This window comes from Oryctolagus cuniculus, chromosome 7 (genome assembly GCF_964237555.1).
Source record: "Oryctolagus cuniculus chromosome 7, mOryCun1.1, whole genome shotgun sequence".
Lineage (NCBI taxonomy): Eukaryota > Metazoa > Chordata > Mammalia > Lagomorpha > Leporidae > Oryctolagus > Oryctolagus cuniculus.
The window spans coordinates 132,406,241-132,533,864 of NC_091438.1; the positions used below are offsets into that span (position 1 = coordinate 132,406,241).

The 127,624-nt window shown below is 46.1% G+C and overlaps 3 protein-coding genes and 1 pseudogene across 20 annotated transcripts; 1 reads left to right on the forward strand and 3 right to left on the reverse strand.

Moving 5' to 3' along the window:
* Positions 1–1,683: 1,683 nt before the first annotated feature.
* EXO5 (exonuclease 5) lies at positions 1,684–8,837 on the reverse strand. Of its 6 annotated transcripts, none has more exons than XM_008265499.4 (3): positions 8,645–8,837; positions 2,067–3,224; positions 1,684–1,944 (listed from the first exon to the last, which is right to left on the reverse strand). In XM_008265499.4, the coding sequence occupies exons 1-2, from the start codon at positions 8,726–8,728 to the stop codon at positions 2,070–2,072; spliced, it is 1,239 nt and encodes a 412-aa protein (XP_008263721.1). In that variant the 5' UTR covers positions 8,729–8,837; the 3' UTR covers positions 1,684–1,944; positions 2,067–2,069. The 6 variants fall into 6 exon arrangements, with proteins under 6 accessions (XP_008263721.1, XP_069934795.1, XP_008263725.1 ...); XM_070078694.1 differs by having other exon boundaries at positions 8,676–8,778; XM_008265503.4 differs by having other exon boundaries at positions 1,684–3,224; positions 8,676–8,824.
* Positions 8,838–16,288: 7,451 nt separating this feature from the next.
* On the reverse strand, positions 16,289–48,452 carry LOC100338575 (zinc finger protein 69 homolog). Of its 12 annotated transcripts, none has more exons than XM_070078686.1 (7): positions 46,087–48,452; positions 43,919–44,073; positions 29,728–30,097; positions 27,899–27,984; positions 22,935–23,061; positions 22,557–22,655; positions 16,289–17,647 (listed from the first exon to the last, which is right to left on the reverse strand). In XM_070078686.1, exons 3-7 carry the CDS (start codon positions 29,852–29,854, stop codon positions 16,509–16,511), a joined length of 1,578 nt encoding a protein of 525 aa, XP_069934787.1. In that variant the 5' UTR covers positions 29,855–30,097; positions 43,919–44,073; positions 46,087–48,452; the 3' UTR covers positions 16,289–16,508. The 12 variants fall into 12 exon arrangements, with proteins under 12 accessions (XP_069934787.1, XP_069934786.1, XP_008263729.3 ...); XM_070078685.1 differs by lacking the exon at positions 46,087–48,452 and adding an exon at positions 44,167–44,642; XM_008265507.4 differs by lacking the exons at positions 43,919–44,073; positions 46,087–48,452 and adding an exon at positions 31,210–32,175 and having other exon boundaries at positions 29,728–29,906.
* Positions 44,157–44,693, forward strand: LOC127493679 (transcription factor SOX-15 pseudogene; annotated as a pseudogene).
* Positions 48,453–67,182: 18,730 nt separating the features above from the next.
* SMAP2 (small ArfGAP2) lies at positions 67,183–121,034 on the reverse strand. 2 transcript variants are annotated; one of them, XM_002715186.5, is made up of 10 exons: positions 120,472–121,034; positions 84,728–84,861; positions 83,419–83,504; positions 82,362–82,440; positions 77,039–77,125; positions 75,956–76,037; positions 74,858–74,967; positions 73,581–73,746; positions 72,824–73,140; positions 67,183–68,538 (listed from the first exon to the last, which is right to left on the reverse strand). In XM_002715186.5, the coding sequence occupies exons 1-10, from the start codon at positions 120,572–120,574 to the stop codon at positions 68,413–68,415; spliced, it is 1,290 nt and encodes a 429-aa protein (XP_002715232.1). In that variant the 5' UTR covers positions 120,575–121,034; the 3' UTR covers positions 67,183–68,412. The 2 variants fall into 2 exon arrangements, with proteins under 2 accessions (XP_002715232.1, XP_069934796.1); XM_070078695.1 differs by lacking the exon at positions 120,472–121,034 and adding an exon at positions 108,074–108,283.
* Between the last annotated feature and the right edge of the window lie 6,590 nt (positions 121,035–127,624).

The following is a 127,624-nucleotide window of genomic DNA, read 5'->3' on the forward strand; positions in this document are numbered from 1 at the left end:
CATGAACTCAATCCACATCTCCCACATGGGCGGGAGGAACCCAATTACTTGAGCCATCAACACTGCCACCCAGGATCTCCATGGTAGGAAGTTGGAATCAGAAGCCAGAGCTGGGTATCAAACCTGGGCATTCCGATGTGGGATGCAGGTGTCTTCACTAATGTCTTAACCACTAGGCCAAGTGCCCACCCTGGGACTTACTTTTTTCACTAATATTGTGCTAAGATTGATGCATATTGTTGTATATCATTATAGATCATCTGGCTGTTACACCACATCATACACCCTTTTGATGATGGGCATCTGAATAATTTCTAGGTTTTTATTTTGTAAAAGCACTACAAAGTGATACAGGCATCGTGGCACAGGGGGTTAAGCCACTGCTTGGGACATCCACATCCCACACTGGAGTGCCTGGGAGGGAGTCCTGCCTCCACTTGTGATTCAGCTTCCATTAATGTGCCTGGGAGGCAGCAGATAATGGCCAAAGTACTTGGGTTCCTGCCACTCACATCAAGACCAGAATGGAGCTCCTGGCTTCAGCCTGGCCCAGCCATGACTATTGCAGGCATTTGAGGAGTAAACAAGTGGATGGAAGATCTCTGTCTCTGCCTTTCAAAAATAATATTCAATTTTTCAAAAGTGCTGCAAAGTCTATCCTTGTTAATATTTTCTGATGTACACATATAAATTTTTAGCATATACTTAGGAGTGTTATTGGATTTTACAATGTGTTAATATTACATGGTACCTCATGAATTGTATTTTTCATACCTAATTTTTTTTAAGATTTATTTATTTGAAAGGCAGAGTTCAGAGAGAGAGAGAGAGAGAATCTTCCATCCACTGGTTTACTCCCTAAATGACCACAACAGCCAGAGCTGGGATGGTCCATAGTCAGGAGCCAGGAGTCAGGAGCCAGGAGCTTCTTCCATTTCTCCCAGGTGGTTGCAGGGGCCCAAGCACTTGGGCCATCTTCCACTGCTTTCCCAAGGGCATTAGCAGGGGGCTGGATCAGAAGTGGAGCAGCTGGGTTTTGAAGCAGTATCCAGATGGGATGCTGATATTGCAGGTGGCAGCTTTACGTTACACCACAATGCTGGCACCTTTATCTAATATGTTGACTTTTTATGACTTCCTATTCCTACTTTATATTCCTACCTCTGAGAATATTTATTGTATTTTAAATTATTGGCCTGCCATTATACTAATTGTGCTTCAGAAATATGTTTAGGTTTTTTTGTTTTTTGTTTTTTTGTTTTGTTTTGTTTTTGACAGGCAGAGTTAGACAGTGAGAGAGAGAGACAGAGAGAAAGGTCTTTGTTCTGTTGGTTCACCCTCCAAATGGCCGCTACAGCCAGCGTGCTGAGCCAATCCGAAGTCAGGAGCCAGGTGCTTCCTCCTGGTCTCCCATGAGGGTGCAGGGCCCAAGCACTTGGGCCATCCTCCACTGTCTTCCTGGGCCACAGCAGAGAGCTATACTGGAAGAGGAGCAACCGGGACAGAATCCGGTGCCCCAACCGGGCCTAGAACCTGAGGTGCTGGTGCCACAGGCGCAGGATTAGCCTAGTGAGCCACAGCACCGGCCTGTTTAGGTATGTTTTTAAAGGCTTGAAATAACATCCACCCAACTATGTATAGTTGATGATCAAGATCATGCAAAAAAAAAAAAAATCAGTTCAATTGTCCTGACAGTGTTTCATTTTATTATATAAATGTAGACAGAAAATAAGAAAAACTTTTTTTCTTGAGTGAGAAAAATAGGGAAGACTTATCAGGAGCTGGAGACTTTTCTTAGGAAAATGACATTTGCTGGAAGATACCTTTGCTCTAGCCATGATGAGCATCCACCTTCTGGTAACCCACAGCAAAGCTCCATGGGTAACCCTGTATCTCTCCCACTCATCCCTGAGCATTGCTCCTGGACTTGGATGTGGCTAGAGGCTGCAGAAATATAAAAACCAAAATAAGAACATGATCTCCATGAAAGCAAAGCTTAGAGATGGGTCCTCTTTTACTGAGGTATATTAGGAGTTCCAGAAAGATCAACATTTCTGAAAGCATACCTTCTATTTATTTGACTTTTTAGGCTGGGGCTCCAGTGTGGAACTTAGCACCCCACCGCCCTTTCTCCACTTGCAAATGTCTGTATAGCTGCACGTCCGGCACTTCCAAGCCTCTTCTATGTCAACTCCTCGAGGCTCTCGGAGGCCCTTCCAGTAGGCCATATAATGCTGCACCTTGCCTTTCACCTCTTCCTCTTCAAAGGCTACAATTTCTGTACCCAGTAGAGTGGCACTCTCTTGGTGAATATACTCAATCTTCAGAATATCGATGACTGGAAGGTCTGACATAGTGAGAGATAAGAACACCAGTTCCATGAGGTCACCCAAAGACTTCACAGTGAAGCCTCCCCGCCGGGCATGGCTCAGCACTGAAGGCCCCAGTGCCTTGTCTGGACACAATTTTGTGTGGTGGATGAGACTTGCAGGGGTCACTTTCCCTTGTACCATGGCATCAAAGATATATTTGTATAGGCTGACTTGAAAACAGTCTTTCTTTTTCTGAGCTTCTAGAGGGAGCAGAGGGCGCCTGCGTGTCTTGAGCTCCGCCAGCTCCAGTTCCCCCTTGGCTGTATAGTGCAGCTCATCAATCACTCCAACAAGAAGCACACCCTCCACTTCCCCAAACACTGGAAACTCTCTGATGCGGCCTTCTGACTGCAGGGTAGGAATCATTGATAGCATATTCAGAAACTTAATTGCCCAGGCATCTTCTTTACTGGCGACAGGGATGGTCACAAGATCGTGAAGTTCTAATTCTCTAGCTAGATGGATGCTGGCCCCAGTATCTAAAACAGCTGCCTTCTCAGGTGTCACAAGGTCAGGAAGCTCCTTTCCGTGTGCCATTTGCAGCTCACACCAGTTCTGAGCAGACAGGTCAGTGACATACAAATATTGAAGGTGGAATCTCTGCATGGGTGATGAGATATCCAATCCTCTTCCGCAGTTCTGTAAGCTTCTGGGCTTGCCATCCTTCCCAGGGAGTTCAGAAGATGGGCCAGGCTTGCCAGGTGAAGCACTTGACTCTTGGGCATCTTCCAGTTCTAGAAACTCCACAAGCTCCGAGTCACTCAAGTCTGAGAACCCTGATGCTTCAGCTGATCCGGTCTCCTCTTCCCCAGTCTCTGACATGGCACAGCTCTGGACTGGGCAAGGAAGGCCCTGCATAGCATGTTAAAGAAATGCACGGAACAAATAACAAGTAAAAAACTCCTCAGAAGCATTTTAAATTCTAGTGAGATAAAAAGAATGATGGCAAATTATTTATGTATAATCTTTGAAGAAGCCTATTTATTTATGATCAATTAGTAATGCCTTAGAGTTGTAGTACAGACTATACAATAAATCTCCTTGTATTATCGACATATGTTCACTTCGCAGAGTTTTTTAAGTGGGAAATGGTTTTATTCCTCAATCTTCTACTAGCATTGTGTGTAATTCTAAACAAATCACCTTCCTTGGTCTCAATTTCTTTAAATTTAGGAGATTTCAGGTTTGCCTTTTTACTTCCAAACACTACTTACAACATTATTTCTTTATTTTTAGGTGAGCATATATCTGTAAAAATGTTGAAGCAATGGGCCGGCAACGCAGCTCAATAGGCTAATCCTCCACCTGCGGCACTGGCACCCCAGGTTCTAGTCCTAGTCAAGGCGCCAGATTCTGTCCCGGTCGCTCCTCTTCCTGTCCAGCTCTCTGCTGTGGCCCGTGGGTGCAGTGGAGGATGGCCCAAGTCCCTGGGCCCTGCACTCGCATGGGAAACCAGGAGGAAGCACCTGGCTCCTAGCTTTGGATCAGCATGCCAGCCACAGCAGCCATTGGGGGGTGAACCAATGGGAAAAAAAAGGAAGACCTTTCTCTCTGTCTCTCTCTCTCTCACTGTCCACTCTGCCTGTCAAAAAAAAAAAAAAATGTTGAAGCAATGTTTGACAGTTTACCATGGACCACTTCTACAATCTTTTTTTATACAAAGTCCTTGACTAGGGAAATAAATCTCAGTTACAGACTGTGCCTTGAGAGAAATCAGCTCCACAATGACTGCTTTTAAATGCAGTTCTCAGGAACATAGTATGGCAAAAAAAGAAAAGACAAAGATCAACTATAGAGAAATACAAATAAATGTACTCCTACACAAAATAGCCCATGAAGTAATGAGAGGATGTTCACAACAACATGTGGAAATCACTATCTTTTTAATACTTGAGATATATTAAGGAAAGGCCAGGATAAAAAGCTCTTGGTGGGTTTTAATTTATCTTTACTCCTTACAGACTATAAATTATTCTCTTAAAATTATAAGAATTGGTGTTTGCCATTAAACTGGTATTTCTCATACAGTTTATTTCCTTTCTATACAAGAACTTAACTCAGAATGGAATATATCTGTCTGAAAACGCTGTTAAAAACCTAAAATTTGGAACAGACTATTAGCCTAGTGGCTAAACACCTGTGTCCATTCTACACTAGCGCACCTGTATTCAATGCCCCCTGCTCTGGTTCTGACTCCAGATTCCTGCTAATGTGGACCCTAGGAAGCAGCAATAATGGCTTAAGTAATTGGGTTCCTGACACCTCTGTGGGAAGGCCTGGCTTGCATTCTGGCTCCTGGCTTCAGCCCTGGCCACTGAACCACCAGATGGGGGTGCACTTTCTCACTAGGTCACTCTCCCTCTCTCTGATTCTCAAAAATTTTAACCCAAAGTTTATTGCTGTAAGTAACAGCAAATACTTGTTGTGTCTTTACTGTATACTGGACATTGAGCCAAGTGCTTTACACCTAATATCTCACTACTTTTTTCTGTGAAAAATTTCAAACATAGAAGCAGAAAGAACACAACAATGAATACTCATATGTACCAGGAAGACAAACAACTGTTGACAGTTGGCTGTACAAAAGATCTTTAAAAAAAAAAAACAAAACACAAAAATTTCACATATGTTTTGATTACATCTTTACAGAATATTTTTGAAGGTTTTTCATATTTGCTTCTTGTGTGTGCATATTTTTTGGCTGAACTAAAGTAAATTACAGACATTATAACAGTTCACATCTAAATGCTTCAGCATATATTTCCAAATGGCATTCTCCTACATCTCCTACATAAATGCAATACTATTATCACATCTAACAAAATCAATAATTTCCCAATACCCTAGTCCATAGTTAGGTTTCTCCAACTATTTTAAACATGTCTCGGATAGGTTTTCTTTTCTTTTCCTTTTTTTTTTTTTTTTTTTTTTTTTGACAGGCAGAATTAGACAGAGAGAGATAGACAGAGACAGAGAGAAAGGTCTTTGTTCTGTTGGTTCACCCCCCAAATGGCTGCTACAGCCGGCGCACTGCACCGATCCGAAGCCAGAAGCCAGGCGCTTCCTCCTGGTATCCCAAGTGGGTGCAGGGCCCAAGCACTTGGGCCATCCTCCACTGTCTTCCTGGGCCACAGCAGAGAGCTGGCCTGGAAGAGGAGCAACCAGGACAGATTCTGGTGCCCCAACCGGGACTAGAACCCGGGGTGCTGGGGCCGCAGGCGGAGGATTAGCCAAGTGAGCCGCAGTGCCGGCCCTCAGATAGGTTTTCTTTAAACCAGCAAAGACCACTCATCATGTTTGTTAGTTGTTCTCTCACAAGTATTTTTAATCTCAAGAAACAAGGCAACTTATGACAATACTTTTTTAGGGGGGAAAAAGATTTATTTATTTATTTATTTATTTATTTGAAAACCAGAGTTACAGAGAGAGAGAAGTGTCTTCCATCCACTATTTCACTCCCTAAATGGCTGCAATGGCTGGAGCTGGGCCAATCTGAAGCCAGGAGCCAGGAGCTTCTTCCAGGTCTCCTATACGGGGGCAGGGACTCAAGGACTTGGACCATCTTCTACTGCTTTCCCAGGCACATTAGCAGGCAACTGGATCAGTAGCAGAGCAGCTGGGACTCAAACTGGCACCCATATTGGATGCCAGCTCTGCAGACAGCGGTTTTACCCACTAAGCCACAGCGCTGGCCCCTGACAATATTCTTCTTTAAGCCTTCCTCCTAACCTCCCATATCTAATTTTGCATAGACAAAAACAAGGCATAACCAGTCAAATAATAGTAGTTTGTGACTTTGAGAGGAGAAATATAAAAAAAAGTGACACATAATACAACCTGACGGAGGTTAAGTATGAGCCTCCTTGCTCTTCTAATAAGGAATAAACTACCTGTATCAAAGTTTGAGAGCTGATATCCTGAGAAGGTCATTAATATTTAGTTATGTTTGTGCTTAACTAATTTTTAAATAGTTTAAATGTCAGGGGGCGGTGCTGTGAGACAGTGGGTAAAGGGCATCCACCTGCAGTGCTGGCATCTTATATGGGCACTGGTTCAAATCCTGGCTGTCCACTTCCAATCCAGCTCTCTGCTATGGCCTGAGAAAGCAGTGGAACATGTCCCAGGTCCTTAGGCCCCTGCACCAGCATGGGAGACCTGGAAGAAGCTCCTGGCTCCTGGCTTTGGATCAGTGCAGCTCTGACCATTGCAGCCAATTAGAGAGTGAACCAGCAGATGGAAGACCTTTCTCTCTCTAACTGCCTCTGCCTCTCTATAACTCTTTCAAATAAATAAATAAACCTCTAAAAAATAGTTTAAATGTCACTAATGAAAAAAAAGCATAGAAGTTATTTACAATGAGAAAAAGGAATATTACACTAAGATTTTTGCTTGTATCCTAAAGTTACTGCTTTAGGGGCTGGTGCCGTGGCAGAGTGGGCTAAGCCTCCACCTCCACCTAAGGTGCCAGCATCCCATATGGGCACCAGTTCGAGTCCCGGCACATCTGAAGTGCTCAGCTCTATGTGACTCATGGGTGCATAATAAGGCACAGAGAACATTTTCCTGATCACAGGACATTCTGTTGGACAGCACTGATAGACTATTTCATGTATATGCATTAACCCCCAAAGAAGAGTAAGCTCTGAAAGATAAAGACATTTTTCCTTGTTTTACACACAACATGGAGAACAAGGTCATCCTCAATGGGAAAGGGAATCGTCCTGTGTAGAGGATGCAAGAGGCAGAGGCATTTCCGTGGAATTAGTCACATAAAAGAAGAAAACGATACCCTAGGGATGGATGATTTAATCTCAGATGTGTAGCCTGGACTTTCCTATGCAGAAAAATACCCAGGAGAGAACATGATGCAGTGCACTGTGTCCCAAAATGCAGTCTGTACGTCTTTGATACCTGAGATGATTTCACACAGTGCACGTAACATTCTTAGATGCCCTTAGAATAACTATAACAGAGCACCCATCCAATGCCTAATTTCACAGATAATTTTCTTAAGACACGTTTGGCTTTTTTTAAAAAAATATATAGGTAAAAAATATGAGAATAACAATATAGGTCTTACATTAGTATGGCAAAAATTGTTATGTGGCAAGTAAGTGAGATGTCTGGGACACCCAGCACAGAGCCAGGAATGGCCCATGGATCCTGATTCTGAAGGCGACCCCAGCAGTTCAGGAGTGTTTAGTCGTATGCCACTTGGCTGCTGAGAAATCTGAGATCCGGTTTTAGTGTTCCTGAAGTTCCTGACACATCCTTAAAGTGAGAAGACCCCTTGGAGCCCAGCTCAGCTCTCTAACCACTGCAGGATAAGACACAGCACCCATATCAGTAGTCAGGGAATGGGGGTCTCCCCCCGTTTCCCGGGGAAGAGAGGGCATAGCGCGTCCCCTCTAACCTTTGGGAGAGCAGAAACTCCGCACCTGGAACTTAGCTGGTCTTCCTCATCATGGGAAGGGCAGCATAATGAAATGACAAGGCTGGGGGAGAGGCAAGCAGCTCTGAAGGCCCAGGTCTGCAGGAAGAACCCGATTAGCCACTTGGGACCTCGCCAGGGTAGCGGGGGCCTTTTGGTCCTTTCTCACCTGACCGCTGCCTCACCTTGTGATGTTTCTTCCTCTCTGATCCACACTGCACACACTGTTGCCCACCCCAGATCTTAGGTAACGCTCGCCTCTCTCCCGGGGCAAACTCTCCACCACTTCGTGTTCCCCAGCTCCTGGATGCAGTATCATGATCCCGTCCCTGTTCCCTGCCAGCAAGTGAGTTAAAAAGAACCAAGGTCCCCCGGAGCTCCGGGTCTCTCTTCCAGCTCCAGCTGAGACCTGAGGCTGTTCCCCTGGGGTCCCCGCTGCCTGTGGAACTGCCACTGCCTCACTCTCAACACCCCGACTCGGCCGGCGCGTCCGGTACGCTGGGACTCCGAGGGCGTTTGGCTTCAGCGGCTCCTTTCCTTGGACCTCAAACCACCGTCTCCCGCACGCCCTCAGGTGTCCTGTGCACTCCCCCACAACGTCCTGGAGGAGCGGGGAACGGGAGTAACAGGTCGCCGGCGCTGGCGGAGGATCTCAGCCGAGGCAGGGTCTTCCGAGGGCGCAGGTCCAGAACCCACGGGAACCCGGCCCGCGAGGGCAGGAGAGCTGAACCGTGAGGGCGGGCGTCCCTCCCACCCGCGGAGGGGGACGCGGCCACTGTGGCGACAGAGCCCTGGATTCCAAAACGCAAGCCGTGCAGCCCTCTACCCCCATTCCCCTAACCTCAGATGCTCCGCCACACCCCGGACTCCACCTGGCTCGGCTGCAGCCGCGGAACTGCTGCTGGACTCTACCCGCCGCCTGCATGAAGAAGCTGGACACACCTCCTGCCCAGCCCGGCACTCGACAGAAGCCGCCCAGCGCCCAGACCCAGCATGCTCAGCGCCTGCCAAGGACCGCCCCTTCCCAGAGGCCTCCGCGGCGCCTGGTTCTGACGAGACTGCGGCGGCTGGGTGGGCGTGTGAGCGCTCTCTGAAGCCGGGTGGCGTCTCTGCGCCTCTTAATTCCAGACAGCGCTGCTGTCACCCAGCCACAAACCCTGTCACAGGCGGGCCGCCGGGCCAGTGTGAGAAAGGCCCGCACACGCCCCTCGCCCCGGGGCAGCTGGCCTCTGCCTCCACTTGGCCGCCCTTGGTCGTCAGCTCCTCCCAGCAGCCCTGCGAACGAACTCACTTTTCAAAAGTGCCGGCGCTCGATGTATGTGTTCGGTTTGCTTACTTTTTAAAGAAATTTATTGGGACCTAGGGCCGGCGAGTCCTGGCTGCTCCGCTTCCGATCCAGCTCCCTGCTAATGGCCTGGGAAAAGCGGAGAAGGATGACCCAAGTTCTTGGGCCCCTGCACCCACGTGGGAGACCCGAATGGAGTTCCAGGCTCCTGGCTTCTGCCTGGCCCAGCCCCGACCGTTTTGGCCATTTGGGGAGGGAACCAGCAGATGGGAGATGGTTTGCTCTTTCTCTCTTCCCTCACCCCCGCCTCCTAAGTAAATCTGTTTAAAATTTTTATTTACTTTCATTTTACATGAAAGGGAGACACAGAGAATCTCACATTCTCTAGTTCACACCCCAAATGGCCACAACAGATAGGGCTGGGCCAGGCTGAAGCCAGGAGCCAGGAACTCCATCTGGGTCTCCCACTGGTGGCAGGTGCCCAGGTACTTGAGGCACCATCTGCAGGCTCCCTGGGGGCACATCAGCAGGAAGCTGGAATTGGGAGCAGAGTGAGAACTCAAATCTGAATGCGGGTGTCCCAGAGACCATCTTAAACACCACATCATTGCCTGCCCCAAGTCTGTTTATTTTGACCAACCTTTCTGTGGTAGACATCCTGAGTGCTGGAGTGAGTCTGTGGTTATGTAGGAGAACGACCTTTGTCTTAGGGGTACGGAAGTTGAGGAAAGCTTCTTAGACAAGTGTGAAATAAGAAGGCTTTGCTGGATTGGGGCTGGAGGTGTCTACCTCCCCCGCCCCCCCAACATAACTTTTTGTCAACCAAGAAGTAACCAGTGCCAGGAAAACCCTTCCCCAGTCCTGCACACCTGCACTGCTTGCCAAATGGAATTTGGGGGTGGGGCCAGGGCAATGCCACTGAGTGGAGAATCGATTGAGAAACAGTCATGGGATCTGGGGAAAAGAAGTATCCAAAGTAGACATACCATATTGCTCAAAACTTTCCACCTGCAGACCAGCCTTGAAATTCACAAAAGGGTTTCCTTCCCTGAAAAGGTTAGCCCAGGAAGTCTGGGTATTTTAGGGTCCATCTGTACAATTCCTTGATTTGATTCTTCTGTCTCCAGGAGTATCTGTAACCATGGAAAAACTGTGACACACAAATGGTCTTTTTCCCTCTTTTCATTCTTCCTTCCTTGGTCTTTTGGAAGATAGAATTTATATCTCTAACACTGCACTGACTACAGTCTGCCAGGTATCAGAGTAAGTTTTTATACTCATAGACGTATTCGGTAGAGCTGTGCTGTCCACAAGATGCTAGCTACACTACATGTGGCTCTTGAGCACTTGAAATGTGGCTAGTCCAAAATAAAATGTAAGTAATGTAATTATAAAGTACATACCATATTTTGAAGACTTTATACCAAAAAATAATTTCATATTGATTGCATGTTGAAATGATAGCATCGTGGATGTATTGGGTTAAATAAAACATTTTATATTAATTTAACATATTGCTTTTTGTTGTATTGCTGTAGCTGCCAAAAACTTTGAAGTTACATGTGCTTTGCATTTGTTCACTTTATATTTCCCTTGGATGGTGCTGCTCTAGAACATCTGAGCCTCAAGCACAGAGAATTCATCTTGCTTACGTTTGAGTTCTTTGCAGGTGCTGGAATCATCATATGATCTTAATGTGCTCAAGAGAACCCCACTGGTGATATTCTGTATTTGAGAATATATTCTGATTGTACCTTCTAAATCAACACATATGCTACGGTTTGTTTTTGCCCCTGAAGTTCATGTGTTGGAAGCTTGGTCCTCAGTGTGGCAATGTTGGGAGGTATTGGAAGAGGTAGAGCCTACTGGGAGATGGGTAAGTCACTGAAGTTGATGTCCTGGGAAGGGATTAACAGTTCTCACAGGACCCCCCAGTTTCCATAGGAGAGTGTTGTTATAACAGAGCAAGGGTGCGGGGCATCCCTGCTTTCTGTCTTTCTGTCTTGCCATGTGAGCTGCCCTGTTGAATGCACTCATACAACAATGTCATCCATTAGAACATCACCAGATGCAAAACAGAGGGGACTGAACTAAGGGGGGGGGCGGGGTGCGGGGCTTGCTTGGTCATAGATTTTCAGACTCCAAAATAGTAAGTTTAAATACATTTTCTTTGAAAAGTACCCAGTACTTTATTATAGCAACAGAAAACGAGTACACCATGGTAACAAGTATTACAAAGGAGGGAAGCAAAGCAAGCAGCATTGTGAAGCGAACTGAGTGGTGTTATTCCACTGGCTACTGCTTCATGTTGAGCCTTAGTTCTTCCACATGGATTTCAGAGTAATTTTAATTTAAATCCCATAGAATAAACCTTATTTCTAGTTTATTTAATAAATCCAGCCAAGAAGTCACGGGTCCATTTGTAAAGTGTATCACGTGTCATTCCCTGATGATATGATACAAACTAAATCTGGGAGGATGAGGAGGTGCTAACTACGGAAGCTGGGAAGAAGGAAGAGGAAACTGCACAGCTGAGGTAAGAAACCGTGAAACAGCATGGGATATTTAGGGGATCGTGAGGTGTCTATGGCTGAAACAAAGTAAGCTTGAGCCAAAATTAGGGAGCAGTTTACCAACAATGGGCAATATTCTATACCAAGTGTTATATGTTAACAAACTTGACCTTTATCTTCATGAGAAACTGTACCAGGATTTTAAGCAATAAAATAATTTTTAAAAAAGATTTATTTCATTTATTTGAGAGGCAGAGTTAGAGAGAGAGGGACAGAGAGGTTTTCCATCTGCTGGTCTACTCCCCAAAAGTCCATAATGGCTGGAACCGAGCTGATCTGAAGCCAAGAGCCAGGAGCTTCCTTCAGGTCTCCTGCGTGGATATAGGGGCCAAAACACTTGGGCCATCTTCCATGGCTTTCCCAGGCACTTTACAGGGAGCTGGATTGGAAGTGGAGCAGCTGGGACTTGAACCAGCACTCATACGGGATGTCAGCGCCACAGCACTGGCATCACAATAATTTGGTTACATATGTGTTAGAATGATTACTGTAGCACCCATGGGAGGATAAAGAAAATAGCTTAGATATAGAAAATAGCTTAGATTTAGAAAAATGAAACCAAACAAAACAAAACGAGGCCTCTACTTAAGCATTTAGGAAGTGCTAAGAACCTGAGTAAGGCATGTAAATGAGGACAGAGGGGAGAGAGCCCAAGATCCTCACAGAATATACGGGAATCAGTGAATGATTAGGAAGGTAAAGAATGAAAGAAGTTGACTGGACAATTGGATATATATATGGTAATTCCACTTTCTGGGTTAAGGAATACACATTTTAATGAAAAAATTATGAGTTCTGGACATGTTGACCCTGAGGTGACTACAAGATATCCATGTGGTGTTATCCAGAGGGATATCAAATATATTCAACAGCTCAGGAGAGATTTCTAGTATTAAAATATAGATTTAGGGGCTGGCGCTGTGGCGCAGTAGGTTAATCCTCCACCTGTGGGGCCAGCATCCCATATGGGCACCAGTTCTAGTCCCGGCTGCTCCTCTTCCCATCCAGCTCTCTGCTATGGCCTGGGAAAGCAGTAGAAGATGGCCTAAGTGCTTGGGCCCCTGCACCCACAAAGGAGACCCGGAAGAAACTTCTGGCTCCTGACTCCTGGCTTCGGATTGGTGCAAGCCTGGCCATTGTGGCCATCTGGGGAGTGAACCACCGGATGGAAGACCTCTCTCTCTGTCTCTACCTCTTCGTAACTCTGTCCTTCAAATAAATAAAATAGATCTTTAAAAAAATGTAGGTTTAAGAAGTGTTGGGGGACAGCGCTATGGCATAGTGGGTAAAGCCACCACGTGCAGTGCCAGCATCCCATATGGGCACCAGTTCAAGTCCTGGCTTGTCCACTTCTGATCCAGCTCTCTGCTATGGCCTGGGAAAGCAGTGGAAGATGGCCCAAGTCCTTGGCCCCTGCACTCCCATAGGAGACCTGGAAGAAACTCCTGGGTCCTGGCTTCAGATCTGGCCAGCTCTGGCCGTTGCTGCCATTTGGGGGAGTGACCCAGTGAATAGAAGACTCCCTCTCCCCGACCCCGCTTCTGCCTCTCTGTAACTCTGCCTTTCAAATAAATAAATCTTAAAAAAAAAAAAAAAAAACTTAAAAGAAATGTTGAATGTCAATAAGATCAACCAAACATAACATGGAGCTACAGAACAGAATATGCCCAATAACGCAGCCTGGGGAAGGACATTTATGTGATCAGCAGGAGAGGTGCCTTTGAAGTGAACAGAATGAATAAACAGATATGGTAAAAGGTCAAGCCAATGGGTAGGCTCTGAAGCATAACAAAGGTACCCTGGGGCAGTAGATCAAAGAAGTAAACCTTATAAGAAAGGCAGAGTGGTTGTGTTCAGCTCATGAAGGGCAAGTACTTAGAAAGTTAGGATAATAAACAGAAAAAAATGCTTAAAATATGTCCATGGTTCACATCTATGTGTAAAGAGGTGCTCTGTTGCTTATCTCACCTAAGTGAGGGGTTTTTCTTGAGTGAATTTCCACTTTCCAGTTTTAAAACCCTAATTCCATGAGCTGATATTGAGAAATGGATAGGATTTGAAACGGTGAATAGTAAGCCCTTCTAGGAACTGCTTTCCTGCCCTTCCAGCCATCACTCCATCCCCATGGTTCCATGGAAGCTAAGCTCTCTGCTTTGTTGATTTACTTAGGGTGGGCATCTGACCCAGGTGGGCCAGTTAAAATCTTCCCACAGGAATTTGAGACTGGAAGCGAAAGAGAAATAGCTTTCTGAAACTGTGCGATGGAAACTGAACATACATAAAATCTGGAGTTGACAGTAACTGATTTACAATGAGGCGATTTAAAAACAAAACAAAACAAAGCCAGAATGAAGACACAGATGCAGAAAGGACAGACGGAAAGAGAAAACCATCTGGATTTTTCAAAGTGGTTGGGTCCGGTCCCCTCTAATGTTATGTAGCACAACCCTGAATTCCATGAGATACCTCAGTAGCCCTGATAGGAGCCTCCTCTAAGACATCAATAGCCCTCATAATTTCTGCTATTTGCAACCTAATGATTCATAACTATGTATACATTTAGTCAGAGCTCTTATGGGATGGAAAAAAGCACAAAAGTACAGAAGGAAGACTAGACATAATGGAGGACTTTAAGTACCAGGCTTTGGACTGACTGGAGTAGCAGCTATGGGTACGAAGGCGAGGGGGAATCTATGAACATATTTAATAAAAGTTAATGAGAGTGAAAAAGAAACTTGTACAAAATCATTATGGAAATGGCCTGGGAGTCGGATTTCACAATAAGCAATGTTAATCAATTAATGCTCATTAACACTTAGAAAGTCATGTGGATCCTCCTTTGTGTCTCCTTACATGTGTTAACTGTAATTTGTTAATACATTCACAGGTGGTCATCCATGGTAGATCCTGCCATTCTGTGTACTCTACCTCAATTGTCAGGTCTCCTTCACTCTGATCAAAGAGCTTGTGGCCAAGATTATATTTGCTAAATGCAATTTAGAGAGACACTCTTCTCTTTAAAGGGACTTTCATCAGGCAGCTGCAGCCTCAGAAGTCTGGGACTAGAGCAGTTGGTGAGAAAATATCTCCTTCCCCAACTGAGATCTAGTGGGCCTACTATTTTTTTTTTTTAAGATTTTTATTTATTTGTTTGAAAGGCAGAGTTACAGAGAGGCAGGGGCAGAGAGAGAGAGGTCTTCCATCCACTGGTTCACTCTCCAAATGGCCATAACTGCCGGAACTGTGCCGATTTGAAGCCAGGAGCCAGGAGTTTCTTTGGGGTCTCCTACATGAGTGCATGGGCCCAAGGACTTGGGCCACCCTCTACTGCTTTCCCAGACTATAGCAGAGAGTGGAATTGGAAGTGGAGCAGCCGGGACTTGAACTAGCACCCATATGGGATACTGGCACTGCAGGTGGCAGCCTTACCTGCTATGCCACAGCGATGACCCCCTGACTATTTAAGAAAGTACAGATTCTTTCTTAGCTCCAGGGATAACAAATGCTACGCTGTTTCTATGGGATACACTCAACTGTTCCTAGGCCATGTTGTTGAGATACTGAGATAAGCTGAGGTTTCTTTGAGGACTGATAGGGCTGTTGGTCTGGGAGTTGCTTCAGTACCAGCTATGGCTCCAGCAGTTCCAGATCTAGCTGTGGAAAAACTAGTCCAGCCTCCATGAAGGTCAGTTTACCAGTATCTATCATACAAATGCATATATCATCTAATACAGAAATTCCAGTTCCATATATATATATATACACACACACACACACACACACACACACACACACACCTATGTGAGAAATGAAAATATGTAAAACTGTTCACTGCAACAGATTGGAAACAACCCAAGTCCATTCGTGGTGAACTGGCTAAACATTCACACCTAGGAATACTACACATCCACAAAAAGGTAGAATGACCCTCATGATATAATAAATGAAAGTAACATGCAGATGTTTGTATAAGAAGTTCCTGTTTTTTCTTTAAAGAAAACTTATGGGGCTGGTGTTGTGATACAACAGATTAAGCCATCACCTTGGATGTGGGTATCTCATATGGGCACAGGTTCAAGTCCCAACTGCTTCACTTCCAATCTAGCTCCCTGCTAATGTACCTGGGAAAGCAGCAGATGGTGGCACAGGATCTTGGGCCACTGCCAGGAGACCCAGATGGAGTTCTATGCTCCTCGCTTCAGCTGGTGCCCGGATGCTGTGGCCATCTGGGGGGTGAAGATGGAAGATCTAACTCTGGCTTTCAGAAAAATAAACAAATCTTGCAAAAAAAAAAAAAAAAAAACTTGTATATTTGTATTTGTATTCTTTTGCCTATACATAGAAAACTCTAGAAGGATACACACAAAAAATAGTTATAAAATATGGTTGCCTGTAGGTAGAATGTGGTGGGAAATGGAGGAAGGAGGCTTTTCACTATATCCAACTATGTTTGTCTCCGGAACTTTATGCCAGGTGGAAACTTTCCCCATTAAAAAATTTAATTAAAAAATAGGTGTGGTGATATTTCATTTAGTTCCTAAATGCTGGTCTGTATGAAAATCAGAGAATTAGAATGCCCATGAAGAAAAATGCATTAATCCACTATGAAATCAGAAAAAAAATGTTGTGGATTTTTCATAATGAATTTATTTGATTTGAAGGACCATATTTTATTAAGTACTTTGTATGGAGGTGTTAGTAGATGGTAGTAATCTCTATTTACACAATGAACACAATTTAAAAGTTAGCATCTTTCTAACAATTCCTCAAATTTAACTGAGTCCTGAAATTTTAAAGCATAGACACTGACTTACACTTGGCTTAGGTCTTATGTCAAATGCCTGTTTTTATACATTATTTTGGAAGGCATTCCTCCTGTGTATTTCATGGTGTCGACTAAGTGATGAATTATAGCTGAAGGCTTTTCCACATTCATTACATTCATAAGGCTTTTCCCCAGTGTGATGTCGCTGATGTTTCTTAAAGGATGAGTCATGCCTATAGGCTTTCCCACAGCGATTGCATTCATAGGCTTTCACTCCTGTGTGGACAGTCTTATGGTTGCTGAGGTGAATCCTCTGCCTAAAGGCTTTCCCACATTCCTTGCATTTGTAGGGCCTCTCTCCAGTGTGGATCCTCTGGTGATGCGTTAGGTATGCTCTGTGACTGAAGGTTTTACAGCACGCAGTGCACGCGTAGGGCTTCTCCCCGGTATGAATTCTTACGTGCTCACTGAGGTGTCTAATCTGTCGAAAGGTTTTTCCACATTCATTGCAAGTAAAAGGCTTCTCTCCAGAATGAGTCCTCAAATGTTGGATCAAGCTAATGTTCTGGCTGAAGGCTTTCTGACATTTGTCACATACATAGGGTTTCTCCCCCGTGTGAGTTCTGTGATGCTGATTAAGTGATGAGCGGTGTCTGAACGCTTTGCCACATTCCTCACATTCAAAAGGCTTCTCACCAGTATGGATCCTCTGGTGTGTACTAAGAGACGCACTTTGGCTAAAGGCCCTCCCACATTCTTTACATCTGAAAGGTTTCTCTCCAGTATGAATTCTCATGTGTTCAGTAAGGTGAATGGGTTGTTTGAACACTTTTTCACATATAGTACATTCGTAAGTTTTTGTTCTTATGTAATTTGTTGGATGGTTAATCAAATCCAATTTGTATTTGTTCCTCTTTCGAGATGTATCATATTCATGGTGCTTCTGTTCTATAATAACATTTGAATTCACAATGATATTTTCCCCCAATTTGTTAGTTTCTCGGCCTTTCTTCCTGTTGGTCAAAATGGCTTGTTTCACATCTCTTCCATGGGTTTCCTGATGCCTTTCTAACGCATCATCATACTGGGAGACATTTCTCAATGTGGAATAAATGATGTCATCTCTCATGAACCTTTCCATCATAATGCCATGATATAACTGCTCCTGTGAAATGTCATTCTTGGCAGTTGACTCATCGGTTTCTGTCTTACTCCTCAAGTCTGAAAGAAACAGAAAAAATGCAAGTAACTCATATTTATTATGTTTTCAAAAATCAATTACTGGAGCAGATATAGAATAGATATTTAGAAAACAATACATAGAGTACATGAGATTTTTAGCTATTTTTAATATAGTTGTATAGACTGGAGAGGATATGGGAAACGAAATTAAGAAACAGTGAACATGTTAAAAGTATCATTTTAAAATGCATTTATAGTGAAACTTGAATATTTTAGTCCTGTTCTAATACTACTAAGTAATGAAATTTCAGTTCTATGTCTTAGGAATGTAAGTCTTTTAAATTGACAAATACTTTCAGAAAACAATCTCAGAAAGATAAAATTATCCCTTTCCCTACTCCTGCAGCAACAGGAAACACTAGAAATAGCATTTAAACTAAGAACATTACAATGTGCCATTTGGGGAATGAACCAGTGGATGGAAGATATCTCTCTCTCTCTCTCTCTTACTTTACCTCTCAAATAAATAAATCTTTCAAAAAAATAAGACAAGAAAGTGACAGGAAAAGAGAAAAGCATACATCTATGTACTAATCCCCAATTCAATATCCAAGCCTGAAGCAGGCCCCTACCAGGAGACATGGAGAAGAAAACACTTAACTTTGAATGAGCTTAGGAGTTTTCATTACTGCACTAAATTAAATAAACATTTTGCTAAAAGACTATTGTTATTTAAAGGGACTGGGCCATCTATGAAACCTCTTTGAGAGTTTATTCATAGGCAGCCAAAAACACATTCAAAGAAGTTTTTATTTCTATTTTCATTATTATGAGCTGAAGAAGGAGAAACCCAGGAGAATGTAAGAATTATTATCGGTATTAATAACAGAGTGAAACAAGGTGATTGCCTACAAGATCAATATTCAAAATCAGTTATTATTACAAGTAATAAGCAGAAAGCAGAATTTAAAAAATTTATCATCTATGACAGCAACAAAATGCAGGTTTTTAGGATGAATCTGACAAAACATGTACAATATATATAAAGCTTTTATGGAGAAGATCCTAAAACTATTGAAAAAAAATCAAGAAACATCAATAAATGGAGAAATAAATCATATAAATGGATCCTAGGACTCAATATTATAACAATGTTAATTTTCCCTAAAATTGTTCTATTAATTTGATTCTATTCCAATCAAAATGTCAGGAGACCATTTACATATGTGCATAATTTGATGCACTGATTAAATAATTCATATGGTAAAGTAAGGGGCTGAAGAACATTTGAAACTGTTAAATTTAAAACATCCAGCACAATTATGGAAGACAAAGTGGATAAATCACCTCGCTGTGAACTGAGCCTGACATCAAAGCAGGGATAAAAAATAAAATAAAACAAAAGAGCACAGAAACAGACATAAGCACACAAAGAAACTTGACAGGTGACAGAGCAGCATCAATGACTGAACAAGTGGTCCCTAACCTGACTATTCCCATGGAAAAGTTAAACCAGAGCTCCACATTATACTATATATAAAATAAGTCCCAGATAAAGTAAACCTAAGTATGAAAAGCAAAACTTTAAAGAGATATGAATACACACACACATACACAATGGAGAATAATGGGGCAGAAAGTTTTTTTTTTTTTTTTCAAAAAGCACAAACAACTTTTAAAAACTAGCAAATTCAATAATATAAAATTTTAAAACTCATCAAAAGACTCTTTTTAGAAAGAGAAAGAAGGGCCATTGATTGAGAAAAAAACATTTGCAAAACAGAGTTATCAAGGATTGGTATCCAAAATATATACATAGTATTTTTTTCCTGTAAATCAGTAAGAAAAAAGGTAACTAACAGAAAAATTGGCAAAGGATATAAAGAGGTAATTTACAGAAGAATAATTCTGGAAGGATGATCAATAAACGTAAGACATATGCTGTCGGGGCCGGCGCTCTGGAGTAGCGGGTAAGGCCGCTGCTTACGGTGCTGGCATCCCATATGGGCGCCAGTTCAAGGCCTGGCTGCTCCACTTCCAACCCGGCTCTCTGTTGTAGCCTGGGAAAGCAGTAGAGGATGGCCCAAGTTCTTGGGCCCCTGCACCCACGTAGGAGATCCGGAGGAAGCTCCTGGCTTCAGATCTGCGCAGCTCTGGCCGTTGCGGCCATCTGGGGAGTGAACCAGTGGATGGATAGCCCTCTCTCTCTCCCTCTCTCTCTCTCTCTCTACTTCTCCTCTCTCTGTGTAACTGTGACTTTCAAGTAAAATGAATAGATCTTTAAAACATGTGTGTGTGTGTGTGTGTGTGTGTGTGTGTATAAAAGAAATATGCTGTCTTTTTCTCTCCATCTCCTGACCTCTCTCTGGCTCTGGATCTCTCTCTTACATTCTACTTCTCCCTCTTTTCCTTCTTCGTCCTTTCCTTCCAGTCTATTGGGTTTCCCCCAATAAACCCTTTCCCTTGAAAAAAATATGCTTTCCCTCACTATTAATTAGGATAATGAAAGAAACAACATACCATATTCACCTCTGTATTTGCAAAAATTTAGTAAGTTCCTCAGTGTCAAGTATTGACAAAGATACTGAGTTCTGGAAGCTCTCCAAGTCAGCTACAGGGGGTATGTGTTTGGCACAGTGGAGAAGCCTGCACTCCATGGCAGAGTGCCTGGACCAAGTCTTAGCTCTGCTTTCCATTCCAGTTCCCAGTTAATGAGCACGCTGGGAGGCAGCAGGTGATGGCTCATGTACTTGGGTCCTTACCATCCATGCGGGGGAGTCAGACTGAGTTATAGGCCCCTGACTTTAGCTTGGTTCAGTCCTAGCTGTTGCAGGCATTTGAGCGAGTGAATGCCATCAGCAGATGGCAGAGTTCTTTCTCTTTCTCTCTCTCTCTGTTTCTCTGATTTTTAAATAAATAAAATCTGCTAATGGGAGTGCAGATTGGTACAAATGCTTTGAAGTGCAACTTGGTAATAACTAGCAAAATGAAGATGCACATAGTCCATGACCAACACTTCGCATCTACCAACCATCTTGGTAAAACACCTGCATATGTGTACAAGGAGACATGTACATGAAGGTTCACTGCAGCATCTTTATAACCTCCAAATTTGGAAACAGTGTAAATGTCTATTAATAGTAAACTGTGGTTTATTAATTCAGAGGAATTGAATGAACTGAAACAGTATGCAGGAATCTCAACACTGGTGAATGAAAAAAGCAAGTAAAGGAAGCATACATACTATTTATTTAAAAACAGGACACATAATTGGAGCCGACTGTGGCACAGTGGGTAAAGCCACCAACTGCAGTACCAGCATCCCATACTAGTTCAAGTCCTGGCTGCTCCATTTCCAATCCAGTGCCCTGCTAATGTGCCTGGGAAAGCACTGGAAGATGGCCGAGGCCCTTGTGCCCCTGCACCCACATGGGAGACTGGGAAGAAGTTCTAGGCTCCTGGCTTCAGATCAGCTCCGGCCATTGCAGCCATTTGGGGAGTGAACCAACAGATGGAAAATCTCTCTCTCTCTCTCTGCCTTTCTGTAACTGCCTTTCAAATAAAATAAATAAAATTTTTTTTAAAAAAAAGGACACATAAAATAATGCATATATTGCTTAGGGAGATATATGTGTTAAAAGTATGAAGATATGGGAATGAGAACTCTAAACTCAAAAGACTGGTTATTTTGAAAAGTAGAAGGGGAATAGCAGGGCTTCAGTTCTGATTACTTCTTAAAAATTTTTTGTTTATTTATTTGAAGGGCAGAGTTACAGAGAGGCAGGCAGAGAAAGAGAGAGAGAGGTCTTCCATCCAATGGTTCACTCTCTAAAGAGCCACAATGGCCAGAGCTGCACTGATTCAAAGCCAGGAGCCAGGAGCTTCTTCCGGATCTCCCACAGGGGTTCAGGGGCCCAAGGACTTGGGCCATCTTCCACTGCTTTCCCAGGCCACAGCAGAGAGCTGGATCGGAAGTGGAGCAGCCAAGACTTGAACCAGTGCCCACGTGGGATGCCGGCAGGCACTGCAGGCGGTGGCTTTACCTGCTACACCACAGCACTGGCCCCCAAAATAATTTTTAAAGGGTTATTTATTTATTTAAAAGGCAGAACGACAGAGAGAGGGAGACAGACAGACATATTCTATCCTCTGATTTACTCCCCAAATGCCTGCAACAGCCAAGGCTGGTCAGGTAGAAGCCAAGAGCTAGGAACTCCATCCTGGTCTCCCACATCATAGCAGAGGCCCAAGTCCTTGGGGCCATCTTCTGCTGCTTTCCCTGGCACATTAGCATGGAGGTGGATTGAAAGCTAAGCCAGCGACTTGAACTGGCACTCTGAAATGGAACATTGGTGGTACACAATGCCAGCCTTGTCTCCTTTCTTAACATAGGTGGAAGCATAGAAATTTGGTAAGATGTTCTGAACTTCTTAATAAAAGTTCAAGAAGATTGCTAAAGACCACTAGATTCGGTGAGAAGGAATCCTGTGGTAATTTCTATTGCAGGAGTTTTCATGAAATGGCTATTACAAGAAATTAGGATACACGAGTTAAAAACACAATGAGAACTGAAGCTGAGATTGTAAATGAACATTGTCAAAAAGTGGAAATAGAGTGAGAGAAAATTAAAGATTAGCACAATGTCATGAAAAGAGATCTGTTTTGTGTGGAGAGACCATATACACTGATTGCTTAGAGAATGGAGCTTTAGACATAGAGACTTTCTCCACTGGAGAAAATCAAGTTTAAACTTAAAGAGGACAAGATATCTTTTCCCTCTGACCGCACAGAGACATCTGCAGGGGCTCAGTGAAGAAAAGGGGTAACTGGAAAGGGTGATATCAGGATGAAGGCAGGTCCCATCCAGCAGCCTGAGCCTTCTCCCCAGGCTGGGAAGGCCTGAGCACTCCGCCCTCACAGTAAAAGGCACCACCTGCCTTGGTCTCACCTGAACTGGGATCTCCTAGGTCTTCTCTCTCTGCCATCCATGGCTCTTCTCCTTTCTCCAACTGGGAAATCACGCTTGGTTTGGAAAGCTGATATCCTGCTTATGAGTAAGGAAACAGCAGGAATGTTCATGCTTATGTTTAAGAACCATCCCCCGAACTTAGCTCCAGCCTTCCAGTTATTCAGGGTCTCAGAAAGCGGAGTAAAGTTGTTGCCCAAGGAAGGAGAATCAGATGTGCCCTGGCTTGATTTTCAAGGGAATAAGATGTCTCTAATATAGAACCCAAGGCCAGGCTCCCAGGAATCGCAACACGAGTAATGTAGAATAGGTGCCTCCCCAGCAGTGGGTAGATTTCTTGGATAGACAGCCCATCCTTACCCACGGACACCAGGTTCCTGTAGTTCTCCAGCATCACCTCTCGATACAGGTTCTGGTGAACAGGGGCCAGCTGCCCCCACTCTTCCTGGGAGAAGTCAACAGATACATCCTTGAAGCTCAGTGGTTCCTAGAATATCAAACACACTGCTTTTCAGTCAGAGACTACCTCCATCAAGTCAAAGGACTTCTGACAGTATCCTCAGCTCTAAGACTCTGAACTAGCTTCACCAGGACCTTCCTTCTCTGATCTTCATTATGGATAATTAAATCTATAAGACAGTCATACATGCCTCAGGAAAAAACTAAGCAGGATAGGGGAGCAGGGAGATCCACAGTGAGGGTAGGGATGATTTTTTACGTAGGTGGTTGTCGAAGGCCTCCCTCAAAGCGTGACATGTGACTGGAGACATGAAGTCGGTGAACGTGAGAGTCCTGTGGCAATCAGGAAGGAGCATTCCATGCAGGTGCCAAGGACCTACTCTGAAGGTGTCCTGGGCTCCTCTGAGGAGCAGGCAGGTGGACAGTATGGTTGCAGGTCAGTTAGGGAAGGGCAAAGAAGATGAGATCAGAGAGGAGGAATGAGGGCAGGGTTTGCCAGAAGTGCTTTCTCCCCCCAGTAGCTATCATCACAAAGAACAGCTTTCGTCACATTCTTTTTGAGCATGAATTCTAGAGCTCAGAAAAAAGTTTAATCACCTAAAACTGTAGTCTAACCCCTTCCTCGATCAAATACTGAAAAGAGAAAAGAGCAAGACTTGGCAGTGGTGGGGCAGGGCACTTGTAACCAGGCTAGTTAGAAGTAAATGCAATCAAACTGACGCTGCATCGCAGGCAGAGCTCAGCCACAGCTCCAGGAAGAACATGAGCAATTAGTCCCTCAGTCTCACTTTAACCACCAGACAGAGGAAAGGGCTTAGGGTCTCTTGGAAATAGAACAAAACAAAACAAAACCATATATACATACAAGTATGTGTATATCTATACTTCATTCTCCACTGTTTTTTATATATGATATATGAACTAGACAATGAAAAAGGAGAAAAGTGTAGCCTATAACCAAGAAAAGAAAACCAATACAAGCAGAACTGAAGGTGACCAAGTCATTGGAATTAGCAGATAAGAAATCTAAAGTAACTATTTATTTTTTATTATTTATTTTTTGACAGGCAGAGTTAGACAGTGAGAGAGACAGAGAGAGAGAGAGTTATAGACAGTTAGAGAGAGACAGAGAGAAAGATCTTCCTTCCGTTGGTTCACTCCCCTAATGGCCACCACGGCCAGCACTGCGCTGATCCGAAGCCAGGAGCCAGGTGCTTCCTCCCGGTCTCCCATGCAGGTGCAGGGCCCAAGCACTTGGGTCATCCTCGTTGCCCTCCCAGGCCATAGCAGAGAGCTGGACTGGAAGAGGAGAAACCGGGACTAGTACCCGGCGCCCCAACCGGGACTAGAACCCAGTGTGCTGGCACCACAGGCAGAGGATTAGCCAAGTGAGCCACGGCGCTGGCCTAAAGTAACTATTAAAATACACATTAAAGGATTTACAATACAATATGGATCAAATGTGCAAAAGATGGGGGTCACTGAGGAGAGGTATAGAAATGCTAAAAAAATAACTAAGTGAAAATTCTGCAAAATTCATTGGATGGGATTAAAGCAGATTAGATCCTGATGAAGACAAGATTAGTAAAACTTAAGCTAGACCAACAAATATTACTCAAACTGGAGCAGCAGAGAAACGAGGCTGTGGGAGAATATCAAAGGTACCTAATATATGAGAATAATACTATCTCAGAAGAAAGGAGCAAGTACTGTGGCATAGTGAGCTGCCACCTGCAACACCAACATCGCACATGGGCACCAGTTCACGTTCCGGCTGCTCCATTTCCAATCCAGCTACCTGCTAATGACCTGGGGAAAGCAACAGAAGATGGCCTAAGTATTTTGGTCCCTACCACTCATGTGGGAGACCCAGATGAAGCTCCTGGTTCCCGGTTTTGGCTTAGCCCAATGCTAGCTGTTGCGGCCAACTGGGGAATGAACCAATGGATGGAAAATCTCTGTCTCTCCCTCTCTCTGTAACTCCAACTTTCAAATAAATAAATAAATCTTTAAAAAAAGGAGAAAAGAATGAGCAGAAAAAAATTTGAAGAAATAATGGCTAAAACTTTTCTAAACTGATAGAAAAATAAAATGAATCATAGATCCAAAAAGCTCAGCAAATCCCAAAATGGATAAACTCAAAGAAAACCATACTTATCATAGTCAAAATGAAGATAAAAGACATCATAAAAGGAGACAAAAGAAGGTAGGAAAAGAGGAACAAAACAACAAACAAAACTTGGCATGAATCGATGACACAATAACTGGGTTCCTGTCACCCACAAGGGAGACCTGGATTGAGTTTCCAGCTCCCAACTTTGACTTCCTGGCTATTGCAGACATTTGGGGAGTGCACCAGCAGATGGAGAACTGTCTGTCTCTCAAATTAAAAAAAAAAATACATTTTGTGATTGCTAGAGCAACACTGAAAACACATCAGGGAAGTATGGTTTAAAAGTCATTAGAGGGGGCCAGCACTGTGGTGTAGCAGGGTTAATGCCCTGGCCTGAAGCACCGGCATCCTATATGGGCGCTGGTTCAAGACCGGGCTGCTCCACTCCCCATCTAGCTCTCTGCTATGGCCTGGGAAAGCAGTGGAAGATGGACCAAGTCCTTGGGCCCTTGCACCCATGTGGGAGACCTGGAAGAAGCTCCAGTATCCTGACTTCAGATCAGCACAGCTCTGGCCGTTGCGGCCAATTGGGGAGTGAACCATCGGATGGAAGACCTCTCTCTCTCTGCCTCTCCTCTCTCTGTGTAACTCTGACTTTCAAGTAAAATAAATAAATCTTTAAAAAAAATAATTAGAGGACAGAAAATAGAATTCCAAAAAATGGTTCAATGGAAAGAAAGAAAGAAGAGGACAAACAAAGAGCAAATAGGACAAATAGCAAACAAAGGGGAACACATACTTACACAGCATTACATCAATGATCCCTTTCACTATAAATGGACTAAGCAAGCAAGACTTTTTTTTTTTTTTTTTTTTAAGATTTATTTATTTACTTGAAAGGCAGAGTTACAGAGAGGCAGAAAGATGTCTTCCATCCACTGGTTCACTCCCCAGATGGCTGCAATAGCCAGAGCTGTGTTGATCCAAAGCCAGGAGCCTCCTCCGGGCCTCCCACACAGGGCAGGGGCCCAAGGACTCAGGCCATCCTCCACTACTTTCCCAGGCCACAGCAGAGAGCTGGATTGGAAGTGGAGCAGCTGGGGCTTGAACTGATGCCCATGTGGGATGCCAGTACTACAGGGAACAGCTTTACGGCTATGCCATACCGCTGGCCCCATCAGTTAACATTTAACAAGGTCACACTTTAGATGAAGAAAGCCACACCATGTAAATAATAATTAAAAGAATTAAAAGAGATATACTGAATCAGACAAAGGGGACTTCAGGAAAAGGAATATTACTAGGCAAAAAGAGGGACATTCCCTAATGATAAGAGCAGCACCTCATCAAAAAGACAACAATCCTAAGTGATTATGCATCTGATGGCAAAAGTTTAAAATAAGAAAAGCAGAATCGACAGAACTAAAGCAAGAAATAAGCAAAAACCTCAATAATCAGAGATGTTAACACTCCTCTCTCAGTAACTGATATGCCAATAGACAAAAATTCAAGGATATTAGCACCCTGCTAAAGTGCCTGGAAAAGCAGAAAAGATGGCCCAAGTACATGGGTCCCTGCTACCCACGTGGAAGACCCACATGGAGTTCCAGGCTCCTGGTTTCAGCCTTGCCCAGCTCCAACCACTGTGGTCATTTAGGGAATAAACCAGTAGATGAAAAAATCTCTCTTTCTCTCTCACTCTGTGTATCTGTCTCTCCTCTATCACTCTGTCTTTTAAATAAATATTTTTTAAAAATCCCATCAGTTTTTGATAAGTGTTGGGAAGTGAGAGGTTCCAGATATGGGGGATGTAGAGACAAGATAATCTTCAAATAATAAGACTAGTAGCATTACTTCTCCCATATTACTGTAAATTAATCTGGAATGTATTTTAATTCTACAAGTCAGATATCAGCCCCTGAACTTCTCAATTAAGGAAACTGAGATTGCAAATAGCTTAAAAAAAAAAAACAAAAAAAACAAAAAAAAACCTGCCCCAGGTCACTTGAGCAAGATGAGAGAAAATCAAATCCTGTTATTACCTTCCCCCAGAACCCAAGTTCTTTTCACTTAAAATTCTTCTGTCCTCCAGTAACATTATCTTTAAAATTCTTTCTTTTACGTTTATTCTGTAATGTCCCCTCTATGTCATCTGTGTCTCCAGCAGTCCGGGTAAGACGCCCCTACTTCTGCCACCCTATTATAACTGCCTCGGACAGGGCTCCTGCCTTCTCTGCCCAGCCGGTCTAATGTGTCTCTGTGCCAACTGACCACTTCTCCTCTCACTTCTGTGGCTACGACTTGACCTCTGCTGCCCAGCTGTGATAGGGTCACCTGTCAAAGATCACAGGCTACCTGTGCGTCTCTAAGAGCATCCGAATGTTCTCACCCATTTGCATTCTGAGTATTTTACTGACCTTTGTCTTAGATCCTAAGTGGCACCTACTGGTTTTGGGGCGGATTAGAATTTTATCACTGATTTTGCTTTCTCTACAGAAATTATCTCAGTATTAGATCTAGATGTTGGTGAGAAACAAGTTACAAGGAGAGAAGCCACTACAAGTAGGAAATTGCCACCATGGAAACCCAATTTTCTCTACTACAATAACTTGAATTAAGTGCCCTAGGTCAAATTTGTTAGTCTCAAACTCCTCTCCCACACAAAAGACAGGTTATAATCTTAAATTCTGAGAAGTAATGTTAAAAACAACAAAAAAAAAAAAAGAAAGAAAGAGAGAAAACTCCAACCCACCTGTGATTCTGCTGCCAGGAACCCAGGGGTCACTTCAGCCTCTAAGCATTCTTCCTGGGCCTCTTCAGTGTCCTGAGACAGCGGAGCTGGCGAGGGGAAAGAGCCATGAGGTCTGCCTCTCCCCATGTCCCCCAGACAGAATGCAGATCCAGGGAGCGCGGCTCTTCCTCTACCACACTCACACAGAGAGGGCCACTGAGGACCCAAGAGTGGCCCAAAGCCTCCTGATGAGGAGGACCTGCAGCACGGACTCTTGGCACTTAATATTTCCCAGCGGTCGAAGCTGCTCCCAAACCACTGGCCCATCAGGCCACCCCTTTGTTCAAAGCATGGACAAGAAAGAAAAATCCAAACATTTTACCATGGGATTCAAAGGCACTCTATGACCTGCCCTAAGCATATTTTTTTAACACTGCTTACCTCTAAACTACCATCCTTTATCCATGCGACATACCCACCCATCACACTCTTCACCCTGTTGGACTAAATACTTCCCATTCTCTAAATCATTCTGCAAGGTATCCATTTTTGTATCCTTTCCCAAAACCTAGAAAAAAACTAACACATTCTAGGCCCAATTCAACAACATCTGGCTTGTGAAAATTGTTTAGATACAGACAGTCAGAAGAAGTTCCCACTCCTGTACATTCCCCAAGAACTTTGCTAAGGCTGTCCTTCCACTATTTTAATCTGTGTCTATCTTCATCAGTTAGTAATCAGGGAATTATTATTTTCATCTGTCAGGATGTTTAGCCAAGGGTTAGGCATTTGGCAGAGGTTAAGATGCCACTCTGGACAACTACATCTCATATCAGGGTGCCTAGTTCAGATCCCGGCTCCTCCATTTCTGACCCAGCTTTCTGCTTACGTGCACCTTAGGAAGCTGCAAATGATGGTTAAAGTAGTGAGGTCCCTGCCAACCACGTGGAAGACCCACATTGAGTTCCAGGCTACTGGCTTTGGCCTAACCCAGCCCTGGCTGTTGTAGGCACTGGGGAGTGAACCAGATGATGGAAGATCGCTCTATGTCTGTCTCTACGTCTCTCATTCTCCCTCTGCCTTTCAAATAAAATGAGAATAAACAAAATTTTCAAATAAAAATGAAACACGCCATCCTCTTCAAAAACAAAAATAACACAATACTGGCTGAATCTTAAGTGTTAAAGGTAGGAATTAAGACAGCACATGACACACATGGATTCCTCTGTCCACCTCTGTACTCTTGACCACATCTCTAAATAAGGGGTGATCTCTCTCTCTCTTTCTTTCCTTCTATCTCTGCCTTTCAAATAACTAAGTAAATATTAAAAAAATTGTTTTAAATAAATAAATAAGGTGTGATCCTGGACATGTTTCCCTGGGAACCCACAGGGTTCAAGGTGAAATGAAGGTAATAAGGCCTGTCATTGCTGTCTCTCTCCTGATGACATGAAAAAGCTGATACTTGAGAAAACGCTGGCTTGGAATAAAAATAACTGGAATTTGTACAGGAAAACCCTTGAAGGACTTAATGGGAAGAAAATTTTGACAGCCTCCCAAACTCCACCTTGTGAGTCACATCCCCACTCTTAGCAGCCACTGATGGGGACATTCTGCATCTGTCTTCCTGTCCTGTGTGAGGACAGATGGGAACAGCATTCGGCACAAGTCACAAGGAGCCTGGGCTGGGATCCCAGTATTTTCTCTCACACCTATGCTTTTCCCAAAAGCCCCAAGCATGAACCCCAAAGACCTTCTTCCCCCAGTTTCCATGCCACGAGACCAGCTCAATGAAGTGTATATCCATCTTTTCACACACAGATGAGACCAGCTTCTTCCCTCATCCTCACCTTCTCCTTCAAACACCGTAGTCACATCCTCCCACAGGGGCGTGCCCTCCTTGGTCTTTTTTGGATGCTGCAACTTCACCCAGGCGCTGGCCTTGGTGGGCAGGGAGATCAGGAGCTGCTGCGGCATGCTGATGCCCGCCTGGGCGGGCCTGCCCGCTCTGCAGAGGACACTGCCGAACCTGGAGGAGAAGCGTCACAGCTGGGTGGTCATCCCCAGGTCACAGTCTCCTGCCCTGACGACTTCCTTGTGTCTGTGTGGCTCCTGGAGGCTGCTGTGAGTCGCACACTTGTGAAAAATGGATTCCTCTCCTAAACAGAGCACTGTTTCCCTGGCAGGCAGCCGGCTGGGTAGGTTTGAGCGCATATTCTTCTAGAGGAGCAAAAGGCAAGAAAGGAGGGACCCAGAAGTGCCTGTCATGTAACAACTCCAGAACCTGCAGAAATACATCGATAAACCACAAAAAAGCCCAAACAGAGACTTGGCCCCATGCAGGAGTAATACAATCAGTGTTCTTGGCTGTCACTGTCTCTCAGTCCCACACACATATGTCAAAGATACACCAACACCCCGAGATGTAGAAACACGGACAGCCCGGGCCTCGACTTCCCTCCTTGTGAGCTGCAGGCATCTTCTGCCTGGGGACAGGGCTAGGAGTTAAAAGGGCAGCTTTTGAAATCAGACAGCCTGGCTGGAGTCCTGGCACCTGCACTCAGAAGTTCTACAGCACTCTGCTCATTTATAATAGTTGTACTTCACGGGGTTGTAACGCTGATTGAGACAACGCTGGGGATACAACATATCCTTAATAAAAATTACAACAAGCCTTTTATTTTAATGCTGTATCATATAATTATCTTTTTAAGTTATTTAAAAGAAAAACAACTAAAGGCTTGAAATTACAGTTCAAGTATCTCAGCGGGCACAGCACTGTGGGGTGAGCACAGGGGGCAGACACAGCATCACCCAGGCGGGTGCTCAGCAGCGGGCAACTTCCTTTGGACCTCCCTGGTGAGAGGCATCCTGGTTTCAAGAAAGGTTAAAGTTGGGGGAGAGGGCGGTGCCTTCAAATGCAGAAAATATACTTCTTAACATATAAGGAGGATCCCTGCAGCGCTGCCAGTAGCAGGCCAATCTGGAAAAGCCCAAATCCACCACCTCCTCCCAGCCGCACTATATGAACAGGTGCCTCTGGGGCTCCGAGAACGGCGCTAGTTCCGTGGAAAGGGAGTCGGCCCAACTTTTGGAAGTCTGGCGGGAGGAAGAGGAGGCTACGTGACTATGCGCGTCCTGGAGCCTTGCAGAAAATGTCCTGTGTATAGAAAAAGTCTCATTGCCGAAGTGCAGAAACTTTGGAATCTGAACTTATCAAACAGCTGGTGACCGAGCAGCTTCCTCGCGAAGACGCTCCGTTCTCAGTGTTCCCAGCCACGCCACCCTCGGACCTACAGACCACAGCCCCACGCGGAGAGGCCCCCACTCACCCGCTGCGCTACGGAGGCAGGCAGGACCAGAGCTGTCAGCCGCAGCGTCTCTTCGGAGGAGGGCTGGGTGCTAACGGATCGTGTCTCTCCCAGCCTTTTATGGACCGATCACCTCTCCACCCAACGCAATCATTCTCCAAAAGTCATGAAGCCCAGAGGGCCATCGGCCTCCGGAGTGGACACGGGTCTTTCACAAAGCGCCATCAAGGGTAGGCCTAGGGCGGTGGGCTTTCCCAGCCACAGCACCGGCGGGGCTGAGCGCCGGCTGGGAAGGCTGCTCAGCACCGGCTCCTGGCGGGGCCGGGCGAGGACACACCTCACTGGCTGATGCTTTAGTGCCGGATCCAGCGGCAGCGGCTAAGTCCACCCCCAGCTTCCGCCTCCTTAGGCCGCAGCCCGACGTCTCCCAGGGCCTCTGCCTCGGGACTGAACCTCCAGGTCTACCGAGCCGCCGGCTGCCCCCCGGCCCAGCTGGGGGGCCCGGCTCCAGCCCACCCCACGCGGTCCCGCTACGGATACGGCCGGGCGCCTGCGCGTCCTACCGCGGGCTCCTCACGCTCGGCTAACGGCTCCGCCCCCAAGAGGCGGCCGCGAAGCCCGCCCTCTCCGGGGACGCAGCGCGCGCCCGAGAACCCGGAAGCCGGAAGCCGGCGGAGCAGCCCCGAGGCCGCGCGCGCCCCCGCTCACCCCCGAGAGCTTCTGGGAGCTGGGGTCCGCGGCCGCCCTGCCGCTGGGGCCTGGGTTTCCTGACGGTGCGCCCCGAGAGACCACGTGGCCGGCCGGCCCTTCCGGGGAGGAAGCCTTGTCTGTCTGTCATTCATTCATTCATTCATTCATCGGGCAGCTCTCTTGTGAACGGCTGTGGTGATCAGCAATAAGCAAAACTCGGTTCTTGTTCTCTTGAAACTTAATTCTAGTGAAATTAGTTGATGATTGTAAGTGGAAAAATAAATACATAAAACCCCTGGCAATGCTGAGAGTCTTAGAAAACAATAAAATTTAAAATAACGGTCTGAAATCGGTACTTTTTAATGTTCTTAAAGGCTGTATTAGTTTGCTAGGGCTGCCGTAAAAAAGGCCGGACTGCGTTGCCTACACAGCGGAAATTTACCTTCTCTGGGCTGTGGAGGCTAGAAATCCAAGAAAAGCGAGGCAGGTTTTGTTTCTCCTCCTGGTGTTCCCGTTTTTAAGATTTTATATTTATTTATTTGAAGAGCAGAGTGACAGTTTTAGTGGGAGATTAAGAGATATCTTCCATTTGCTGGTTCCCTCTCCGAATGTCTGCTCTCCCAATGTGCACAACAGCAGGCGCTGTTGTCTCAGTCAGCGTTACAACCCCGTGAAGTACAGCTATTATAAATGAGCAGAGTGCTGTAGAACTTCTGAGTGCAGGTGCCAGGACTCCAGCCAGGCTGTCTGATTTCAAAAGCTGCCCTTTTAACTCCTAGCCCTGTCCCCAGGCAGAAGATGCCTGCAGCTCACAAGGAGGGAAGTCGAGGCCCAGGCTGTCCATGTTTCTACATCTCGGGGTGTTGGTGTATCTTTGACGGATGTGTGTGGAGCTCCATCCTGGTCTTGCACATGAGTGGCAGAGGCCTAAGCACTTGGGCTGTCATCTACTGTCTTCCCAGGTGCATTAGCAGGAAGCTGGACCAGAAGCAGGGCAGCTGGACTCGGGGCAGACATTGCACTGGCTTAATCCACTGAGCCACAACACCTACCCCCTGATGTTTCTCTATATGTCCAATCCCCCCCCCCAAGGTTTTATTTAAACACAAATAAAATGTGCAGCCTGGCTGTCAAAGAAGAGAAGGGACGGTGGTGTGCAAAAGCTGATGGGACAAGTTACCTTTTTTTTTTTTAACTTTTTTCCCCAAAGAAACCTATTATTTAACAAATACAAACTTTATGCATTCCATAGGTACAGCTTTAGGAATATAGAGATTACACCTACCATACCCCCCAACCCACACTCCCACCCTTCTAGCTCCTCCCTCTCCCTTTCCCAGTCCCATTCTCCACTAAGATCCATTTTTCAATTAACTTTACACACAGAAGACCAATTCTATACTAAGTAAAGAGTTCAACAATTTGCACACACACAAAAAAACTGTTCCAACAGTCGAGACAAGCGCTGTTCAAAGTCATTGCATCTTGAAGTTACTTTCACTTCTGTTTTCTTTTTGACAAACTTAATTAACTTTAAAGAAGCATCTAAGAATGATATATCATTTGTGAGCACTTGGACATAACTATAACTTATGAGACATAAGACTTCCATTTAGGAGGCCGGCGCCGCGGCTCACTAGGCTAATCCTCTGTGGCGCCAGCACCCCGGGTTCTAGTCCCGGTCGGGGCACCGGATTCTGTCCCGGTTTCTCCTCTTCCAGTCCAGCTCTCTGCTAGGAAAGCAGTAAAGGATGGCCCAATGCACCCGCATGGGAGACCTGGACAAAGCTCCTGGCTCCTGGCTTCAGATCGGTGCAGTGCGCTGGCCATAGCGGCCATTTGGGGGCTGAACCAAAGGAAGGAAGACCTTTCTCTCTGTCTCTCTTCTCACTAACTCTGCCTGTCAAAAAAAAAAAAAAAAAAGAGAGAGAGAGAGACTTCCATTTAATACATTAAAAGAAAATAAGTTCAGGAGCCAGGAGCCAGGTGCTTTTCCTGGTCTCCCATGGGGTGCAGGGCCCAAGCACCTGGGCCATCCTCCACTGCACTCCCGGGCCACAGCAGAGGGCTGGCCTGGAAGAGGGGCAACCGGGACAGAATCCGGCGCCCCGACCGGGACTAGAACCCGGTGTGCCGGCGCCGCTAGGCGGAGGATTAGCCTAGTGAGCCGCGGCGCCGGCCCAAAAGAAAATAAGTTCTTGAGAACAAGTTTTATCATTAATTAAGGAAGCACAAAGAAAATAAACAATGGTCGGACACTTAGGCATAACTAAAACTTATGGTACATAAGAATATCCTCCACTTAATACACTAAAATGAAATAAATCTTTAAGAACAAGTTTACTGTTAACTCTCAAAATACAACTCTTTGAGGACAGAGGTCCTGCATGGGAAATTAGTGCACAGTGACTCCTGTTGTTAATTTAATAATTAACACTTATGTATGACATCAGTGATCACCTAAGGCTCTTGACATGAGCTGCCTAGGCTATGGAAGCCTTTTGAATCCACAGACTTGATCAGAATTTAGACAAAGGCATAAGCAAAGTGGAAGTTCTCTCCTCCCTTCAGAGAAAAGTACCTCTTTCTTTGATGACCACTTCTTTCCACTGGGGCCTCACCTCACAGAGGTCCTTCATGTAGGACATTTTTTTTTTTTGCCACAGTGTCTTGGCTTTCCATGCCTGAAATGCTCTGTGGGCTTTTCAGCCAGACCAGAATGCCTTAAGGGCTGATAAATTACCTCTTCTTATAAGGTCACCCATCAGATTGGATTAGTGCATATCCTGATGCTTCATTTTAACCTGATCACCTCTTTGAAGGCCCTTTCTCGGAATACACACCCTGAAGTACAAGGGATTAGGGTTACAACCCAGGAACTTGAGGGCAACAGATCTGAACCTATAACAAGGCATCTAAGATATGGGAATTACTGGACCAAAAGCTAGAAAAGCCAGGATCCAGGGAGTTCCCTGAGGGCATTTACCTAGCTAGAAAATTACCACCTACCTTTTGTAGTTCAATGAAAGAAAAAAAAAACCCACAATGAATGAGGAGTGAAATATAAGACCTTCCTTACAATGACTGGTACCCCAGCAGGATGAATTCGAAGTGGAACAGCTTCAGAGGAATTTTCAGGTTGGATGCAAACTGCCTAACTCAAGAAGCAGACTGAAGGTTGTATCTGTGGTACCATCAGATACCGGCCAAAGCAAATAAAAACCCTCTTTGATGGAAAGTATTAAAATTGTAGTCCCCTAGGCTAATCCTCCGCCTTGCGGCGCCGGCACACCGGGTTCTAGTCCCGGTCGGGGTGCCGCATTCTGTCCCGGTTGCCCCTCTTCCAGGCCAGCTCTCTGCTGTGGCCAGGGAGTGCAGTGGAGGATGGCCCAAGTGCTTGGGCCCTGCACCCCATGGGAGACCAGGATAAGTACCTGGCTCCTGCCATCAGATCAGCAGGGTACACCAGCCGCAGCGCGCTGGCCGCGGCGGCCATTGGAGGGTGAACCAACGGCAAAGGAAGACCTTTCTCTCTGTCTCTCTCTCTCTCACTGTCCACTCTGCCTGTCAAAAAAAAAAAAAAAATTGTAGTCCCTAAATTGTTTCTACATATATGTTTTCATAAATAATGCCAAGTACAGAATTTAAAACAACCAAGTACACAAGAAAATAAGACTTGCTCAGTGAAAGCCGACAGAAATACATACACCAGAAACACACCTGCAAAAAACAATTGATTTTGTAATTAGCAGACCCAAACTATAAAATAATTTATTTTCTTTTTTTAGAGAAATAAAAGATAACTTAGATAATTTTGGCAGCCTCCTGCGGTGGGGGAAGTAAGGCAGGAAGGTAGGAATAGGTGAGCTGGAATTTCTGCCAGCTCTATGTTGTAACTCTACTCCTTTATCTGTTAATATAGTATACCTACTTGCCCATGATGCATCTGTGTCTCATCCAGGACCAGGAAGGAGGAGACACCATGATGCCCACATGGAAATTAAATTCTACATGGAGGGGACATGAACCCCCAGAAAGCCTCACATATGATAAGCTCCACCCCATTTGTATATGTGGTATGTCACTCCCTGTCTCATAAAGAGACCCTCCTTTTGCTCCTTTTTTTTTTTAAGAGTTATTTATTTATTTGAAAGTCAGAGTTACACAGAGAGTAAAGGAGAGAGAGAGAGAGAGAGAGAGAGAGAGAAAGAGAGGTCTTCTATCCGCTGGTTCACTCCCCAGATGGCCACAACAGCCAGAAATGCGCTGATCTGAAGCCAGGAGCCAGGACCTTCTGACCGGGACTCAAACCGGCACCCAAATGGGATGCCAGCACTGCAGGCGGTGGCTTTACTCACTACACCACGGCGCTGGCCCCTCCTTTTGCTCTTGATCATGCTTATGGATCCTTTTCTAGCTTCCTCCCCTACTCTGTCCTCATAGGCAGCTCTCTGGCCCCCTCATGATGGGTATCTCTCTGTATGGGGTGGCCCACACTCATGAATGAATGTATATTCAGTCTTGTTTAAAGCCCGCTTCACTTGTGCACTGTATTTATACCTCTGCTCGGAATTCTTATCTCTTTGGGAGTAAGAACCTTGAATAAAGATTAAGATACCTAGGCCCATAACACCCAGAAACTATAAAAAAAAAAAAAAAGTGATAGAGCAGATGTAAAAAAGAACTAAATAGGAATTCCATGACTCAGAAATACAGTAACAAAATTAAAATTCAGTGGATGGATTATAACTGCATATTAGAAATAACTGAATACTGAATAAATGAAAATGAAAATGGGTCAGAAGAGATAATCTAGAAAGGAGCATTAAGAAAAAAGATTTAGGGGTGCAGGCATTGTGGCACAGTGGGTTAGGCTGCTGATTGCCACACTAGCATCCCATGTCGTAGAGCAGGTTTGAGTCCTGGTTACTCTGCTTCCAATCCAGCAACCTGCTAATATGCCTGAGAAAGCAACAACAAATGGTTCAAATACTTGAGTTCCTGCTAAGCATGTGGGAGACCCAGATGGAATTTCTGGCTCCTGGCCCAGCCTGGCCCAGTCCTGGCTGCTGTAACATTGGGGAAGTGAACCACAGGACAGAAAATCTTTCTCCCTCTCCGTGTCACTCTGCCTTTTAAGGTAAAAAAAAAAAAAAAAAAAAAGAAAAAAAAAAAAAACAAAAGAAGCAAAAGAAGGAATGAAGGAAAGGAAGAAGGAAGGAAAGAAGAAGAAAAATGGGGACAGGCATTGCTACGGTGGTTAAGACACTGCTTGGATGCCTGCAGCCCAGATCAGAGTGCCTGCTTAAATCCCAGTCCAGCTGCCAATTGCATTTTTTTTTTTTTGACAGGCAGAGTGGACAGTGAGAGAGAGAGACAGAGAAAAAGGTCTTCCATTAGCTGTTGGTTCACCCTCCAATGGCTGCCGCGGCCGGCACACTAAGGCTGGCTGATCCGAAGGCAGGAGCCAGGTGCTTCTCCTGGTCTCCCATGGGGTGCAGGGCCCAAGCACCTGGGCCATCCTCCACTGCACTCCCGGCCCACAGCAGAGAGCTGGCCTGGAAGAGGGGTAACTGGGACAGAATGCGGCACCCCGACCGGGACTAGAACCTGGGGTGTCGGCGCCGCAGGCAGAGGATTAGCCTATTGAGCTGTGGCGCCAGCTGCCAATTGCATTTTCCTGCTAATGTGCACACTGGGAGGCAGCAAATGATGGACCAAGTACTTGGGTCTCTGCTGTCCATGCTGGAGACCCAGATTGGGTTCCTGGCTCCTGGCTTTGACCTGGCCCAGTCACGGCTATTGCAGGCATTTGGGAGAGTAAAGCAGTTGATCAGGGTTGATATCTATTTTTCTCTCTCACTTCCTTTTACATAAAATGCAAATAAATAAAATAAATAAAAATTCTTTAAAAAGATGAACTATACAGATATCAGGACAAGAGATATAAGTATACAGTGAAAATGTCTAACAAATTGAAGAGGAGAGAAGCTAGGGCAGAAACAGTATTTAAAGAGATAACTGCTGAGTAACTATGAAAGCAACCAGATCACAGGTATAAAAAAACATATAGGGGTGGGTGCTGAGGCACAGTGGGTTAAGCAGCCACTTGAGATGCCCACATCCCATATTGGAGTACTTGGTTCAAATCCTAGCTATTCTGCTTCCAGTCCAACATCCAGCTCATGTGTATTCTAGGAGGCAACAGGTAATAGCTCAAGTACTTCAGTTCCTGCCACCCATATGGGAGACCTGGATAGAGTTCCAGGCTCCTGGCTTTAGCCTAGCCCATTCCTGACTGTTGTGGGCATTTGGGGAATGAACCAGCATATGAAAGATTCCGTCTCTCTCTGCCTTCCAAATTTGTTCTTTCTTAAAAGATGTATTTCTTTTTTTTTTTTTTTAAATGTGAATGGCAGAGTGACAGAGAAAGGGAGTGTTGGGGGAGAGAGAGAGATCATCCATCTACTGATTCACTCCCCAAGTGTTTGCAACAGCCAGAGCTGGGCCAGGCTGAAGCCAGGAGCCAGGAGCTTCATCTGGCTCTCCACATTGCTTTTCCAGGTACATTAGCGGGGAGCTGTATCAGACACAGAGCAGCCAGGACTTGAACTGGTGCTCACGGGATGCTGGCATCGCAGGCAGCAACTTAACTCACTGCATCATGGTCATGGTGCTGGCCCCACTCTGCTTTTCAAATAAATAAATAAATATTTAAAAAAAAAAAAGATAGCTCACTAGTGGGATAAATAAAAAAGAAATCCATACCTAGCTACATCACAGTAAAACTGCAAAATAATAAAGACAAAATCTTACAAGTGGCTGTGGTTGTTTTAAAATATGTCCACTGTTTCCTCCAGTAGGTGGATATTCACCTTAAAGGTGAGGGCAGACTTTCCTCTAAAGACTAGAATGTGGTGGGAGTGATGGCATACACTTTGCAAAGCTAAGAGCTAAGTCATGAAAGACACTTCTATGCTGCAGACTCTTTGCTTGCTCTGGGGAAAGCCAGCCGAGTCACCAGCATCAGTCTGCTAGTCAAATGGGTGAGCCACTTTGGAAGCCTACACACAGCCCCAGTCATGCCTTCAGGTAACTTCAACCTTAGCTGACATCTTGACTGCTCACCAAGCCAGAACCTTCCATTTAATCGGCTTCTGAATTTTTGTCTCATGAAAACTTGAAAATTTAAAAATGTTTATTTTTTAAGCAATTAAGGTTCAGTGTTATTTAGTAAGCATCAGTCAGTGACCAATAAAATGGCAAGGCCAAACCAAAGCAAACATAACTAACACAGGTAACATATTGACAGCCAACATAATTAGCAGTAATGGAAGCCAAAAGACAATGGAATGAAATTCTCAGATTTGTGAGAAAATAATTGACAACTCAGAATTCAATTCACAGTAAAAAGATGGGGGGTGTGGATTGCTTCAGGAATAAGGGTGAGGGGCCGGTGCTGTGGCTCATCGGGTTAAAGCCCTGGTCTACAGTGCCAGCATCCCATATGGGCTGTCCCACTTCTGACACAGCTTCCTGTTAATGTGCCTGGGAAAGCAGTGAAGTGTGGCTCAAGTGCTTGGGTTCCCACATGAGAGACCAAGAAGCTCCTGGCCTCTGGCTTCAGCCTGGCTCTGGCTCAGTCCTGACTGTTGCAGCCATTTGGGAAATGAACCAGCAGATAGAAGATTCTCTGTCTCTCCTTCTCTCTCTGTAACTCTGCCTTTCAAATAAATAATAAATAAATCTTTTTTTTTTAATTTTTTTTTTTTTTTTTTTTTTTTACTTTTTGACAGGCAGAGTGGACAGTGAGAGAGAGACAGAGAGAGAAAGGTTTTCCTTTTGCCGTTGGTTCACCCTCCAATGGCCGCCGCTGCAGCCGGCGCACCGCGCTGATCCGATGGCAGGAGCCAGGATCCAGGTGCTTTTCCTGGTCTCCCATGGGGTGCAGGGCCCAAGCACCTGGGCCATCCTCCACTGCACTCCCTGGCCATAGCAGAGAGCTGGCCTGGAAGAGGGGCAACCGGGACAGAATCCGGCGCCCCGACCGGGACTAGAACCCGGTGTGCTGGCGCCGCAAGGTGGAGGATTAGCCTATTGAGCCACGGCGCCAGCCCATAAATAAATCTTTACAAAAAATTAAAGGACTTAGCTATTTAGAAAAGAATAAAGGTGAAATATAGATAGTTTCAAACAACCAAAAACAGTCTGCCACCATCAGACTATATTACAGAGAATTCTTAAAATTGAACTTCGGGTAGAAAGAAAATGATTCCAGGCAAAAGGACAAAGATGCAAAATGGAAAGAAGAACAAAGAACACAGAAAATGTATATCTAGATTTGAATGAGCATAATGTGATATAGCACTAAAATCTTAATAATTTGTGAGGTTTTAAAACACAGAATTAAAATACCCAGGAACCACACCACATAGATTAGGAAGAAGGTGAAAGTTAAAGCATTCTGAGCACCTTGGAGAAGGGTAGAAATATTCACTAACACTGAATTGGGATCAGTATAAAATGCTTTTAGCTGGGAGACATATTATTGAATATGAAGATCTATTATAAAGTTATAGTAAAAAGAATGAGGTAGGTATTAGTGCAAGAATAGATAAACTGGGCAAAGAAAGGGAACAGAGTTCAGACACAAAGAACATTATTTATGCCACAGGTGGGGAAAGGAGGATCTTTTTAACAACAGTGCTGGTTCAACTGAATGTTCATATTTACTCATACTTTGTTCTTTTTTGGTCAAGCAGAGTTAGACAGTGAGAGAGAGAGAGAGACAGAGAGAAAGGTCTTCCTTCCCTTGGTTCACCCCCAAAATGGCTGCTACAGCCAGCGCGCTGTGCCCATCCGAAGCCAGGAGCCAGGTGCTTCCTCCTGGCTTCTTCTGTGACCCTTCTCGGGCCACAGGAGAGAACTGGACTGGAAGAGGAGCAACCAGGACAGAATCCGGCGCCCCAACCGGGACTAGAACCTGGGGTGTCGGTGCCGCAGGCGGAGGATTAGCCTAGTGAGCCACGGCGCTGGCCAGCTCATACTTTGTAACATACACAAAAATCAATCCACATGGATTGGTGATCTAGGTAAAACAATACAACATTTTAGAAGAAAGTATGGGGCTAGTGTTATGGTGTAGTAGGTAAAGTCACTGCATGCAATAGTAGTATTACACATGCATGCCAGTTCGTGTCCCGGCTACTCCACTTCCACCTAGCTCCCTGCTAATGAGTTTGGAAAAGCAGTGGAGGACAGCCCATGTTCCTGGGCCCCTGCGTGCACATGAGAGACCCAGATGAGGTTCCTGGATCCTGGCTTCAGCTGACCAGCCCTGGGGGTTGCAGCCATTTGGGGAGTGAACCAGTGGATGGAAAACCTCTCTCTCTCGCTCTCTTTCTCTCTCTCTTTCTTTCTCTGCATTTCAGATAAATAAATCTTAAAATAAAGAGGAAGAAAGTATAATGTTTTTATGAACTTGAAGTAGGCATAGATTTATTACATGGGATAAAAAGTGTTAAACATAAAGGGAAAAATTGGTAAATTAATCCAGGTTAGAGTTAAGAACCAGATTTTCCAGACACTGCTGTTGAGAGTATAAATTGGTACAACTATTTTGGGAAAGCATTTGGTGTTACCTACTAACGCTGAACATTATGACTCAGGCATCCCACTCCTGGCTAAGTTCCTAACAAAAATGCATATATATGTTCTCCAAAATAGGTGTACTAGAATGTTCATAGCAGAACTCCATGCCCACCGACAGTGAAATGGGTAAAGAAATATGGATATATTCATGACTGAGGACAGTGAAAATAAACAAGTTACACAGAATATTGATGAATCTCACAAATATTAAGTGAAAGAACCCAGACACAAGAGTACACTTAGTGTGATTCCATTATATAAAGTAGAAAAATAAATGAAATTAACCTGTAGTGTTAATAGTTTGGAGGGTGGTAGTGATTGGAAGGAGGTTTGGGGAACTTTTTGAATGTTATCATTTCTGGTTTTTTTTTAAAGGATTTTATTTGTTTATTTGACAGGTAGAATTACAGACAGTGAGAGAGAGAGACAGAGAGAAAGGTCTTCCTTCGGTTGGTTCACCCCGCAAATGGCCGCAACGACTGGAGCTGCGCTGATCTGAAGCCAGGAGCCTGGTGCTTCCTCCTGGTCTCCCATGCGGGTGCAGGAGCCCAACCACTTGGGCCATCCTCCACTGGAGGAGGATTAACCAAGTGAGCCACGGTGCAGGCCCCCTGAACTTTTTTTTTTTTTAAAGATTATTTGAAAGTCAAGTTAGAGAGAGAGAGAGACAGAACGAGAAAGAAACCTTCCATCAGCTGGTTCATTCCCCAAAGGGCTTCAATGGCAGAAGCTGGGCAGTTCCGAAGCCAGGAGCCAGGAACTTCATCTAGGTCTCCCACATAGGTGCAAGGACCCAACTACTTGGGCCATTTCCTGCTGCTATCCCAGGCTCATTAGCAGGGAGCTGCATTGGAAGTGGAGCAACCAGGACTCTAACCAGAGCCTATATGGGATGCCAGCACTGCAGGCGGCAGTTTTATCTGCTGTGCCACAGTACTGGCCCCTTAGCTATGAACTCTTGGGCACGATATTTATCCTCTCAGATCTTCAGTGTCTTCATTTACAATAGAGGGGTCGGAGGAATAATAGTACCCATTTCACAGACATGGTTTAGTTCTAAATAAAGTCACACATTTTATGGAGTTGAGAAGGATGACATACAAGGTGCTCTCGGATAATGGACTAGAAATTTGGGAAAGAGAATGTTTAAACTTTACATTGTACTAGATGTAGAAACACAAACTCAAAATTTAGAAAATAACCTTGTCAGTGGTGGATGTTCACCAAAGTCACAAAAATAAATGACATATGGAGTGATGAGTTAAATACCAAAAATGTAAAAATGGAACAGCACACTCTTAGAAGTAACTCATGAAGAAAATGTAGATGAATATATATTTAAGGAAAGTTTTTTCTAGGTGAATCCCAGACACTGGGTATTAATTGTCCATTTTATGAACATGGAAACTGAGTCTCTTTTCTGCCCTCCTGCTTGGGGACCCAAGTCCTCTGGCTCCTCTGACTGCCTGTTTTTCTGTTTCCTCCCTTATTTTAATGGAGCAATCCTCCTGTAGCTTCCTATGAAACGGTGCATGGGAGATGACTGTTGGCACCTAGAGCATCTAAAGATTATTAATTTTGCCCTTATCCTTGATTTGGTAGATGGTGGGGCATAGAATTCTAGGCTGAAAGTCATTTTTCTCAAAATCCTGAAGACATTGCTGGATTACTGCTGTGAGGAGTCTAAGGGTTTTTGATGGCCAAACTTGCCCCAGAAGCCTTTAGGTTGCTGCCTGGGTGTTCTTACTTGCTTAACTTCTGTGTGTCTCTATCTCTTTTTCTCTTCCCTCCTTCCTTGCTTCCTTCCTTCCTTTGAAAGTCAGAGTTACAGAGAGAGGGAGAGGGAGAGAGGGAGAGAGACGGAGAGACGGAGAGACGGAGAGATCTTCCATCTGCTGGTTCACTTCCCTAGATGACCTCAACAGCCAGGACTGAGCCAGGCTGATGCCAAGAGCTGGAAGCTGGATAGGAGCGCCTGAGCACTCGGGCCATCTTCTGCTGCTTTTCTCGGCCATTAGCTGGCAACTGGATGGGAAGCTGGAGCAGGAGCCCGAATCATTGCAGGCGGCAGCTTAACCTGCTATTCCACAATGCTGGCCCCATGTCTCCCTATCTTTAGCTTTGAAGGAATAACACTACACACTTCAGAGGATTATTTTGAGAATGAAATGAATTACCGTGTTTAAAGTACTCAGAACAGAGCCACAGACACTGAGCCGGGGTGGGAGAGGCCAGCAGTACCACGGCGCCCAGCAGCGGGCGGGAACACCAGGGACCCACAGAGCAGCGTTACCGCCTTCACAGAAGGTTCATCAGTCGGGTCCCGGCAGTGGGTATGGGAAGAGGGACAGGGCTGGGGGACCTCAAGGCAAGAAGCAAAGGGGAATACCGCTCCAGTCTTCGGGTACCAGCCAGTGGATCCTGCATTTGACTCTCCAAAGTATGCCGGATTGGTTGGGAGGAGACTCCACTTGGAGAACTCTGGACTTGAGGGTGAGCTACACTTTTCAAGGACCCAAGTTTCGTTCTCTGCGACGACTCAGCCTGCCTGGAGAGACATTTCAGGGTCACTGCTTCACTAGAGGGGACAGCCTTTAGGATGCCCACTTGAAGCTCCCCCCCTACTCATGGTGCTACCTGGCTCCTCGCAGACCCTGGTCTGGAGCCTGGAGCCTCTCGCTCCCACAGCGGCTACTCCTCATCTTCGGGATCCCAGGAGCCAGAGAGAGCTGCAAAGCAGTGGTCTCCGGGGCGAGGGGCCGGCGGAGGAGGCTTTCCCAGGGGAAGGTGAAGTGGCCCTCGAGCTTGTTCAGGGTATGGAGCTCCGCTCAGCGCCGCCAGATGGCGCAGCAGAACCCAAAGATGCACGACTCTGAGATGTCCCCAGCGCCTGGGCACGCAGTGGAAGCTGCTGGGTGAGGCTGAGAAGCAGCCCTTCGTGCAGGAGGCCAAGCGGCTCCGTGCCAGGCACCTGCGCAAGCACCCCGATTACAAGTAACTCAGGCGCCAGACCTGCTAACGCCAGCCCGGGAAACGGTGGCCTGCTCTGGGGGCCGGTGTACGCAGTCAATCAAGGCAGCAGAGGCTTTGGGTACCAGCCCCACACCAACTCGACAACCTACCTGCTTGGCAACTATAATAGCTCTTCCCTCTATAAATCTTAGGCACCCCTAAGAGCCACACACACCCGTACAAGCTGCACCTCCTCTCCAGTGTTGGGCCACAGCTCAGAGGCAGCCTGTAGCCAGCCCTTTCACAACACACTTACCGTCTTCATAGGATAAAACACAGTTTTGTACGATCAAAAATAAAGTACTTAGAACAGTCCTAGCACATTCTAAGGGCACAATGCATGTTAGCTGTTGATATTTCCTTTGCTGAGCACACAAAGGACCCTTTAAAAAAATTATTGGGGCTGATGCTGTAGCACAGTGGGTTAAAGCCCCGGCCTGTAACGCTGGCATCCCATATGGGCGCCAATTTGAGTCCAGGCTGCTCTACTTCTGATCCAGCTCCCTGCTTATAGCCTGGGAAAGCAGCAGAGAATGGCCCAAGTCCTTGGACCCTTGCACCCATGTAGGAGACCCAGAGTAGGTTCCTGGCTCTTAGCTTTGAACTGACTCAGTTCCTGCCATTGTGACCATCTGGGAAGTGAACCAGCGGATGGAAGATCTCTCTCTGTTTCTACCTCTCCCTCTGTAACTCTTCCAAATAAATAAAATAAATATTTTTTTAAAAACGAATTTATTGGAGCTGCCATTGTGGTGTACTGGTTTAAGCCATTGCCTGTGATGTTGGCATCCCAATATGGATGCTGGTTGGAGAACTGGCTGCTCCACTTCCAAATCCAGCTCCCTGCTAATGTGCCTGGGAAAGACTGCTACACCCATGAGGGAGCCTGGGTGAAGCTCCTGGCTCCCAGCTTCAGCCTAGTCCAGCACTGGCCATTGTAACCATTTATTTATTTATTGAAAGGCACTACTAACATAGAAGAATAGACACAGATAGAGAATCTTCCATCTGCTGGTCCACTCCCCAAATGACCACAACAGCCAGAGCTGGGCCAGGCCAAAGCCAAGAACTCCATCCAGGTCTCCCTTCTAGGTGGCAGGACCCCAGGTGTTTGGGCCATCTTCTGCTGCTTTCCCAGAAACATTAGCAGGGAGCTGGATCAGAAATGGAGCAGCCAGAACGGTAACCAGCACTCATACGGGATGCAGGCGTTGCAGGCAACTTAACCAGCTGGGGTACAACACCAGCCCGAGAGAGGGCCCTTTTATTCTGAAGATTTGTGTCCTTCAATTCTGCAAATTTGTCCTGTGCATGCATTTATTTCCTACCTTTCATTTCTTCTCTTTCTGGAGTTTGAATCCTTGGTCTTTGTGTGCAGGATGTTTGGATAACTGACCTTGATTTTGCAACAAAGTGTCCCCAAAAGATCTTTTTCTTTGGGAAGATCTAGTTTCTCCAGGGGAGAATCCTCCAGCCCCCGCTGGGAGGGGCTGGGAGACCACCGAAAGGAGGCTGAGGACCCCAGGGCTCAGTGTGCAGCCTTACCTTAACATCCGCTTTCCCTGCTTTCTCCTACTCTCTGCTCGACTGTGTCCCCAACTCCAGCGTAGGTGCTTCCTGCAGATAAACCTCAAGTCTCCTCCGGAATGAGGAAAAGGCAATAGGATGAAAAGAGGCATGAGAGGCAGAACTTGTGCCATATGGGGACTCAGGAGCATAATCTCATGGAGCCCCATCCCTAGCCCCTTGTCCTCCATGAGGTCCAGTGCATGCAAGGCCTTAGCCTTCCTGGGAGCCTCCTTTTGCTGGAGGACTTTTTAATTTTTTTAGACTTATTTTATTTATTTGAAAGACAGAGTAAGAGAGAGAGGTAGAGACAGTGGTCTTTCATCCACTGGTTCACTCCCCAAATGGCCGCAATGGCTAGAGCTGAGCTGATCCAATGCTAGGGGTCAGGAGTTTCTTCCCCAACATGGGTGCAGGGTCCCAAGGCCTTGGGCCATCCTCCACTGCTTTCCCTGGTGCATTAGAAGGGACGCTCAAATGGGATGCCGGCACTACAAGCCAGGGCTTTAACCCACTGCGCCACAGTGCTGGCTCTGCTGGAGGACTTTTCTGCAGGCTAAATCACCACTCTGTTTGGTCACTACCCCAAAATTGCTGAGATCTCGTGTCTACTGCTATATTCTCTCTCACTACCTGCCCCCAACTCACATATTTTGCTTATCTACTCAGGCTCACAAAACAGAGATAAATTTGCGTGGCTTCTCAACTATATTTAGTTGCATTTTTTGCAAATTAACTAAAAAATACCCTTCTATCTTACAGTATGTCAATTTTAGAGAACTGGAAATTTTGGTTCCCTTGCAAAAAGTTTCTCACCTATAAAACCTAGGTAGGAAAGTAAAGGGATTGCACTTGTCTGTTGTCACGAGGTAGCCATGGTTCAATCCCATTCAAATCAAAACAATTCAATGAACATTTACGGAGCACTGTTCTAGGCACTTGTGATTGCTCTCTCTGAACAAAGATGCCTACCTTCATGGAATTTACATTCTAGCAGGGGGAAACAATACTGAACAATAAACATGATACATATATAAAGTACCTAATGAGTTTCAAGACGATGTGCTATACGGGAAAAAAAAAAAGCACAGGCTAAGAGGAGTGAAGAGGAGTGCTGGAGTTCAGGGGATGAAGGGTTACAATAATGACTTTATTTTAACATATTTAATTACAGACATAAAATAGCTGGGGGAGGGGTGGGCCCCAGCCTAGCCCCACCCTGGAGCTCAGGTGGGGGTGCAGGTGAGGCCTCCCTGATGACCCTGGCTGGGGTCTTCCTATGGTAGGGCCCTATTGCTTTAGTGGGGAGGAGCCATGCAAACGAGGGGGGCTTTGTTCAGTTGCATGGCCAGGTTGGGTATCAGAGATGTGCAGATGACAGGGTAAGGGCACAGAATGTAAGGAACAGCCAGCACAGTGGCCAGCACAAAGCGGGAATAAGCCTGGACTTGAGGACAGAGCTCTGGGCTATCGATGCAAAGGTGGCACTGTTAACAGGGGTAGTATTGTTAAGCCACAAGACTACATCAGATCCAGAGGCAGAGGCTGTAGAAAAGCTACAGTTATGTCTCTCACCAAAAGAATCAGGCAAAGAAACCCATATCCTCAGAGTCTGACCACAGAAATATGCTGGAACAAATGTGGGGAACAACACATATCCCCCACTCCTTCTGCCCACCAACGCTGTGTGAGAACTTCAGAGCCGGACAACAGATGTCTGTTTTTAAGGTATACACTAGTAAAAAATCTTGATACTGGTATACATTTTCGACTTACAGCTTTGGTTATTTCAAACCTACAATGCTCTGGCAATTGAACTGTTCACTCTCTCCACATAAGACAGTAAGTAGCTGAGCCTGACCTACCTCCAATTATGTAAGAATGCAGTACCTATCTCTCCAAAAGTTATGGCAAAGTATTAGAAGTCAGTTTCTGCACTTCCTCTCCCATCATTCTCTGCTTCAATATGGCTCCTGCAGTCACTTTCCCTGGTCCCCTTTGGTGTACTCCTTGTATTGTTGTTCTGGGGCTATTTTTAAAACTCTCCCACTTGACTGAGGGCACATTTTTAAATCTAATACTGTACACTTGGCAAAGTGGCAGTTAAAAATTTTAAATGGCAACCACCAATCTCAATATATCTAATTTTAAAAAGTCATCAATATGTGTTAAGGAATTATGGTTATCTTTTTTTTTAAGATTTATTTTATTTATTTGAAAGACAGAGTTACAGAGAGAGGTAGAGACAGAGAGAGAGGTCTTCCATCCGCTGGTTCACTCCCCAGATGGCCGCAATGGCCAGGGCCGAGCTGAAGTCAGGAGCCAGGAGCTTCCTCCGGGTCTTCCAGGTGGGTGCAGCGGCCCAAGAACTTGGGCCATCTTCTGCTGCTTTCCCAGGCCATAGCAGAGAGCTGGATAGGAAGTGGAGTAACTAGAACTTGAACCAGCACCCATATGGGATGCCGGCGCTGCAGGCTGGGGCTTTAATCACTGTGTCATAGCATCGGCCTTGCTAATAATTTTTTTTCAAGATTTATTTATTTGAAACTCAGAATTACACACAGAGAAAAGGAGATACAGAGAGAGAGAGAGAGAGAGAGAGAGAGAGAGAGAGAGAGAGAGGTCTTCTATCCACTGTTCACTCCCTAATTGGCCGCAATGGCCGGAGCTGCACCAATCTGAAGCCAGGAGCCAGGAGCTTCTTCCAGGTCTCCCACGTGGATGCAGGGGCCCAAGGACTTGGGCCATCCTCCACTGCTTTCTCAGGCCACAGCAGAGAGCTGGATGGGAAGTGGAGCAGCCAGGGCTCAAACCCACGCCCATATAGGATGCCGGCACTGCAGGCAGCAGCTTAACCCGCTACACCACAGTGTTGGTCCCTGATAATGTTTTAATATGGCAAAATTAGTAGCTAGTAATGCCATTTAAAAAGAATTATTGGGGGCAGGCATTTGGCACAGTGGTAAGATGACACCAGAAGTGCCTGGGTTTGAATCCAGCGCTGCTCTCTATCCCAGCTTCCCACGAGTGAGCACCTAGAGAAGCAGCAGTGATGGCTCAAGTAGTTGGGTCTCTGTCATCCACACGGGAGACTGAATTGGGTTCCTGGTTCCTGAATTCAGCGTGGTGCAGCTGTGGCTAGAGCTAGGTATTTGGGGAGTAAAGTAGTGGATTGGTGATCTAATTCTGTGTCTCTCCATCACTCTGCCTTTCAAGAGAATAAAATTAAAATTTAAAACAAAATGTTGGTTCTTGAAAGGCAAGTCAGGGAGCCACTGATTTAGAGGCTCTGACTCCAGTACAGATTCTTCGACAGTGAGTATATTTCACTTATGATTGCCAAAGGTTCTTCTTAAATGTGTCATGCAGTGTCTAATAAGTGATGAAATAGAGCTGAAGGCTCTTCCACATTCATTACAACCCTATGGTTTTCTCCAGTATGAATTCTCTGATGTTTAGAAAATGATGAATCATAACTAAAGGTTTGGGGCCGGTGCTGCAGCGTAATGGCTAAAGCTGCCACCTGTAGTGCCAGCATCAAATATGGGCACCGGTTCGAGACCCAGCTGCTCCACTTCCAATCCAGCTCTCTGCTACGGCCTGAGAAAGCAGTGGAAGATGGCCCAAGTGCTTGGGCCCCTGCACCCACATGGGAGATCCAGAAGAAGCTCCTGGTTCCTGGCTTTGGATTGGCACAGCTCCAGCCATTGCAGCCAATTGAGGAATGAACCAGTGGATGGAAGACCTCTCTCTCTCTCTCTCTCTCTGCTTCTCTGCCACTTAAATAAAAGTAAATATTTAAAACTAAGGCATAAACTTAGAGGAGAAAATTGAACAGAAAAGAAGAAAAACAAAACTTTGAAAAATGGAAGACAGGTGGATGAGGAGTGACAGACTTATGAGAAGGCTGGATTCTGAGTGGGCAGTGGGGAAGGTCATGAAGTATCCCAACTTCCTGTGGGTGATCCTGTGGGACTGCCTGTCCTGCCCATGTAGGAGGATGAGAGGGCATGGCACGCCATGCCTCCCGGGAGGGACCCCACAGCCTGGCTGCTGGCAGGTGGCAGGGGCTCTAGGCGTATTTCCCCCACCCCCACTTCCTGTTGGGAGCCTTGTGGCCATGCCTTTATGATTGATAAACGGAGAGCCAATAAGCAACTCCCACATTCCATATATGGCCTGGTTGCACAAAGGAGCCCAGGGGCCCACTTGGCTTATGTGACCTGTAAGTCGATTGGTTAGGGGTCTTTTGGCATACTGCCCCTTCTGCCCTATAGAATTGCCATGGTTCACTAGGCTAATCCTCCGCCTGCGGCACCAGCACCCTGCATTCTAGTCCCGGTCGGGGCGCCGGATTCTGTCCCGGTTGCTCTTCTTCCAGTCCAGCTCTCTGATGTGGCCTGGGAGTGCAGTGGAGGATGGCCCAGGTCCTTGGGCCCTGCACCTGCATAGGAGACCAGGAGGAAGCACCTGGCTCCTGGCTTCAGATCAGCGCAGCACGCCAGCCACAATGCACTGGCCATAGCGGCTACTTGTGGGATGAACCAATGGAAAGCAAGACCTTTCTCTCTGTCTCTCTGTCTCTCTCTCTCTCTCACTGTCTAACTCTGCCTGTCCAAAAAAAAAAAAAAAAAAAAAATTGCTGTTACTACCCCAGGTTTTTACTTCCCCTCTTACCCTGTGAAAATCTGTGCCTAATTGCTAATAAACAGACATGCTCATCAGGCCTGTCTCTGGTGTTTCTTGTCGAGAGACGCCGTCGCTCTTCCTGCCCGACAGCTGAGAGTCACACACAGAGAAACCTCAACTTCCCTTGTGGGATCCCAGAAAGCAAAGAGATTGGTCATCGTCGGGGGTACCTCTGAAAATGGGGAGTGAACGCAATGTTGAAAATAGAGTACAGTGGCAGATCTGCTGCAGGAGCAGTTGGAGTCTTACCATCCGGGGCTCGGTGTTGTGGTGATGCCAACATCCCATATGGGCGCTGGTTCATGTCCTGGCTGCTCCACCTCTGACCCAGTTCTCTGCTAATGGCCTGGGAAAAGCAGCAGAAGATGGTCCAAGATCTTGGGCCCCTTCCACCCATGTGGGAGACCCAGAAGAGGCTCCTGGCTCCTGGTTTCGGCCTTGCCCAGCCCCAGCCACTGTAGTCATTTGGGGACTGAACCAGCAGATAGATCTCTTTCTCTCCCTGTCTCTCCCTCTCTGTATAACTCTCTCAAATGGATAAATAAGTAAATCTTAAAAAAAAAAAAAAAAAGATTCCTAGTATGCCTGCACTACTTTACAGTCAGGAAGCTGAAGGAGTTGTCCAGGAGAGGATACACTGAACTGAAAGACCCCAGGCACAGTGGAGGACAGGGTAGAATCCTGAAAGTGAGAATGGCTTGAGTTATGCTGAACTTCAGACTCCCAACTTCCCAGAGTGCTCTTCCCCTTGGCTGTACTCTCTGGGCAGCATTTGAAAGAACTTCTTCAATAGCTCCAGTCGGTTTATGAAAAAAGATCTAAGGATACTGACATAGGGGTGGGGGTTCCCAAGGGCATGGCTCAGGCAGACCACTACCCCTCTCATGCTGGTTATGACTTGGGGTTCCATCTCTGTCAGGGCCAAGTATGGAAGTACTTACCCAAGAAGGCAACATTTCAGAAGCCACAGTTGTCTCCTTTGTGGTTCTTTGATTGGGGCTTGTGGGAGTCTCCATACACTATCTGATCTACTACTGATCTACTGACCCATAAGGGCTGGGGTTCCTTCTGTAGCCGGAACAAGAAGAGACTGCTGTTGTTCTGGGCTCCCCTTGAAGTAGGCAGCTCTTCAAGTTGCCCAAAAAATTGGTTGAACCGAACATGACACATGTGCTTCACAAATCCAAAGAGAGTCACCAAGTCCCGCATAGTATTCCTTTTCTAATAGGGAGGGCTAAAAACTCAGCAACTGTTCCTTACTTTACAGAGGTTTTCCCAACAGGACTCAAAATAACTCACTGATGTGACAGGACTCTATATATGTTATATACTGCCCATTACTTCCTGATTAAAATAACAGTCAATTATTATCTCTCAAAGTTTCCATGAGTCAGGAATTGGACAGGACACAGTACATACAGCTTGCGCTTGCTCCATGGTGTTGGGAGTCAAGATGGAAGCATCGAGGGCAAAGGGCTGGAAGCATGTGAAGGCTTATGTATCACCATGTGAGCTTTGCTGGGGCTGTTCCCAGGACACCCACCTGGGGCCTAGGCCTCCTCAAAATTTGGTGGTTGGGATCAAAGGGCAAGAGAGAGGCAAGAAGAGGCCCTGTTGTCCTTTTCTTTTCTTTTCTTTTAAGATTATTTATTTGAAAGGCAGAGTTACAGAGAGGCAGAGAGAGAGAAAGAGGTCTTTCACTCCCCAAATGGCTGCAGCAGCTGGAGCTGGGCCTATCTGAAGCCAGGAGCCAGGAGCTTCTTTGGATCTCCCACGTGGGTGCAGGGGCTCAAGGACTTAGGCCATCTTCCACTGCTTTCCCAGGCCATAGCAGAGAGCAGGATCAGAAGTGGAGCAGCTGGGACTCAAACTGGCACCCCTATGGGATGCTGGTGCTGCAGGCAGTGGCTTTACCCACTACACCACAGCGCCGACCCCCCACTATTGTCCTTTTAGAGCCCAGCCTTAGAAGTCACACAGTGTCAGGGCTACAATGTTCTTTTGGTCAAGGGAATGATAAAGGTCCACTTAAGTTGCAGGGGAAAGAGAAATAGACCCCACATTTCAGTAGGATCATACAGTGTCACAGGTCTGACAGGATTGAAGGTGGATTATTGTGACCATCTTTGGAAGATATGATATACCATAGTGAGAGAGTCAAAACCGCCATAGACTAAAATTATGGCATGGATCTAGACGGGGTGGCAAACTCATCCTGTTCAACCAAAGCAAGCATCAGAAAGCAAAGTGCTTCTGGCATGTTTATGAAGATAGGTGGCCTCCCTCCCCAGTTGTCTTGCTGTATAGCTGGAGAGCAGGAGTCAGGAACTTTCCTGATTTGATTCAAGAGGGAATAACTAACTTCTGGAAGAGCATGCAGTAGGTATCCCCACCTGCTGGAGGTAATGATAGGCTGTGTCCTTCTTCCAAATGCACCCTCCTTCCATACCAGCTAGGCTGACATCCAAGTGGACGTGTGACAGCAGTCACCACTCTGCCATCTGTGGAGTCTAAATCTCTGCACTCCCCGGAGATGTAGTACTGCCTCCGTGTATTATTTTGGTGAGGGAAGAACCCAAAGAACTTCCTCCTCTCCATTCTTTGCTTGACGTTCCTTTCCTTACTTCAAGGCAAGCAAGCCAATGTGGAGGCTCTGCTGCTTGCCACGGACATCTTTTCCAGTAGACACTCAGCACTTTGTTGTGTACAGTGATGGCCCACGGTGAGGCCTACTTGGGTCAAAACTCTTAGCATTTTCTGGTCCCTATGGTTCTACTCCAACAAGTTGAAAATGACATTGTACCCAGGAATTAGTAACAACTAACAATTAGTGTCCCTTTGTTGTCCAAGTGTTTGTATGGTTTCCCCAATGTACAGTTAATCGGACAAAATGGTAATAGGTCCCCTTGGGGGAAGGCCAGGAGTGAGATACACACTGAGCACTCATAGGGCTTTACAAGTTCCCTCCTCAGGATAGCTGGCCTCTCCATCCTTCAACAGCTCTGACTCTGTGAACCGGCTCAGTTCTAGCAAGAGAATGCATAGCTGCATTTCTGTCTTGATGCCATCTGTCTCCAAACTTGCAGATTTGGGCAAAACAAATCAAGTGGGACCCTGCCTCAGTGAACTAACTCCAGAGATCTGGTTACCTATTCTGATTACCATAAATTGCAGTTGGGTCACTGTGAAAGACTGTCATCGGGAGCATCACGATTCCACTGAAAACGGGAACCACATCCCACCGGCACTCTTGACCTGTAGAGAAGGTGCACTAACGCATGTTTTAATGACTCTAGAACTTTTGTAGTATATTTCAAGACTTTGGTAAGGGCAATGTCTTCCGAATTCTGCTAGGGAGAGGTCGGGGAAAGGGGTAACATATTTATTTGGTAATTGATTCCAGATTCCCTCTTGATGATTTCTCTACATCATACAAATGAATTTCTGTCATCTCAGCTTTCACATGGGCCAGTATTATGTTCAACTTCATTGATTAAAAACATGCCTAGCTGCTGGATCTAGGGCATCAAGTCCTGGAGCTTTGGAAAGTGTACCTAAATCGTAAACAATACCAGGCCTCAGATTATACCTTTGGGAGCAGGTGTTACGGCCCAGTGGGTTGAGCTGCTGCTTGGGGTGGCCATAAACAACATCAGAGTGCTGGTGCAAGTCCTGGTTTCTGATCCAACTGCCTGGGAATCCACACTCTGGGAGGCAGCAGATGATGGTTCAGGTTGGGCTCCTGCCACCCACGTGGGCGACTTAGATGGAGTTCCAGGCTCCTAGCTTCAGCCTGGCCCAGTCCTGACTGTTGTGTGCTTTGAGGAGTGAACCTGCACTCTCAGGAAGATCCCTCTCACTCTCCCTTTCCCTCCCCCTCCCCCTCCCTCTCTCTCTCTCCTCCTCTCTCCCTCCCACTGTAACTCCGCTTTTAGATAACTAAATAAACTATAAAAATTATGCCTCGTCTTCTTGACACTCGTCTCAATATTTTCATATGAATTCCTTGCATTTTTCCCAGTGACTGTGTAAGCCTCCGCCTTTGTGCACGATTTGCTTCCTGGTGTCCCATGATGTCCAAAATAAACTATGAGGGACTGGCGCTGTGACATAGTGGGTAAAACCACCGCCTGCAGTGCTGGCGTCCCAAATGGGCGCTGGTTTGAGTCCCGGCTGTTCCGGTTCCAATCCAGCTCTCTGAGATGGCCTGGGAAAGCAGTAGAAAATGGCCCTAGTCCTTGGGCCCCTGCACCCATGTGGGAGACCCAGAAGAATTTCCTGGCTCCTGGCTTCGGTTCGATGTAGCTCTGGCTGTTGTGGCCAATTGGGGAATGAACCAGTGGATGGAAGACCTCTCTTTCTCTCTGCCTCTCCTTCTCTCTCTGTGTGTAACTCTGACTTCCAGGTAAATAAATAAGTCTTTAAAAATAAATAAACTATGAGATATTCTTGCTGAAAATCTTTAACCTGAATCTAAACAAGTCTCTAGACCTAACTAACTTTCAGTTTCTAGGAAAATAGGAAACATCAAGCTTTCTACCAAATAATTAGCTTGAGTGATTAAAAAGTCAACGTCCTGGTTAAAAAAAAAGGGGGGGGGGTGTCACTGCTCCAAATGAAAAGAAACCAAATATACACAATCAACAAATGCAATGCCTAAATTGTTATAACCTAATTTGTTATAACCTAATTATAACCTAATAGCTATAACCTAAATTATAACTTGACTTGAAAAGCAACAAAAGAAATTCTTCTTTATTTTTCATTTTACTACCATTTATTTAAATATTTATAAGAGTAATCTTTTTGGGACTGGGCATTGTAGTACAGTGGTTTAAGATGCTGCCTGCAAAACCAGCATCCCATATGGGCACCGGTTCATGTCCCTGCTGGTCCACTTCCAATCCAGCTTCCTGCTAATGTGCCTGAGAAAGCAGCAGAAGATGGCCCAAGTGCCTGGACCCGTGCACCTGCATGGGAGCCCCGAAAGAAGCTCCTGGCTCCTGGCTTCAGATCAGCCCAGCTCCAGCTGTTGCAGCCAACTGGGGAGTGAACCAGTGGGTGGAAGATCTCTCCTCTCTCTCTAATTCTGCATTTCCAATAAATAAATTTTTTTTAAAAAGTGACCTTTTTCCATAAGTTTTATTAGTTAATCACTTTTCTTCTGTAAGTTCATAACCTGTTGGTTGTAATCTATTGATACTTTTGGATTTTTCTTATTGATTTGGATAAACTACTTTTACAATAAAGATACTACTTCATTGCTAGAGTTCTTTATTTTCTACACATGCTAAAGTAGTCCACAGCCAGAGTTAGCAAAAATAGTACTTGAAGGCTGGGAATGAAGGAAACTTCTCTGCTTCTGTTTGGGAAAGTCAGGCGACACCTGTGGCTCCCTTTATGCTTGCCAGGCCTCAAGTGCTGCATGCTTACTGTACTGCTGGGCTTCGCTTCAAGTTTAATCTCTTTTGCTTTTTAAAATGCATATACCCAGGGCCAGCGCTATGGTGTAGTAGGCTAAGCCTCTGCCTGCGGCACCGGATCCCACGTGGGTGCCGGTTCCTGTCCTGGCCCGCTCCACTTCTGATCCAGCTCCCTGCTGATGCGCTAGGAAAAGCAGCAGATGACACAAGTGCTTGGGCCCCTGCATCCATGTGAGGGACCTGGAAGAAGCTGGCTCCTGGCTCCAGATCAGCCCAGCTCTGGGCATTGTGGCCATTTGGGGAGTGTACCAGCAGATGGAAGATCTTTCTCTCTCTGTAACTCTGCCTCTCAAGTGAATAAATAAATCTAAATCTAAATCTAAATCTAAATCTAAATCTAAATCTAAATCTAAATCTAAATCTATCTATCTATCTATCTATCTATCTATCTATCTATATACTGAATCAGTGCTCCAATATGGGATGCTGGTGTTATACTGCTGGCCCCATGAACTCTAATGTCTCTTATGCAGGTGCAGGGGCCCAAGGACTTGGGCCATCTTCTAATGTTTTCCCAGGCCATAGCAGAGAGTTGGACCAGAAGTGGAGCAGCCAGGACTCGAACCGGCGGCCATATGATACTGGCGCTGCAGGCTGGGGCTTTAACTTGCTGCGCCACAGCACCAGCCCCTCTGATTATTATTATTATTATTACTTATTTTTGAAAGAGTTACACACAGAGAGAAGGAGGGATAGAGGTCTTCCATCTGCCTTTTCATTCCCTAGTTGGCCCCAACAGCCAGAGCTGCGCTGATCCAAAGCCAGGAGCCAGGAGTTTCTTCCAGGTCTCCCACATGGGTGCAGGGGCCCAATGACTTGGGCCATCTTCTACTGCATTCCCAGGCCATAGCAGAGAGCTGGATGGGAAGTGGAGCAGCCAGGACTCGAACTGGCGCCCATATAGGATGCCAGCACTGCAGGCGGCGGCTTTACCCGCTGCACCGCAGCACTGTCCCCCCTCACTTCTGATGTATTACTGTTAAGGGTTGATGGATTACAGGTGGAGGCTTGATCTAATTATAGCATCTGAGAGGTGGGTCTGGGGGAGGTGTTTAAGTCACTGGGGGCGTGCCCTGAGAGGGTTGATTACTGGAGTTCAAGTGCTGCTTAGTTGCTCTCTCTGCTTCCTGGCTCACCCTCTGATGATCACTCCTTTGTACCCACCATGGCCAGCCTCTACAGACATGGGACGGTGGGGCTTCCTGATCCTCAACTGTAACCTCCAAAGTCTAAGCTGAAATAAAGCTTTTCTTTCCCAAGAACCCTGTCTTAGGAATAGTAGTTAAAGTAACGAAAGCAAACTGATACAGGACATTGGTACCGGGAAGCAGGGACATTACTCTCAACTGTGCCTGCAGATGGAGAGAAGCCTTTGGAATCGGTTTACCGGGAAACATGGGGAGAGTTTGGAGGAGCAGGCTAGGCAAAGTTAGAATCTGTAAGGTGAGTGTAGGGGCAGTTCTGATGAGGGCTCAGAAGACTGGAATGCTTCTGGAAATGGGGCTGATAAAGGCGTTCTGGTGAGGTTTCAGATGGAAATGAGAATCCTATTGGAATGGGACTAAAGGTCACCCACATTGCTTGGTGGCAAAGAACCTGGCAGTTTCGCCTCCCTGTCCTGAGGGTTTGGGGAGGTGGAATTTGAAGGTGGCAGATGGTTGTGGGGGTGCAAGACGCTTCAAGGCAGCCAAGTGTTCAGGCTGCAACGGGAGTGGTAACGACTGCTCCTGGTGCATTTACAGTGAGCACAGGGTGGAGAAGGGAACAGTGCAGAAAGATTGGGAAAAATTTTCAGTTTGGCCAGAGAAGGAATGAGGAGAAAGTAGTGTGTTTGGGACAGGGGAACGCCATAGGAAACCATACACATTGTGATACAAAGTGAGTAAGGCCGGAAAGAAAGAAGGAAAGGGAAGAGGGAGGAAAGGGAGTGGAGAAAAGACATTTTGGAGTAATCAGCAAAGACTGAAAATGGTTTTCGGTTATGGTAATTATTGTTAATTTTCAGAGGTGTTATGATGGTACTGTGGTTATATAAAAGGATATTATTCTTCACACATACTTGAATATTTACAGGTATAACATACTTTGAAATGACATAATGAAAAATGTGTCCAATATTGTTTCTGAAAGGGCTTTATCTGGTTGCATATAACTGTAGTTTAGCAATTTCCATTTTTTACAGAGTGGGCATAGTGACAAAGGGAGTTACACTGCCTTTTGGAATGCCCGCATCCCATTCTGGAGTGCTGTTTTGGGTGCCAGCTACTCCGCTTCCAATCGAGCTCTGTACTGATGCACCCCGGGAGGCAGCAGGTGATGGCTGAAGTGCCTGGATCCCTGCCACTCACGTAGGAGGTCCAGGTGGAGTTCCGGTCTCCTGGCTTCAGCCTGGTCCCGCCCTGGCTTTTGTGGGCATTGGGAGGTGAACCAGCAGATGAAAGACCTCTCTCTCTCTCTCTCTCTCTACCATTCTACCTTGCAAATAGATGAGAATAAATAAAAATAAAATTAAAAATAATTTCCAGGGGCTGGCACTGTGGACCTGTGACACCAGCATTTCATATGAGCACTGGTTCAAGTCTTGGCTGTTCCACTTCTGATCCAGCTTCCTGCTAATGTGCTTGGGAAGGTAGCAGAAGATGGCTTGTGCTCCTGCCACCTACACACGTGGCAGTTCTGGGCTCCTAGCTTTGGCCTGGCCCAACCCTAGCTGTTGTGGTCATTTGGGGATTGAACCAGTGGATGGAAAAGCTCTCCCTGTTTCTCCCTGCTGCCTTGCACATAAATAAATAAATCTTTTTCAAAAAATTCCATTGTTTTGCTGTATTCCACTGTATGATAATTCATTTATCCATTTTCTGCTGATGGATATTTGGATTGCTTTCAGCTGGGAGCTATAATAAACAGTGCTTCCAGGCCGGCGCCGCGGCTCAATAGGCTAATCCTCCGCCTAGCGGCGCTGGCACACCGGGTTCTAGTCCCGGTCGGGGCACCGGATTCTGTCCCGGTTGCCCCTCTTCCAGGCCAGCCCTCTGCTGTGGCCAGGGAGTGCAGTGGAGGATGGCCCAGGTGCTTGGGCCCTGCACCCCATGGGAGACCAGGAAAAGCACCTGGTTCCTGGCTCCTGCCATCGGATCAGCGCGGTGCGCCGGCTGCAGCGGCGGCCATTGGAGGGTGAACCAACGGCAAAGGAAGACCTTTCTCTCTGTCTCTCTCTCTCACTGTCCACTCTGCCTGTCAAAAAAAAAAAAAAATAAAAAATAAAAAAAATATAAAAAAAAAAAAAAAAAAAAAAAAAAAAAAACAGTGCTTCCATGGACATCCCTGTGCATGTCTCTTAGTACTCTAATGCCTTTATTTCTATTTGGCCTCTAGCTAGGATTGTGTGGCCATAGGTATGTCTACCTAGCAGTCTCAAGAGATAGTACTAAATTATTTTGCAAAATAGTTGTATCAATTTACACTCACACAGTTCCAACACTTGTAATTATTTTTCATTTTGGTAGGTATTTAGTAGTATCTAATTGTGGGTTTCATTTGTATTTTTCCAACTATTAATGAAACTGGACATCTTTTCATGTATTTGTTAGTCTTTTTAGTATCCTCTTGAAGTACCTATTCAGGTCTTCAAGTTTGGCATTTTTTATTAAATATTTATTTATTTGAAAGGCAGAGTTACAGAGAGAGAGATCCATCTTCCATCCATTATTTCACTCCCCAAATGGCCACAATGGCCAGGGCTGGGCTGAGCCAGAAGCCAGAAGTCCCAGCGGTTCCACTTCCAGTCCAGCTCCCTGCTAATGTGCCTGGGAAAAGCAGCAGAAGATGGCCCAAATTTGGCCCCATCACTTACACAGGAGACCTAGATGAAGCTACAGGCTTCAGGCAGGCCCAGCCCTGGCCATTGTGGGGAGTGAATCAGCAGGTGGAAGATCTTTTTCTGTCTCTCCCTCTCTCTAATTCTGACTTTCAAAATAATAATAAATCTTTAAAAAAGCAATCAGGTAGGGGCCAGTGTTGTGGCATAGTAGGTTGAGCCTCTGCCTGTGGCATCGGCATCCCATATGGGTGCTGGTTCCTGTCCTGGCTGCTCCACTTCCAATCCAGCTGCCTGCTAATGTGCCTGGGAAAGCAGTGGAAGATGGCTCAAGTGCTTGGGCCCCTGCATCCACTCGGGAGACCCAGAAGAAGCTCCTGGCTCCTGGCTTCATATCAGGCAAGCTCCAGCCTTTGCGGCTATTTGGGAAGTGAACCAATGGATAGAAGACCTCTCTCTGTCTCTCCCCCTTTCTATAATTCTGCCTCCCAAATAAATCTTTAAAAAAAAAAATCAGGTACTAAAATCCCTCCAAATTTGTCTTTTTGCAAATTTCTAGGTCTTTTGCATTTCCATATTAATGTTAGAATCTACTTGTCAGTTTCTGCAAAGAAAATTCTAGTGACTTTTTAATGATGTGTATTATAAACTACTACTCATGGATTTCAAAAAACTTTGTACCAGCATAAACTTACCTTTTAATTCCATTTTGATGATGCAGTGCTAAGGTTTCTCCCAGAAGTTCTGTAAGCTTTTGACTTATTTGAAAGCTTTACAAAATGCAATCTTGTTTTAAAATATTATATTTTCCTTATGAATTGAACAATCCTGTTTCTTATAATGTTGTCTTAAAGCCTATTTTGTAAATGTAAATATAAATATAAATGATCCCTGCTTACTTTTGATTAGTATTTGCCCGATGTTGCTTGTGCATTCTTTTCTTTTTGTGTATTTATTTGAAAGGCAGAGAGAGACAAATACAGAAAGAGATCTTCTGTCTGCTAGCTCATTTCCCCAAATGCTTGAAACAGCAGGGGTCAGGCCAGGCCAAAGATGAGCCAGGAACTTCATCTGAGTCTCCCATGTGGGTGGCAGGGGCTCAACCACATGACCATCACCTGCTCCCTCCCAGGACATGCATTTGCAGGAAGCTGGAATTTGAAGCAGAGCGGAACTTAAACACAGGCACTCCTGGTGGGATGTGCTCATCTTAACTGCTACACCAAATGCCTGCCTCCCACTCCTTTATTTCAAAGATTTTCCTATCCTTATGCACCATGCACAATGCAGAAAGACCTTCACTACAGGAATTCCCAAAGGACAAACAGTCCTCAGGTGAAGGAAAGGGATCTTAGCAGAAGTGAGAGGTGCTAGCTGCAATAGGTTTTTAAAGTCCAATCTGACAACCTCAAAATGTTAACTGTATCCCATTCACATTTATTATATTTTTATGTATTTAGACTTGTTTGATACACACTACTTTTTAATTCTATTCCATTTTTCTGTGCCTTTAAAAAAATTCTTATCCTGGGGCCGGCACTGTGGCTCACTTGGTTAATTCTCCACCTGCGGCGCCGGCATCCCATATGGACGCCGGATTCTGTCCCAGTTGCTCCTCTTCCAGTCCAGCTCTCTGCTGTGGCCCGGGAGGGCAGTGGAGGATGGCCCAAGTGCTTGGGCCCTGCACCCCATGGGAGACCAGGAAGAAGCACCTGGCTCCTGGCTTCAGATTGGCGTAGCTCTGGCCATAGCGGCCCCTTGGGGGGTGAACCAACGGAAGGAAGACCTTTCTGTCTCTCTCTCTCTGTTTTCACTATCTATATCTCTACCTGTCAAAAAAAAAAAAAAATCATCCTGCTATTTTCTTGGGGATGGGGGATGGTTTATATTTTTGCTTATTTGCATCTTCTAATTTTTTCCTCTTTATTGGATTGGAATTTACACCTCTTTTAATTCTTTCTTTTTAAGATTTATTTATTTGAAAGGCAGAGTTATACACAAACACACATAGAGAGAGAGGGGGAGAGAGGGAGGGATGGAGGGAGGGGGAAAAGGAGAGAGTCAGAGAGATCTTCCATCTGCTGGTTCATTCCCCAAATGGCTGCAACAGTTGGAGCTAGACTGATCTGAAGCCGGGAGCCAGGAACTTCTTCCGGGTCTCCCAAGTGGATGCAGGAGCCCACTTTGCTGCTTTCTCAGGTGCATTAACAGGGAGTTGGATCGGAATTCTTAAGAGTAAAACTCGAGGCCAGCGCTGTATGGCAGCGGGTTAATGCCCTGGCCTGAAGCGCCGGCATCCCATATGGGTGCTGGTTCTAATCCCGGCTGCTCCTCTTATTTATTTATTTATTTATTTTGACAGGCAGAGTGGACAGTGAGAGAGAGAGACAGAGAGAAAGGTCTTCCTTTTGCCGTTGGTTCACCCTCCAATGGCCACCGCGGCCGGCCCGCTGATCCGATGGCAGGAGCCAGGTACTTCTCCTGGTCTCCCATGGGGCGCAGGGCCCAAGCACTTGGGCCATCCTCCACTGCACTTCCTGGCCACAGCAGAGAGCTGGCCTGGAAGAGGGGCAACCGGGACAGAATCCGGCGCCCCGACCGGGACTAGAACCCGGTGTGCCGGCGCCGCAAGGCAGAGGATTAGCCTAGTGAGCCGCAGCGTCGGCCCCGGCTGCTCCTCTTCCAATCCAGCTCTCTGCTATGGCTTGGGTAGCAGTAGAAGATGGCCCAAGTCCTTGGGCCTCTGCACCCACGTGGGAGACCCGGAAGAATCTCCTGTCTCCTGGCTTCGGATCGGCACAGCTCTCACCCTTGCAGCCATTTGGGGTGTAAACCAGCGAAAGGAAGACACTCTATCTCTCCCTCTGTAACTCTGCATCTCAAATAAATAAATATTTTAAAATATGCTCAAGTTGCATTAAAAGAATGGACTTTAAAATGTTACCATGTATATTTAATAGAGTCTGTTTCACTAATTTTTCAAATACTTGAATTTTCTCTTCAACCCACCATATTCTGGCTTCTGGCCCTGCCACTCCATTGAAACTTCTGCAGAAATTTCCCAACGTTGAACCCAACAGTGCTTTTATGAGTACTTACCTCACCAAATTTGCCTGATTTTACATTTATGGCCATCCTCTTTCTAGGTATCCTAGTCCCTAGATGTCCTTGATATTGCAATTTCATGGGATTTGGTTTGTTTTAAATTTAGAAGCAAACACACACATACACACACAGGCAGAGACAGAGACAGAGCACTCCCAGCTGTTGGCTCACTTCCCGAATGCATGCAATGGCCAGGACTGGGCTTGACCACAGTTCGGAGCCAGGAACTCAATCCAAGTCTCTCACAAGGGTGACAGGGACCCAGCCACTGTGTCCTGCTGCTTCCAGGATCTGTACTGGCAGGAGGCTGGAGTCAGGAGTGGATCTGGAACTTGATATGGGAGCAAGCCTTTTAACTGCTAAGCCAAACACCCACCTCTCACGGGATTTCTTTGTTTTCCATACAGTCTTTCTCCTTATCCACTCCACCTCAGGCCTTTCTTCCTTCACTCTTATTTTAAAAAATGAATACTTTCCTCAAGGTTCTGTCCCCATCCCACTGCTTTTATTTTACAAATCCACTCAATGTGATCCCATCTACTTCCATGGTATCAACTACCACCTACAAGGGGCCAACTCCCAAATTAATTTCTCTAGCACCTACTTCTTCCTTGCATTTCAGACTGTTATATTTCCATTTAAAAAAGTATTTATTTGAAAGGCAGAGTGTGTGTGAGTCAGTGAGTGAATGAGTGTGTGTGTGTGTGTGTGTGAGAGAGAGAGAGAGAGAGAGAAAGAGAGAGAGAGAGAGAGAACTATGAATCTTCCATCTGCTCGTTCACTCCCCAAATGGCTGCAATGGCCAGGGCTGGGCCAGACTGAAGCCAGGAGCCTGGAACTCCATCCGGGTCTCCCATGTGGATGGCAGGGGCCCAAACACTTGGGCCATCTTCTGCTGCCCTCCAAGGGGCATTAGCAGGCAGCAGAATCAGAAGCAGAGCAGCCAGGACTAGAAATGCCAAGCTGATATGGATGCTGGCGTCACAGGTGGTAGCTTAACCCACTGTGCCACAATGCTGGCCCTGAACTTCAGACTGTCAAATCCAGCTTCCAGCTGATCAACCAAAGCTGAATGGATCACAGCCAACCCAGATTCAATATGCCTAAAACCAAACTGCTAATTATCTACTTCTCTTCCTGTAGATTCTTTCACATAACTAAGAAACATGGGAAATTTGACTCTTTCCTCTCTCTCCATCCACATCTCACTCATTACTGAGATCATAAATGTTTTCCTAGTTGCTTTTGATTACCAAATAGTCCAGAACAGTTGAGCCGGCGCCGTGGCTCAATAGGCTAATCCTCCACCTTGCGGCGCCGGCACACCGGGTTCTAGTCCCGGTTGGGGCGCCGAATTCTGTCCCGGTTGCCCCTCTTCCAGGCCAGCTCTCTGCTATGGCCAGGGAGTGCAGTGGAGGATGGCCCAGGTGCTTGGGCCCTGCACCCCATGGGAGACCAGGAAAAACACCTGGCTCCTGCCATCGGATCAGCGCGGTGCGCCGGCTGCAGCGGCGGCCATTGGAGGGTGAACCAACGGCAAAGGAAGACCTTTCTCTCTCTGTCTCTCTCTCACTGTCCACTCTGCCTGTCAAAAATAAAAAAAAAAAAAAAATAGTCCAGAACAGTGAGTCTATGTTGGGAGTAAATGTTGGGAGATGCTGATACCATAAAACACAAATGTTTACCACAAGACTTTTCAGAACCATTTCTATGCACATATTATAATCTAAGTGTATAAGAGGTGACAGAATATGCATCTTTCCCAAGCTAGTGTAGAGTTTCTGGGGGACATCTTTCAGCATCTCACTTGCTGCACAACCAGCTCATGAATTCCTGGCATAAGCCACTCCATTTTCCTCCACTCCCCACTACCATGATGCTCCTGCATCTCTTGCCATCTCTCTGGTTTCTAGCTCCAGTCTTTTTTTTTTTTTTTTTTTAAGATTTTTATTTATTTATTTGAGAAGCAGAATTACGGTCAGAGAGAAAAGTCTTCCATCTGCTGGTTCACTTCCCCCATGGCTGCAACGGCTAGAGTTGGGCAATCTGAAGCTAGGAGCCAGGAGCTTCTTCTGGGTTTCCCACATGAATGCAGAGGCCCAAGCACTTGGGCCATCTTCTACTGCTTTCCCAGTCCATAGCAGAGAGCTGCATTGGAAGAGGAGCAGCTGGATACGAACTGGTGCCCAGATGGGATGCCAGCATTGCAGGTGGAGGCTTAGCCCACTACGCCACAGCACCAGCCCTCTAGCTCTACCTATTTCCTCAAACACGCTGTTCACAGTGATTCAAGAGCCAGCTACCTTACATTCAATTCTGATGTCACTCCCCCATTCATGCTTCATCCTAGACATTCCCTCCTGGGGTATGGTATGCCTGCTACCCTGGCAACAGGTCCAGCTCCAGCTGTCTTACGCTAGACCACATGCAGACTCACGTCACACTTCAGAAACACCAGGGTACTCACTCTTCCCCATGTCCTGTGCTCTCAGAGAGCCCTATCGTTGCTGCCATGCCATTATCTATCTGGAGTACTCTCCTCACCCCTCCTTTTACGACGGTTCACATGTTGCTGTTCTTAGGCGGGTTTCCCTTCCTGGGCTGGGTGCCCCCTAGACCACTGTGAAAGGCATGATAAACGCGTTCCCTGAGACTGCAAATTTCTTAAGAGCAGGGAGTACACTGGTTTCATTCTCTTTTTTTTCTCTGGGTTATTCTTCCCAAATTCTGAAAGCTGATGGGTTCGAAGGCCTTATGCTTTCTCCTTGGGTGGATTCGCCCGGTGCCAAAGCTTTCCACACTACCCACCCCCTGATGGCTCCAGTCCAACACTTCCCACCAGACACTCACACATGTTCTGCTGTTCTTCCAGATCTCCACCTGACCGGCTCAGCCCAACCTCCTGACAACGCCATCCAAGTGGTCCCGGACCCAGCCTCTCCTCCCACCCCTTCTTATCACTCTCTGAAATTAAGTCCATTATTAAATGGACTGGTGTACTGTCAGCTCTCCTATCACACCATCCCATGAGCTTGGGGAGTGCTTCACGCTTCATCTCCAGGGTCCGAGGCAGTTCCTGGCACACTGTGAACATTTACTGAATATCTGCGGAATGAATTAATGCCTCACACAGGTCTGGCAGGTAACCCCTGCTAACAGCTGAGTGCTTTCCACCTGGCGACACTGGGCCACATGCCTCACTGGAGTTGCTCATTTTACCTGAAGTTAGCCCCGGTTTCTGCTGAGACCCAGAGGCTCGGTCACTTCCTGGGCCCCAGGATGAGAAGGGCTGTGAACACCTGCAGCCTGAGCCAGCGCCCACGTTCTTAGCCAGGGCAGTTTGCTCGCGCTCTCATCCGTCAGCACTCAGAGGAAAGAAGAGGGGAGGCGGGGCGGAGGCTCCACCGTCCCTTGTGATTGAGCAGAGAGAGGAAGGGAGAAAACGGACCGATTGTTACTCACCTCTTGCTCTTCACATTGCCTGGTTGTAGCGTTCTCTCTAATCCCTGACAAAGGCCCAGCTCCTGTTCCTCGATCCGACCGCTCAGGAAGGGCTGCATTACCTACTTACCAGGCACGGCTACTGCTCTCCTGGCAGAGAGGAATTTAAAGCTCTGCAGCGGTACAGGGACAGAACAAGAGGCTGGGCACCCAGACACTTGGAGCCCACTGCTGGTTCAGCCAAGGGCTCTCCAGGAGGCCCCGCCAGCTGCTTCCTCTCTGGGCGCAGCTTCTCCTGTGCCTGTTGGGGGTGGGGCACACTCCTAGTGTGATGCCTCTCGCAGGTGTGGGTCCCCACAGGTGTCTCAGCTCCCAACTCCAAGCCACCCCTGGAAAAAGGGCCCCTTTCTCACTACTTGAGCCTTGGCCTGGCCATGCACAACACAGAATTTTGCAAAATATGAGAAGCGAACAAACTGGCCATCCGGGTGTAAGTCACTCTCCTCCAAGAGGGACACAGAGCAGCAGCCACGCGAGCGCTCCTTCCCTGCAATATTTATTAAGGAATTTACACGTACACAGGAGAAAGGCAACCGGGAATCATGGTTCCCACACATGAAACCTTTTAAGCAAAGTTTTCTTGTTTGAATCTTCAAGTGGACAACAACTGAGAAGAAAGCTGTCCAGGCTCTCTGCCCCGCACACCTGGAGGCGGCGGCAAACAGAGCACCCTGGATACACAGGCATGAAAGAGTGACTGGCAGGTTGGGAGACGGGAAAGGAGAAAAGGAGCTATCAGTGAGATGGCGTCTTTTTTTTTTTTTTTAAACCTGTAAGAAAAACTGGCAACAGTTTCAGGCTGTCGATAAATTAACTCCTCTCTGTTGTAAACCTAAAACTAATAAAAAAAAAAAAAAACAAAAAAAAAACACCCAGAGCCGTTGGGGAGTGGCGGGCGGCAGGATTCACACGTACATACGTACACACACACACACGCGCACGCGCGCGCACACACACACACACACACACAGTACACACGTTAAAGCTGTGCATTCCCACTGCAGGGGTCGGTCTTCCAGCCACGGAGCCAGATCCTACTGCAGGCAGTGGGCGGGAGGCTGGGAGCGGGTGCCTGTTTGCGGGTGGGACCCTCACGAAGTCTTTGGTGCTAATAAAGGCTGACAAAGCAGCAAGCTCTGAAGCCCCAGATGGAGAGAGCCACCCCGGGCACAGCAGGGTGATATTTTTGCTCATCCGCATAGGAAAGGGCTTGCCTCCTCCCAGGGCCAGGGCCAACCTGAGCCGAGACCCAGGGAGTGTTTGATTTCCGTGTGTACTTTCCTGGGCACACCATGGCTCCTTCTTCAACCACAAGCTGCGACACTTATTGCCACCTGTGCAAGGGCCGCCTGCGGGTCCTCCTCCTCCACCCCCAGGGACCTCTCTGGGAGACTGGCAGGAAGTGCGACCCTGGGGGAGGTGCTCAGAGGTGTGCACGCTTCTCCTGCGGTGCCAGTGCTTTCTTCCCACCACTTCTAAGGTGCTGGTGCCAGGACAGGAGAGGGGCTGAGGCTGGCAGGGGAGGGGGGTGGGAGGACGCGGACAATAGAGAGCAACAGAGAGGTGTGCGCCGTCGGGGGAGCCGCAGGGCCCCAGCCACTGACCGAGCAACTTCTAACCAAACAGACAGAGGGAGGAAAAGGGCTTGAAGGGAAGGCAGCCGGGGGGAGAAGGGGGAGGGAGAGTGGCAGCCACGCGGGGGCTTCGCGTCTATTTCCACATCTGAGGGCTGAGAGTCTGATTCGCTGCCTGTCCGTTTCCACCGCTCATTGACTGTCCATAGTTCATCACGCCGTTGGCTCCGTAGAAGTTCATCCCAGCCATCTGCTGGGTCACCTGCAAGGGAGAGAGCCCACTGTCAGAGCTGGCTGCTGGCAAAGGCAGGGCGGAGTCCTGCGGCCCTCAGGAAGGGGAGGGGGAGACCCTGCAACCGGCCCCGCCCTTCATGGTCAGATGGGTTTGAGGACCTGAGGCCGGAACCTGAAGGACCCTCTGGGACTGTGACGCTGCCAGAGACCAGTGCTCAGGGCGGCCGAAGGGAGCGCTGCGTGTCTCCCTGCCAAGTCCCTCATGTGAACCACAAGGGGCCTGTTGCCAACGTGCTGCAGCCTCGGAGGCCCAGGAAGACCCGGCTCCACGCTCCCGGCCCACGTCTAGCCGACAGCGGTTACCGTCGGGCAGCGCCGGGCATGCGCATGTGCAGAGGGAAAAAGGAAGGCGCACTGTTCAGTATGAACAGACGAAGGGGAAAGAAGCGTGTCCTGTGGTATAATGAAAGCCGCATGCCCCTTCCTTAGATTCACAGCGTCCACGTTAGCCGTGTCACTTTTTTGTCTCTCTGTAAAAACTTTAAGAACGTTTTCGTGAGCATTGAAAGTAGCCCATGTCATGGCTCTTCTCCCCTGAATGAGTGAGGAAGCACTTTTTTTTTTTTTTTTTTTTTTTTTGACAGGCAGAGTGGACAGTGAGAGAGAGAGAGACAGAGAGAAAGGTCTTCCTTTGCCGTTGGTTCACCCTCCAATGGCCGCCACAGCTGGCGCGCTGCGGCCGGCGCACCGTGCTGATCCGAAGGCAAGAGCCAGGTGCTTCTCCTGGTCTCCCATGGGGTGCAGGGCCCAAGCACTTGGGCCATCCTCCACTGCGTTCCCGGGCCACAGCAGAGAGCTGGCCTGGAAGAGGGGCAACCGGGACAGAATCTGGTGCCCCGACCGGGACTAGAACCCGGTGTGCCGGCGCTGCAGGTGGAGGATTAGCCTAGTGAGCTGCGGCTCCGGCTGGAAGCACTTTCTAAGAACTCAATTCAGGTAGCATCCTCCAGAAACCGAACATGGTACAATATTCTAACACACACTGCATTTCATTCTCATGACTCATTAGTGCCATTGAATCTAAGAAAGCGGTCCTATTACTTTTTTCCTTGACATGGACATTTTTAAAGAGGCCAGACCAGGAGCTGCCATCATGGCATAGCTGCCACCCGTGACACCAGCATCCCATATAGGCACTGGTTCGTGTCATGGGTGCTCCACTTCTTATTTATTTATTTATTTATTTGTATGGTTTTATTTCTATTTGAGAGGTAGAGTTACAGACAGAGAAAGAGAGAGAGAGAGGTCTTCCATCCACTGGTTCACTCCCCAAATGACCACAATGGCCGGAACTGGGCCATTCTGAAGCCAGGAGCCAGGAGCTTCCTTTGGGTCTTGCACATGGGCGCAGGGGCCCAAGCAGTTAGGCCATCTTCTACTTCTTTCCCAGACCATAGCAGAGAGCTGGATCAGAAGAGGAGCAGCTGGGACTTGAACCAGCTTCCATATGGGATGGCCAGCATAGCAAGTGGAAGCTTAGCACACTATGCCACAGAGCCGGTCCCTAGTTGTTCCACTTCTGATCCAGCTCCCTGATTATGTAACTGGGAAAAGCAGCAGAGAATGTCCCAAGTGCCTGGGCCCCTGCCTCCTGTGGAGACCCAGAAGAAACTCCTGGCTCCTGGTTTTGGCTTGGCCCATCGCTGGCCATTGCAGTCAACTGTGGAGTGAACCAGTAGATGGAAGATCACCCTCTTTTCTGTGTCTCTCCCTCTCCCTCTGTAACTCTGACTTTCCAATAAACACAGACATCTTCTAAATAAATAAATAGGCCAGGCCAGATGTTTTGTAGACTATTCCCCAATCAGGCTTTCTCTTGTGTTTTCTCATGACTGCATCTAAGTTACATATTTTTGGCAAGATTCAACAGGTGATGAATCTTAGTCCTTTTTAGTACAAGGTGTCAGAAAGCATATGGCATTAATTTGTTCTATCTTGATAATTTCATATTTGAGCAGCCAGCAATAGTATCTATCACTTAAAGAAAAAAAGATTTATTTATTTATTTGAAATAGTTACAGAGAGAGAAGGAGAGAGATCTTCCATCTGCTGGCTCATGCCCCAGATGGCTACCATGGTCGGGGCTGAGCCAGGCAGGAACCAGAAGTCTCATCTGGGTCTCCTATGTGGGTGCAGGGGCTTAAGTGCTTGGGCCACTTTCTGCTGCTTTTCCCAGGACATTAGTAGGGAGTTGGATAGGAAGTGGAGCAGCCAGGACACAAACTGGCACCTGTAGGGGATGCCGGCATCGCAGATGCCAGCTTTACCCACTATTTCACAACACGGGCCCCTCTCACATTCTTTAATTGTAATTAATATGTATTTCAAGACGTATTTCTTTGAAAATGTATGGATACTCTTTCTTCTATAAGTGTTAACTGTTATTACTTTGTAAGGAAGACTTTCTCTCACTACATTCAACATCCAATTTTTAAAAAAATATCACTATGGACACATGGATTTTTTTTTTGTTGTTTTTGTACAATGTTACAATCCATTACTATGATTATTTGTTTAAAAAAATATTTATTGGGGCCAGCACTGTGAGATAGTGGGTAAAGCTGCCACCTGCAGTACCGGCATCCCAGGTGGGCACCAGTTTGAGATCTGGCTGCTCCACTTCAGATCCAGATAGCTCTCTGCTATGGCCTGGGAAAGCAGAAGATGGCCCAAGTACTTGGGCCCCTGCGCCACATGGGGGACACAGAAGAAGCTCCTGGCTCCTGGCTTCGGATCAGCCTAGCTCCAACCATTGTGGCCATTTGGGGACTGAACCAGCAGACGGAAGTGCTCGCTCTCTCTCTCTCTCTCTGCCTCTGCCTCTCTGTAACCCTTTCAAATAAATAAATAATCTTTAAAAAAATTTTTGAAGTAACAAATGAGCAAGAAACACATGTAATGTTGAAGATCAGTATCTAATGTTTGAAAAGCTTGCCATTTATATGGAATGCTCAAAAATGACATTTAAAAATTTTATTTATTCCTTTTATTTATCTGAAAGGCAGAGCAAGAGAGAGATCTTTCTGCTAGTTTACTTCTCAAATGCCTGCAACAGCAAAAGATGGGCCAGGCCAAAGTCAGGGGCCAGGAACTCCATCCAGGTCTTCCACACGGGTGGGTGGCAGGGACTCAAGTAGTTGAGCCAACAGCTGCTGTCTTCAGATGCTTCCTTCAATACTGTTTCTAGAAAGTTTCCTTGTATGACAGGTTTAAATGTATTAACTCTGTCCCACTGTTTTGTTTTTTTCTCCTTTGCAGGTCTCAGAATATCTCTCTGTTAGACTCTCTGCCTAACTTCTATAGTAACTTCTTTCTGATTCTTTCCCACTCCTATTAACAGTATTAGCCTGCATTTAGTTTTCATCCTTTTAGCTGTTCCATGCCTTTCCACAAAGCCAAATATTTTCCCAGCTGAATCTCTTGTCTTCTGGCTAATCTGGTATTCAGTGTTTATTTTAAAGATAACTTTGTCTTTTTCTTCAGTTTCCTTCCTGAGTTTAATAAACTTTCACAATTTCAAACTTCTTGTCCATTTTGGTTCTACATTTTTGAATTTCTGATTTAAGCTGTTTTGTCCTATCTGAAAAAGCTAGTTAAGAGCATTTTAGTCAGGCCAGTGGCCTGTGGAACAGTTTTCTTCTGCTTCAAGACTGGTTTTAAGGAGAGAATTTTCATTATCTGAAACCGGCTACGCCAGTGTCGGCCTCGAGTCCCTTGTCTTGATCCCCCAGGTAACCAGTGTTCTGATCTACCAGGTCTCGGTTCTGTTCACGGGATGTCGCCTCCCAGGGCACATCTTTCTCTTCCAGAAGGCATTTTATCCAGGCCCAGTCCCCTCTGGGCCCCACTGTCTCTCCTCTCCCATGGTCTCCTCTCTGATGCTGGCTCTGCTGGACTTGGGGGTTTCCGTTTCCCTTGCTGTGTCATCTGAAGTGCTGGTGTTCGGTTTACTGGATTTCATGGCTCAAGGTTGGTCACATGTGCATTCCTTGCTTGTCAGCATGGGGTGTTTTTGTTTTTGAGAATGTGTGCAGATGCAGATTTAGGCAGTGACCCTATTCTACAGGAACCCAGAACTGCTCAGAAAGGTCCACCTTAGAGAGTCCTTCTAGGAAGGAAAAAGCAAACCTAAGTCTTGTCTCTGGCATCATCTCATCCACACAGAAAGGGTGAAGGGATAAGAGTGAGCTACAGAGTGAAACAGACTTGCGGGAAGCACAGAACTCTTGGTGCAAGCAGAATGGGCCGCTTACCTGGGTGAGGTTCCACTGCAGCTGCTGAGCAGGCGGAACCCCATACACAGTCTGGGGCATAGCTGCCATGCCTGCCATGTAGCCAGCCTGCTGGGTGGCCATCATCCCGTTCGGCACGCCCACCATTGATGCCTGCATGCCACCCATGTAGCCTGCAGGCATGGCCATGGGGGCAACCATTCCAGAAGCTCCTGGCTGAGCTACCATGCCTACTGGCGGGGGCATCATGCTCCCCAGGATGCTGTTAGGAGGTGTGACTCCAGGGAAGCTGGGGTAGGCTGTAGGATACGCCATCTGAGCTGGAGCCATGAACATTGCTGCCAAGAAAACATACACAAAGGTCTGTTAAAGAGGAAGGGAAATGAAGTTAGCCCAAACCCTCTCTGGTTCCATCTTTTCAGCTAGAATTTCTCAGGACAGCAAGACTAAGAATGCTCTTTTGCCCAGCAAAGCTGCTAGAGAGGTTTCTACCATACTTGCTAGGGCTTACCAGTGGGCTACTGACCGAGCCACCTCCCCTTCAGCGCCCAGACCCCAGCTTTTAGCCAGATCTCACAGAGGTGCGACACCAGCCCCCACAGGAGGATGGCTCCAAGTGACATACTATCTATCTGCTGATACTCTGTGGCTTCACGAGAAAAGTCACGTTCAGGCTGGGCTGGCATACGATGTCCTGGCCCCCGAAGTGACTGTCCTTTCTCACAACAGATAATTCCTGCATATAGGTCCTCAGCGCCACGAGCCCCATGAAACCGACCTTGGGCAGGCATCTGAGGCGTCTGGGATCCATACAGAGAAAGGATGGAGTCTTTTGAGAGCTGCTTCTTGCCTATTTCTTCAGATTTGCTCCCTGGCTCTGGAAACAGGTTCAGGTTTTCAGGAACAGAACCGGCACTGCCTGCAGTTGGCATGGAACCGACAACCTTAGGGTGAAGAGGGCAGGAGGAGAATTGGAATGGTCCTCACGGAGGTCTCTTTAAGGAGCCCCCTCTCCTTTCTATTGCTTTGAACATTCGCAGTAACAAATTCATGGCTCAAGTTCATAGCTTCCTGCCATTTTTACTGTATAAATATCTGAAAAAAAACACTTAACAGTTAAGTTCTGGTACAATTCTTCGTTCTTCTGCAAACAAATGTGATTTGGTAAGAAAAAAATATGCAAATAAAGCAATCTACAAAAATGATGCAGCAGAGAGAACTGAGCCTAGATCCTGGTGTAACCATTTTACTAGTTGTATAACCAGAGGGTAGTCACAGAACTTTTCTGAACTAGTGCTCACCTGTAAAATTTCATTTTGTAAGGTTGAGGTGAAGACTTAAAATTATTAATGAAACAGATAAAATGATACACCAAAAGCACCTGGCACTGTTCCTACACACTGCAAGCCATTCACAAACAGGAGCCATTAAAAGTTGCAAGATGCTGTTTGGGACACTCATGCCATACTGGAGGGCCTTGGTTCGAGTCCTAACTCCAGTCTCAATTCCAGCTTCCTGCTAATGCAAACCCTGGGAGGCAGCAGGTGAGGGCTCAAGTGGTTGGGTCCCTGCCACTCATGTGGGAGCTCCTGGCTTCTGGCTTTGGCCTGGCCCAGCCCCAGGTGCTGCAGGATTTGGGAACTGAACCTGCAGATGGCAGATCTCTCTGTCTCTATTTCTTTCTCTACCTTTAAAATAAACATAACAAGTGAATAAAACAATTTCTTATGTCTCAAGTCTTTCATACTTACAGCTCCCCGGCAGTAACTCAGGCTGAGGCGCTGACATAAAGCTTTAGCCCTTCTAATAGGTTACCCCTTTGATGGAAGCCCACTCAAAGGGCCCATCCTTTGAGTGCAGAGACAAAGCGGTATGAACAATCATCTTGGGCTAGAGCAGAGATGACACCGCTTAAGGAAAGAGTCAAGAACAAGAAAAGGCAAAGTCCAATTCCATCAAGGAAGTGTGACTTGGTTTGACTTGGTTCGATAATTAAGCTATTCAAACCATCCTTTCCAGAATGCTGTAGAATCTTGAGGAGCCCATAAGACTTACCTTTCTGGGAACCGAGGAAGAAGGGGATGGAACAGAGGCCAAGAGATCTAAATCCTTCTCTAGGGTATTGCTGGTCTTACTATTCGCAATGGAGCAAGCCACCGGAGCATCTGGAGAGAGTCGGAAGGTAAAACGCAACACTGCTCAGTAAGTCTATGCCTTCAAGCAGACAAAAAGTGAAGGCCCACGTGCTCATCACAGACCTGGAAATCTGAACTTCTGGAACCATCTAGCTTGGGTGCTGCTACTCAAGAGGCCTCACCCACACTCACAAGAGCACTCTGGGGAAGCCCACGGCCCAGCTGGCCGGCCTAGGGCAGCAGAAGCTCACAGCCGAAGGCCACGGCAACACTGCAGCCAGAGGCTGGCTGGCTCCCTTCTGGCTATTTAAAGGGCAAGGTGGTTAGGATTCTTTCTCAAAGAGGAATGAAAAAGTATAGAAATTAGGAGCCTAAGGAGCCAGTAACGGAACTCAGCAGAAGTGGACTGGAGCAAAGTACCACTGCCAGCGCTGTGAGAGGGGCAGAGGAGGCTTTCTTCCCGACAGGGGCAGAAACCACTTCACGACCTCACAGGGGAAAAGGACCACAAGGCAACAGGCCATCGTAGAAACAGGCTGCACCTGAAAACTCGGACGGGGCAGGGAGTGGAACTCAGCGCTGTGGCCCCAGGCTCCAAGGTGCTGATTAGCAAAATCTATTGAGCACTCGGTATGTGCCAGACATGGGGCTATGAGTTTGTGAGTCTTTCTAGCAACTCTTTTGAAGTAGAGACATCATTCTCACTGCATAGCTTAGCAAAGTAACACCCAGAGGGTGAGTAAACCACCCAGGGTCACACAGGAAGCGGAACAGGTGGGATTTCGCTCCAAATGCCACACTCTTAACCATGACACAGTACTGTCACGCTGAAAAACGTCCCAGTAATCCCTTCCTTAGAACAACCGCTCAGATATAAAACACACAGGAAGAACGTGAGGGAGCAAGCCTGTGGAGAAAACACAAGCTAAGGGAATCGCATGTCAACCTGTCATCCTGGAGTCACGGGGAATGCATCAAAATCTGTAAGAACTTGGGAGCTGAAAAGTCCAACTCTTACCGAGGCCCAACAAATCCATGACGGGTGCCGTGGATTTCGGGGAGCTTTTCCGAGGTAGCTGGGGATCTTCCTTTTTCTGTGGCTAAGGTGAGAGGAAGAAATCAGCAGGTGTTGTGAGCCCTTTCCCCTCTGCTCTCTACAGCCACAGGGGTCCTTCTGGCAGGGTTGCTGTCACTCAAGGAAAGTCACCAAGGAAGCAACACTGGGGAAGCGCCAGGTGACAGAATCCAGTCAGGAGACACGAGTGCGTGAACCAGAGCTCGGGCAAAGACAAGACACCATCTGTGCTTGCTCAGCCTGCTAAAGGCAGGTCTTCCCGAAACCAAGACAACCACGGATCAGAGGACCCAATAGAAGCAGCAGTGTTTGGTTCCAGGAAAAGTCAAGAACAAAGGTAGCTTTCCGATGGTCCAGGAGTCAAAAGCCAACAAATCTCCCAGAGGTCAGTAAACCTCTCACTTCAACGCCAAAAGGGAGGTCAGTTGAAAGCTTATCTAGTTCACTCTGCCCGTATCTCCAGTGATTGTGTCTGCAGACTGTGTGATGCACACAGTGACAGAAGACTCCCTTCAGCAACAGTGAAAAGTCACCTGTCTCCTAAGCCTCTGAGCTTTATCAGAGCACCTGCCACTACCATACGTGCTACGGGAAAAGAAAGGTGTGTGCTTCGATATGACACAGCCAGACGAAAGAAGGGGTTATTTACAGTGCACGAGTATGGCCCGCCTTCTAGAGGGGTCTGAGCTGCAACAGGAAAACGAAGCACAGAAGTTCCGACAAGATAGACTCCTGTCGGGGAGTGTGTGCTCAGAAGTGTCACACAGCCTTGGCATTCTGGCCTGGAATGTGCCTCTTGCTTGGAAGGGACAAAGGCAGTTCCCAGGCTCCCATCTGGCCCCAAAGAGAAGTGTGAACAGAGCAGATTAGGCAGCAACTGATCTAATCTAAATGTGGAACCTCATAGCCCCAGGCAGGATGATGCAATGGTATCAACCTGACCCCACTGTCCTGAGGCCGCTCCCCTCCCCCACACATATAAACACACCTGACACTGGCCACCCAATGCAAATATCTCCCACTTACCATTTTCACTTTCTCAAAAACAACAGGTTCCATTTTTTTCTCTGGAACTGATTCACTCCCTCTTTTCCACTTATCATCTTTTTCTTTCTAGAATGGTTTAACAAGACAAAGAACACAAGCCCTCTGGTGACTAATAATTCAATTATTGCAATTCCTAATGTCCAAAAAGGTTAACAAAAAATCCCCAATGATTCTGATGGAGGCATAAGAGAAACTTAGGAATGTGTCTTGGTGTGGGGCCCGAGAGCTGGCCTCTCACCTTAGCCTCAAAGGTAAATATCCGCCGAACATCAGAAGCCCCTGCCCTCCTGGTCTGTCCCACCTGCTCAAGACTTTCAAAATTTGTACTCTATACGAATCTACCAAGGCTAAAAACCTTCACCAGTTTGCTGTCCATTTTTGCCCGAAACTTCATTTGCTCATGCTTTGAGGGGCCCCCTCCTCATCTTTGGGATACTGGTCAATACATTTATGTTATCTTCTGTCCTGTTACATTATAAATTTATTCATGTGTCCTCTCAATATTCATCTCCTTTTTGAAAAATCAGAAAGTAAACCTTAATTACAAGGTTAAAGATTAAAAAACAAGTGTTGGGAAAATAAGGCAAAAAGAATTAGAGGATTCTTAGAGAGGGAGGCGGTATCCATGGTGATTAGGGTGCTACCTGGGATGCCTGCATTCCATGCTGGGGTGACCAGGTTCAAATCCTGGCTCTGCTCCTGATTCCAGCTTCCTCATAATACACACCCTGGGAAGCAGCTGATCATGGCTCAAGCACTTGGATCCCTGCCACCCACATGGGACACCTGGTGTGGGTTCCAAACTCCTGGCTTTGACTTGGCCCAGTTCCAGCTGTTGCATACATTTGGATAATGAGTCAACCCATGGAGGATTTCTTTCTCTCTCTCTCAAATACATAAATAAATCATTTTAAAGTGATTAACGTGTCCTTTTCTAGGGCTTCCTGCAAGTCATCTATCTAAAATCAAAAAGTAGATCCTTGCAGTTTCTTTTTAATGTTTAGAGACCATTTCATTGTATTTTCAACATTTTAGGAATATAATGTTCCTGGCCACATTTTAACATCAAATAAATACCTAAAGCAAAACAGAACCACAAAGCAAACTTAATACATGCATAGAATATATGTATGAAAAAATGTTCAGTTTTTCTAGCGATCAAAAATACAATTAAAAATGCATTTTAGGGGGGCTGGAGTTGTGGCATGGTGGGTTAAGCCACTGCTTACAATGTCAGCATCCCATATGGATTTCAGTTCAAGTCCTAGCTATTCCACTTCCAATCCAACTCTCTGCTAATGCACTTGGGAAAGCAACAGAAGATGGCCCAAACCCCTGCCTCTGCACCCACGTGCGAAATCCTGATGAAGCTCCTGGCTCCTAGCTTTGGCCTGGTCCAGTCATGGGAGTGAACTAGTGGATAAATGACCAATCTCTCTTTAACTCTGCCTTTCAAATAAAATAAACAAATATCTTCAAAATGCATTCTAGGAGTGGAGAAAGATCTTAATGATATATCTAGTTGATAAGGATGAAGTAAAACTAGCACTCTCATACAAAGCTGTAAAGACAATGTAAAATGGTACAACTTCTGGAAAGCACATTGGCAAAAGTATGAAGAGACAAATATTGAAGTCCTTTGATCTACATAATACCATATCTTGAAATTTACCTTAAGAAAATAATACAAAAGTTATATGCTAAGAATCTCACTCCAGAATTATTTATGCCAAAGAAAAACTTTTATGCCACAAAAGGAGAATGGTAAAATAAACTGTGATGTAGCTACTCACTCACTGAAAGATGATATAACAAAAATTATGAAAACCACTAAAGCCTCATGATTTTTTTTTTTTTTTTTTGACAGGCAGAGTGGACAGTGAGAGAGAGAGAGACAGAGAGAAAGGTCTTCCTTTCCCATTGGTTCACTCCCCAATGGCCGCTGCAGCCGGCGCACAGCGCTGATCCCATGGCAGGAGCCAGGTGCTTCCCCCGGTCTCCCATCCAGGTGCAGGGCCCAAGGACTTGGGCCATCCTCCACTGCACTCCCTGGCCACAGTAGAGAGCTGGCCTGGAAAAGGAGCAACTGGAACAGAATCCGGCGCCCCGACCGGGACTAGAACCCGGGGTGCCGGCGCCAAGTGAGGCGGAGGATTAGCCAAGTGAGCCGTGGCACCGGCAAGCCTCATGATTCAGATGAGTTCCATTCCCAGCTCCAGCTTCCTGCTGCTGCAGAGCCTGGGAGGCAGCGGCGACAGGTCAAGTAATCAGGTGCCTGCTTCCCACGTGGGAGACCTGGATTGAGTTTACAGCTCTCAGATTTGGCCCCCTCTGCTATTGTAGGCATTTGAGGAGTGAGCCAGTGGATGGGAGCTCTCTCTGTGTCTCTCAAAGTTAAAAAAATTTTTTAATTATGAAGATCTATGTAAACATAGAAATATATGCCATGTTAAATGCAATGAAAGCAGAAAACATTCTACATAACTATATTATGATTCCAAAAAGTAGCTATATAGGGAAAAGGAAGACGTCAAGACAATAACCATCAGTAAATATGGTGGGAGTATGCATGGATTTATCAGTCTAATTTTCATATTTTCTGAAAAATAACTTTATAATCACAGTGCAGCTATGTCTTTGTCATACATATTGTAGCATTTAGAGCACTTTCTTAAAGCTAAAAATGTTCTGTTTTAAAAATACGCTAGACAACAAAGTTTATTTTCATTTACCATTATATGTATTTAATTTTTAAGGTTTATTTATTTGTGAGTGTGAGAGAGAAGAGACAGAGAAAGATAATCTTCCATCTGCTGGTTCACTCCCCAAATGTCTGCAACAGCTGGGGTTGGGCCAGGTTGAGGCTAACCACCTGGAATTCCACCTGGGTCTCTCACATGGGTGGCAGGAACCCAGGTACTCAGGCTATCATCTGTTGCTCTCAGGAGCACTGACAGGAAGTGGGATCTGAAGTGGAGTAGCTGACACTTGAACTGGCACTCTGATATGGGATGTGTGAGTCCCAAGGGATAGATCAACCAGCTACTCCACAAAAAGAGTAAATTTTTTACCAACCTCTAAGAGACTACATGTAGCAAATATTAATTCTTGGCCTAAAAATCATCGCAGGAATATTTTAAAAATCTAAGCACAGTCAACAAAACTTTTGAAATTGCTGCTTGGTAAACAGGAAGTATTTCCTTCCTGAGTGGAAACACCCAGTAAGTCAAACAGGCTTGTTTTCATGGGCACACTACACCTGCAACATAACTACAAACATCTGGACAGCTGTCTTCATACAAGACCCTCTCCCTCCTCCAGCTTCCACATCACCTCAGAGACCCTTCTCTGACTCACCTGATTTCACTTCTTCAGGCACAATGAATGGAGCTAGGCAGAAAGCATAGTTTTCGATAAATAAAGGAAACATGTGTGCTTTGGGTTCCAAACCCTTTTTTAGGATGCCATCAAAGGTTGACTTTTTTTTGGAATAGCTATAATAACTGGCAAGCCTCTTTTCTGGAAGACTGTGAGGTAAGAGTCCTTCCTACTAAGCTAGAAAGTAACTGATTTCATCAAACCACAGTACTTACTGCCTTGCACTTACTTGCTGCCTGTGTGGAAGTTCACCTGACAGATAATGGCCCTTTCAGAAAATCAACTGGATTTGACTAGGTGCCAGCTTGGCTGCACCGCAGGTTGAGCTGCCACCCACAATGCCAGCATCCTATATGAGTGCTGGTTTGAGTCTGGACTGCTCCACTTCCAATCTAGCTCCCTACTAATGTGCCTGGGAAAGCAATGGAAGACAGACCAAGTACTTGGACCCCTGCAGGAGACCCAGAAGTAGTTCTGGGCTGCTAGTCTCGGTGAGCGCTATTGTGGCCATCTGGGGAGTGAACTAGTAGATAGAAGATGTCTCTCCCTCTCTCCCTTTCTCTTTGTAATTTGTAATAAAATAAATCTTTAAATAAAAAGGTCTGGGGGTCAGTGCTGTGGTGTAGGGGGCTCAGCCTCCACCTGCAGTGCCGGCATCCCATATGGGCACTGGTTGGTGTCCTGGCTGCTCTTCTTCCGTTCCAGCTCTCTGCTATGGCCTGGGAAAGCAGTAGAAGATGACCCAAGTCCTTGGGCCCCTGTACCCATATGGGAGACCTGGAAGAGGCTCCTTCCTGACTCCTGGTTTTGGTTCAGCCCAGCTCTAGCTATTGCAGCCATTTGGGGAGTGAACCAGTGGTTGGAAGACTTCTCTCTCTCTCTCTCTCTGTCTCTCCCTCCATCTCGCAAATAAATAAACATTAAAAAAGAAAAAGGTCTGAACAGTCCTAATTATGAATTCTCCTTTAATTGTCATTCATCGGGCATGTGTTCTTCCAGAAACCATGCATTTCCTCCTGTTTTCCTTGTCCTAGTGATCAAACACAGTACTGTAGACTCTGGCCATGCCTAGGCTGGAACGTGCAATTAACAGCTGGAAGTCATGGTTCCTCTGCAACCCTTCTCAAGAACAAGGGTCCTGGTGGCAGTCAGTCCCCCAGCACACTGGTTATCAGCAGGTAATGCTGGAAACACATATTGATGAGACTGGAAACAACTCTGGTGATTTAATTATGCCTGGTTTTGTAACTATTTACAGAAAAATAAGCGTGTGTATCAACACACACATGCACATACATCTACCATAACCAATGTGCCCATGTGAAGAAACAACACAGCACTGGGAATCACTTACCTCTTCAGACCAAGCCAAAGAATTCACTGGTGGCTTGCCCTGCCCATCCCTGAGGCAAAAGTCTCTTCCATGATATCTGATGGTCTTTTTTTTAAAAATACATGCATGTATGTATGTATGTATGTATTTGAAAGGCAGACAGAGTCAGATAAAGAGGGAGCTTCCGTTTGCTGGTTCACTGCCCAAATGCCCACAATGGCCTGCGCTGGGCCAAAGCCAGGAACCAGGAACTCAATCTAATTCTCCCACATGGGTAGCTGGAACCCAATCACTTGAGCCATCACTGCTACCTCCCGGCGTCTGCACTAGCAAGAAGCTGGTGTCATGGCTGGAGCCAAGTGCTGAACTCCAACACTCAGATGTGGAGCATGGGTATCCTAACTAGCATCTTAACCACTGGGCTAAAAGCCCATACTCTCCTGGCCTCAATACAACAACTGCTTTTTCCTACTTTGGCCTTTTAAAGATTAGTTTGGAGTATTTTTGGTAGCAGTTTTTCAAACTTTTCCATGATGTAAGTAATAAACAAAGTAGTTATTCTGAACAACCCTTGAAAGGTTTGCAACCAACCCTAAAGGCATTGATATCCAGACTCCGGTCCATGTATTTCTTCTTCTCGTATTTATCTCGGATAAATCCCTCGACAGCTCTGCCAGAAGCTTATTAAGGATGAATCAAACAAGCCTCTCCAACAGTAAGAATACAAAAAGCCAATTTGTATTCCACGGAGCTTTGTTCTTCTTCCTTCCTGCCTGGTTCCCCCCTTGGCTGCTGTCTCTCCATTTGCAGTTTCCCTGACCAAAACCTCAAGCTGCCTCCTTCAAGGTTACTGCGGAGAATGACTTCCTAGGATTTCCATCTAGGGTGCCAGCAGCAACGAGTGGGATTCACCTTTATGGACATCAGAGGTGTGTACGACTTCCAGAACACAGGGAACACAGGCAGTGATCTATTTTAAAACTCTTTAGGTCAAAAGATCTCAAACAAAGGCATTTGAATGCCCCTTAAAAAGATAAACTCTTGAGCCCACTGCCAGATTCTGATCATGGGGTCTTCTGCAGGGATTCAACTCTGTATTTAACAGGTTCCACCTGAACCCACCGAAAAGCAAAACTCTTAACAAGATGGTCTACAAGTTACATCTTGAAATGCACAAAACCTTTAGGGGTTTTGGTTTTGTCTATCAGGTGCAGAGAAAGAGAAAGTTACTGATAAACTGGTTACCAATAGTGAATTGTTTTACACAGGCCACACAAAGGCAATAAAACGAATGGCAGTTTTGCTGACTGCAAGAGTTGAACAGAGCACCAGTAAACTATTCTTTTTTATCCAACAATAGTTTCAGAGATCCAAACACTAATGGAGATGTTGCATTATGGAAGGGTTCACAGTGAAATCGTGGCATCCTGATGCCCGAGTGAGTCCTCCCGCCATGAGACTACACGGTAATTCTGAGGTTAGCAAGTATACATGTGCTTTTTATATGTCATGGTTGCAGGAGAGAGGAAAAGCAAGAACTCGGACTACTCAACACAGAGACAGCCCAGTCAGATCACAGACTTGAATCTGGTCTGACTCCAAACACCAAAATACCACTCTGCCTTTTAGGTTGCTCCAGAAAAGATACGGGTCTATCTGTGGTCGCCGAAATGTCTCAGGAAGGTAGGCTTCATAAAGGCGGTTTGCCTTTCCATTCCCCATCTCTTGCATGCACTGCGATCAAAGAGAACGTAGAAACATGGAATGTCAGAGCAGCAAAGAACTGGAAAACGTCTCACCCAGCTCCACCCATGTACACCGAAGAACCAACCCAGAGAGTGGAAGAACCAAGATTTTAATTTGTGCATTCTTATTTCCAGTCTATGATTCTCTCTACCCTACCAGGAACTCACATTCATTTGCCCCAGTAACTATCTTTTCTCCCTGTCCACGGGTTACTTTTATTCAAAGATTTGTCTGCCAAGATAGAATTTAAGTCAGTAACAATTCAAGATCTTATTTGGATGTCCAACATATATAGCTACCAACCAAAATGTCTCCCTGGGAGGCAATAATCAGTGTTACAACTCTAAGTTTTCACTACTAATTAACCTATTCCATTTTATTACCAATAAACGTTATGTTTCCCATTAAGTTTTTGAAATAGCCCCCTTAACACTTGTGAGAAATAAACCCCAAGAGCTTTTTAGATCTTCATATTCCCAAAACGTCCATGGCATGTCATTTCCTTTGTAGGATAAACTACAACTGTGAAATGTACTTCTGCCTTTTAGACCTTTAATGAATCTTGAGAGTCTCAAACAATTTCTAAAGCCATTTTCTGATTAAGAATAACCTCTTATTTCTATCACCAACTTTAGCAACTGGTTTTCTCTGGGACTTCCCTTCCTCCTCCCAACAAAGAAAAACACACTTTTTTAAATGAAGGTATTTCAGTATTGTTCAGTGTAACAAGAGAATAAAGAATAGCGAAGCTGCACCGAGGCTTAGGCCAGGCAGACTCAGGAACAGAAATGTCCCACTCCCAGCTCACCTTGCTGACAGCAAGCAATATTCATGCATGCATTTTAGCTGTATTACCCTAAGTCTATGATTTGGAGATTATTTTTAAGTAAGTACCTAAAACTACAAATGTTAGATCTGTAAATGCCGAGGGTATTAGAAAATAGACCAAAGATTCCTCCTAATATCGCCATGGGTACATGGGGTCCTAGACCACAGTTGATTTGTGTTTTGAAGCAGGTAAAATACGGATAGAATATCTTGTGTCTTAAACAGAAAGATATAAAATGTCTCTTAAAGATGCAAGAATTTCATGTAAGTGTTTAACAACTAAATTCTCTTTTATCTTCCCTTTTGTGCCCAGGAACTGAAATTCCTCCAGAACTTTTTACGTGGATATAGGGGAGTGGCTGACTCTCGGACTGCGTAAGTACCTGAATCTGTTCTTGAGTCCACTGGTCGAGGTTTACTGATTTTACCCTGGATATGTGCACCCCCAGGTTCCTGTGGATTCCAGCACAGCGAATGCAGATGAAGACACCAATGTTCCAGGAGGCCCATCGTGGCCCTGCGAAGGTCAGGAACAGGGCGATAAAATATATAAATTACAACAACATTTAGGGCCAAGCTGTGATCGTTAGATTATGATTCAACATTTCTACTGGAATGCAAGTGAAAGAATTTTGACCACAGTCACTTTTTTATTGACTTTGTTCATTCCTCCATGGACCAAGGGTTTTTTCAGTTTTAATTTTTTTGAGAGTATAGTACATACTCATATAGTTGTACAAGGATCACCACTATCTAATTCCAGAAGATTTTAATCACCCCAAAAGAAATCCCAAACCCATTAGCAGGCACTTTCCATTTCCTCCCAATCCCTTCCTTTCAACCCGGTTAACCACAAATCTACTTTCCAATGGATTTGCCAATTCTGGACATTTAATTCAAGTGGAATTATACAATATGTGGGTAAGTGTGCTTAGAGCAGTTTTTTACAGCTACTGTTGAGTGCTGAAATGCAGATGTTAGAATATTTTGTCACATATAAAGAAAACTCCCAAAGTTACATCATATCCTATTTAGCCTAGCACCTTACATGGAGAGTCCTCCTCCATGAAACTTTGCAATGGTGGTGAGGCCTAGATTCAGTGTTCCTACTAGGAAAAAAGATACAGATGTGGATGCGAGCCCAGGACTCAACCTGAAATTAAAAACGTTGTTTATCCTCGCTTCCCCTCCAGGCTTATAAAATATGCATCCACATTGACTTAATAGGATCCGCTCGGGCTGATGTCCCTACTTTACTCAACTACAGAATTATCTAGACTCAACTGCCCTCCCCAAAATAACAATAATAAATAAAGATGCTTATTGCAGCAAAGAGACATCTCAGAGAGGTTTTAACTCTTTCCCATCTCTGCCAACTTTTCTCACTCTCATAAGCATGCTAGAAAACTATCAAACTCCTCTTCATAATTGTTAACTAGGAAAACTGACTTGCTTTTACATGACACCTTCCAAAGACTGAAATATCAGAAATACTTCCTTCTCTATCATTCCACATCAGAATTAGAGGTTGCAGTAAAGCAGTGAGAAGACACTAACTGATTTTCTACAGAGATAAACCAGACCCACGTTTGAAGCAACAGGCACAAGACTTCAGTTCTGAGGGACACAGGCAATTATTTCGTTAGCCCACAGGTTTTGGAGACGTTTTAATGGAAGAATGCTAGAATCATGTGGCAAAAAAATATATATTCTTAGAAACTTGAATTCACAACTATTATAAATAACACAATTTTCTGATGATATCATTCATTTACAATGGCAGTTACTAGATACAGAGGGCTCACCTCCTCCTTATCACCATTAGGTGGTATTCTCTGCCTGAAATTTTATCCCAATGCCTTCTTATTACTATTATCTTGAAAGGCTCAGATTTATCTTCTGAAAAGATCTGCAGTCCCTTCAAATGCTTAGTTGGATTTGCATCACTGGTCTGCCATACAGCTAATAAACACACAAATGATTCACGAAGTTGTTTCATGTGGTGGAGTATACAGTGTTCATAAAGGAACTCCGATAAGATCTGAGCAACAAGATTAAAAATACGACCAAAGGTAAGATTTTCATGTTTCTTTAGCATCTTTCCTTTGCCCAAGGGTTGTGGAGTTTAGAACTCATGATAAGATACTTCAAATGTATTTGCTTGCTAACAAAATCAGAAACCAAAATCTCATTAAAAGCTGTGGAGGCATCGGGCCTGGCGCTGTGCTCTAGCAAGTAAAGCCACCACCTGCAGTGCTAGTTCAAGACCGAGATGCTCTACTTCCAATCCAGCTCTCTGCTGTGGCCTGGGAAAGCAGCAGAAGATGGCCCAACTGCTTGGGCCCCTGCACCCACATGGGAGACCTAGAATAAGCTCCTGGCTCCTGGCTTCAGATCAGCCAGCTCTAGCCATTGCAGCTATTTGGGGAGTGAACCAGCAGATGGAAGACCTCTCTCTCTGCCTCTGCCCTTCTGTAACTCTGCCTTTCAAATAGATAAATAAACAAATCTTTAAAAAAAAAAAAAAAGCTGTGGAGGCAAGTGTTTGGCCCCTGCTTGGGATGCCAGCAGGCACCTGGGTTCAGGTATTAGCTCTGCTTCTAATTCCCTGATGGCTCAAGTACTTGGGTCTCTGCCACCCACGTGGGAAACCCAGCTTGGGTTTCAGTCTCCTGGCTTCAGCATGGTTACTGCTGCAGGTTATTTGGGGAATGAATCAGCAGGCGGAAGATCTCTCTCTCTGCTTTTCAAATAATGGAAAGTATATATATATATAATTATTATTTTACGTCACCTTGAAAGGTTACCCTGTTTGCTTCCTGGCCCTTCTTCCCGTGAGGACGGCAGTTCTCAATCATTCAAACACAGTGAGAACTGTGGTCCCCAGGTCTTGCTTTGAGGAAGCAAGAGTAAGACTTGATGCCCTGAAGCCACTGATGAGGCCCAGCCCAGAAACAGGGGTAACCATATGTTCCTGAAAAGCCAGGGGAGAGCCTCCTCTGGTCCCCGCCTGCCACCACCGCCCCCACCTGCCACCCCTCCTACAACACACAACGTTCTCCCCAGGAAACAGTGACCGCTCTATCCCAGAGGCTCATTCTCTTAAGAGTTCTGAGCCACTGGACTTATCAGTCAATGACTATATGTGCCTATCAATTCTGAAATTGAAGAAAAGAAAAAGACAAGAGACAAAAAGTTCCTTCTATAGCTGAAAATGCGGAGAAATGTTATAGTTATTAAAAGTACAACATTTGCAGCCAGAAAAGAGTTAGTGACTACCTATGTGGAACAATTCAACTTCCTGAGCCTCAGTTTCCTCATCTGTCACATCCACCTCGTAGCGTATAGCACCCAGAGGAATGGTAATAAAAGAGGGTTACGTGTAAGAACGAGGTGTGCAGTGGGGCTTCCGGGACCACCTCCCATTCTTCTTCACTGACAAGGGCCAGCTAACTCATTCACACGCACACTCGTGTGTGTATCAGCACTGTCCAGCACCACAGACTGCTTCTCTTCAGACAGGAATATGAGTTCTGGTCCTAAAATGTCAGAACCAAGACTAACTGAATATCAGAAAGAAGAAATTTGGGGCCTGGCACTGTGGTATAGTGAATAAAGCCACCACCTGCAAGGCTGGCATCCCCTACAGGTGCTGATTCATGTCTCAGCTGTTCCACTTCCAGTCCAGCTCCCTGCCAATGTGCCTGGGAAAGCAGCGGAAAATGACCTAAGTGCTTGGGCCCCTGCCACCCACGTGGGAGACCCAGATGAAGCTCTTCGCTCCTACCTTCTGCCTGTCCTGGCCCCAGCTGTTGAAGCCACTTGGGAAGTGATCTGTCTCTGTAATTTTGCCTAGAAATTTATCCTGGAGTCAATTTCTGCTTTTTAAAAAAATAAGCTTTACTGTGTATACTTAGGTATACAACATGAAGTCTTATGATGCTGTATAGTGAAATGGTTATGGAGTGGAGGGGACCCAGTTTCAGCCTTCTAGAAAACATCACGTTTTAAGCAGCTTCCTTTATCTACCCCAAAATATTCTTGGAAAATGCGCTATCTAAACTCCACCCAGTCCCCTTCTCTGCTACACCCTGCTCTTCTGCCTGCACTTGCCCCCCCCCCCCCAACACACACACAGAGAAAAACAGGCCCGAGGCCGTCAGCCTGAGGGTGCTGCTTGGATTCCACAGTATGTGGTACCGCTGCCACAAGGCCTGCCTACTTAAATCTGCTATACTTGCGAGAAGAAACCAGCTGTTCAATACACTTGGTCATGGCCCATCACACACCCAACAGGCTTCCACTCTATCTTGGAAACCAAGGAGAAAATTTAAAAGATATCATTCTGAAACTGAAAATAGAAAGAGATGCTGAGGAGCAATGTTCCAAACAACTGTGAACCTGAAGAGGATAAACAAGTTACACACACTGGTAGTGACTAGCACCACACAAAAAAGAGGCTGCAGATGAATGAACATATTTGATGGGGACCTAAGAGCGAACTCAGGGGGTCCAGTGCTGTGGCACAGAGGGTTAAGCAGCCACCTGCAGCACCGGCATCCCATATGGGTGCTGGTTCCTACTCCGGCTGCTCCATTTCCGACCCAGCTTCCTGCTAATGTGCCTGGGAAAGCAGCAGAAGATAGCCAAGTCCTTGGGCCCCTGCACCAATATGGGAGACCCAGATGAAACCCAGCCTCAGCCATTGTGGCCATTTGGGAAGTGAACCAACAGATGGGAAATTGTGCTTGTTCTCACTCGCTCTCTGTCTCTCTCACTTTTCTCTAACTCTTTCAAATAAATAAATCTTAAGAAAAAAATAGGCAGCATTAAGCAATATTCAAATTAATGTGTAATTAGTCTGCATAATAGAATCAGTGTGAATGAAGAAAGTATATGGATTTCACTGACTGCTCAGCCAAAAGATCTACTGTAATAAGTACCAGCCCAGTATTGGGCTGAGTGGCTGCATGGGTTTGACAAGTCCCTCTCAGGCTTATGCCTACATTTGCAAAACAGAAGGCATATTAGTCATAGCCGCAGTATATGCGACTTCTGGATAGTTTCTGAGCAACACCTGCTGCCTTGTGCACAGTTCACTGGCTGCTGAGATGTCCCCCACCACCAGAGCTGCCAGGATCAGAAGGGTTCTGGGTTTAAGAACTCAGCAGAAAGAAGGAGAGCTACAGCTACTATTATAATAATCACAATTCATTCATCTCTCAACTGTGGCATTCCAAACAAATAAAGATTACTAAATTGATGGCTTTAGACTTGTTAGCATCATGGAGCTACCGTAAATTTCAACAGGCAGGATGAACAAAGGGAGATTAGAATTTCTTCCATCTCCCTTCCCAACCTTTTTGAATCTACCTCACAAATTTCTAGACCTTCTAACCTCTCACCGATGAGTACCTATTGTCTTAGTATTACCTACATGGCAAGCTCTCTGTCTACTAAGCACTGGGGATACAAAGCCAGAGACAATAAAGATGAGATTTCTCAATTCAAAATCTCACAGATTAACAACTAACTGGTCTCCAGACTCCCACTAGAGTAATATTTCCAAAACACAAATCTGTACAGATCAGATCTCTGCATATAAACCTTCCATGAGGTCTTATACACAGAGATGAAAATGTAAATTGGTGCTGTATCAACAGCATATTCCAATGTGAGCTCTGAATCTCTTGCCACAAAGCCAGCTCTTCCTCTGTTCTTTTCCATCTTTGCCAATTACACCTCCATCCATTCAACAGTATAAGATGAAATCTTATACATCCTCCTGAAACCTTTCTCTCCTTCAACTCTCAACATCACAAAGACCAAAATACCTGTCAGATCAGTATTTCTTCTCTTCATCTCTCTAGTCTACGATCATCAGGTCTCTGGACCAGTGTAATAATCGACTAATGTCTCTTCACTTTAACATGCTCTTCACCTCTCAAAGCCCAGCCCCAAAACTATTCTTCACAAAATAATAAAGCCAAAAAAAAAAAAAGAGAAAAAAACAAAAGAAAGAAAGAAAGAAAGAAAGAAAGAAAGAAAGAAAGAAAGAAAGAAAGAAAGAAAGAAAGAAAGAAAGAAAGAAAGAAAGAGAGAAAGAAAGAAAGATCTTCCTCTGGAAGGCTTCCTTCTATTACTGAGGGACTGCAGGAAAAGACCTTTAACGCGGCCTCAGATGTCTGGCCACTCCTCCTTCCCAGCCTGCTTTCATTTCCTTGAAGACCAACAAGTTCCCCCTTTAGGGCTGTTGGCCTTAGAACATGCTGCTCCCAAAGTCAAAAAGCTCTTTCCCCAGCCACCTGCCATCACGTGAGGCCTGGCCAGCTCCTATTCATCACGAGGGGCTCAGCTGAAATGTTTCTTCCTCAAAACAGCCTTTCCTTGGTCCCTCCAATCCAAGAAAAAGAAATTTTTTATAATAAAATGTAAACAACAGAAGGAAGAGTATAACCTCTCCTCTACTCTTTCTTCTGTTGTTTACATTTATTATGGAAATTTGTTTTAAAAAGCCCAAAGGGGCCTGTGATATAAGGCTTTTTTTTCTTTAAAGTTATTTATGGGGTTGGCGCCATGGCTCACTTGGTTAATCCCCCACCTGCAGTGCTGGCATCCCATATGGGTGCCAGGTTCTAGTGCCGGCTTCTCCTCTTCCAGTCCAGCTCTCTGCAGAGTTACAGAGAGGCAGAGGCAGAGGCAGAGAGATCTTCCATACGCTTGTTCAGTGCCCAGATGGCCACAACGGCTGGTGCTGCACCAATCCAAAACCAGAAGCCAGGAGCTTCTTCTGGGTCTCCCACATGGGTGCAGGGGCCCAAGGACTTGGGACATCTTCTACTGCTTTCCCAGGCCATAGCAGAGAGCTGGATCAGAAGTGGAGCAGCCAGGACTTGAATTGGTGCCCATATAGGATTCTGGCACTGCAGGCAGCGGCTTTACCAGACCGCTACGCCAAAGCGCCAGCCCCTGGAAAATTTCAAACACACAAAAGCAGCTCCAGCAATTACCAACTCCTGGCCAATACTGTTTCAGCTCTGTTCTATACACTTTCCCTCACCCCTAAACCTTGGGTTATTTTGAAGTAAATCCCAAACATCACAGCATTTCATCTGTACATACTTCTGTTTATATCTCTAAAAGATAAATATTTTCTAAAAATCTATTTGAGAGACAGAGAAGGCATCAGTATGCTGGTTCACTCCCCAAACACCTGCAATGGCCCTGGGTCAGGTGCTGGCTAGGAGCTAAGAACCCAATTCAAGGCTTCCACATAGTGCCAGGGACTCAACTACTTGAGGCATCACCTGTTGCCTCCCAAGGTGAACATCTACAGGAAACTAGAATTGGGAGTGGGGCTGGGATTAGAACCCAGGCACCCTGATAGGGGGTGTGACTGTCTTAACCAGTGGGCCACCCCAGATAAGGACTTTTCAAATGTTAAGAACTTTCATTTACCCATTCTATTTTCTTTCTAACTCATACAACATTTTATCATTAATTATTTGTGTGATTATTAACATTTCTTTCCCACTAAACTATTTTAATGCCACAATAGCACACATCAGATCTGTGATGTTCACTGTCAAATTCTCAGGGCATAGCACAGTTCCTCCCATTCAGAAGGGAGGCAAAATTTGTTTAAAAATTAAAGGTAAATGGGGCTGGTGCTGTGGCGCAGTGGGTTAACGCCCTGGCCTGGGGCGCAGACATCCCATATGGGTGCCAGTTTGAAATCCAACAGCTCCACTTCCCATCCAGCTTTCAGCTATGGCCTGGGAAAGCAGTAGAAGATGGCCCAAGTCTTTGGGCCCCTGCACCTGCGTGGGAGACCCGGAAGAAACTTCTGGCTCCTGGCTTCAGATCAGCGCAGCTCCAGCCGTTGCGGCCAATTGGGAAGCGAATCATCGGATGGAAGACCTCTCTCTCTGCCTCTCCTCTCTCTGTGTAACTCTGACTTTCAAATAAATAAATAAATCTTTTTTTAAAAAATTAAAGGTAAATAAATTTTTGATTCCCACTTCTAAGAATTCATCAGGAAAATAACTCATCAGGTACACAATTATACATATTAAGAATTTTCATTACTATATTTTTATAAAAATTAGAAATTCCGGGGCCGGCACTGTGGCATAGCCAGTAAAGACGCAGCCTGCAGTGCCGGCTCAAGACCTGGCTGCTCCATTTTCAATCCAGCTCTCTGCTATGTCCTGGGAAAGCAGTGGAAGATGGCCCAGGTCCTTGGGACCCTGCACCCATGTGGGAGACCAGGAAAATGTGCCTGGTTCCTGGCTTCAGATTGTTGCAGCTCCGGCCGTAGCAGCCAACTGGGGAGTGAACGAGCGGATGGAAGACCTCTCTCTCTCTCTCTCTCTCTGCCTCTCCTTCTCTCTATGTAATTCTGACTTTCAAATAAATAAATAAATCTTTAAATAAATTAGAAATACCGAGTTCATATAAAGGTACTATACATCATAATGCAACAGGAAAAAAACTTTGTAGCTAACTTGGTATGGAAATATCTCCATGATATAACAGCTTTTTAAATCTAGCATTAATAAAGTGGTGAAAAATGTAAATAAATTTGTATGTACACACAGAAAAACAGACTAGAAAAATATATGTAAAATACTCAAAGCTATTATCTCTGGGTAATGGGGCTGTGAAATATCTATATCTTCTATTTTTTAATTTTACTTATTTATACATGTACTTTTACAGCCAATCATGGGCTGGCGCTGCAGCTCACTAGGCTAATCCTCCACCTGCGGCACTAGCACCCTGGGTTCTAGTCCCAGTTGGGGCACTGGATTCTGTCCCAGTTGCTCCTCTTCCAGTCCAGCTCTCTGCTGTGGCCCAGGAAGGCAGTGGAGGATGGCCCAGGTCCTTGGGCCCTGCACCCGCATGGGAGACCAGGAAGAAGCACCTGGATCCTGGCTTCAGATCGGCGCAGCACACCAGCCATAGCGGCCATTTGGGGGGGTCTAACTCTGCTTATTAAAAATAACATAAGCCAGCGCCGCGGCTCAATAGGCTAATCCTCCGCCTTGCGGCGCCGGCACACCGGGTTCTAGTCCCGGTCGGGGCACCAGATTCTGTCCCGGTTGCCCCTCTTCCAGGCCAGCCCTCTGCTGTGGCCCAGGAGTACAGTGGAGGATGGCCCAAGTCCTTGGGCCCTGCACCCCATGGGAGACCAGGAGAAGCACCTGGCTCCTGCCTTCGGATCAGCATGGTGCGCCGGCCGTGGCAGCCATTGGAGGGTGAACCAACGGCAAAAGGAAGACCTTTCTCTCTGTCTCTCTCTCTCACTGTCCACTCTGCCTGTAAATAAATAAATAAATAAATAAATAAAAAATAAATAACATAACATAACATAACATAACATAAAATACAGAGTAAATAAAAACCTATAGAATGTGGGGCCAGTGTTGTGGTGCAGTGGGTTAAACTGCTGCTTGTGATGCTAGAAGACCATATCCAAGTGCTGGCTGAGTCTGGGCTGCTCCCTTTCTAATCCAGTTTCCTGGTGCTGTGCCTGGGAAGGCAGCAGATGTCCCAAGTACGTGGGCCCCTGCTGCCCATGTGTGAGACCCGAATGGAGTTCCTGTCTTCTGGCTTCAGCCTGGCCTAAGGCTAGCTATTGCAGCTACCTGGGGTATGAACCAGTGGATGGAAGAGATCTCTCTCTCTTTCTCTTTGCCTCTCTCTCTTTCTCTGTTGCTCTGTCTTTCAAATATAAGTAAGTAAACAAGTAAGTAAATCTTTAAAAATAACATGATTGACTTTACCTTTTTTTTTTTTTTTTTTTTTTTGACAGGTAGAGTTATAGACAGAGAGAAAGGTCTTCCTTCCATTGGTTCACCCCCCAAAATGGCCGCTACAGCCGGCGCTGCGCCAATCCAAAGCCAGGAGCCAGGTGCTTCCTCCTGGTCTCCCATGCAGTGTAGGGCCCAAGCACTTGGGCCATCCTCCACTGCACTCCCGGGCCACAGCAGAGAGCTGGAAGAGGAGCAACTGGGACAGAATCCAGCGCCCCAACTGGGACCAGAACCCGGGGTGCTGGCGCCACAGGCGGAGGATTAGCCAAGTAAGCCATGGCGCCAGCCTGTATTTTATTTTTATTTGCAATGAGTTTGATTAATTTTATAATAAGAAAAAAATGGCACATATATTTTTAAAACAAGACAACCACCTATGACTCCTTACTGATTGTGGGAAAAACTGAAACTCCTTACCATGACATATAATGCCCATTAAGAGCCTGAGCTTTACACATGTTGAACAGGTCATTACTCCGAAACATGGTACACACTTATACCTCTTTGCTTACACCACTTTTTCTATTGGCATGGCTTTCTCCCTCATTCCCTGCTTCAGAAACCTCAAGATCCAGTCTAGGGCTGGCGCTGTGGCATAGCAGGTAAAGCTTCCACCTGTGATGCCAGCATCCCTTATGGGCACTGGTTTGAGTCCTGGCTGCTCCACTTCTGATCCAGCTCTCTGCTATGGTGTAGGAAAGCAGTGGAGCATGGCCCAAGTGCTTGGGCCTCTGTACCCACATGAAAGACCTGGAAGAAGCTCCTGGCTCCTGACTTCAGCCTGGCCCAGCGCTGGCCATTGCAGCCATTTGGGGAGTGAACCAACAATGGAAGAGCTCTCTCTATATATAACTGTGAATTTTAAATAAATAAAATAAATCTTTAAAAGAAAAAATATCCAGTCTAACGTTATACTTTCTGTAAGGCCCTCAGAGGGGAGGAGAAAGCCTGACCCATGGCTTATATAAGGCCCACAGAATCATTTGTTCTGACCCTGCTAAGACAATCACAGGTAGAACTCAAAATTCAATACATCTAAAGCAGGCTAATTTTTAAGTTGAGGATTCTGTATGACCTGTGAATGATGTTATAACTATCTACATGACCCTTGGCAGAAAAAATGTTCCCCCTCCCTGCTTTAATGAGATAAGCCAACCTTCTCTACGGCTAAGAATCCACTGCATGCTTTGTTTTTCTACAACTGAGTATCTTATTAGAATTGGTTATTTACAGGTCTCTCTTGCCCTAATTAGACTGAGTACCAGAAGCCAAGGACCATGTCTCTTCATTTTGTGTTCTAAAATACTTAGCACGGTGCTACCAAATTAAAGATTTTACAGAATACATATCTATTAAATGAATTCATCAACAAGCAACATAGAAGTAAATCATTTTCCGGGCTTCGTACAATGAAGGGTGGTGTTTTCAACCATCTTAAAGGCTAAGCTGTCACACACTTTAGTAAAGCTGCAAAGGCAGAACTAGCACAACTGAACAGTTGATGATTTTAGTACACTCTCAGGAAGGATTTTCTAGCAGTGAAGGTTGTGTGAAAACAAGTGTAGCATACCTAGAAACAGTAAAATCCCCTAAGCTCTGGTGTTCATGCGGACGCTTGGGAAATCGACTTTCAGAGACTGTAGGAAAATGATCCCCACAGTCACTGGGTGATCAAAGAGCCCTACGAGCCTTCTGACTACTTCAGTTCTAGCAGATGATGTGCAGGCAATTTTTGGGTCCCTCCCAGTTCAATACTCAATGCTTCTGAAAATGCAAAATGAGATCACTAATTTGTGAAGACGTTAGATTTTGATGAACCTAAAATGCTGAATTAAATTCAGTTCAGTGAGTCTAGGATTGGCACTGAAATCCAGTTTACAAGTGATACACACAGGAGGAAGAACCTAACTCAACAAACACTGATTTTAAAATAGAGGTTAAGCTCCCCGCTGATGGCCTGGGAAAACAGTGGAAGACGGCTTACGTGCTTGGGTCCCCGTAACCACGTGAGGGACCCAGAAGCTCCCGGCTCCTGGTTTCGGATCTGTGCAGCTCTGGCCGTTACAGCCATTTGGGGAGTGAACCATTGGATGGAAAACCTCTCTCTCCCCCTCTCTCTGCCTTTTCTCTCTCTGTGTAACTCTGACTTTCAAATAAATAAATAAATCTTAAAAAAAAAAAAAGAGGGGGCAGTTAATTTGCTATATCTCAGCTGCCATTTACTCTGACACAAAATTTGGAAGTAAAAATAAAGGAAATAAACTAGTGCCAGTTCCAATCATTATATTCCTTCATTGCTGATTTACTGAACAAAAGGATACATAGAATCACCAGTATGATCTTAGAGAAATTAAGTGGAAGTGCTAAATGTTTACAAGCCGATTTTCATTTATACAAAAGAGAATTCATCCAGTTCCTTGTTCCAAAATAACAATAAACAGTAACTTTGAACTTCTGTAAATACAAACCTTTTAAGGAACCATGAGGCCAAAACAAGGGCTTACTCAAGAGGTTTCTGCTCTCAGAACGCTCTGCAAGAAAAGTCCCTTTGCATCCAGGCCATCTTGCAAGAACGGTATTTCCGTTTGTCAAAAAGAGTCAGCAACCACATTCACACACTTGAAAAAAGAGCAGAAACTAAGCTTTCGAAATGTCTGAGGCAAAGTGAATTGAAATACTTCTGAGATTGATTGGGGAACAAAGGTAAATACTAGACGAAGGAACTGAACGTTAGATCAGAGCTCTGGGATTGAGCCACAGAGTTAGGCTGCCGCCTGCATCTCATATGGGCTGCTCCACTTCCAGTCCAGCTCCCTGCTAACTCGCCTGGGGAAGCAACGAAAGATACCCAAAGTCCTTGGACCCCTGCCACCCACATGGGAGGACTGGATGGAGTTCCAGGCTCCTGACTTCTGCCTGACCCACCTGACTGCCTTTCAAATAAATAAATCTTAAAAGAAAAGACAAGACAGAAAGAGAAAAAGAAAATCAGAGGTGGAAAGAACCTGAGAATTCAGAGCTTCAACCTCCACTAAGTGGAGAAAGTCTTTCTAAGGTAACTACCTGGCTCACTGATGCACCCCTTCAAAAGGTTCTACTGTTGGATGGCAGTGATTGTTAGAGAGATGTCTCCCTACCACTTCCTATCTCCTGGTACTGCTTCTTACCCCTCCCATATTTATATAAAATATCAAAGTGCACAAGACAAAGATGGAAGTCTGGGGATTCTAGCAGCACATAGCAGCTACTCATATACTCAACAATATAAAAGCCAGCTGAGCCAACTCAATCTGTAAGACCGAGGATGGAACAGAGAGAGCTGTTGGATTGCTATGAGAGCAGTGGAGATGAGGGAAAGCAATATTATCTTCCTACTAGGTAACCAGAAAAGGGTTAGTGAAATAGAACCCTGCTAAGTTTTCACTCACTGGTAAAATGATCAATCAACATCTAAACTTATCTCAGCAGTTAACTTAAAATGGCTTTTCTCAAAACATCAAGGCCTGTAACACCAGGAAATCAACAGGACAGCAACTCAGGCCTAGTGGAAGAGACTTTGTTTTTTCATCCTTTCTTGTATTGTTAATGCTGACAGACCACAGAACTGCATTGATTTTACTCCTAAGCAAGGAGGCGGGGCCCAAAATTAAATATAACTGAAAAAGAACCTTTAGAAAGGAATAAAAAATCCAAAGCAATAGCACAACCAAAGGCCAGGAGACAAAACAGGCCACATGTCTACAGCTGGGTGCAATGTCTCTTCTCAGCTCCTCTATACACTGGCTAGCCATTTCCTTTAGGTCCTGCAAAAACTAATACTTGCTCTGAGTTAGTCCAGTAACCTGCTCACACATATCTCCTATTATTTACCTGGTTCCTGCCACACACAAAGCTAAAGATATGGGTTATCTAGACAGTGCCACGTATTAGTTGTGTGACTTCAAACAATTTAACTCTGAGTCAATCTCCTTACCAGATTAGATTATCTGAAAATCTACCTCTTCTGAAAGATGGTAACTGTACCTCTAAAATTAAACTACTCTGAGAAGACTAAAGGGAGGACAATTAACTTCCAGTAAACTGAGCTCCACATCGCTTATTTCCCTTGTTTTCTGATTAGTATGTAGGGCTTCACTGCCAGTTAGGCTGTGACTCTTCCTTTCTGTCTATCCCCGCAGCGGATGGTACCTTAGGTGATGTTTCTGATACTAAAGAATCACCAAATCAACCACCCTGTGCCATTACTACTCAACCACATTCTCAGAATACATCAGAAGGGAAAGGACAGGGCTTTCATTTGGGATTTTTGTTGGCTCTGCAAAGGTCATTCTGCCAAGGTGTTCTGATGATGTCATTGCCTCATTCAAAGTCATGTAATTGGACACCCACCATCAAATGAACTCCAAACTTCTTAAAAAAAAAGATTTATGTATTTGAAAAGCAGAGTTACACACATACACACACACACACACATACAATAAGAGAGATCATTTGGTTCACTCCCCAAATGGTCACAATGGCTGGGGCTGTGCACAGCCAAAGCTAGAAGCCAGGAGTATCATCTGGATCTGCCACATGGGTGCAGGAGCCCAGGGACTTGGGCCATCTTCTGCTGCTTTCCCAGGTACATTAGCCGGGAGCTGGACTGGAAGTGGAGCAGCCAGGAGTCAAACTGGCACCCATATGGGATGCAAGTGTTGCAGGCAGTGGCTTAACTCACTATCCCACAACGCCAGCCATTGAATTCCAAATTTCTAAGTATGGCTTAAATTCTTCCATGAAGTTGGCCACTCTAGAATCCATTGTTATTCTTTTCTCATGTCTATATATCAACAAGGACATCACTTCCCCTTAAAATTGTGGGTACAGATGACAGATGTCATGTTCCTGCCACAAAGAGAAACTGGAAAGAGTAAAACCTACCCCCACACCTCCAAAGGCCTTCTCCTGGGGAGGGACACAGAAGGAGAGACTCCTGGGTGTGGTGAGTTCTTAATTCCAACAACAGGGCCTCCTGATTGCCACAAGAATCAATGAATCCGTGTATCAAAACATCCTATTCTACACCACAGATAGATACATACATATATATATATATAATTTCCATTTGTTATTATACCTAAATAAAATCATTTTTAAATATTTTTTTTAAGATTTATTTATTTATTTGAGAGGCAGAGTTACAGACAGAGAGAGGGAGAGACAGAAAGAGAGGTCTTCTATCTGCTGGTTTACTCCCCAGAGGATCAGAATGGCCAGAGCTGGGTTGATCAGAAGCCAGGAGCCAGGAGCTTCCTCTGGGTCTCCCACATGGGTGCAGGGGCCCAAGCACTTGGGCCATCTGCTGCTGCTTTCCCGGGCACATTAGCAGGAAGCTGGATCAAAGTGGATCATCTGTGACTTGAATCGGTGCTTATATGGAATGCCAGCGAGTGGAGGGTTAACCTACTACACCACAGCACCAGCCCTTTTTAAATGTTTTACCAGAGTGGGCATTTGAGGCAATGGTTAAAACACTGCCTGGGGGGCCACCGCCTGCAGTGCCAGCATCCCATATGGGCACCAGTTCAAGTCTCAGCTGCTCTACTTCCGATCCAGCTCTCTGCTATAGCCTGGGAAAGCAGCAGAAGATGGCCCAAGTCCTTGGGCCCTGGCACCTACATAGGCAACCTGAAGGATGCTCCTGGCTCCTGGATTTGGATCGGCACAGCTCCAGCTTGAGCCATCACCACAATGTGGCCAACTGAGGAGTGAACCAGCAGATGGAAGACCTCTCTCTCTCTCTGTCTCTCTGCCTCTCCTTCTCTCTCTGTATAACTCTGATTTTCAAATAAATCTTAAAAAAATAATAATAATAACATTGCTTGGGATACCCACATCCTGTTTCAGAGTGCTGGGTGCAAGTCACAGCTTGGCTCCCAATTCCAGCTTCCTGCTAATGTGCACCTGGGGAGGCTGTGGTGATGGCTCAAGTAGTTGGGTCCCTGCCATCCACCTGGGAGACCCAGACTGAGTTCCTGGCTTCTGCCTTCAGCCTGGACCAGTCCTAGCCATTGTAGGCATCTGGGGAGTGAACCAATGAATGGGAGATGAATGCCTGTCTGTGTCTCTGCCCTTTAGGTAATAAAGTAAATGAATAGATATTTATATAAGTAAATATCTTTCCAGCTGGTACTGGGGCAACTGTGCAGCACTCTTGGTGGGACTGTCTGAAAGCTCAAGTCAAGGACCAAGCCTCAGGGCCAGTGTTGCGGCGGCGTGGGTTAAACCACTGCCTGTGACACTGACATCCCATACAGTGCCAGTTCAGGTCTCGGCTGCACCATTTCTGATCCAGCTCTCTGTTAATGCACCTGGGAAAGCAGCAGAAGCCTGCCCAAGCACTAGGGCCCCGCCACCCACATGGGAGACCTGTAAGAAGTTCCAAGCTCCTGGTTCCAGCCTGGTCCAATCACCCTTGTAGCCATTTGGGGAGTGAACCAGCAGATAGGAAATCACTCCCTCTCTCTGTAACTCTGCTTTTCAAATAAATCTTAAAAAAAAAAAAAAAAAAAAAAAAAAGCCAAGCCTCTTGGGGTTTCCTTGGAAAATTCTGGTATGTGCTGCTTTGACTGATTTTACAGTAAAGGAGGAGAAAAGAGCTAACCAAGAGATTCCCTGCCCATGACAAAGAGTCTCATAAAGTCAGTGACAGGAGAGAGACGACGCGAGCAGCGAAGCCTCACGATGCTCCCAGCGGAGGACAGTCCTCCGACGTTACAGATGCTAAGTAGGGCAAACTCAACAGAAACCTGGGCAGGCCTGCCTCTTCACTTCTCAGAAAAGAACTGAAGTGAGTGCCCTAACCTCTCATTTCGTGGAGCAGAATAGCCAAGACTCGCCTTCAATGATACACCAAAATCCCTACTGACGGATACCCAAAACACCCTAAAAATATCTCGGAGGATGAAAAATAACTTCTGAGGGAAATGACGGATGGTGTTTACTGACTTTCAGGAAAAGCCTAGAACCGCATTCCCAAAAAACCACAGGATGGAAGCAAAGAGTGTGGAAACTGAAGGAAAAAAATGCTTGGAAACGGGGACGTGGGTTGTATGTGATCCCAACAGCCAGCTAAAAATCCGTGACCAACTGCTGGAGATGACACGTCTGTGCTCTTTAGAGCTGACTGCATGGACGGTAGCAGCTCTGGATTGGGCCGGCGCAGTGTGTGTGGGGGAAGCTGAGGGGCAGACATTTGGGTGTTAAGATGCCGCTTAGAACACCCTCATCCTGCATCACAGGACCAAGCTCTGCAAGTCCCAGCTCTGCTTATGATCAGGTTCCTGCTGATACAGACCCTGAGAGGCAGCAGGTGATGGCTCGTGGTTCCTGGCACCCATGTAAGAGACCTAATTTGAGTTCTAGGCTCCTGGCTCCCACCTGGCCCAGCCCCAGCTTTAGCAGACATTTGGGGAGAGAACCAGCAGAGAGATCTCTCTGCTTATCTCTGTCTGCCTTTCAAATAAAGATTTTTTTAAAAAAGAAAGATGATGGGCCGGCGCCGTGGCCCACTAGGCTAATCCTCCACCTGCAGCACCGGCACCCCAGGTTCTAGTCCCGGTTGGGGCGCCGGCACCCCAGATTCTAGTCCCGGTTGGGGCGCCGGAGTCTGTCCCAGTTGCTCCTCTTCCAGGCTAGATCTCCGCTGTGGCCTGGGAGTGCAGTGGAGGATGGCCCAAGTGCTTGGGCCCTGCACCCCATGGGAGACCAGGAGAAGCACCTGGCTCCTGGCTTCGGATCAGCGCGGTGCGCCGGCCGCAGCACACCAGCCGAGGTGGCCACTGGGGGGTGAACCAACGGAAAAAGGAAGACCTTTCTCTCTGTCTGTCTCTCTCACTGTCCACTCTGCCTGTCAAAAAAAAAAAAAAAAAAAAAAAAGAGAGAGAGAGAGAAAGAAAGATGATGAATCAGAAAGTAGAGACCACCTAGACTTGTCAGAAGTCAGTCTGAAAAAAATCACAATGCTGTTAACTTAAACGTTCCCTTAAAAAGGCTTGGAGAGGAACCAGTGCTGTGGTGTAGTGGGTAAAGCCATGGCCTGCAGTGCTGCCATCCCATATGGGCGCCAGTTCAAGTCCCAACTGCTCTACTTCTGATTCAGCTCTCTGCTTTGGCCCCGGAAAGCAGTACAAGATGGCCCAAGTTCTTGGGCCCCTGCACTTGCATGGGAGACTCAGAAGAAGCTCCAGGTTCCTGGCTTCAAATCAGCACAGCTCCGGCCATTGCAGCCATTTGGAGAGTGAGCCAGCTGATGGAAGACCTGTCTCTTCTGCCTCTGCCTCTCTGTAACTCTGCCTTTCAAATAAATAAATAAATCTTAAAAAAAATAAAAATAAAAAAGCTTGGAGAATGTCTTAGAATTTTGTGATCAAATTAAAATATCTTAACAAATAGCTCACAGGGCGATGCCCTCCATTCACCAAGTACTTTTTGTGACAATCTTGCTCTGTCCACTTTTCTCTGTGAAGCCCTTTTCTACCTATTCTGATGCCTCCAGCACTTTGCTGCCTCTCCCACGGCACCCCCTCCCCAGGGTTGTTCTGTTGTTGGGTTTTCTTTCTGTGAGCTCCTTTAGATAACATACCAGCCTAATTTAGTATACTTTTTAAAACCTAGTATAAGTATTTTTCTTATGTGGATTTAAGTTGTTGTTGTTGCTGTTGCTTTGAGAAAGAGAGAGAGCTCCCATCTGCTGGTTCACTCCCCAAGTGTCCAAAACACTCAGGGTTGGGCCAGTGCAAAGCCAGGAGCCTAGAACTCAATCCAAGTCCCCCCCAAGGGTGGCTGGGGCCCAATTATTTGAGTAATTGCTGCCTCCCAGGGTGCACATAAGTAGGAAGCTGGAAGCAAGAGTCAGAGTCGGGACTCAACCAAGGCACCTGATAGCAGAGGAAGCGTATTAACCAGCTTCTGAGCTGCTAGGCCAAACATTTGCCCCTTAGCGTTGTTTTGTTGTTACTGTTGTTTTGATCTCCCATCAGTGGTTTACTCCCCAAATGGTTGCAGGGGCTGGGGCTGAGCCAGGCCAAATCCCAGGAGCCTGGAACTCCATCTGAGTCTCCTACGTGGGTGGCAGTGGCCTAAGAACTTGGGCTGGGGCCAACACTGTGGCACAGCGGGTAAAGCCCTGGCCTGCAGTGCCAGCATCCTATATGGGCACCGGTTCGAGTCCCAGCTGCTCCACTTCCGATCCAGCTCTCAGCTATGGCCTGGGAAAGCAGTAGAGGATGGCCCAAGTCCTTGGGTCCCTGCACCTAACTGGGAGACCTGGAAGAAGCTCCTGGCTGCAAATTGGCACAGTTCCAGCTGTTGCGGCCATCTGGGAAGTGCACCAGTGGATGGAAGACCTCTCTCTCTCTCTCTCTCTCTCTCTGCCTCTGCCTGTTTGTAACTCTGCCTTTCAAATATATAAATAAATATTTAAAAAAAAAAAAAAGAACTTGAGCTACCTTCTACTGCTTTCTCAGGCACATTAGCAGGGAGCTGGATCAGAAGTGAAGGAACTAAGACTTGAACTGGTGCCCATATGGGATACCAGAGCTGCAGGCGACTTAACCAGCCCTGCCAACATGCTGGCCCCTGATATTGTTTTTAGACAGTGTCTCTGTGTCCTGTGCCCAAATATGAAAGAGTTCTCTGAGTGTCCATGGTAGGATTCACTCTCTCTAACATTTCTGTGTGGCAGAAACAGGACAGCTGGAGTTTCAGAAAACCAAATGTAATTTAAACCTCCTACATAGAGAGCCAGAGGAAAGAGTATCCTTGATGGTCCTTGTCTCCTGGTAAGCCCATGATATTTTGGCTTCAGCCAATTTCCTCTACACAAAGACCCTGCTCAAAGCATTTGTGAATAAGGCAGAAGAGGGGTGGCTGAGACATGGCTTCTCTGAAAAAGGGAGGGAGGAAACAACAAATAGCTGCTTTCATTGGGGGCAGGAAGGAGGCTATTTCATTAGGAGCCAAACAGTGAGACCATCTCAGTACAAACGATTGTCTGGCCTGAAGGCCCCACGTGTGCAATTGCTCCAGCAAAGGCTCAGCTGGAAGGGAACACAGAGCCTGCCAGAGGCCAAGGACAGGCACTGACGCAGGCTGAAGTGTATGAATCATGGCTTTGGGATCCCAGAGCATCCCAGCCAGGATGCTGACAGGACACACTTGACCCCAATCAGTAAGCAGCACCGTTCTGCCCCTGACCCAGTGGAGAATGTGGATTTAAAAGAGACGGGGAGGAGCAGCATCGTGGTACAGTGGGGTAAGCTGCCTGGTTCAAGTTTCAGCACCTCTGCTCCCAATACCCCTTCCTGCTAATGCATCCTGGGAGGTAGCAGGTGCCAGCTCAAGTCTTAGGCTCCTGCCACCCACGAGGCAGCCCTAGATGGAGTTCTGGGCTCCTGCCTTCAGTCTGGCCCAGCCCTGGGGACTGAACCAACAGATGGAAGATCCCTCTCTGTCTCTCTCTGGCACTCTGCCTCTCAAGTAGATGAAAATAAGTAAATATTTAAGTGAAGGAAAACTAAGAGTATTGGGAGCAAAAGCAAAATTACTCAATCTAAACAGACATTTCATAGCAAATGTAACATGTATAAAAATTACATATGAGAAATCTAATACATTTCAGTCCCTACTTCAGTGGCTAACACATGCTACAGGGAGTAGTATGTAGGAAGGGATTGCTAAGCTAAAGGCTAGGCAGCCATTCCATTGTGAGCCAGGTGAACCTGCTATTTGAAAACTTGACATTATAATTATACTATTTTCCTAAAACTCATGACTTCACTTGGGGTAAACGACACAAACTTGCCTTGCCAGAAGTTACTGTCTTGTGGCCGGCACTGTTGCATAGCGGGTAAGGCCGTCTGCAGTGCTGGCATCCCATATGGGCACCAATTCGAGTCCCAGCTGCTCTACCTCTGATCCAGCTCTCTGCTATGGCCTGGGAAAGCAGTGGAAGATGGTCCAAGTCCTTGGGCCCCTGCACCCGTGTGGGAGACCCGGAAGAAGCTACTGTCTCCTGGCTTCGGACCTGCACAGCTAAGGTCGTTGTGGCCACCTGGAGAGTGAACCAGCGGATGGAAGACCTCCCTCTCTCTTTCTCTGCTTCTGCCTCTCTGTAACTCTGCCTTTCAAATAAATTAGTTAATTTTTTAAAAAGTTATTGTCTTTATTCCCTAGGGACAGTCAGTTCTTTACATTTTTTTTAAGGTTACTCCAGGTTAAAGGCTTAAGTTCCTCTTTGTAACAACCAGTATCTACTCAATTCTCAAAAAAATACTGAAGGGGTGTATCTTTAGAAGATGCTACTGCTGGTGCCGCGGCTCACTAGGCTAATCCTCCGCCTTGCGGCGCCGGCACACTGGGTTCTAGTCCCGGTCGGGGCGCCGGATTCTGTCCCGGTTGCCCCTCTTCCAGGCCAGCTCTCTGCTGTGGCCAGGGAGTGCAGTGGAGGATGGCCCAAGTGCTTGGGCCCTGCACCCCATGGGAGACCAGGATAAGTACCTGGCTCCTGCCATCGGATCAGCGCAGTGTGCCGGCCGCAGTGCGCTGGCCGCAGCGGCCATTGGAGGGTGAACCAACGGCAAAGGAAGACCTTTCTCTCTGTCTCTCTCTCTCTCATTGTCCACTCTGTCTGTCAAAAAAAAAAAAAAAAAAAAAAAAAAAAAAAGATGCTACTAACGAAGGGTAACCCAGCCACTGCCCACTGAGAATGCTCTCCATCCTCCATCCCCAGGACAGAGACCTGGTCTCACCATACTGATGACATATTAATTTCTTCCATTTGGTAGCTGAAGAAGTAACAGCCTTCACACTAGATTCTGAATGCACAAGCCCCAGTCCTATCCATAATTCACAAACCCTGGGGCCTCCTAGGATACTAGCCTGATAGCCTTTGCAAGTAAGTGCCTGGATCCGTTTCAATTACTTCCTCAACCAACAGCTAAGGGCAGGCTGCTAGGAGCAGGAGTGTAGGGAAGGACTGCTGAGCTGACAGAATCATTTCCACACTTGACACTTCCACACTACCACCATTAAACTCCCTCGAATCAAGTGCTGGCACTCACTTCCATACAGTGAGCACGAAATACATGCCTGCTAATAAAACAGGTAATTAGCAGCAGAGGACAATGAAAACTGATATAAAAACAGCCCACATTTGGGGCTGGCATTGTGGTGCAGTGGGTTAACCTGCTGCCCTTGACGCTAGCATCCCCCATGAGCACCAGTTCGAGTCCCAGCTGCTCCACTTCCAATCCAGTTCCCTGCTAATGTGCTTGGAAAAGCAGAAGAAGATGACCCAAATACTTTGGCCCCTGCCACCCACATGGGAGACCCAGAAGAAGCTCCTGGACCTCAGCTTTGGACCAACCCAGCCCTGGCTGTTGCAGTCATTTGGAAAGTAAATCAGCAGGATCAATCTCTCTCTCTCTCTCTCTCTCTCTCTCTCTCTCTCTCTGTGTCTGTCTCTCCCTCCTTCTCTCTAACTCTGCCTTTCAAATAAATAAATAAACAAATAAGCCCACATTCAAATAGTCCCACTTTTCTCCCCCTGGACCAACAGCTCCCACCCAAAGAAGCTTCCCCTTGAGGGGGCCGATGTTGATGCCTGGAGAGATACTGGGTTTTCACAACCAGCAGGAGAATGCTACTGGCATCTAGTGGGCAGAGGCCAGGAATGCTGCCAAGCATCCTAAAATGCACAGGACAATCCCACAGCAACGGAGAGCAGAAATGCTAATAGTGCTGAGCTGAGAAATGCTGCTCTAGAGAAGCCATTTTTAAGTCATTTACTTTGAGGCAGTGAAATATTAGAATATGCCAATTCTTCTGAAAAGCCTCTTCTCTTGTTTTCTAACAGATAAACACTTGAAGGATACAGTTCTAGAATTGGGAGGAACCATAGGGATTAGGGTAGTCCAAATATCACTGGAGAAACCATGGCCCAGAGAGGTCAAATGAACTTGGATCACTTGTGCAAGTTCATGGAAGAAATGTTCAGCTGGACTAGAATTAGAATAATCTACAAATACCCTACACATGTGTGTTATACATAGGAGGTGCTCCCCAATGGTCACTAAATTGGTACCCTGTTCTTCAGGTGTTCTTCTTTATGACAACATGGGATTCACTCTCCCCCACTGAGAAGCTCAACATCTGAGATAGAGCGTGGGGACTTACACTCTTGCCAGCCACTTTCTCCTTCCTTCAAAGGAGGCCTCGAAGGGAAGAATCCAACATCTGATGACTCAACACCTAGCGGCCAGGCAGAAAGCATTTTTAAATAGTTTCCAAGGAAACATAGGCAGAGGCTCTATACAGAACCCAAGTGAACCAGTGAGTCCTCATGAAGACTACGGATGTGCCCCTCTCTCCACAACAGAGGGCAGCAGCTTTCCTGACACATCACAGCTGACCCAACCAACAGCGAGCAGAAAAAAAAATCCGTGCTGGCCTAATTAAATCACAGCCATATCCGAAGGCCAGAGAAACTGCATTTCTAAACAAACACAGAACAGAAATGAATTCTGGGATCAAAGTGCAGGTTAGTCAGGTGGTATGCTGAATGTTAGTCATCCAAACAGCCCTGGCTTCAGGGAGAAGGGCAAAGGTAGGGAGTTGCCCTGCAAAAAAGGAAAACATCCACCATGACGTTTCAAAACCCAGGTGTTTTGGAATTGAGTATAATAAGTACAGGTCAAAAGGTGCAGTGCGAGGGGGTAGGGCACAGACGCAAGGGGGTAGGGCACAGACGCAAGCCACGTGGATAAAAGATCCTGGAAAGGGAACCTTCTGCAGAGGAACCCAGGGCAGGTCTGCAGGGAAAAAAAGAATCACTGCTTCAAAAGAGCCAAAGTAAGTCTTTAAACAAACCTGTTCCAATGGGTACGAGGAAAGCTTCCACAGCTGCTGCGAGGTTATTATTAATTTCTATGGCACCCGAGAACCCTGTCCAAATATTTACTCCCATCCCATGAAAGGGCTAAAGGACTGCTGCTTCAGCCTCCTATTTCACACCGCATGCTACGTTTTCCCAGGCTGATGCGTCACACTGAAACCTCCTACCGAGAGAGCAGAGGGTTAGCTTCGTGACTGGCTCCAGCTTCCAGGGCGACACAGATGCCAGAAGCACATGTGACATGGCACAAAGAAGCAATTATCACAAAGCAACCAGGAGATTCACCTGCTCAGCTTTCTGGGATGCCACAGATCTTCAGATATCTGGGTTAACGGTATGAAAGTGACTGCCAGAAAACAAAACAAGAACAGGATCTGAACACACATTAATAGAACAATGCTGCTCATGACAGGAAGAGAGACACAGTGTGCCAGACATCACATGAATTATACAGATACACATGAAGACAAGGTCCTTGTCCTCATGTAGTCTAAGGAACGCCCTTGTTCTTAAATAAATAAATAAAACCAGTCAAGCAAGAGCTATTATCTTCTTTCTACTAACATAGGGCCTCTAATTCACCTTTCCAAGGGGTGAACCAGTACTGTATAAACAACATGAGATGCTAACCAATGGCACAACAGTATTACCACACATCAGACATATAATGTGAAGTGCTGGCCCATTGTGCCGTGATGTGACCCAAAAGCTGCTCCTACGGTCACGCCAGGGATCTCTCCAGTTCTTCACTTCTTGCCTCAACAGATGTCTACCAGGGTGAAACAGTTCTGAATCACAGCCCTCATGCAAGCTGCTCTACCACAGCTCGATCCAAAGGCCACCCCCTTCACAACTTTCTAAAAATTAGAAAGCCCTGGTGACTACTCAAAACTGAACACATAAATAACTCATCAGCCTAACAGCAATATAAAAATTTATGTTGCACCATTATTTATAATATTGAAAAGCTGAAAACCCAACAATCGGGGAAGAGTTAAATAAAGAATGATGTCATTCCAATGATGTAATAAAATTAAGGCTTTTAAAGGTTTTATTGTCATGAAAAATGTTTATGATAAATGTTAAGCAAAACAATAATGACATAAAATCATGGTAGAAGTGCAAGAAAATAACAGGTAATAAGGATCACCTATTATCACATTGTTTTCCGTGCTTTTCATCATAAATATGGATACCTTTCATAATCAGAAAAAATGAAGTTTTTCACTTTTAAGAAACAGCATTTGATTATTTTTAGATAAAAAACACAAGGACCCTTCCACCTCTCCATCTCCCAGATCCCATAAGACACACACACACACACACACATACAAAAACAACTGGTCTGGAAATCTGTTTCTATGGTAACAGGTCTCTCTTTTTTTTCTTCCTTAAACACATAAGAAGTCTAATGAAACTGGGGCCTATTTTTACTCTGCCCATAAAATGGATCCTGATTTGAGTCACCTCGTGCACAAGGATGAGGCTCAGAACCAAGTCAGGGCACTTTGAGGAGCTAAACTGGAGTCCACCTGGCTCCCGCACTAAATGCAGCTTCCCTTTACTGGTAGACAAGCTGGGAACGTTCACACAGCGGCCATACAGTAGGAAAGATCTCAAATTTCTCCTCAGTCTGCACAGTTCCTCTAGCCAAAATCCTTGGGTCTACTTCCAGAGACACAAGGTCGACCCCTGTTGCAAACAGCTACTCTTTCAGTAAAAGTGCTTTCAACATGGCAGATTTCATCCCTTCTTTCTCAGATCAGCTGTCACACTCGGATTGCTTTCCTTGAGCCCTGCGGTTTACAGCTATTTTGAACAAAAGCATCATGGTGAGAACAGCAAGGTTCCTTCCTATTTCTCCTCTGAGGGCTGTGTCAGTTTTCACACGAAGACCACCACCAACAAAGACTCCAACACCACCCCCGCCACAAGCTGTATGCTGCTGCACGTCACCAGCCTGCACTTAAAAATATTCTGAAATTATTTTTCAAAGCCATGAGAACAAAAACAACTATCTAAGCCATATTAAGACCAAAAAAAAATGTTTTTAACCCAAAACCAGAAACACCAGGAAACTCATTTCTAAATCCACATATTTGGGGACTTCCAGTTAGACAAGAAAAGAGGAAGAAGTTAAACAACAAAATGTACTGTGTGTGCACTTAAGGCAAACGAGGTGAAGAAATACTGCGGGATTAACACGTAAACCCACATTTACAGATGTCAGCTCTGCGGTGCAGGCGTGGGATCCATGGTCTCTCCCCACCAGCAGTTATTGCAAAAGCCAGCAGGGTGACTTGAAGAAAGGAAGGAGGAAAGGCGCTTGTTTGCTCTAATCACTCTGCTGGGACAGGCTTATCAGCCCCGGCTGAGATTCTCTCCCCGACTTGACTTGCAATTGCTGGACTCTTTGCAGTACGTCATAAAATGAGTGTGTTACTATTTGTGTTTGGGGTGAGAAGAAATGTCACGAAACCTGAGAGACCCAGTTCTCATCATTGTTTTGGATCAAGAAATTTCTTTGTGAAAACTGTGACTTGAGATCAATATATTCTCAAAGTGGCCTTATGGAATCCAGAACTTCAACTGCGTTCTACATGTCTTTAAAAGCAAACTAGAGTGTGTGTAAGAAATACCCAAATTGGGGTGGGGGGGAGGAACAAAGGGTATGGAGAACAAAAATGGCCAGAAAGTCATTTAGCTTTAACTGAAAATGAACCACAGCAGCAATAATAAATCCAATTACTATCCAGGGACATGCTACAGAGGTGGGATTCCAGGGCACGTTTCAGCCACACAGGAGGGAAGAAGGGAGACAAGGGAGAAGTCGGACAAACTGCAGACAATCTCCAGGGCAACCTTACGCTGATGGATGGCCACAGCTGCAGGCAGATTTGGCTCATCTTGGGGGGTTTCCACTGGGGAAGGACCTGCAGCTCAGCCCTCAATGGACCAGCATTCGCAAAGCCTGTGGGGAAATACAGGATCCAGAAGAGTGGGGTAGGGAAGGAGAAAGTTTGGGAAAGGGAAGTCAAACATGGTAGCAAGATATTATAATTATTAAACATGAGGCTTCAAAAATGCATAGCTGTACCTTTTCATTTGAAATGGACTAGCTAAAAATAACTGGTACTCTGGGACGCAGTCTGATAGGCTTTTTAAAACACCAAATTACATTTTAATTACACCTGTGAATTGCAGTAATCCCTGCCGAGAGGAAATTAATTTTTTTGGAGAAAAGAGAAAAACAATGAAACCTATGTGATTTTTACAGTTAGTGACTTTACTCAAAGAATGAAGGTCCTGTATGTATGAGCTCCATGGAAAGTAACACCTGAAAGCAAACATACTCTCCCTGTACTGAAAACCTTGCTGGCCTAGTTCCACCAAGTCCATTAATGCAGCAAGGGCCCAAATGCAGGTGACCTGATTGACAAAAAAAGCACTTCTAGAAAGTGAACTTGTATGGTGTAACTTATTAAACACTTTTCTAATCAAGAAGAAAATTGGTAGCAATAACTTGGGAATTTTTACCTTGAAAGAAAGCGCAGCAACATTCCCCTATAAGCCAAAATGGTTTGGGGGCCCCACGTAGATGCAAACAGATGCAGCCATCTCACTCCTCTCACCCAGAGCTAGGCTGTCTCAGGCTGTGGTGGGGCAGGCGGTGCGGCACAAGGGAAATCTGCCCCACCACAGTCCCCTTAACCACCCAGCGAAGATTACGCCATAGCAAAAGGCTGAATCCTCAGAATTCTCCTTGTGTATCTTCCGTGTCACTGACTGCAGTGGACACGCACATGCCTGAGACTTCCCAGAAGTGACAGGGTGGGAACCTATTTTCTGAGTAACTAAAGGATAAATCCTTCCTGGCAGCAGCCAACGGTCACAGACAGATTCAACAGAAACCAACCTGCCTAGTCACACACGTATTTCTATGGGCTGCCCCTGAGTTGTTAGACTACTTCCTGGGACTAGTTAGTTATTGTTTGAGCAATGATCAAGATCCTTTAGAAGCACATAAGCTTGTATTTGCTTGGAAATCCTTCTTATTTCTTGTCCAAAATAATGCAAATAGGGAGAAGCGTTCCATCTCGGAGATTTTCTTGAGTGCATTGTGTCCTTGCCTGTTTGCACTTGGGTCCCGCCCCGGGTCCACTCCATCAGGGAACTCTGGCCTGCAGGCTCCCTTGCCAACCCCTCTAGGTGAGCTGTCGGCTGGAGGCAGTGGTGGGGACACAGGCAGGAGGAGGGGAGCAGCAGGGCAGTGGCCTCGGTCCAGCTGCCACCAGACAGCTCCTGCTTCCATGCTGCGAGCTCTCACCAATGGCCCAGCCTTCTGGATCTGGTGATGCCAGCACCTCCTGTTCTCCTTAGGGGAACAGCAGCCCCAAGTATTGCTCATTTCTGGGGACCCTCGCCAGCCCCTGTGAAGCTTCTTGGCTCTCATCTCCCCTGAGTAACCTATTTCCTATATGAAGTTCCCTCTGCTTGTACCACCTACAGTGGCTTCTGTTTCCCTGACTGGTCCCTGACTCAAACATATTTTAAAACTTATTTTTCAGAAAATGAAAATGAATTCAGAAAATGAATAGCTTTCCTAATAATTAAAATAATTATTCAGATAACCTGCAAACAATTTCTTCCAATAAGGAACAAGCGATTTAGAGATCACAAAAAGGAATCCAATCATTCAAACAAAGATTTACTAAAAGCCCAAACTATGCCAGTCTATGTGCTGGGAAGACAAAGGAGATGAACAGGCCCAAATCCTTGCCATCACGGAGATGACAGTCTAGTGGACACATTAAGTATGGCAAATTATGATGTAAAACATTAACCAATACAGGAATACCACCTTAATAATAGAGGAATCTGGTAAAAATGAATTCACTTTAAGGTGTCTACTCTACAAAAATTTGGTTCCTACCTTTTCACATTCCAGGGGCCAATACAGAACTTCTTCAGAGTTAGTATCTACTTAAACAGAAGTACAACTGTGATAAGGATTTGAACAGACACAACAACAAAAGTTACATAGAATATGCTTAGAAAATAAAGCCTGCACGTGTTGGGATATCGGTTAAAGAGACTGAGTATGATTCAATTTAAGAAGTTACTTTAGGGGCTGGCACTGTGCAGCGGGTTAAGCCACTGCCAGCAATGCGGGCATTCTATATGAGTGCCAGTTCAAGTCACAGGTGCTTTACTTCTGATCCAACTCCCTGCTAATGTGCCTGGGAAAGCAGTGGAAGATGGTCCAAGTGCTTGGGCCTCTGCTACCCACCTGGGAGATGTGGATGGAATTCCTAGCTCATGGCTTTGGGCTGGCCCAGCCATGGCTATTGCAGCCATTTGGGGAGTGAGCCAGCGGATGGAAGATATATCTCCCTCCTTCTCCCACCCCATAACTCTGCCACTCAAATAAATGTTTGTTTAAAAAAATTATGTTTAAAAAATTTTTTTTAAATTAAAATAAAGAAGCTACTTTATTCCTTCTCTGTGGCACAGATTCCATCAACAAAACACGCAGAGCCAGCTGCACTGTACGTAATGAGTAGTGTTACAGTCACCAATAGCATGCCATTATTTCCAAGATGGGATTTTCAGGCAGAAACAAAAACAGACAATGACTCATGTGGTGAACAGTTATACAGACAACGGTGCCCAAGAAAGCTACCACCTACATACCATAATGACATCAGATGAAAAACGCAAAAAGTAAGTAGTTTTCTGATTCATCTAGAAACAAAAGATTTGCTGCAAAGTATACTGAGGCTGTAGATACTTGTTCACATGGCCATAGCCCACAGCAACTAAGAGCACACGTCAGATATCCAAAACATGATCTTCTTACATATCAATCAAAACCAAAAGCATCTGCTCTTGGGGCTAGCACTGTGGTGTAGCGGGTAAAGCTGCCGCTTGCACGGCCGGCATCCCATATGGACGACCATTCGAGTCTCGGCTGCCCCACTTCCCATCCAGCTCTCTGCTGTGGCCTGGGAAGCAGAAGATGGCCCAAATCTCTGGGCCCCTTTACCCACGCGGGAGACCCAGGAGAAGCTCCTGGCTCCTGGCTTCGGATTGGTGCTTCTCCGGCCGTTGTGGCCAATTGGGGAGTGAACCAGCAGATGGAAGACCTCTCTCTCTCTCTCTGCCTCTCCTTCTCTCTCTGTGTAACTCTGACTTTGAAATAAATAAATATTTTTTTAAAAAAAAGCATTTGCTCCAGAAATGACCTAATGTCTACCCCTGGCTAGTGTACTCATGAAAATACATTTCGGTGGAGATCTTGTGGGCCTGACACTCGGTCCTGTCTAACTATTCAGCAATTAGAAAGCATTTCTCACATGCAATACTTAGACTTGCACTGGTGTAGCAGGTAGACCGACAACACTGTGGGCTTCTTACACATCAGGGAGCCTAACACATAATGCATATTCATAACCTCAGTGCCATACACAAAGTCAACTAGAGAGAGCATTTTAATCTCACGGGCCAAATGCTGTCAAACTCTACCCTCCAACATTCCCCAACATGCAGTCAAATTACACTAAGGGATCCTTCCTCTGACTCCGGCACACACGTGATACAGCACATCACAGAAGCCTAGCGCATTGTCTTTCTCTTCACCAAGGCCAGAGTCCCCTGAATTCACCTGGCAGAGTCATGTTTACCCTTTAAGATTTAGCCTAGTGGTCTCTCTGAAGCCATAGCTTCCTGGGAAGATCTGTTCGCCTTCTTCAATGCTTTAATTTCCCCCTGTCCTCAATGCCACAAATGATCATTCCTGTTGCATCATTTATCTGCTGTACACATCTGCTTCTCCATTAGACCGTAAAATCCTTGTGACCAAAGGTCCTGTCTTTTAATCTATACTTCCTGGTATAGTGTCTGACACAACAGAAGTGCTTAAGAAATATCAATGAATATATGTAGCATAGTTTGTGAAGAGTTCCCACTAAAAGATACAGCATTTTGTACTTTTTCTCACTACTGTGGAATGACATTTTGTTTTGTTTTTAGAATTTATGTCATTTATTTGAAAGAGAGAGAGAGAGTGTGTTTCCATTTGCTGGTTCACTCTCCAAATGGCCCCAATGGCCAGGACTAGAACAGGCCAAACCCAGGAGCCTAGAGCTCTACCTGGGTCTCCTACATGGGGCCAAAGACTTGGGCCATCTTTCACTGCCTTCCCAAGTGCATTAGCAGGGAGCTGGATCAGAAGCAGAGCAGCTGGGACTGGAAGCGGTGCTCGGAGCTGACGCCACAAGTGGGGGCTGAATCTACTGTGCAACAATGCCAGCTCCAGGATGCTATTTAAAGGACAAATAAAACAAAGAGGAAAGTATCTCCCAGAGAACAGATTTAATATGTTGATACTAAGAGACAGCTTTTAGACTTTAGATACATTACTGTCAGTAAAACCAGGTCAATCTAACCATGACTTTCAAAATTGAGGTACATAAGCTGTAAAGACCCAGAAAGTTACTTGCTCTTGGCTCGAGAGGACATTTAACAACTAAAAATGGAAGCAGAACTCCTGTTGTCTAGGGCTGATGGAATTTTTTTATCTCTCAAAAGGGGTCACACATAGAGGTAAAATAATTAAAAATTGATAGGAAACTTAATATTCTAGGGGTTTAGCTACTGAGGGAAAACAAATGTAAAGCAAAGCTGGGGGCTAATTTACAGGAGGTAAAATTTAGGACTATTAGAAAATTTCCACGCACAAAAATTCCCTGGTCTAATCTTGAAAAGTCAGGAAACGTCCAGAGGCCGTTCTCAAGGGTACCATAAAGAACATCTGCAAAAATGCCAGAACTCCCATATATAGGAAGTGGTTTTGGCTTAAAGACTAGGGAATGATTGGGTGAGTCATTCCAACCGTGGCTTCCAGTAAGTAACCAGAGTATTTCAAGGGAATAGTCAAAAATGAGACTAGTGAGATCCAGACAAAATTAGTAAGATCAACAACGGCGAGAGTAAAGCATGCTCACATCTGCACGACAGTTTCGTCTGTAAGGCACTTTCCCAGCCTCAGACGGGGACGCTGAGAAAGTGAGCTGGCCTGCTGAGGTCACTAAGCCACAGCAAGCAGAGTAACGGGTGGAGAGAGAGATTCCGACATCACGGCCACAGCCCCTTCCACTCCTCTGCCTCTGGGCCACCTAAAAGGTGGGCCACTGAGCGTTGTGGCCAGGTCCAGGACATTTCCCCAAGGGGTCTTCAATGAGAGCAGCTGTCCCCCAGATCACCTAAGAATGTCTTCCAATGCAACACAGATAACCCGGAGGTCGCCCTGGAAAATGCCTTCAAACAATCACAAGTTTCTCAGCGTGTAGGGAGACAGAATCCTCACATCTTCCACACTAAACTGTTCACAGAAAAATGCAAAGTGCCCAGACTGTAAGTAATATCCTACTATTTGCATAAAAGCACTGAAAAGGAATGCATATAAATGGCATGTATTTATTTATTTTATTACATCTTTTTAGCTTTTTTTTGCCCTTTTTAAAGATTTATTTATTTATTTGAAAGCCAGAGTTACACAGAGAGAAGGAGACACAGAGAGAGAGAAAGGTTTTCCATCCGCTGGTTCACTAAATGGCCACGACAGTCGGAGCTGTGCTGATCCAAAGGCAAAGGCCAGGAGCTTCTTCCAGGTCTCCCACGTGGGTGCAGGGGCCCAAGGACTTGGGACATCTTCTACTGCTTTCCCAGGCCATAGCAGTGAGCTGGATCAGAAGTGGAGCAGCCAGGACTCGAACTAGTGCCCATATGGGGTGCTGGCACTGCAGGCGGCGGCTTTATCCGCTATGCCACAGCGCTGGCCCCCATGTATTACATCTTAAAAGTCAGATAGGAAATTGCTGAGAGTGCTTGGTTGTTACTTCCAGGGATGGAAATGGTGGCCAAGGGAACAGAGAAGGCTAACTTTTCAATATACATATTCTCTTTTGGAACTTCAGAATTTTGAACTATATGAACATGTTACCTTTTTCAAAAAGTAAATTTAAGCTTAAAAATACCTAGCAGGATGTGGAACACGAGCACTGCTCAGGTGATTCAAGGTGAAGCATGAGACAGGACGCAGCAGAGGGAAGAGTGAAGAGTTACTATCATAAGGTTTCTGTCAGAGTCCACAATTCCATGTGACGGCTCACAGGCTGAAGGAAATACTCCTCCAGACCATCAGATGTCTTCCTCTCTAATTCTTAGCCCATTAAATGCTCTCAGTTTCTCACAAGCCTTGACACTGAGACAGGTGTGTCCCAACAGTGGACACAAGTATTCAGGTCATCAGAAAGGTAGATCCTCTCATGGTAAATAAGGTAGTGTCCAGTTTAAGCCAGTCCCTCGGGAGCTATTCCAGGCCCAGGGGTACAATCCGGAACTGCAGAGCTAAAGACCACACCTTGGGTTAATAGTCCCTGAACATGAAGGACCCCCTGTTCCATAAACGGTGGTACCCCCAAAATGGACCCTGGCCTTATCTAGCCAGGTTACCACTGACATAACTGGAACTGTGCTCTGTTAAGTCAGTCCAAAAATTTATCCTAAAGGGCCCACTAACTCCAGGGCTCTGGGTGATAAGGAAACCACAGCTCACACCTAGCATAAGATAAGGCACTTTTTTTAAAGGCAGTATTGCAGCAGCTTCCTTTCTCTCACTGGAGTCACTCCAGTGCCACTCAGGTCACTGGTAAGCCTTGTGTTCCTAAGTGTTAAAAACCCCAGGAGCAACAAAACTGCTACTAAGTCAAAAGAACACAGGCTTGTTCTCTATGTTGATGTTTACTAAAAATATAATTCCTTAAAAAATATAAGACTTTAAAAAGGAGGGCCATTTTCAAACACTGGTTTTGGAACAATTCAAAAATACCTGCTAGGGGCTGGAGCTGTGGCATAGCAGGTTAAAGCCCCGGGCTGCAGGGCCAGCATCCCATGTGGGCACTACTTAGGGTCGTGGCTGCTCCATTTACCCTCCAGCTCCCTACTGATGCGCCTGGGAAAGCAGCTGAGGATGGTCCAAATCCTTGAGCCCCTCCACTCCTGTGGGAGACCCTGAGGAGGCTCCTGGCTCCTGGCTTCAGATTGGCTCAGCTCTGGACATTGTGGCCATTTGGGGAGTGAATCAGTGGATAGAAGACTCACTCTCTCTCTCTCTCTCTCTCTCTCTCTACCTCTCTCTCTGTAACTCTTTCAAATAAATAAAATAAATCTATTTTTAAAAATACCTGCTCACAGGTCTGTAGTCTAGGTTCTATCATCTGATTGAATACTGATGGATGAGCATGCACTCACCAATTCTGCACATGTAGCTCTGTTTGACATCGGAATACAGATAAACCCAACACTTATTTCAGCCAACTGTTTTTGAAATTCCTCCTCCAAGTAAACAAACTATGGATGCAAGTCTCTCTTCCTTCCAGCATCTGATAGTTGTCCACATGGTCATCACAACAACCAAAATTAGAAAAGAGGAAGAGGAAATGAATGAGAGGGGCCCAAAGTGTGGAAAGGGCTAGAAAATTCACCAAGTGCACAGCTGAGGCCTATTTAACAAAATGCACAGATAAGTACCACATTGTCATTTCATTTTTAATACAATAGCCAAGTCACTGAAGCCTGCAGGGCAAATGTAAAACTAACTTGAAAAGAAACTATTTCAGGACCCAGGCTTCTCCCATCTACGGAAGCTAGTCAAGCAAGCAGTTACTAGTTCCCATTAAGAATTGACTAGTGATTCATTACCTGATCCCCTGGTAAAGCAACCCATAAAATTTGGAAGTAGTGAATCAACTGCTCTCTTCCATATGCTATCTTTTATTGGGATATGAGTAAGTATATGAGTAATACAAAAAAACGGAGCAGGAGTGATACTAATCATCAAAATGGCATCTGACCCCCCAGCTGTAGCAACGCTCACTCGGGTGGATGCTGCACCCTCGCTGAGGATGTAAGGAATCTGAGTAAAGCCAAGACACACTCCGAAATCTTAAACCGAATCTTCGGATAGATGCAACACCAGAGCTAACGAGAATGAACCTATAAGAAATTAACCTTCTCAACATCAACTGGTTCTGAAAGACTTTTGTTAATGTAGAAATTCAGGAAAGAAGTCTGGGCACCTGCCTTCCTAGTGGTGCACCCCATTTATCTACTGGTAGAGGTCACCAAAATATACTATGAGGTGTCTAAATCAGTGTATCATTCCCCTGTCCTCCTTACATAACCTTATTCTAAATTAAAAGAGAATTAAGTGCAAGCATCGATTAAGCATGCACTTCCTTTCTTAAAATACCTTCCAGTTTTTGTTTAACGCTATCTGTCCGAGGTACTACATGGCAAACCACCCTGGCAAAGCCACTGCATTACAAACAACAGCCCCTCTCACATAACAGCTATTATCTATGAATGTCAAATACAAACATTTCCTAATAACCAAACCTTTCTATCACACTGAGTTTCAATTGTATTAAAATCCAAACTCTTTGAGGGCACTGCCCATTTACAGTGATCCTATTTCACCTTTACAAGGGTAAGCACCATGAAGCAACGAATTCAATGAATTCCTTGCTTCTTTCTCTCCGCTGATCAAATGGATGCTGCACTACAGCCAAATCTGCTAGCTTCTGCCACCACACACACACACACACACACACACACACTCACACACACACACACCAGGCCTCCAACGCACTCCACAAGCCAGGGCCAGGCTGTCGAGAAATCCGCACTGTGCCACTGCATAAGGCAGCTTCCCACAGCACGCATGCAGGAAGACGAAGGGCCCCTAAGCACCGTGTCAGATCTCCGCACGGCTGTAAAATGACAGGAGCTGCCAACCAAACGCAGGCGGCAGCACCACCTTTATAAATCATTGAAGCAGTTTTCCCATCCGTCATCTCACCTCCCTCCTTGCCTCCTCTCCCTCTCCCTCTCCCTCTCCCTCTCTCCCTCTCCCTCTCCCTCTCTCTCTCTCTCTCTCACACACACACTGCAGTTCATCCCCAGCTTTGCAAGCGGAAGGCTGCTATGCTGGCTCTGGACTGACAGTCGGCCCAGAACTCATTCAGAGCCCCTGAAATGCAAACGTTCTCACCCCTTCCTCCCTGCCATCATCACCATCATCATCACCACCACCACCACCACCACCCCACGCCACCCACGCGCGCGCGCGCGCACACACACTCCCGCCCTCGCAACCTCTGCCCACACCAACCCGCGAACTGCAGGAAGCCCAGCAGGCTCAACGCAAGAGCAGCACCCCTAGCCGTTCAAAGATGACTCGGGCGCCCTCAGCTCCACAGACCCCTCCCCAGCCAGGCCGGCCCCTCGCCCGCCACGACCGAGGCGCTACCTTTGGACTGGCAGTCCGCACAGAACTTGTTATCCTCCTCCAGCAGCAGGTTGGCCAGGACCGCCTGGTACCGATCCACGTCCTTCACCGACTTGCCCGTCATGGCCAGGGTGCTGGCGGGGGCAGGGGGCGACGCGCCCTCCTCGCCCCCAGAGACCCCTGCCCCAGTCCGGGGCTGAGAACTCCCGGCCCCCCGCCCAGGGGCACCTCCTGAGCGGGGGAGAGCCCTCTCCTCTCGCCCCACCCGGAGCCCCTCTGGGGTCAGCGGCGCCCGCCCGGACTCCGCAGCCCCCCTCAGTGAGGCGCCCCCTGGCGGGCTCAGGGGAAGACCTGAGTCCAGAGACGGCTTCCGGACTGGAGCCCCTCAGCCCAGGCAAAGGGAGCCCTCGGGTCTCCCGAGCGCCGGACGCAGTGATGATCCCAGGGCCTGCGGGTCTGCGGGCCCTCAGCCCCGCGCCTCGGTTTCCCTGGCAGCTGCCGCCTGCCCGGCCACCACCTCCGCCGCCTACTTCCGGCAGCTCTTCCTCTCCTCCTCCACCCTGCCCAGCCCGCGCATGCGCCCCGCCCCCACCGCGCCGCACTGGGCTCTTCCCTCGGCTCCGCCTCTCAGGGACCAATCCGGGGAGACGTGGGGGGCGGGGCCTAAGGGTATGTGCGCAGAGGACACGCCTCCTGCGTGTCCTTGGAAAAGAATGAATGGAGCCTGGCAGAAAAGGAGGGGAGGGGATTGAGGAAAGTGAAGATGGTAACTAACAGTTACTGAGCCCTTAACCACGTGCCAGGCATTGTGCTAAAGCTTTACATGAATTATCCCCACAGAGCTTTATGTGTTGTTCCTCACATCACCTTTATGAATTAAGTACTTACCATCCTTATGTAACCCCAAAGTCCGCCAAACGCGTTCGTTCCTTCAGGACTCAAATAGAAAGGACCGAGCCTGTCCCCCATTTTCAGAGGATTCTGGTCACCTCTCACTTGGTCACCTCCCGCTGATACCTGTTCACTTTCCCCTGTGACTGCCGCTGACTTTGGACACTGCTTAGCCTGGTGCTCAGACACTTCATTCCTTCACTCCCCATAAAATAGTGCAATTTTGCGTAGCAGACTTCCACGGAAGGAGGCTTGTATAGCATAGCCCAAAATAGGCAACTACTTAATAACGACTGATAAACATCATTTCCAGGGGTGGGTGTTGAGCCAGCAGTTGAGAAGTCGTGTCCCACATCGCAGTACCTGGGTTCCATACTTGGCTCCAGCTCGGGACTCCTCCAGCTTCCTGCTGATGCAGACCCTGGGAGACAGCAGCAATGGCTCAAGTATAATTAGGTCCCTGCCACCCATGTAGGAGACACTGCAGGCATTTGGCGAGTGACCCAGTGGATGAACTGCCTCTCTCCCCCTCTCAAATTAATTACTTTAAAAAATAAAAAATCATGTCTAAAGCCACCTAAGCTACAGAGAATATCTCAGTGGTTGCCCTTTTTGTTGTTAATTTTAGGAATTCACCTCCTATCTGCCTGGTGTTTTTGTTCATTCATTTACTCCACAAATTGTCACAAAGGAATGTCTAGTTATCAAGCACTGCACTTTGGGAGAGGCACCAAATGATCTGATTTGTGGTTTTAGAAGTTCACTCTGCAAACAAGACTAGTGTCTGCTAATACTAACTGATAGAATCAAAAAGGGAGAGAACGATCCAACATGGGAAGCAGGATACATAGCAGACTCATAGAATGGCAGATGTCCTAAACAGCACTCTGGCCTCAGAATCAGCCCTTAAGGCATTTGAATCTGGCTGAAGAGCCCATGAGAGTATTTTAGGCATGGAAAGCGAAGACCCTCTGGGAAAAGAAAAAAAAAAAAAAAAAGACCTAAATGAAAGATCTCTGCGAGTGAGATCCCAGTGGAAAGAACGGGGCCATCAAAGAAGGAGGTACCTTTCTCTGAAGGGAGGAGGGAACTTCCACTTTGACTAAGACCCTGTCTGAATAAGATCGAAGTCAGTGAACTCAAAAGGCTTCCATAGCCTTGGCAACTCATGACTAGAGCCTAGGGAGATTACTGACGCCATAAACAAGAGTGTCAAATTGTTAAGTCAACAACAGGAGTCACTGTGTACTTACTACTCATGTGGGATCTGTCCTTAACATGTTGTCCAATATGAAGTAATTCTATAACTAGTACTGAAACAGTATTTTACACTCTGTGTTTCTTTGTGGGTTCAAACTGATGAAATCTTTACTTAATATATACTGAATCCATCTTCTGTATATAAAGATAATTGAAAATGAATCTTGATGTGAATGGAATGGGAGAGGGAGCAGGAGATGGGAGGGATGCGAATGGGAGGGAAGTTATGGTGGGGGGGAGCCATTGTAATCCATAAACTGTATTTTGGAAATTTACATTTACTAAATAAAAGTTAAAAAAAGAAAAAAGAAATAAGACACACAAATAATGGGAAAATCGTCTATGTTTGTGGGTTGGAAGAATTAACATAATCAAAATGTCCATACTACCCAAAGCCATTTATAGATTCAATTTAATTCTAATCAAAATACAAAGGACATTCTTCTCAGATCTATAAAAAATGATGCTAAAATTAATATGGAAACACAAAAGGCCCTGAATAGAAAAAAAAAAAAAGTTCACTCTGATGGCCACAAGGATAGTCAGGGAAGCGGATGAGATCAGAAGCTCAGAGCTATCTTATCTCTACTGAAAGCCTCGCCTCCATCTCTTTACTTCCTTTCAAGACCAGGCTCTCCTCAAAGCTTTCATGTGGGGCCAGCGTCATAGCATAGTGGATAAAGCCACTGCCTGTGACACCAGCAACCCATACCCTGGCTGCTCCACTTCTGATCCAGCTCCCTCCTAATGTCCTGGGAAAAGCAGTGGAAGATGGCCCAGATGTTTGAGCCCCTGCCACCCGCATGGGAGAGCTGGATGAAGCTCCTGGCTTTCACCTGGCCCAGCCCAGGCTGTTGTGTCCAACTGGGGAGTGAACCAGTGATCGGAAGATCTCTGTCTCTCTGTGTCTCTGTGTCTCTCTGTCTCTCTGTCTCTCTCTCTCTCTCTCTGGAACTCTGACTTTCAAATAAATAAATAAATAAACCTTTTAAAAAAAACTTTTTCGCTTCATCAGAGGAAAAAAGGTTACTTTATTAATAGAACAATTTGCTTTTCTTTTTGAACCTCCTCTGCTCTAGTCAAGCCTAGGAGATTTGACTTTCATGAATACCCAAGTTCATTAAGACGTTTTTCCTGAGAAAAATCCATCAAAACGAGGCTGACCAGAACCATCTCTCAAGGTCACGGTTCCCAGTTAATCGAGGTGACTGTGCCTTAGTCCAAGCCCTCACCATCTTCACTCAGCAAATCGCCTTCCTGCTTTAGCCTGAGTTCAGCTGACCTTCCACCCGGCTCTGCAGAGAGGCTTTTAAATGGCAGATCTGATTGAATCTCATTATCTTGCTTAAAAACCCTGTCGTGGCACTCCCTCACCCACGATGGTGTGCTCAGATTTCTCTGTGGTTGAGAGGGGGCCGTGTGCTGGTGAAGCTCGCAGACTGCGGGCCAGAATGCTTGCGTTTCAGTCCTCAGCTTCACCACCTACTCTCTGTGAGCAGGCTCCGTAACCTCTCTATGCCTCAGTTATTTCATCTATAAAATGGGAATGATGACGATATTAATAGTACTATTTCACAGGATTGTTTCAAGGCTTAGTTAAGATGCCGTCTGCAATATATTTAGAACAGCTCTTGGCACAGCAGATAATGGGCAATAATGCTTTTCGCTGAATATTCTTGGCTTTTTGCCCTCTGAGCACATGGTAGGATTTTATTTCCCCACTCACTCATGGTTGGGAATGGCCAGTAAGCTTGAGCAGAAAGAATGTGCTTTGGGGCCAGCACCATGGCATAGAGGGTAAAGCCGCTGCCTGCAGGGCTGGCATCCCATATGAGCACCAGTTCGAGTCTCAGCTGCTCCACTTTTGATCCAGATCTCTGCTATGGCCTGGGAAAGCAGTAGAAGATGGTCCAAGTCCTTGGGCCCTTGCACCCACGTGGGAGACCTGGAGGAAGCTCTTGGCTCCTGGCTTCAGATCTGTGCAGCTCTGGCCGTGGCAGCCAACTGGGGAGTGAACCAGGGGATGGAAGACCTCTCTCTCTCTCTCCTTCTCTCTCTCTCTCTCTCTCTCTCACTGTCTAAATCTGCCTGTCAAAAACAAAAACAAAAAACAACAACAACAACAACAAAAAAAACTCTGGCCTGTGGCATTGGCATTCCATATCGATGTCAATTCAAGTCCCAGCTGCTCTACTTCTGAGCCAGCTCTCTGCTATGGCCTGGGAAAGCAATGGAAGATGGCCCAAGTCTTTTAGCCCCTGCACCCATGTGGGAGACCCAGAAGAAGCTCCTGGCTCCTGGTTTTAGATGGGCCCAGCTCCAGCTGTTGTGGCCATTTGGAGAGTGAACCAGCAGATGGAAGACTGTCTGTCCCTCTCTCTGCCTGTAGCTTTGCCTCTCAGGTAAATAAATAAATCTATTTAAAAAAGAAATAAAGATGTTGGTAGCTCTGTGAGCCTGGATTAGTCAGTAGCCAACAAGCAAGAGCCCTTTGCCAACCAGTGCCACATACCTGGCACGAACAGGAAATAAGCCTGAGTTGTGTTAAGTCACTGAGCTTCATTTGTTTGCCACACACAGCATAGCCTAGCTGATTTATCAATATTGGCTTCTTTTGTCATTATTCAGAGCAGGGGAAAGTGAATACTCATCCCAGGGTCTAAGGCTATGGATAAAGCAAGCCTTCCCTGTTCCCAAGTACAAATACTTTTATGAAACCTTGAGTCTTGTCTTGACAATTCTTGCAAAAATTTTCCCTCTATTCCATCATGTTCTGTGTTACTTTAACATAAAACAGCTTTGCATTACTTATTACTGTTACTCCTCTCTGACCCGGGGGCTACTGAGCACAGTTCAATTGCACTGTGTCTGTGTTTTTCAGAAAACTAGAAAGAGATGAACAGGCCTGGCACCACATACTCTCGACTTCCAGATGATTCCTCTTCTTGGTCATTAAATCAGAATAGTTTGAGACCCTCAACTCACATAAACAAGAGGACAAAATCGAAAGCAGTTTTTAAAAACTATTATGTTGGGCCGGCACCGCGGCTCACTAGGCTAATCCTCCACCTAGCGGCACCGGCACACCGGGTTCTAGTCCCGGTTGGGACGCCAGATTCTTTCCCTGTTGCCCCTCTTCCAGGCCAGCTCTCTGCTGTGGCCCGGGAGTGCAGTGGAGGATGGCCCAAGTGCTTGGGCCCTGTACCCCATTGGGAGACCGGGAGAAGCACCTGGCTCCTGGCTTCGGATCAGCGCGGTGTGCCTCCTCAGCGCGCCAGCCGTGGCGGCCATTGGAGGGTGAACCAACAGCAAAGGAAGACCTTTTTCTCTGTCTCTCTCTCACTAGCCACTCTGCCTGTAAAAAAAAAAAAAAAAAAAAAAAAAAAGCTAGCACAGTGAATACTGTTGACTATTACCATGGGAAACTTCCGTTAGTATGCTTCTTCCTTTCTGTTTTTTTTTTTTTTAAGTTTATTTATTTATTTATTTGAAAGGCAGAGCTACAGAGAGAGAGAGAGAGAGAGATCCTCCATCCACTGGTTCACTCCCCAAATGTCTGCAATAGCCAGAGCTGGGTCAGGCCAAAGTCAGAAGTCTGGAACTCCATCTTGAATTCCCACATGGTGCAGGGGCACAAGCACTTGGCCCATTTTCTGCTGCTTTGCCAGGGACATTACCAGGGAGCTGGATCAGAAGTGGAACAACCAGGACTCGAACCAGCACCCGTATGAGATGCTGGCATCACAGGTGTAGCTTAACCTGCTGTGTCACAGTGCTGGCTCCTTATTCAGTTTCTGATCCACTAGCCAGTCATTTCTCCTACTCAGGGTAATACTCACAAAGCGACTTTTTCATTAGGAAAGTTGGATTATTATGTTTTCTATTCTACTATCAGCTCTGAACTTTTTTTGTTAAGAGTAAACATTCTTTTCTAAAATTTTTATTTAGGAGGCAGAAAGAAAAACTGAGAGAAAGAGATACACAGACAGGGAGAGCAGCTATCTGCAGGTTCCCTCCCCAAATGCCTGCATGGCTGGGGCTGGGCTGCGGCTGGACATTAGGAGCTGGGAACTCAAACCAGGTCTCACTGGGTGGCAGGAACCCAACCACTTGAGCCAATACCTACTTGAGCAGTGGTCTCCTAGGGTTTGCATTAGTAGGAAGCCGGATTCAGGAGCCAGAGCCAGAAATCCAACGCAGGCACTCCAACATCTTAACTGCTGGGCTAAAAGCCCACTCCAGCTCTGTACTATTTGTCACATACAAGTGAACTGAGGGGCTTGTTACGGTTTGGATATTAATTTGGGGGTCCCTCAAAGACTATGTTTTGGGATGGACATTTGGCCTAGCAGTTAAGCTGACTATTGGGTTGTCCACATTCCATATTGGAGTGTCTAAGTTCAAGTCTCAGTTCTGCACTCAATTCCAGCTTCCTGCTAATGCGCACCTCGGGAGACAGCAGGTAATGGTCCAAGTTCTTGGGACTCTGCTACCCACATGGGATACCTGGACTGAGTTCCAAGTTGTGGGTATTTGGGGTATGAGCCAGCAAATGGGAAGTTCTCTCTTTCTCAGTCAGTCTGTCTCTCTTTCCCTGCCTCTCAGATATTAATTAATAATTAATTAACTTTGGAAAGCCATGTGTTAAAGGCTTGGTCCCCAGGATGGCAGCGTTGAGAGGTGGTGGAACCATTAGGAAGTAGGGCCTGTTGGAAAGTTCTTATGGGACTGTGGTGTGCCCTCTGATGGCTGCTCGCATGAGAGGGTTATCACACAAGGCTGAGTTTGACCTCTCTCTCTCTCTCTCTCTTTCTCTTTCTCTCTCTCACTTGCCATGTGATTTTCTTTCTCTGCACCTGCTACACCATTGCTATCCACAACCCTCATCAGAAGCCAATGGCTACCCAAATTTGGATTTGAACCTCCAAAACCATGAGCTAAATAAACCCTTTCTCCTTATAAAGTTAGTTGCCTCTGGTATTTTGTAGTAACAAAAATCAGACTAATATCTGTTTCAGATGAA

Excerpts from the sequence above, each read along its gene's own strand:
- EXO5 (XM_008265499.4), bottom strand. The coding sequence starts at position 8,728 with ATGCAGGCGGCGGGTAGAGTCCAGCAGCAGTTCCGCGGCTGCAGCCGA. Across the intron at positions 3,225-8,644 it reads GGTGTGGCGGAGCATCTGAG|GGCCTTCCTTGCCCAGTCCA; the intron begins GTTAGGGGAATG and ends CATGCTATGCAG.
- LOC100338575 (XM_070078686.1), bottom strand. The coding sequence starts at position 29,854 with ATGCCGCAGCAGCTCCTGATCTCCCTGCCCACCAAGGCCAGCGCCTGG. Across the intron at positions 22,656-22,934 it reads CAGGAACCTGGTGTCCGTGG|CAGGATATCAGCTTTCCAAA; the intron begins GTAAGGATGGGC and ends CTTACTCATAAG. Across the intron at positions 17,648-22,556 it reads CCTAGGAGATCCCAGTTCAG|ACTTGAGGAGTAAGACAGAA; the intron begins GTGAGACCAAGG and ends TGTTTCTTTCAG.
- SMAP2 (XM_002715186.5), bottom strand. The coding sequence starts at position 120,574 with ATGACGGGCAAGTCGGTGAAGGACGTGGATCGGTACCAGGCGGTCCTG. Across the intron at positions 82,441-83,418 it reads CGGCGACCACAGATAGACCC|AGCTGTCGAGGGATTTATCC; the intron begins GTATCTTTTCTG and ends AGCTTCTGGCAG. Across the intron at positions 74,968-75,955 it reads CATGGATTTGTTGGGCCTCG|ATGCTCCGGTGGCTTGCTCC; the intron begins GTAAGAGTTGGA and ends GACTCTCTCCAG.